This window comes from Euleptes europaea, chromosome 6 (assembly GCF_029931775.1).
Source record: "Euleptes europaea isolate rEulEur1 chromosome 6, rEulEur1.hap1, whole genome shotgun sequence".
NCBI classification, from domain to species: Eukaryota; Metazoa; Chordata; class Lepidosauria; order Squamata; family Sphaerodactylidae; genus Euleptes; species Euleptes europaea.
The window spans coordinates 47,377,976-47,522,154 of NC_079317.1; the positions used below are offsets into that span (position 1 = coordinate 47,377,976).

Here is a 144,179-nt window from a genome sequence, read left to right on the forward strand (position 1 = left end):
TAGGAGGAAAATAATGTAAAAAACAATTGCAGTTGATGATAGCATGATGTTACTTCTGGGGAAACCCAGAAGAGACACCAGCCATCTCTAGGTATCTCTGAAAACTACGTTTTTCCATAGAGTTACAGGCGATTCCTAGAGAGGAGTGACATCACTTCTGGGTTTCCCTTGTAAGTGATGTCATGCTGTCATTGATGGCACCCCCTGTCCCCAACTCTCACTGGTTCCCTACTCTCCAGGCACATCTCTTATGCCATTTATCCTGCAATGGAAAAAGTTGGTATGACTTAGGAGGGCACCAGAGTCCTCTGCACTGTTGCTGAGGACCCCAGAGTACATTCTCACTTAGAGCAAGGCAGCTTGCTTTTCCACACAGCAACCCTTCCCTATGAAAATCATGGTGTTGCCCCGAAAATCTCACTGGTCTCTAAGGTGCTTCAAAGAGCCAGCACTGGTCTCATGCTGCCTGTTGCTGAACCCTATCTGAGGTTTTTAAGAACGGTTCTCTTCAATTCTCTAAAAGAATTGTTGTAAAATAAGGCTAACAAAAAGATGACATGTTAAAAACCATGGCCAAATTTTCTGATTTTTAGATAGAGCCAGTTATTACATAAGTAAAACAAGGTCCAGTATTAACATCTTCCCCTTGATTCATATGAACATACAATGCTGCCTTATGCCTAGCTGACCATTTAGTTCAGTATTGTCTGTTTGACAGTGTTTATCCATAGAACAGTCTCTTGAACATGTGCTGTCTGAGATCCTCACTGGAGATGCCAAAGACTGAACCTGGAATCTTCTGCATCTGAAGCATGTGCTCTACCACTGATCTATGGAAATGTTATGACAGAAAAATAAATCCTTAGTGCCTTAGAGAACAACGAGATTTTCTTTTTTAAAAAGAGATTTTATTAACATTTTCAAAAACAAAGGATACAAACAAACATATAAAAACACTTCCATTCACACATTTTGTGCTTACTTCAGGTTATCAGTTTACATGAACATTGTTCTGCTGTTATGTTGCTGAACTTAACTGTGTTTATACTCAAGAAATTTATCTTTATTTACTACTTATTGAAGAAATGTGACTATTATTTTCTCTCTATTAAAAAAAATTCTACAGTTTCCAGTTAGCGTATTCAAAATAACATTCCCATTTCTTCAATGAGTCTTCAATCATTCTTTCTTTCAAGATGTTAGTTAATCTGGCCATCACTGCATATTCTTCCATTTTTTTGTTGCCACTTTTCTAAATCCGGAACAGTCTCTTGTTTCCATGATGCTGCCAGTACTATCCTTGCTCTAGTTGTCAGATATCCAAAAAGTTCTCTATGATTATTTTCCAGATTTTCTGGTGCCATCCCTAGTAACATAATTTCCGGGTTCATTGGAAATTTGATTTTCAAAATCTTTTGCATTTCTTGATGAATCTGTATCCAAAATTTCTTAACTTTTTTAGAAGACCACCACAGATGAAAATAGGTTCCGTCTTTGTCTTTGCATTTCCAGCAGTGGCAGTCGTATGTTTTGTCTATCTTTTTAATATCCATTGGTGTGATGTACCATCTGAAAAATTGTTTGCACCAGTTTTCTCGCAAATTATTACTGGCAGTGAATGTAATTGACCTAGTCCATAGTCTTTCCCATTGCTGCATTGTTATCTCCCTCTTAAAATTTTCCATCCATTTAATCATGCATACTTTAAATTGCTCTTGTTCCGTTTCAAATTTGAGCAATAGTTTGTAAATTTTTCCCAAGATATGTTCTGTCTCTTTACTGATTAGAATTTCAAAATGTGTATTCTTTTTTAGTTTAGTCTGTTGGTAACAGTCTTGTCATATTTTCATGATCATTTGTGATTGTAAATTAGCCAGTCTACTTTTTTGCTCCGCTTCATTTCATCCCAAGATTTTATTTCCTCTTGTTCATTTAACATGTCCTAATATCTTATAAAATCTGTGCATTTTCTCTCTCCCTTACTTAAATATGTATCTGTAGGAGACATGATTAGAGATGGTAAGGGACTTAATCTGCTTTTGTTCCTGATCCAGGTCTTCATCAATCCATCTTTAATAATGTGTTTCTGTGTAAAGATCTGATTTTTTTGCTTTCCAAAAATAATAATGGAAACCATGGTCCCATGTTCCCTTTTCTATCTTCAACATTTTTTGATTTGGGTCTCTCATCCAATTGGCAATCCAAGATAGTCCTGCCGCTTGATGATATAACTTAATGTTTGGTAATGCCAGTCCTCCTTTCTTCTCATCTTGCATGACTTTAAAGTTGATCCTTGGTTTTTTACCAGCCCACACAAATTTGTTAATTTGTCTTTGCCATTCAGCCAGTATTTTTTCTTCTATTTGTATTGGGAGCATTTAAAAAAGAAAAGTCCATCTCGGTAACACATTCATCTTTATTAGTGCTATTCTTCCCATCCAAGACAGATTTAATTTAGTCCATCTTTCTTGGTCGTTCTGTATCAACAGCCAGGTTTGTACAGAGATCAATGAGATTTTCTAAAGTCAGAGCTCCCTTGGTCAGATTAGGGCTGTTGATTTGGTAAAAACCAAACCAAATAAATACCAAATAAATGCCAATTTGGTAAATTTCTGGTTCAGGTATACCAAATCAGCAAAATCCGGGAGGTTGGCAAAGCCGAATTTGCCATTCCCAAATATCCAGCTTTCTGCGGCTCCTGCAGGAGCATTTTTGCAGGTAGAGGTCCCAAATTTTCAGGTTAGCTAGAAGGGACTCTCCTTGCAAGAACCCCCAGGTTTTGTAAAGTCTGGGTCAGGAGGTCCAGAGTTATGGGGTCTGGAAGGGGTCGCCCCCATTCTCCTCCATTGCAATGCATTGGAAAAGTGGCTGTGCTCAGACTCTTTAATGTGACCTTAGCAATATATCTCAATGGGGAAGCTGGGCTTTAAATGGTGGGAACGTTAACCCTGCACCTCCATAGAGACAAAGTGTATCACATAGTATCTCTATGGAGGCACCGGGCGAACTTTCCCACCCACCGTTAAAAGCTCAGCTTCCCCGTTAAGATACATTAGATCAGATTAAAGAGTCACACAGCCACTTTGCCAATGCATTTCCAAGGGGGAGGATGAAGGAGACCCCTTCCAGACCCCATACCTTTGGACCCCCTAACCCAATCTTCACCAAACTTAAGGATTCTTGCAAGGAGAGTCCCTTCAAGCTACCCTGAAAATTTGGAACCTCTACCTCAAAAAATGCCCCCCCCCCGAGCCACGGAAAGTAGCAAATGTGTTTAAATGGCTTTAAATGGCCGAATTATTCAGGAATCTCGAATTTAAACTTTAATTCCTATCTATGCCGGTATAGGGGGATTCGGGATTCGAGATTTCCCAGGGGGGAGCCATTTAAACCCGAATCCAAATTATACCGAATTTTTAAAAATTCAGCAGCCCTAGGTCAGATACCTGATGAAGGGAGATTTAACTGTTATAATTTCATACCCCTCAAATCTTGTTGTTCTCTAATGTGCTACTGGACTCAAATCTAGCTGTTCTATTGAAGACCCAGCTGCCCTCTGAAACTATGGTAATTCATGGACAGAGAAAAATTGGTGTCATTCTGGGGTACTGAGAATTTAACATACCCCAAAATATTATCAACCACAGAAGAGCTGGCATATTTTTTGTTTGTTTCTGTCTCATGCATGGGCTCATCACACTATTCAAGATGTCTTAGCAAGGAAAAAATCATAAAAGCACAAGCTATATAACGGCTTAAAATAACAGGAGGAAAACAATTTAAAATTTCAACTGCAGCCCCCACATCCCAGCAGGAATGGAAAGGCCTTTGATACCTTTCTGAAATTAGAACAGAATAGTCCTGATGAAGCAATTTGGGAAGGGAATTTCCCTAGTATGAGCACCGTACAAGCTTATCTCATCAGCTTCCCTTCCCCAGTCCTCCTTCCTTCCTACAATCTTCCTCCTGCTTGCATATTAGTTATTTTAAAAAACTGATATCCTCTCTTTCAGATAACCTTTCAAGGTAGTTTAAAATAAACTGTTACAAAAACAATTTGTGACAAACAAGCTTTAAAACACCCTCCCCAAAAAGTCGGCAAGGAAACAATGAAGGGTCAAGGTGTCCCCTCACCGCTGCTGCCACTGTTCCCACTCAAAAGCCAGATGAGATAACCCTCCTTACCTCTTTGCTGCCCTTGCTCACTTTAAAAATAGCCTGGCAAACTGTGCATATCCTACAGGGGCTTCCAGAACCCTCACAGGATTAACTCTTTCAGTAGAATTTAGTCACTAGTTTGGTTTACTGGCAACAAGCAACTGAAAATGGCTGCTGAACTGTCACAAAAGAAGGGAAGGAGAAGAAGAGTTGGTTTTTAGATGCCGACTTTCTCTACCACTTAAAGAAGAATCAAACCAGCTTACAATCACCTTCCCCTCCCCTCCCCACAACAGACACCCTGTGAGGTAGGTGGGGCTGAGAGAGTGTGACTCACCCAAGGTCACCCAGCTGGCTTCATGTGTAGGAGTGGAGAAACAAATCCAGTTCACCAAATTGGAATCAAACCTGGTTCTCCAGATCAGAGTTCACTGCTCCAAACCACTGCTCTTAACCACTATACCACACTGGCTCTCTTGCAAAAGTTCATTACCACAGACCCTCCTGATGCCTGCTCCCTCTCAGTTCTCTACCTCCCCCTTTCCCTGTTGGGGCTCAGCTTGGCGCACCAAGATGGCCAAGCATCAAGGGATCGATGTTTAAAAAAATTAAGCCCCCAGGAAACAAGGAACACACTTTTCTTTTCTGAGGTCTACTCATGAGTTGCTGCCACCAGCAGAGGAACGTGCGAGTCTGCCAAGGTCTATACTTAGTCTGAACTGCTCCCCCTGCAAGCCCATGACTTGTGCATGCATTTGCAAGAGAGCAAAAATGTGGAAATTAAGTCCTCCCTACCCTCCATCTCTTTGTCAAAACTGTCTCTTCAGCATCAACTAACAGATGGACTCAGAATTTGGATTTAAAACTCAAAAAGCCCAAAACACAGCTAAAAATTACTCTTAATTGAGCCCAAAAGTTCATTCTACAATTGGGAAGGGGTGGAGCCAGACATCCATTCCTGCACTCTTCCAAGCGTCATCTCTAGAGGCATCACTGAAGGGGCCCTGCCATTTTCCCCTTCCATCCTGACTGTAGTCAGAGAAGTGTCTCTTATAATTATCTGAAAGCACAGGAGGTGGACACATACCTTGCAACTTTAAAAAAAAAGTCCTCAAAAGAAACAACCCCCACACCCCAGAGATGCATCTGTGGAGAAGTCAGAACTGTGTTATCTTTTTTTTAATTCAAGGGGCTCCTGTTGTAAATAAAGGGCACATCTGGATATTTATGAAAATGTTATGTCTCAGTTTATTTGCAAGGGTTACTTTCCTATCAACCCACGCATGTAAGGTTGCTGGATTAGACTTAAGACTTGCCAGGAAAGCGAGGAAGGGTATTGGAGTACAATACATAGGAACATCTTGTTGCTGTAAAATGTAACATGCGAGTCAGGCATTCAAGTTATGAAGAAAGCATATCATTAAGCACATAAGGAATAGCGTGGGACATTAGTAACAGCTTACTGTAATACAAAAAAAAATTGGCATTGGACGTTCTGGACTTTACTAGCCTGTGTAACTCTCCTTAGAGTCAGTAGAACTGCATCAAGTTAGATCTCCTCCACAGGACATTTGAATGTTTATTTTAAATGGAAATCACTCACCGCTCTCAAAACTCGAGCACTGGTCCTTCCCCCCTTTATTTCCGCTGCTCATTTCCTGCAGCTGTAGCCTTTATTCTGAATCCTTGGCTGGTGTCTCTTTCTCTTTTTTCCTTCCTGAATAATTTGATCCCCTGGGGTATGCTACTTTAAAACAATGTTTCACATAACAGATGAGCAGTATACATCCTTTCCCAAAGGCTGGATCGAAACTCAGTTCTGTTAAGGCAGCTGAGTACAATTCTTTCCTCCCCAGAAATACAGTGCTGCTGGATTATCACTGCATACAAGAAAACAGCTACAACAAATCACACAGGAAACTCCACTGGGTGATCCAAGGGTGTGCCCTCTGACCTCTAGTAATGCTGCCAAAGACTCCCAAGTCACATGAAGCTTCATTGGTCTGCCTAAAAATATTGCCATCCAAGGAAACACTTGGGTTGCTTGTGCAGTCACGACAGCCTTACTCAGGCTGAAAAAAAGCCAGGATGTCAGAACATATCTTGAGCAGAAGAAGCAACAAATTAATTGTGCTTTATATATTAAGGGCAGGGATCCAAGAAGCTACTTTAGGTGGGCCCCTGGGCTTTGGCACACCTTGTGAGGGTTTTTCCCCCACTTTTGATTGTTTGAACAGCAAAATCCATGCCATATCTCAAGGTGCTTTCGAGACTCCCATAATTTCAAAAGCGATTTCCCATGTAGCAAACAGGACCTGCTGTTTGAGATATCCAAGCCCAAAGACTATTTGGGAACAAGGAATGAACTAACTGTGCAGTTCTTTGGATCTCAGCCTGCATTTCTTATCCACACAATACCACAAACTCTTATCCAGAAAGCTAGTCATGCCTAATCCTGTTGCACTCAGTGGGATGATTTGGGGAGCAATCTGAAGCAAGTCTACTTAGAAGTAAGCCCAATGTTATTCAGTTGGGCTTACTCCCAAAAAAGTATCCGTAGGATTGCAGCCTGAGCTACAACCAGTTTGCTACTATTTAACAGGAATGGCTTTCTCAGGACATGGCCACAGTCTTTTAAAATTGTTATGCTTCTCCATTCTACCCTGTTGTCTACCACTCTCCACCTAGATTCTTCAAAAACCATTTTAGAGCATCCAACACTGATTTGTTTCCATTTACATCCTCTATTTCAGTGGTTCCCAACCTTTTTGGTATGGTGACCCAGAAGTCCAAATTTATTTTGTATGGTGACCCAACCATGGCTGGACTAAGGTTTTTTGGTGCCATAGGCAAAGTATGACTTTGGCATCCATCTGTTCCAGGACTCCATTTTCTAGAGTGAAATTTGAGGAGGTGTGCTTGGGGGACGCTGGATTCAGAAGATACAACAAGATGGCGGTGAAAAGGGTAGTGGCAAGAGACTCAGTTCATCTCCCACAGCAAGTAGAGGACAGTGAGGAACTTCAGGGGACTGGGCACGAGGTTGGGCTGCTGAAGGAGCAGCATCAAGACAGATACCACTCACCTCTTTCTGTCCTCCTCTGGTTTTTCCATGGCATGCTTAACAACTCCCACCTGCTCTCCAACTCCCCCCCTCTATGAAGTTATTAGCTATCCAATGGATTTTCCCCTTCAGACTTGTCACAAAGAGGGAGATGAGAGAAGAAGAGGAAGAACAAGAAGAATTGGTTTTTACATGCCAACCTTCCCTACCACTTAAGGAAGAATCAAACCAGCTTATAATCACCTTCACTTTCCCTCTCCACAACAGACAGCTGTGAGGTAGGTGGGGCTGAGAGAGCTCTAAGAGAGCTGTGACTAGCCCAAGTTCACCCAGCTGGAGTGTGGAAACCCACTGGGTTCTCCAGATTAGAGTCCACCACTCTTAACCACTATACCATGCTGGAGGAGGAAAGAAAGGGAAGGATGCAAAGGGCAGGGGCTGCCATTAGGGAGGGCTGGCCTGCAACCCAATTTCAGAGGCTTTGCAAGGCACTTTTGGGTCCCAACTCACAGGTTGGGAAACACTGCTCTGTTTCAATGTGTAACTTCAGGACGTAGGATTTTCCGAGCTCTCTCATCCAGACTCACTTGGGTGGTTCTAGGTTTCAGCATCATGTGCCGTACAACCATACCCTGAAAACACCACTAAGTATTCTGGGCTCCTGGAAAAACAGGCAAACTGCCATGTCCTTTTTGCTAGCTGTACCCCTTCTTAAAGTCTATAATTTTGCAACCAGAGTATACCCACACATCTGCAAACACATGAATGATCTGGAACGTGTGACTAGATAAGACTATATGTACACTAATTGACTTGTTTTCACAGAGGTGTAAATCTACAAAAAAAAAAAAAAACAATTCCAAGGCCATATTGATGCTATGGACTAAAAACTGGTTAATCTCTCTCTCTTCCTACAGTTCTGCAAAGAATTCCTAGGACAATCACCAAACTACCATTCCCAGGATGTAACTTGCGATCAACCCCTATTTAAACAGGTACAATAAGTTTTTAAGTTATACACAAGTTAAATAAATAGGTCCTGAGTATTAACAACAGCAAGAAAACCCAGTTTGACGCTTTCCATTTTTAATGAAAACTCTTCACCTTTTTTTACTCTTTCCCACAATTTCATTCCCCCCCTTTAGCATAACAGAAATCCATGAACCATGGTGGGGAGGAAGACGATAGAGCTGCCAAGCCCCCAGGGGGACAAGGTTTCCCCCACACACACCATGTCCCATTACCCACTGCTGCTCAGTGTGGCTGCAGGATAATTTTTTAAAAAGGCAGTCTCATGTACTTCCTGGAAGTTCTCATCAGATGTGACAAAGGATACCTCTAGGAATCACCAGAAACTCCATGGTTTTACCACAGAGTTTCTGGAGATTCCTAGAGCTACCCTTTATCACGTCCAGTACAAATTTCTGGTAAGTACGTGAGGCTACATTTTAAAAAAAAAAATTCTCCCACAATGCTGCATCTCTTCCCCCCAACTCTCCTACCTGGCAACCCTAGAAGAACACAATAAAGGAGGAAGAAGGAGAAAGGGGTCTGCAACATGACTGCATTTGGGGGAGGAGTTAAAATTATTATCAGAAAAAAATATGAGCTATGTACCTTAAAATAATTCACAGTGATATTAAGATGTACAATTCTAAAATCTTCTATCACTTATTCAATCTCCTGCCAATTTTTAAAGTGGGTAGATTTAAGACAGGAAGTGAGGGAGGGGGAGACTATCTAGTCCCTGTTAATCGAACAGTGACAAAAATAGTATCCACTGCTCTTCAGGATATGGCCACAATAACAGATTACTTAAAATGGTTTTCAGCTATTCACTGCCCAATATTATGATTCTAACAAAATGCGGAAGTCTAAAATATCTCTGTAATTATGGTAAACACAGACAACAATCACTGAAATTGCAGAGTACCGCTCGCTCTTCCTAACCTACAGGCTGTATATAGAAAGCCAAATGAACTAGCTCCATCTCTCGTGTGTAATTAGATATGTACTACATTCCAGGTGTTGGTGGATTATAGGGAGTTTTCTTTTGCAGGGGGAGGGCCACATTTAAATTCATTTCCTTTTTCAGTTGCTGCTGTTTTGTTACTTTCTGAGCAGAAGAAAATATTTTGAGCTCATTTACTTGCTAGTAAATACCCCAGATTTCAATTAGACTTATTTCAGCATTTCAGGCAGTTTATGCTTCTTCCTGAAAGGCATTGTAGAGCAATTCATTGGTAATTAGACATGAGGTCGAAAACCTTGCTTTCGCTAATTCCTGTTAATTCAAAAGGGGTGTTTTTGAGATCACACTAACGCAAAACCTTCTTTAGTTGAAGGAGATATCCCTTTGTCTAAGTAAACTATTATTAAGAAGCAACTGTGATATGATAGCACAAAAAGGTAATCACAATCGCACATGCTGTTCCAATGGCAACTGGGACATGCTCCTCCTCTGTCCAAATTGGACATTTTATGGCCCAGCTATGATGTGGGATGCAGAAAACTGACAGGCATATAAAATGAAATATAACCAGGAATGATCACTGCTTCTGTTTCAGTGAGACTAGTTGCTTTCACGGGCCACCATGACTCCCTTGACAGTTTAGAAACCATTATATAAAAATACTGTTACTTCCTCTAAACAGCTATTTTAAGTAAGGCAGGTTGAACACATCTACATTAATTTCTACATGACGCGGTTTTCTACTTTCTACTTCGTCACGGAAACTCTGAAAACTACCTCTTTGAAATCTTGGTTTCCCAATTGAAAAGGAACCAAGAGATAACATTCTGGCTTAAATCCCAAATCATCCTAATTTTACTGCTGGGGTTCCACCACATATCAAGGTGAACAATAACATTATTCTCACAGCAACCATGTTGCAAGGCCTCTGTAGGTCAGTGAGAATGAATATGTAACAATGAGGCCAATTTTGAGTTTCTTGATTCTGTGTTATCACATACGCAGCCAAATTATCACATACATAGCCAACTACCGGTAAGCTGCCAAGCCATACATTTCCCCAGGGTTATGGAGTTAGACCACAGACCTGCTATTCTCTCTTATTAGCTATGTTGACACAAAACAACGTAAGTCATTAAATAAAGGCTTTATCACTACTTGATTCACATATGCAGGACAGCTATATAATTCCCTGGTCTTTTCCTGCACATTTTCTATTCAACTAGAAGGTTTCCAAGATTACTGCATACCCTGTGGCATATCTGCACTATAAACTAAGTAATTTCTTCTCTTCAGGGAGGAAGAGACTAGGAATCTGTTACCAAACTACAATTCCCAGGAATCTTTGGGGGAAGTTGTGGCCGTTAAATTAGTATAAAGTTGATATACGTTCATGGTGTAGACATGGATCATGCTGTATTTCAACACTTCCTCTCACCAAACACCATATTGGTTTTCACCCGATTTTGTCACTTCAACCTAGTGACATGCATTCTTTCACTCAAAATACTCCTGACTGTCTTTAATGTTCACGCCTTGATTCCAACATTCTCTAACCATATATTCTGTTTACCTTTCAGTTTTGTTGAATTCCGTGCATTTGTCAAAGTAAGTAAACCTTAATAACTTCCCCTCCATCATCTTAATAGTTCAATGGACATATTCATTGCCAGATGATCCACCTATGTGGATCCACCCTGTGGAGGCACCCATCCTAGTTTGTCAAAGGTCATGAATGAGTTTCATAAAACATTTAGATTAAGGATTCCCTATCTCTCACAGCAACTGTGGGGAACATGAAAGCCATCATTATTTTGCAGATGTAAAGAAATATTCTTTGCTTTCATTCTAAACAAAACCAGATTGCGCCACACATTTCCGGAGTCAGTCATTGAGAACTTTATAAATTGTACAAAGTCTTCTTTCTTAGATGGTTCCCAAAGATTTACTGGTCTTCATGTTAAATCAAATTTGTGTCCCTCTGTAAGTACCATTTAGATGTTGGGAAGGATACAGAGCCCCATCATGGAATTCCGTTACAGCAGATAGCCTCTAGATATTGTTTTTAAAAGAGAGATCTGCAGAAATGTAGTTGTACAGAAGCAGAAAGATGAACTACTGCATTTGTCTCAGAGACAGTATTACCTGTCATCTAGATAAAGGAAAACTGCATGTTACAGCCCAAAGAAATGCAAATCCTTCACCAAAAATAATATTTTAAACAACACATAGGACTTGCAATAATTGGTTTAAATTATGGGTGGAAAGGTACCGACTGGATATTAGGGGGAATTTTTTTTTTTATGGTGAGAGTTGTTCAACAGTGGAATTGGCTACCTAGGGAGGTGGTGAGCTCCCGCTCACTGGTTGTCTTTAAGCAGCGGCTGGACAAACACTTGTCAGGGATGCTCTAGGCTGATCCTACATTGAGCAGGGGGCTGGACTAGATGGCCTATAAGGCTCCTTCCATGATTCTATTATTCTACATTTCACAAACCACTGTACATAATTATTTTGCCTAAACACATTTTTGTATGTTAACCCAAACATGATGGTGTTAAATTCTGACAAACACTTCTCACAACAACATGATTTTAACAAAAGTTGACACTGCCAGCAGATTTGCAGGTTTGCAACTAGACTTGTGAAGATTTTTTTAAATGTAAATCTTCGTGGTGAAAAACAAAAAAAAATCATAAATCTAAAAACTAAAACCACACAAAACCAGGAGCAAACAACAAAAGGAGGCCAATCAGAACACACCAAAACAGAGCAGAAGTTTAAATTCGGCAGTCAAGTCCTATAAAAAACTCTTTGAAAAAGAGCTACCTTTGCTTGGCCCTAGCCCAGCCGAAAAATAGATCTTCATGAGGGTTTTCCACAGTTTCAGTGCCCCGTTGAAAAGGCCCTGTTCCAACTGGTACTGACTGTTTTTCTGACAATGAAGTCACATGTAGCACAGCCTCCAATAAGCACCGTAAGTACCAGTAGATTCATATAAAAATGCAAAAACAGCACTTTGAATAAGCTCTAATCCTAATTAACACACCCTGTTTCAATCCATTTTTCCACCAGAATGTTTAAGAATGTGTTAACTACAATCTGCACAGATATTGATTCTTAACAAAGTATTTTGGATTACTTGGTAACGATCCTTCTACTGTCGAAGGCTTTCATGGTCAGAGTTCATCGGTTCTGGTAGGTTATCCAGGCTGTGTGACCGTGGTCTTGTATTTTCTTTCCTGACGTTTCACCAGCAGCTGTGGCAGGCATCTTCAGAGGAGTAACACTGAATTTTATATCTTTTTATTTATTTATTTTTTGAGAACACAACATACTTACCATCATAAAGATTTTTAGAAAGTTATGTTTATTTGTAGTCTGATACGGTGATTATTTTGACCACTGAAGAAGGCCATTTGGCCAAAAAGCATTTGTTATTGATTTCAGCCTGTAATAAATATATACATATTTTGTATTGACATAACCTTTACATTGTATAACCTTTGGCCTTAGGTGTTAATCTCCTGCTAGTACCTGGAGGTTGGCAACCCTACTGATGATGCAGCACTGTAACCTAAAGAGACAGTATCAGTCACTCCTCTTTAATTTACTATTGGTGTCTTGTTCAGTTTTGCTTCAACAAACTAACAAGGCTACCCCTATGGAATAATCACTCCAGTGCATAAAGTCCAAATCACACAAATGTGTTTTTGATAGTGTAATTGTGAATCTTGCAAATCCAATTGTGTGAAATAGGTATCAAAGATCAGTTCTCCATTACACGGCTTTTTTTCAATGGAAGGCAAGTTGCTTGTCACATAATAAATACCATTTGAATTGCCACGAGAATCCTCTGACTTGGCGCAACGTATCTACCAAACCTTTAAAAGAAGTCTGTGATGATTAAAAAAGCTATCAATCCATGATAATGTATTTTATGTCTTATCTACAGTCAAAAATGCCTCCACTGTTGTGTTCTTAATGCTGGGTATCAAAATGAGGAAGCAGCATGGTTTCAAACAGGAGCACAGTTTAATAAGTCCAGTTCTTTCTCTTTCTGGAGCTACAGACCGTACAACTTTCTTTCTCTCTGTTCCTGCCCACACCAAGTCCTGGAGTGGACTTAGTCAGTCTAAAATATTGGCCTGGATCGAAGGAACAGAGTTGTCAAAACACCAAACACACCAAGAACTTCATGCAAATTAATACATAAATTAAATGATACATTTTCTCCTTCTCTGCTTTATGAAAACTGATTGTTGGAATTTGGAAAAGAAATATGCAATCTTTTGGAGCCTGATTAACTTACCTTGCCTGTTCTAGACAATCCGCAAGTAAGCTGCAGCCCAACAATTTGATGATACTGTATACTCAAAATGATTGTGGAAGATAGGACTTGGATCATGCATAGATTTCTGCAGGTGCAAGGGGATTATTTTTCCCAACTCCCTCCCACAGGAGATCTCTGAAACCCCTCAGCTATTTCTTGGGGGTTCCCCATTCCCAAAAGCAGCATTTGGGGCAGTGATTTGAGCTGCTGTGGGAGGGGTGAATAATTGAAAAGTGCCTCTCCTTGCTCCCATAAAAATCTATGTGGGATCCAACCCATCAAATGCTACAATAATCACAATCAAGTGTACGATATTTGTGTCTATCTGCATATGGGATAAGCAAAATCTGTTCCTCTGTGGATTTGTGTTATATTTTTACAATCCATCTTGCTGAACTCGTCCAGCTTTCCAGAGGGATTTTTGAATAACTTGTTGCAAATACCCACTGCTTTCCAAAGAGTTCACAGAACAGATACTAATTTAGAGCCAAACCTACTGAGAGTACACACAGCCAAAATCTTAATTTTGGCCTCTGTTTTGTTCCAATCCTACTTTTGCTGTTCAGTCATTTTATCTCCCCATCCTCCCTTCATTAGAAAAGAGACACACACAAAGAGATTTCCCCCCCTCTTAATACCCCCCAATCCTTAATACAGTCATTTCTTGGAAATCTCCAGTGAAATCAGTGAGGCTAGCTGATAAAGAAATTTACTTTAACTTTCTGTCCTATTTTTTTTTGCTCCCATATTCACAGAATATTATACATCTGTGCTTTTGAGTTAAGCTTCCACCCAGAGCAACTCACAGCATAGACTGATTTTTACATGCTCTTAGTATACTGTTCAGCTTTGCAAAGATATCTATAGATTCCTTATGGTATTTCTGAGAGATACATGATGATTCAACCCCCACAAGGGGCCATATACATCATGTTCCTTCTCACATCCCACCTTCACTTTCTATATTCAGATACATGAATGAGAGGAAGTGGGCATGATATTGCAAAATCAGCTAATGCTTCTTCTCTGTGGGAAGGAAGAAGTCTATGAACAGTTCCCCCTACGAGTGCATGCATGGACAGTCCAGAGGCCATAATCTTACTTGCCTTCTAAGTTTTCCCTTTTGGCAACATCATTCAAATCACATGTACACTGAAAAAGAGGTTCCTCTTTCTAGAGCAGAAGGAACAGCATTTGTCATTTGATCAGCCAGCATGTCCAAAATGCAATAAAAATAGAGGGGAACATAAAACAGTCGTTTCCTCTTTTGTAGCAAACCACTAGGGCTACAATCCTGCAGACATGTATTGGCAAATTTCACTCAATTAACTAAAGTGGGACGATCCTTAAAGTTGCAGTTTATTGAATACCTTTATTTGTACATTGTGTGTGTATGTTCCTGCCCGGGAATTAAGATCACAGGGATTGACCCTTCTGACTGTCCCATTCATCAAAGAAGCTGTTTTGGTGGGTGCATGAGTGAGGGCCTTTTCAGCGGCAGCCCCACGATTATAGAACAGCCTTATGGAACAGAGAGGAACACCAGGCCCCCTCACTTTTGATCTTTAGGAGGCAGCTGAAGACATTTCATTCAGGACTGCAGTTGTAGGGTTGCCAACCTCCAGGTAGTAGCTGGCGATCTCCTGCTATTACAACTGATCTCCAGCCGATAGAGATCAGTTCACTTGAAGAAAATGGCTGCTTTGGCAATTGGACTCTATGGCATTGAAGTCCCTCCCCTCCCCAAACCCTGCCCTCCTCAGGCTCTGCCCCAAACATCTCCAGGTATTTCCCAACCCAGAGATGGCAACCCTATTAAGTCACTAGCAGTCCTAAATAGTGATTTTTAATTTTGGCTTTTGGGTATTTTATTTTATGTATTTTATCCATATTGTAAGTTTCTTTGAGCTCCGTAAGAAAGAAAGGTGGCGAATACATGTTTTAAATAAATAAATAGGTGCACATGTAGCGCGAGGGGAATCATGCTTTTTAGCTGCATCCCATGCATTCCGCCTTCTGTTAGCACATAGCCTACATGCATACATACTGTACAGGCTGTACCTATGCCGCTGGGAACCCCTGAAAAACAGCATTCCTGATTTCATAGACAAAGCCCGTATGTGTACAGTTGGTACACAGGTAGGATCCATCCCAACATCGGGCTAACTGTATATAGTTGGGGCCATGCCCATATGTTCTGTACAGGGTTAAGCTCTAATTTTAACATAGGAACTAATCTTGACTCTGTTCATTTGTACCACAGCCTCCCAAACTTGCTTTAGTAGTTTAGTAAATGAAATATGCTTTGAACATTACAAGCAACTCTCAATCAGGAAAAAACCCACAATAGTACACTGCTGTAAGGAATGTTTCCCCAGTATTGAAAGAATAATGTACATGTGCAACTGTTGAGACACTGCTCTTTCAGGGAGAAGCAGGGAATTTTTTGAGGGGAAAAAGGGGGGGTTACTATAGGAAGAGATTTGGTCCTGTTCTGTCCCAAACCCGTCATTTTGCATCTGCAGCTATGAACAGTGACAAAAAGATCTATCTATCTACCTACCTACCTACCTACCTACCTACCTATCTATCGAGGGAGAGAGAGAGAGAGAGAGACTTGTAGATGACTGGGGAAGGCAATGGCAAACCACCCTGTAAACATAGTTTGCCTAAGAAACGTTGGGATGTGACATCACCCCATGGGTCAGTAATGACGTGATGCTTGCACAGGGAACTACCTTTACAGGGTTATTTTAACATTAATGTATGTGAAGTGTTTCAAGCAGCAGAAATGTGTTCTATAAATGCTGAGGATTTCTATTAGTCTCTTCTGATGGGGTGGCAAATTCCATAAGTCATGGCACCCATATTGTTGACAGGCATATCAGTGATGGTATACAAAAGAGCTTGGACCACAGTAACCATCTCATGTGTTATGATTTTGCGCTTAGCAAATCTGTACTGTTTTGCTGTAGATGTGGTTTTTACCAAATATCAGATTACTCAGATGACGAGGCACTCCAAGTTTAGAATTTCCTTCCTTGGAAAGTTTGCCTGCCCAATTTCCACTCCAGCTTTCAGAAAGCTTGCAAACCTTCTTCTTCAGGAGGGCTTTCATCTCTTTTCCCACTTGATGCCATTTCAGTTTTGCTACTCATTTAACTGCTGTTAACGATGCATTTTTTGTTGTAGTTTTTAGTGGCTTAGGAGTTTGGTTCATTGCTTTTTCATACTGCAATCTGCTTTTAGATTCTAGTCCAGTGGGAAATAAACAGGGTTAGACTGACGCATCTGGCTCTAATGTGATCAATAATGCCTTCAAGCTGCCCTGCTCCTCATTACTACAAGTGTGGAAACCAGGACTGCCAAAGGGCAGCATATGCAAAAGAAGCACAAAACAGGAAGAGAAACTTACCAGTGCTTCCTATTTTGATACTTGTCTTTGGAAGTCCTTAACAGGTGGCTGGAGAAGCTAATGGCATAGATTAGGGCAAGTTAGGGTTGCCAACACCCAGATACTAGCTAGAGCTCTCCTGCTATTACAATTGATCTCCAGTCGATAGAGATCAGATCACCTGGAGAAAATGGCTGCTTTGGCAATTGGACTCTATGGCCCTGAAGTCCCTCCCCTCCCCAATCCCCTACCTCCTCAGGCTCCACCCTAAAAACCTCCCGCCGGTGGCAAAGAGGAACCTGGCAACTCTAGGGCAAGTAAACTAAAGCTCAATCCAGACAAGACTGAGATGCTGTTGGTTATAGCTGCTCATGGATTGAGGACAGCCTGTCCTGGAGGCGGTTGCACTCCCCCGAAGGAGCAGGTCCGTAGCGTGGGTGTGCTGCTGGACCCTGGCCTATGGTTGAAGGCTCAGGTCTCCTCTGTGGCAGGTAACACCTTTTGTCAGCTTTGGCTGATGTACCAGCTATGGCCTTTCCTTAATAAGTGCGCTCTAGTCATGTTGATTTATGCTCTGATCACATCCAGGCTAGATCACTGTCATGTAGATATGTTCTTGTAGCCACTCTGTTCATGTATATTTTACTCTGCTGGTCTATGACCATAGTAAATGGTTGAATGCTTACTGTCATGTGCTCTGTGTGGTCCCACATGCTGTGGACGGGCTGTCAAGGGTAGGATACAAAGATTGGATCACCCCATGCTGCAAGATCTGCAGTGGTAGCCCACCTGATTCTGGGCACCATTGAAAGTGCTGCTTCTTACCTGTTAAGGGCCTAAAAGTCTGAGGGCCAAGGTACTTGAAGGACTGCCTCCTCCCATACTGCCCAGCCCATCACCTAAGATCCTCCGCTGTGTCCCTGCCTTCAGAGGTGAGGCAGATGGCAACCAGAGACAGGAATTTTCCAGTGGTGGTACTTCACCTGTGGAATGCCCTTTTCCTGGAGGCATTCTTGGCACCTAGCCTACTTTAACTGCCAGGTCAAACAGTTTCTTTTTATCCAGGCTTTTAATTAAGGGGTTCTTCTTTTAAAATAATTTTTACAGTCTCCTTCTAGCATGAGAACTGTTTTATTAGATCACCACTGGTAGCTGTGTTGGTCTGTCTGTAGCAGTAGAAAAGAGCAAGAGTCCAGTAGCACCTTAAAGCACCTTAAAATCTTGTTAGTCTTTAAGGTGCTACAGGACTCTTGCTCTTTTCTATTGTTTTATTAGACTCTCTTAAATATGTTTGTTGCTCTTCAATGGGTTTTTGATGCTGTGGTTTTAATTTTTAATAAATTTTATTATTTATATTTGACTTATGTTTTACTTCATAAACTGCCTCGAGCAGGTTGTCTGGAGGTGTGGCCCAGAAATTTTCTAAACAAGTAATATAGAAATACGAGATCTCATCCCTGTCATGCCACTACATGCCCTTTCCATATCCCCATTTGGATACCTCTTCTGTACAATGCTGATATGCCACTTCCGGTAATGGCAGCTCTGCATAACAGCACAGAACCACATCACTGGGACATGCACCATCCTGCATCAACTCATGGCAGTAATATGAGGCCACACAATACAATGTAGTACTGATGAAGCAGTCAGTGAATCACATACTAAACACTTAATTTCACAGCCACTCATGGGATCTAAGCCACAGATTTGTGGTATATTGTGAAACTCAAAGATTTCCACTATACTTTCTTAAAAACTGGCCACCAAGTCATTCCAACCTAAATTATTGGTTCATAATTGAACACAACTTCTAAAAAGTTTCTTATTTAGATCTAAACTTTTGATGACCTGCTCAGAATGAAGCTAGTAAGCTGTAATACAAACTGAATTTAAAACATCCCAAGTTTTCTTTTGGAGCAAGACAACAATTTGTATAACCTTTCGTTTAAAATGGAGATGAATGAAAGACTTTCCATAAGGAATTCTGCTATAGCATAGCCTTTTTTCTCTTAAAATCCTCAAGAACTTTAGGAAACATAGCATTGGGCTGTCAAAGGCTGACTTCCCTATTAGAGTACACAGGTTGGAGCCGAGTTTCCCACTTGGCTTTCCAGGTCTCTTGCTATAGTGGGAGATCTCCCTGCAAACCTATGCTTTGCCTGCCAGCACCAGAAATGCCAGCAGGAGGAAATGGGGGGATTGGAGAGCATGCCAGCATCATGTTGGCATGCTGAAATCACTTCTGGTAAAACCTGGAACTGATATTGCTGGATGGGCTAGAATTTTCAAAAATGCTATGGTTTAACCACAGAGTTTTTTGAAAATCTGACAGCATCCTGATACATCACTTCTGGGTTTTACCAGAAGTCATGTCAATGTACCAGTGTGATGCTGCTGTGCCAGGCTTCACCAGGCTTTTGCTCCTGGGGGTTGCTAACTGCAGCCTGGCAACCCTGTTTCTTTCACAGTGTCACATAGCAAATTATTCAAGTACTCACTTTGACAAACAACCATAATCATAGGCTTGCTATTTGCCCAGGGGCGGTGGGCAAGCTCCCGCTCCAGGGCTTCAGGCCCCACTGGGGTTCTTCACACTAGTGGAAGCAAAAAGCAGGGACAGGGTGCGACGTTGTGTCACCACTTCTGGTCTATACTCAGAAGTGTCATCACAGGGATCTAGGAATTTGTAATGTCACTTCCAGGTGATGTCACAACATTGTTCCCCATTCCCAAAATGTTTCCATTGGTTGCCAGGGCTTGGCAGCCACCCCTACATGATCATGATAGTGACTGCATACTTTTAGTGTGGAATTCCCCCTCAATTAATTAAAATCAGCCCTTTAGATGAATTCCTGGTTGCTTTGGGAACATAAGAATGTATTTCTTTCAAACAGCCATAAAATGTGTTTGCAAAGGAAGGGGAAGCATCTGGACTGATGTTTCTTTAAATGGTTAGGGGGAAGAGAGTTCTGCTGAATGTCGCTTGATACAAAATATAATAGTTTGGCAATACCAACAGGAATAGGAAACTGAGAAAGACAAATATGTTAACTCCAGTGTACTTCAAGCTGCAGCTTCTACATTAGATATACAAAAGTAAAGTACATTACTAATTACGCCATATTGCTTTAAACCAAAACATACTTTTCCTTGTGGCATCATATGGTTTCAACATTTGATCTTTTCTGTTTACCCCTACCATGTCTTTGATGTAATCAGTTGCATATGTAGGTTTGCTTGACTGTGTATATTATAGTCTCATGTGGGATCTACAAAACGTGTCTTCGCCAAGGCAAGGAAGAGCAGTTTATCACTGAATTTTATTATCGAAAGTATCAAACAGTATATTAGTCTTGCTAGATTTTCCAGATTTTGACATTGTTCTTGTGTTTTTCAATATCAGTATAATAAACACCTTAATGTGTTGTGAGGTAATGCTCAAGGTGTTGAATTTGGATATAGAAAATCCAGTTTCAAATCCCTGCTGAGCTATGAAGCTCACAAAACAGTACTGTGAAAATTACTATTACTGAGGATAGCCTACTGCCAAGATGTCTGGAAAACTACAGTATTGTTCTGAGTTCCTTGGAAGAACAGTTGAATATAAATACAGGGGGAAATTTCTAAAAAGTATTTATAAAGTAATTTCTTCAAGGAAGCTCAGATGAAAAAAAGATGCTTCATATCTGAAATCCCTGTTGATAATCTCAAATAGATACTATGATGATAGAAGCCATTTAAAATTGTTGAATGAGTTTTTAAACCATTAATAATTATTAGGAGCCAAAATGCATCCCTCAGTCACATTGAAGAAGCTATTAGTAAGCTGCCAGAACCAGCAAGAATATTAATGTAATTGTTTGCTGGCATTAAAGAAGGAAATACCTTCAAAATGTAAAAAAAATTCTGCCTCAAGGTCCACAAGAACATCTGTTGAATGTTTTACCCTCAGAAGAAGACTATGGTATTTGTGGAATGACTCCATGAGTTGAAATGTAACCTTCGAAACTGAAGGACCTATATAAAAGACTAGAGAAAAAGATCATAATGGGTAGCTGTGTTAGTCTGCAGCAGTAGAAAAGAGCAAGAGTCCAGTAGCACTTTAAAGACTAACAAAATTGGTTCTTGTAGGTTATCCGGGCTGTGTAACCGTGGTCTTGGAATTTTCTTTCCTGACGTTTCGCCAGCAACTGTGGCAGGCATCTTCAGAGTAGTAACACTGAAGGACAGTGTCGCTACTAACAAAATTTCTGGTAAGGTATGAGCTTTCATGGGTCACAGCTCACATTCTGAAGAAGTGAGTCACAGGATATCCAATAAAAATGGATATCCAATAAAAATGATTTAAAGATTTTCCTCACCAATTTCTTCACAAGGCATTACATCAACACTTTATAGAAAGGGAAGTTTTACAGAGCAATCCTAAGCACAGTAACACCCTTCTCTATACAGGATGCTTTAACTCCATATGAGAATTTGCACATTATGTTCACAAGGGATACAAGTTGCTGTCAGGAAGTACTTCAGTTAATAGGTGGCTAATAAAAATGATGCAATAGCAGCCTTTCTTCCAACTATGGTGTGACTTCTCCCGAGGGAAAAGGAGCATTGTATCTTTGAGCCTCCATCCCAGCAAACAGGTGGACATCAGATAGTCATTTCACTTATTTTACTGAATACCTCAGTTGTGTTGCTAGGACCAGTAGTCACCAGGGTTCTTGTCTGAATCATCTAGGGGTAGGGACGTGCTAAGGGCCAACAGGCCCAGCAAGCCAGAAGCTGACTCAAGTCTAAAATTCTCTCCTTGCCTTCAGTCTCATCTGTCTCCTTCTGACACACAAACAGCCTCCTTTTATTCTTTTGGGCTTTCTACCCTCACGTCCTATTCATACTATGCCCTTCCCAACTGCTGTTCATTCTCCCTTTGTTAAGTCCCTGCTGAACCCTTTGAAGTGAACCTCCTTAGCGGGAAATTCTCCTAGGGTGCAATCATTGGGTGTCTCAGGAATGGAAACAAAGCCAGGGAAACTGCAGCTGTCTTCTGCCACCCACAAAAAGGGGTAACAGTGTGCTGATGAGACCAGTGGAGCTGACAGACAGCATGTTCAGCAGGCGAGCAACTGGGTTCTGCCCTGATAGGATGGGAACTGAAGGCCCCACTCACATATGAATGGGAACCAAAGGCCGCACACACATATGGAACGGATGTTCTGACTGGCTTATTTTCCTTCTCTTCCAGCTGGAAACACTGGATAGAACACCAGAACAACACGAAACCTCACAAATTCCAGGACTCCACGCTAGTCATGATCAGCAGGGGCTAGAGCTTCGTTGGCTTCTTATTTACATTATACAGAATGGAATGGAAATGTCTTCATTAAAACCAAGGACCTAATCTGACTAATTCAGATATTAAGTTCATGACACTGAGTTCTTATTCTTATTAAATACATATGCTTTGTATTTCTGTGGCTACTCCAGACATCTTCACGTAGGGCCTATTATGATTGCTCCTTTTCACTTCATTCTCATATTTAAATTCATGGAAGATGGGCACATCTCACCTGAGGGTCCACAGTGTTAAAGCTGGGGTCCTAAATTTGGGCCTTTCCAGATACCATTGGTTCCAGAAGGAGACAATATGTGGACCCCACATTTACTTAGCAAGTAAATTTTACCTTAACCAATGCTTCCATTATTGCAGAATCACTGTCCAGCAGGACTGCTAGCATCCTAGGAGGCATTCCCGAGGCGAAAGGGGGTTGGAAGCTGCCTAAAGGCAGCTCTTCCCCTGGAATGCCCTGGGAATGCTTCCTGGGATGCCAGCACAGCGATTTGCAATGTGAGAACGCTGGCAGAAGGACCCACTAGCACCTGAGCTACGGTGTGGCATCCCAGGGCCAGCGGGGATGCTCTCTGCAGTGGCGTAAGTGCCCATTATTCCGGGATATCCGGTCACTTACGCTGCCACGGGGTCACATTGGCTCCTAAACCAACTTTACTCCCCCTTCAGAAATGCACAGAAAGTGGCTTTCAAAAAAAATCATAAAAACATTAAATCATGTCCAAGAATGTTTAAAACAAAATGTAAAAAGACCTCAATAAAACAACAATAAAACACCCCCCAAAACAAATTAATAGTACTAGATTAAAATGTAAAAGGATCAGAAGCTCCTAATTAAAGATGCATGTAACACCCAGTTTAAGCTACATGATAAAAAGCTCTAGACCTAAAAAGTGAAAAAATACACAGGCAGGCCAACAAATGAATGCCACAGGTGAAAAGGTTCCACATTTTTGTGTGAGCCTTAAAAACAGTGTTTTCTGGATACAATCACTGTATGCCTGCTTGGCAATGATGTGCAACATCTACTGAGCACTAGCTACGTTCCCTCTAGGGTTGCCATACCCCAGCCAGGGGAGGGAGATCCCCTGCTTTGGGCCCTTCCCACTGGTGCTGTTCAGCCGGCCTGCAGGGGTCTTACCCGTGGCAAATTGAGATCTAGTCCCCATGTCATCGGCAACGCATTGACATCACTTCCAGCACTCACCGGAAGTGACATCATCACGTTGCCGATGACATAGGGATGCTCTGGTATCGGGGCAAAATCTCTATGGTAAAAATGGCTTCTACCATAGAATTTTTGCCCAAATACCAGAGCATCCCCATGTCATCAGCAACGTGATGATGTCACTTCCAGTGAGTGCCAGATGTGATGCCACTGCTGATGTGGGAGCTAGGTCTCAGTTTGCTGCTGGCAATTGCTACCCCCACCCCGTTGATTGCCAGGAGGTACCTGGAAACCCTGGTTTCCTCACCAGGAAGGTTCGTATTATTTATTTTATTTATTTAAAATATTTATGCCGCCTTTCAGGGTCCCCAAGGCAGCACTCATTAAAACATTTGAACAAATAAAAATAACATAGAGATCATAAAATAATTCAATAAAAACAGAAACAAATAATACCAAAACCAGGAAGGGAGGCCAATAACGGTAATTGGGGGTATGCCAAAGGAAACAAAAAAGGCTTCACGTGCTGACAGAAGACACCGATAGAGGGAGACAGACAAATATTCTTGGGGAGGGAGCTCCAAAGTTTTGGTGCCATGACCAAAAAAGCCCTTTCTCAGGTTACCACCTGTCTAGTCTCAGATGGCGGGAGCAACCAAAGCAGGGCCTACGAGGATGACCAGATTACATTAGGAATGTAAAATTAATTTACTGTTTAAATTATCCTTTTTCATTTAAATAGTAACTAGTTCACAATGTATCTAGCTCACACGTGTATTCTTAAATATTATCAGCTCGGCTGCTGCTCTGCTATTCATATAGATTTCCTAAATACATTTCTGTTAAACAAAAAAATAATATATGAATGCACTCCAGCGTCAATCTTGTGTGCAGACAGTAAGGTCAGCATTGGAAAACACATATTCCACAAGGACAGACAATCCTGGTATCCCTTCGCTGGTTTTCCAAGCCTTGGAAATGTTTAAACATTTACAGCAACATATAAACGGTAAACAAATGCTTCTTCTTTAAACACGTCAACATTTAATGTTCTATATCCCTAATTCATATGACACAGCCCTGAAAGATCACATAAAGGAGCTGTCTATTTCCATGACAAGAGCAATCATGGGCCAAACCTCCACATTAACTAACATTGACTGTGTTTACTGCATAAACCACAAGCTAAGTGAAAAACAGCAGGAATCTTTTGGAATGCTGGACGGACGTATTGCACTCACCCATCATTCCAAGTCAACAAAACACTATGCACACTTACTTGGAAGGAAGGCCCACTAGAAAAAATACTGGGACATTCCCTGTTAAATACATATGATCAGATTGCATGGATGTATCCATATTGTCTTGGAAGGGGGGCGTATTGTGAATACTTGGAGTGGTTTGCACTTTAGTCTGACTACGGACCTCTAGCAATCATAGTGCCAGAGGAGACAGGCTGTGCAATGCAACAGGAAGAAGAGTTGGTTTTTATATGCCGACGTTCTCTACCACTTAAGGCAGAATCCAACCGGCTTACACTCACCTTCCCTTCCCCTCCCCACAACAGACAACTTGCGAGGTAGGTGAGGGAGTGTGACTGGCCCAAGTTCACCCAGCTGGCTTCATATGTAGGAGTGGGGAAACAAATCCAGTTCACCAGATTAGTGTCCGCCGCTCATGTGGAAGAGTGGGGGATCAAACCCCGTTCTCCAGATCAGAGTCCACAGCTCCAAACCACAGCTCTTAACCACTGAATCATGCTGGCATATCTTTCTGTAAATTAGATGATGTGTTTTAAGAGAAGCTCACAAATCTGGGAGAAGAAAGTGCACATAGATAGGGAATTAACAAACAATTAGCAAAAACCCAAACTGAAAGACACATAAACAGGGAGTGTCAACTGAGAACACCCTAAGGCACCATCACAACATTCCTCAGTTCTTTCTACTATTTTTCCAGTTCAGTTTTGTTCCTTTCCTTTACTTGCCAGGGTTAGGACTACCCTGTTCTGAAAGCCCCACAGCAAAATAGGTCAGAGCTGAAATCTGAAGATCGTCTTACATAATCAACTTAAATTATTAAAAAGCTCTTTTTGCCTCATTCCTTCCCCCTTGTGGGCACAAAATCCATGTTTTTCTTTGTCCCCAAGCCTGACATTTCTGAAACCCTACTTTAGTTAAACATGTGCTGCTCAAGACATTTCAGAAGATGCTGTCTGAATACAGATAATTATTAAGTTCATGCAAGGTGGGCAGGCTGGCTCACACTAAACACTTAACATTAGGCAGCCAACCTTGAAGAGTGCTCCAAATCCATCAGTCATCATGGAAAAATTAGAAGCTTTGCTGGAATCCTGCCTTTCCAAATAGATCATTTATGCTTAATGGACTCCATAATTCTGCATTAAGCATGAAGGATTTAGGTGAGCCGATTTTTTGGTAGTTTGGAACTAGTCAAAACAACTAGTGTTTCATAGAACAACAACATTTTTCAAGATGCTGAAACATTACTCATTATCAAAAACTACAAGTCATCTTCTTTAGTCAACTCACTAGGATACTGAGAAGTGTGAAGTTCTATAAGAGCTCCATATTATAAATGTGGCCACTATTAATATCCTTCAGCTTTTCTGCATTATATTTATTACACATATTAAAACTTGATACCTCCCCTTTCAGGGCAAGCTCTCAAGCCTTCATGGTTTAGACCCAAAGAAAATAGGACTTGAATTCATTATATTTCATACAATGCTATCCATTCACAAATGGGTGAAGAGCTGTGGGAAAACGTAGACAAATGTAATAGCTTTCAAGTCCTGCACTGGAAAAAGAGGCCCTGTGAATTTACTTTTCACTAGATGCACAGGAAGCAAGGGGGTGGGGATCAACGTATACCAAATGCACAATCTAGTGGAAAGCAGCAGAGGTTTTTTTAAAAAGGTCCACAATTACTGACACCATAATACGTTCAGGATCTACCTTTACCCATTTCAACTTTGTCTAGAATTGCTTAAATATTCTCTTAATCCACAGGTACAAAAAGATTCAAAGTTCTAAATTCCAAAATTATGTTCAATGTTTGTCACATATCCTTGATATCCCTCCACCTGTCATTTCATTCCCTGTCATAATTTCATTTCATGATCCCTCTCCCTGTCATTCATGGAGCTAATTCCTTGTAGGGAATGTGGCTCAGTAGCAGGGCAAATAGATTGCATGCAGAAGGTGTCAGGATATCTCCAGAAAAAGAATAGACATCTGCTGTTGGGAAAGAGTCTGTCGGATACTATTGAGGGCTGCAGTTAAGTAGAATAGATTATTCTAACCTGGATTGACTAATGGTCCTACACTGCATACAGCAACCAGAGCCCTTTGATAGGCAGGGTACAAATATATATGAACAGAAGACATGTGCCATCATAGTCTGTTCAAGGTTTTTTCATCCTCAGAAAGCAGTAAATCAACAGCAAGACATTGGCCTGGGTAGGGTTTTTGTTTTTTGTTTTTTTCATTTTGGATATTTTAACTCTAAAAATATTGTGGTATCAGAAAGCTTTTAAAACATCTGAAAGCTTTCAAAAAGAGCTGGCCAAATAAAGGCCAATCTTTTCAACTATTCCACTGCCAAGCTGCACTGGCATCAGTTCATGACTTCTCTCAACTAGAGCTGTTGAATTAAAAAAAATTCGGTATAGTTAGGATTCGGCTGAATTCGGCCCGTTTAGATTCGGGATATGCCGAAGTCCGAACTCCCCCTCTTCGGGTCTGTGCAATTCGGCGGGAATTCAAAGTTCGGGAAAAAAATTCGGCCGAATAAAGCCATTAAAAACACAACCGCGCCTTTCCGCGGCTCTGGGGGGCATTTTTGGGGGTAGAGATCCCAAACTTTCAGAGGAGCTTCAAAGGACCCTTCTTGCCAGACCCCCAAAGTTTTGTAAAGATTGGGTCAGGGGGGGCTGAGATATGGGCCCCAAAAGGGGTCCCCCCACCCTTAATGTGCATCTCTGGGCAGAGCTTGCTGCCCAGGCACAAAGCTCCCAGCCCTGACAAACAGCTGATGAGAGCAAGGGCGGGGCAGGTGCTAAGAACTTTGCAAAGCAACACAACTGCAAAGCAACACCTTTGCAAACATGCAAAGGGCGGGGCAGGTGTGAAGAATTTTGCAAAACAATACAATTGCAAAGCAACACAAGCACCCAATGCAACACCTTTGCAACAGTGCAAAGCAACACCTGACACCTGGGAGTTTGCAAACCATGGAAAGGGACAGAGGCAGCTAGCTATGCATAATGAGCAGGAGGGGGTGGAATTTCTCCTTTTGCATTGGACTTGGGACCAGGCAGATGCATTCTTTAAGTCACCATTTGAAAACCAGTTTTGAGCAAGCATCAAAATAACCTAACTGATCTTATGAATGAGGGAAAACCTGAAGACATAAAAATGAAGCCCCCCCTCAAACCAGGGAGAGAGAGACTGGAGAGGGAACACACACCCCAGGCAGAACCGGCAAAAGCCTCCTTTGGCTTCCCCCCCACCCACAGAAACTGCTCCCTCCCCACACACACACAGACTCTGCTTCCCCCCCACACACACACACAGAAAAGAAAAATTACAGATTAAAGCCCCAAAAGGGGTCTTACTGTGGCAGTCTTCTGTTCCATCAGGAGGGGCTGGGAGGCCGGGTAATCCAATATGATTCCATTTGTATCCAATATGAGATCCATATGTATGCATCTCTCGAGGGTGATCCATTCATCCCAATAGGGAAAAGGGGAAAGCCCATATCTCGGGGGGCCCTGACTCAATGTTTACAAAACTTGGGTGGTCTCTTAAGAAGCCTTGTCTGAAGCTCCGCTGAAAGTTTGGGGTCGGCACACCCAAAAATGCGCCCCCTGCAGCCACGGAAAGAGAAAAGGGGGGAGCCGATATTTCTGCCCCCACTTAACCCATCTTTACAAAACTTGGGTGGTCTCTTAAGAAGGATTGTCTGAAGCTATGATAAAAGTTTGGGGGCTGCACCCCCAAAAAAGCGCCCCTTGCAGCCACGGAAATGGAAAAGGGGAGAGAGGAAAAAGGGGTGGAGCCCATATCTCGGGACCCCCTGACCCAATGTTTACAAAACTTGGGAGGTCTCTTAAGAAGCCTTGTCTGATGCTCCGCTGAAAGTTTGGGGTCGGCACACACAAAAATGCGCCCCCTGCAGCCATGGAAAGAAAAAGGGGGGAGCCCATATCTCGGGACCCCTTGACCCAATGTTTACAAAACTTGGGTGGTATCTTAAGAAGGCTTGTCTGAATATCCCCTGAAAGTTTGGGGTTTGTACCCCAAAAAATGCGCCCCCTGCAGCCACGGAAAGGAGCGAATGTGCACAAGCACCCCCGCACACACACACAAGGATTTCCCTTTCTCTCTCTCTCCCCGGCCGGGCCGCACATCAGCTGATTCCTCCAGTACTCAATCCTGACTGATTGGCTAGAAGAAGACCCAGCTTGGCCACCGATTGGCCGGGGGAGGAGAATGCTGCTTACTGAAGGTTATGCTGCTTAGTGACTGCCCCGAATTGGCCGGATTTATTCGTGAACTCCCAAACTCGCTGAATTCGGCCCCCCCTTTTCCTGCCATTTTTTAGTTCGGTTCGTCCCGAACTAAAAACCACTGAATCAAGGGAAATTCAGCTGATTTTCAGTTCGGGCCGAACCGAATCAACAGCTCTACTCTCAACACTACTGCGTTGAATAATTAAACTTGCAACACACCAAGTCAAACACAATGCTTAAGCCATGTATGATAGACCATTGGTGGATTGATCAAGAAAAACAAATTATTGCCTTTCCGCTTTGGTTGAATTCCAGTATATCCAATTTGTGTCCTCTTCCATCAGTGCAAGTCCACTGACAGAAGATGTGGGAAGAGTGATTTCACCCTTTCTCCCTCCTAATTGCAGACCACCAACATGCATGGCTCTATGTGGGTCTTGTGACCCCAGGAATCAACTTTCCCAGGAAAGCTGGAAGGGGTTGCTAGTGGGAAAGAAAAGTGGGAAACTTGAGGCCACCAGCACCTTCTGTTGACACACTGTTGGGTGTGTCCATTAAGTTGAAATGACTGGAACATTTTCTAATAAATTTAAATGCAACAAAATGTCTTCAGTTGAATTTCTGTGTGTTGCTTTGATTTTTTTGCAAACAAACCAGAAGATTACTCTTGAATTAATACATTCTTGTTGAGCAAGGCACAGTTGCTCAGCAAACAAAATGATTTTCCAGAATACCACTCCATTAACATGTATGAAGTAACTGCAAATTCTGTAATCCTGTAAACTATTGGATGGTAGGGGGCACAGATGGCTTCCCTCAATGGTTCACCTTTGCTTTTTCTCTATTCCATAATTAGAGTGAACAAGTGGGAACCTGGAAGGACTTGCAGGAGGCGTATCATTTCACCCTAGAACATAAGAAAGGCCCTGCTGGATCAGACCAAGGCCCATCAAGTCCAGCAGTCTGTTCACACAGTGGCCAACCAGGTGCCTCTAGGAAGCCACTAACAAGACGAGTACAGCAGCACCGTCCTGTGTTCCACCGCACCCAAAATAATAGGCATGCTCCTCTGATACTAGAGAGAATAGGTATGCAGCATGACTAGTATCCATTCTAACTAACAGCCATGAATACCCCTCTCCTCCATGAATATGTCCACTCCCCTTTTAAAGCCCTCCAAGCTGGCAGCCATCACCACATCCTGGGGCAGGGAGTTCCACAATTTAACTACATCCTCTCCCACTACTTCCTCTTTACCTTCCCTGAAAGCCCCCATATCCTCTCCTCCTTTTCTGCGTCCTTCTTTCCGTCCCACCCAACAGCCAACCTACCTTTATCTGCCCCTCTTCAGCTTATCTTCAGCTTCCCCTCCCCCCCAGCAGCTTTTACTTAGGAAAACTATGGCACAGTTGTGTGGTGCCAGCCTGGCCATCAGTCAGAATTCCAGGAGTTCTCTGGCTACCACCTGGAGGTTGGCAATGCTAGCTCCCCTGGAGGAAATGGCTGCTTTAGAGGGTGGACTCCATGGCATTATACCCTTCTGACGTCCCTCCCCTCCTAAAACCCCACCCCAGGCTCCACCTCTCAAATCTCCAGGAATTTCCCAACCTGGAGTTGGCAACCCAATCTCCTTCGCACTCAACAGCCAATCTATGTTTATCTGTTGTCTTATGTCTTCCATGTCCTCCCCCCTCCCTCTGCAGCCTCTACCTTGGAAAACTACAGTCTTTCTCCACAGTGGGGACCAAAGCAGCTTACGTTAGACTCCTCTCCTCTTTTTTATCCACATAGCAACCCTGTGAGGTAGGTTAGGCTGAAAGTACGTGACTAGTCCAAAATCACCCAGTGAGCCTCCACATCAAGATGGGGATTTGAACCTTTCTCTTCCAGACCCTACTCTGAAGCTGTAAAGCTCTAACCACTACACAACACTGGCTTTTATAGAGTGGCTGCTGTTGATCAGTTTTTTAAACTGCCCAATGTATTTTTTTTCTTTTAGATTTCACATTATTTTGCAAACTTGGGGTACTTTTCAGGTTTGTAGAAACATCTCTCTTGCCAGTTCACATCCCCAGTCACCAGATTTAACTATCCTCAGATTGGCCAACTTCGTTATTAGTTAAGATTTTACAATAAAATGTTTTAACTAAATTTTTATGGTTTTATGTATTTTAGTGGTTGTTACCCGCCTTGAGCCCGGCCTGGCTAAAATGAGGGCGGGCTATAAATTTGAAAAAAATAAAATAATAAATATAGATGGTGATGATACCACTTTGCTGATCTGTATATAGATCATTTCCCTTTCTCCAGTCATTAAGGAAAGAGCTGGAAGCTACAATGCAGTCCTCTCCCCATCAGAACCCTGATCAGGAAGGCCAGTATAAGCCCCAGTTAGTGGTTCTCCTGCCTTGTGCTAATTTTTCCCTCTTGCTTTTTCTGTTTCCCCCATTTTTCCTTCCAAGCATCAGTGGCCACTTCAAAAGGAGTCCGATTTTTGATACCATGTAGTTTTAAAGGACAAAAATCAGTAAAGAGTTTGTAGTGGTAAAGCCCTTTAAACTCTTTGGCAGTATAACTAACCTGGTATGGCTTCTACTAATTTGTCATTATGGCATTTCTACATCGGCTATTTAATTGCATACTTGCCCACTAGCTTTAACAGTCAGGTATAAAGTCTGAGTCTAGTGTATAGCATTTTAAATGGCTTTTTTAGACTTTTAAGAGATGAACGACTTAGCAATGGAATCATTCCACCAAAAACAGAGTACCTTTCCAACCACATGGACTGTGTTATACTTATCTAAATTTCCTTTTTAGAGTCCATAACTGGAAACACTCTGTCAGTATCCCAGATCACAACAGCAGTAGTATGTTTTTTGACCAGCCCAATTTCTGAAATAAGAATAGGCTGTTTGAATGAATCACCACAGCAGTAAGCAGTTGAGTTGAAAAAGAGAATTCTGTTTATCCTACAGAATGCTTACATCTGAACTGTGCCATTTTACCAGGAAAATAACACTTCAACATAACTATTCTAACAGGGGTTTTAGGGGGAGGGGGGTCAAATCCAAGGAAAGCGGAATTCTGTGCACTGAGTCAGTAAGCAAAATGGTAAATGTACAAACACAAACCATGTAGCTAGGGTTGCCAGCTCCGGGCTGGGAGATCTCCAGCTACTACCTGGAGATTGACAGCCCTACAGGTAGACCAATTCTAAACATGTCAGCTGAAAAATTAATCCTATTCCATTCAATGGGGCTTCACTTCCCAATAAATATGCATAAGACTACAGCCTTAGTGGACTTGAGAGATTTGCATGGCAATCATTGGGAATATAGAAATTCTATCTGAGCATTCACAATTCAAATTCCTGTGAAGTAAAATTACAAGATTTAATTATTAAGTTATTTTTTTTAAAGCTTTAGTTATTTAATTAGTCAGTTTGCAGGTTAAGGGTACAATTTATTTTTTTGAGGCTAATTTGTTTTTTGCATATAATGTAAGGAAATAAATACATTGAAAATTACGTTTGTGATAACTTTCGGCTATTAAATCTTACATGTCTTTTGATGTCTTTCCAATGTCACCTAAACTGAGCATTTGGTGATATGCAAATACATTTATAGCCCTACTGTTTAGGTGTCAACTTACCAGAGCGCCCTTGGCAAACTGCTGTGCTCCCCACCACCTCCATGAAATGGGAGCAAAACCTGCTTCACAGCATTGTGGATAAGGGTTTCAAGTCACTCTGCATTGAAAAGTCATATGGAAATGATAACTAGTAAAATGCATATACAGCTGGGATTTGTTTCTGGCTTAGTACAAACTACGGCACAGAACTGCCCGTTTCCAAATGCAGTTTAGATTCCCTGCTTTACAAAAAAAAAGAAAAAGAGAGTGAGTAATTTTCCCTGACCAAGAACACCTTATTCTATCCTCAAGAGATATTTTCTGAATAACCAGATTAAATTCTTTAAATAATAATTTAAAAAAAGGTTCAAGCTCTGTGGCAGGCTTGCCAAACAGCTGCCATTTGTTTTGTTTACAATCAGCAAATCTGAAAATACATTTAAAACGGCTGACCATTTCTTCCAGTAATATCTGTTGTGAGGCTTGTCCACGGTTAGAGTTTCTTCCTTCTGTGCTAGCATATTCAGCTTACGACAAACCTGCTTCAAGGACCCATTAGTTTGCGACAGCTCCGAACGGCCAGCGGTTTCACTGCCTTCTTTTTATTTGACATTGTTAAACATTTATTTAACACTGTCAGACTGGTGCACGGCTCATGTCTCTAGTGGACCTAAAGTCTACTTTTTTTTAATGGTTCACAAGTTGTTGTTGTAATCACATTGGCCGTAGGCCTAAATCAAGCTGTGTGACTCAGTGACAGTTGCAATCTACACACTAGAGAAGGACAAAGAACTGATACATTTGAAAATTGCAGCTACAGATGAAATCGGTGGAGAAGGTTTTTTTTTTGTTTGTTTTTTTGCCAGGTTAATTAAATGGAGAGGTTTGGTTTAACTGTGCATATAAAAAGTAGCTATTTGATTAAGTGCGGCCAATGATGAGGCATCTCTAGACGTTCCTCCTCTTGCCCAAGCATGCTATGAAGTTTCAATGCACTACAATATTTACTTCAGTCTAGACCTAAGGATCCTATAGCATTGCTGCCTTCAGTAGGCCCTCGTTTAGCAAGATGCCAGGACTATTAATTAGCTGAACTTTGAACTAACAGTTGCCTTTTTTTCTGAGGGGCTGAGTGAGAGAGAAATAGCAGGAAAGGAGAAAGAAGTTGATTGAGAGAGAACTGCTCCCAGGAACAGGTCTGAGATAACTGGAAGGGCATCAGTACTGATCCCAGAAGTTGGAGCAACCAAGTTCTATCAGACTAAAGCCAAAGGTAGAGACTTCAATTAATATTGACTCCTGTGATAGGAGAGCTCTGGGAAGAGGGGCCTGGAACCAGCACATTCCTATTACTTAACTGGCAAGCACAAAAAGCCTAAAGACTTACCCCTCAAAGCCCATTGTTTCCTGCCCCCTTTGTAGATTAAGCTTCTTTGTTTACCTACCTCATTAAATTGCATGTTACGGTAAACTATGCTTCACCATGGTTGTTGGAACCCACCAGAATTGCTACAGAAGTTGCCAGCCCAGTTGTTCTTTCAACACTGGCCTCAAATCTGATCTGTACAGGCACACTACTAATTTAAACAGTGGTAGTTCAGGAAGTCTAGTGCAAGAGAACTAGGCCCTTTGTTGCCTCCCCTTTCTCCTCCCCAGACAGGAGAAAGGGGAGGCCAGGACTCCTGATGGGCAGGCCAATCAGCATCCCTAGTGCAATGACATCATTTCTAGCATGACCTGGAAATGACATCATCATGTCAGGGGTGATGCTCAAGCATTTATCCAAAGCTATGGTTGAGCCATAAAGTTTTGATCAAATACTATTTATTTTATTTAAAACATTTTATGTAACTTTTTCACCAAATCAAGGCCAACATACAACAGCATCACCTGGTATGATGACATCTCTTTTAGGTCATATGCTAAGCAATGTCATTACGGTGGGGACACCAATCATGCCCTCCCCTTATTTTGCTCAGGAATTTCCTCCTGCCACTAAACTGAGCACTGGAAAGCAACAAGACTGGGGATGGGAGATTTGCCCCATCTACCAAAGGATTATGTATCTGGAACTCCTGGTGGCAGCAAATGAACAAGGAGTTGCCTGTATCTTCCAAGATATAAACTTTCCTTTTAATTTTCCGGGCTACTTTTCATACTGCACTGTTAAGAAATGGCAGATCCTTCCCATCTCTGAAAGGACAAGTGCACTGGACGTGGGTAAAAACAGCACACAGCTGAAGAACTCCGCAATGAGGCAGAATCTTTTATTCAGAAATGCCAGAGAGTTGTGCAAGGACCAAGAGATTTTCTCCCCAACATTGTCTTGAACTGCAGTCCCTTGTTCCTTCTCCATATACAAATAGGCTGTAAAATCCCTGCACAACTTTAAATGCTGATTGAAATGGGGGCATGGATAGCTGTGGTTGGAATACTAAGAAAAAGGAACATAAGCCAGATACAGATGCCGCAGACACCTGGCTCTCACTGCCACAGTCCATGATTCAAGACCCTTACAGCTTAGCGTAACTACTATTGTGTTTGTCTTTACTCTTTAGATCAATTTTCCTTTAATGATGGTTGTTGGAACTATTTGCGAAAACTAGAGTAGTGGGCCAATAATTAAAAAATGCATTTACCTATTTGAAGAACATCTAATATTTGGTGTAAAAATTGTGGCTGCTAAGTGCACAGTACTCTTAACATCAAACATATTTGTATGTGAAATCCTATTTACAAACTAACAAGATCAGATATTGCTGATATAAGCAGCTCAATTCAGCTAAATCCGTATTAGTGGGATCTAGGCAATGACCATTCCATTTCACCAGAAAAAAAGATTGTGATTATTTAAAAAAACGCAGAATACTAAGGTTGCAACCATGCTCATAGTTATACTCTGAGCCATCAGACTTTATCAAAATCAATGGGCTGCTGTAACTCTGCATAGGATTGCGTTGTAAATTCCTTTGCAGTCATTAGATTTTTAGCAGCTTAACTGTCATCAGGATTGCAGCACAAATAAATGTGAAAATAATTTGGAATAGTTCCCTTCTTAACAGTGTTGTATCACAAATGTGTATTGTTTAAAAGGGATTAATCAAGCAAAGTTATGCAAAGCCTTAATATTTGGGTGTTATGGCTGTTTGCATTATGGATTTAAAACATTTTTACCTACCTGTCTCCCAGTTTTACCTGCCTGTCAAGTGTGTTAACATTAATCGAGTTCTCAGCTGGATCGAAAAAGCTTTGTATGTTCTTGCATTGCCACTGTCTGGGAACTGTAGCTGAATCCGATAAATCCCGAGCATGTGCCAACATGATGAATCCTGCTAACTGACGAATGTCTCCAGTCATGCATGTGCAAAAGCACCACATCATGTACTTGAAATGCGTCTCACTTTAATGAAGCATGACTGTGGCGCCCTCGTAGGGCAAGCCCTGACACAGATTTTGCAGCCATCTGGAGACACTGGGCAAAGATAGCTGAAGGACCGGGCACAGGAAGACTTCACAGTGACCCCAGCTGTGAGGCGGCTGTTGCTGGACACCCATAACATTGTGTGAGGCTGGTTGGTGGTGTCTGCTGCTTTGGGGGAAGAGGGTGTACCATTGGGGTTAAGGGGCATCTGAAGGGCCACCCTGTGGGGGCTGGAAGCGTGAAGGCAGGGTCTGCATGTTGGGTGGAACTTAAAAACAGTGGCCATCTGCACTCTGGGGTGGACAGAGGAGCGTGTGGCAGGGAGCAAGTCCACAGGTAGGGAAGAGAGAAGAAACTGCTTCCTCGCCGCAGCATAAAGCAAGCATAGAACATTCTTGAATAAAGCTACTTGTGTGGTGGCAAGTATGGAATCCCGACCACTCCCCAGCCAACTACAAGCACTCCCCAGCCAACTACAAGCAGACCAACTCTGCCAGTCACAGTGACCTTCCCATGACAACCCGGGGGCATAAGAAATATAAGCAATGTTAAGTCCGCATGGGGGGGACACACGAGGTCGAGACGGAGTTCCAACACAACGCTTTATTGTAGTAGAGAACAGAACTGAGAACTGCTTATATCTCCCCCTGGCCGCTTGCGGCCACTCCCCCCCTGATCCGTGATAGGGGGGAACAACCCCCGGGTCGCCAATGGTGCGACCCGGCTTAGGGCCAATGGGGCGTGCTGGCTTGGGCCAATGGCGCGAGCAGGGTTTAGGAGCCTTCGTCTGGGACTCAAGCTCCTAGGTTTCCCCCTGCTTACCCACCTATTTACATACACAACAAGCAAGATATTAAATTGTGGAATAGCCTCCCTCTTGACCTTCCTCGTGCCTATATTACTGGCTTTTAGGCCAAAATGCTTTTGTTCACAATGGCTGTTAATTTAATTTTTCTTGCTTTTATTTCCCCTGCTTTTATGCTGCTTGGTATTATTTATTTTTAAAAACATTTGCATGCCACCTAGCTGCCCACATAGGGCCTTCAAAGCAGTAAAAAAATAGAGATTAAAAATCAATTTTAAAAACAGCATGTGTGTGTGTGTGTGTGTGTGTGTGTGTGTGCTGTTTTTAAAGTGTGTGTGTATATATATATATATATAACAATTAAAAGGAAACAAGGAGGAGGGTCAGTATACTAGACAAAACAGAAAAGTGTTCACCCACTGGCAAAAGACAGGAGACTGATCCAGAAACTTCAACTGATCCAGAATGTGGCAGCACAGGTCCTTACAGGAACCCCATGTATTCAACTGGGGTTCCAACAGCTACACTAGCTCCCAGTTGGGTACCGGGTCAGGTTCAAGGTTTTGATGCTGATGTTCAAAGCCCTGAATGGTCTGGGACCATCATACCTGCGGGACCGTCTCACCTGATACACCCCTCATATAACTTTATGTTCAACTGGAAACAACTAGCTGGTGGTCCGTAGCCCAAAGAGTGTCACGATGTCCTCAACCAGAGCCAGAGCCTTTTTGGCTCTGGCCCTGGCCTGGTGGAACTCTCTCTCTCTCTAATGATACTAGGGTCCTGGAAGACCTGATGCAATTTTGAAGGGCCCACAAGACCGAGATGTTCCGCTTGGCCTATAGTTGAGGACAGCAACAGTTTCGATCTTGGATGGTCTCTCCCCTCACCCCCGTTTTCCTTTCCCCACCCTGCCTCTTTAGTTCATTATGTTAAGAAGTACCTATTTTAACACTTATCCCTTTTTATTGAGATTGTTCTCCTTCCTTTATTCCTTCCCCTTTGGCCAAACCTCATTATTTATGAATTAAGGGCACCATTAGAATTAGAATGTTAATAGAGGCTGAGAATTTTGATTGTAAATTGTTATGTTTTAACTGATGGAATATGTTGTGAGCCACCCCAAGCCTGGCGTTGTTGAGGAGGGGTGGGATTACAAACTGAATGAATAAATATCACTGCACCCTCACCCTCCCTCAACTATAAACCACAGCCCAACATGCTAATCTTCTGCCAGATTAGTTTCCCCTTGTTCATCAACGTTACTTGCTCAATCACTACAACGCAAGCTGCGTCCAGAGCTCAGTTTTCATCAGTTGATATGGCCACAGGCTAAGACCCAGTGGCCAAGAGTCCTTTGGCTATCACCAATGGTTTGCACAGCTGCATGAGCTGTGGATGAAATAACAGGAGCAGAGCTAACTAGTGGTGGTGTGATAAAAGGGTCCTGAATAACACAGTAGGTTTTCTGTAAAGATACAGGCACCGCAGGCCTAGTTGGCTCATCGGCACTAGTTCTAGATGAAATAAAAAGAGCAGAGGTACCCATAGGTACATATATGCTTATGTTATATGGCTGGTTTTACTGGTTGTTGTTTTAAAATACTGATGATGATGGGTTTTATTGCTGCTCTTTTAGTTTGTATTCACTTACAGCATTATTTTGATTGCTATGTTTTATTTTTAAATTCCATTTCTCTTGTTTTATTTTATGCTGTTAACTGCCTTGGGAAGATTCTGGAGAGTGTAGATATAAATCTTTTATACAGATAAATTGTAAATATGAACCAATGGCAACTACCTGGCTAGCGGCTGTTCAGAATGCTGCCAGCTGTGCAGATGGAAAACCATTTACAATACAGTTAATGTTAAGTTGCAGACAAACCCTGAATGTGATCATACAGAGTGTCTGACTCGCTATCAAATGGCTATGGCAAGCTAGACAAGTTCGATTTCCCAATGTATTCTTTGTAAAAAAAGATCCAGTCATCACTAGTTTGCTATGTTAACAGAAAACTTTTGTGTTTCATTGGGCTTTTGTTTTGTTTGCCCTATGACATTTTCAAAATATAACTGCTGCTTGGTTTTGTAATTATTTAATTTGTGGGTTTAATATGTTGCTTCTCTTTTCAGAGTTTTCTAGGGCTTGTTTGCAATTCTTTGTAATGTTCCTATTACACTGTACATTGCTTTGAGCTTTGAAAAAGAATGATCTATATCAACGTTTCTCAAACTTGGATCCAGAGACCCCTGAGGGAACATGAGGGTACTATAGAGGACTGTGAGTCTTTTCCAAATACAAGTGACAACCACCCCTCATGCATATCCATCTAATGGGAAAATCAAACCCTCTCAGTTTTCCAGAAGAGGATGAAATCAGTTTTCCCCACTTTCAAAGGCAGGAGCTGATAGTTGCTGTCTTGTACAGTCACCTAGCTTCCATATAACTTCACAGCAGTAGTCAGAAAACACGGTGATTGGTTGGTAGAAACCAGTAACACGGTCGTACAAGCCCTATCTGGTTTAGTGGCATGCAGAAAGGAAGTATAGTCCTAAGGCAGTCATCATAGTTATTTCTGGTACAAAATTGTACTGGTTTTCACTGTTTTCCAATATTAAAGGATGACACTGGGGCGGGGGGGAGCACTGATCTGTGTCCATACGCAATAATAGCCAGTGGCAGTTTTCAATTGAAAAGCAGAACTGCAGGTTTTGTATGACACTGGCTTTTTCCGATTTTCTAAGAGGAGCTCTGAAAGTTTTTCCAATCTCCTTCCTAAACTCAGCTGACTGCTATCTAGGAGTTAATAAACAAAGATGTTTCTTGCTGTCTGCAGTACAAAATCCCTTCCAATCAACGAGTGAGATTGGTCAGAACATGAATGACAGCATTTTGAGTTGCGGTCCTATAAAATCACATGATCAAACAATAAAAAATTCTTAAAATTTGTTTGACAACTGCTGATCTACATACGTAAATAAAATAAATATGCAGTCTCAGAAACAGAAACACCAAGAAAAGAACGTATGCCTAGTTCCCACCAACTTTCAGGAGGTCTGTCTTTGATAGGGTTGCCAGCTCTGGGTTGGGAAATACCTGGAGATTTTGGGAATGAAGCCTGGGAAGGATGGGGTTTGGGGAGCAAAGGGACCTCAGCAGGGTATAAATGCCATAGAGTCTCCCCTCCAAAGCAGCCATTTTCTCCAGGGGGACTTATCTTGGTCTTCTGGAGATCAATTGTAATAGCAGGAGATCTCCTAGTGCCACCTGGAAGTTGGCAACTCTAGTTCTGAAGACCCAGGGAGGAGAAAAAAATGTGGAGAAGGGACTAAGGGTACTGAAATTTTTGAGAGAACTTCGGTGAAACATTTAATCTTTTGGAAGGCATGAAATGCTTTTTAATACAAGGTTTTACTCTGAAAGAAGATTTTTATGAAAGAAAATTTGCAGCATTGGAGGTGGAAAGTGCCATCAAGCTGCATCCAACTTACAGCAACCCTGTAGGGCTTTCAAGACAAGAGACAAACAGAGGTGGTTTCCCATTGCCTGCCTGTGCAGCAACCCTGGACTTCCTTGGTAGTCTCCTATCTGAATAGGCTAAATGTAGGGTTGTCAGACCCCTGCCTGGGGCAGGGGGTCCCCTTATTTGGATCCCCGCCCTCTGGTGCTGCCCAGCGGTGGTCTTACTGGGCTTAAAATGAGGTCTTGGCCCCAGCAGCATCACTTCCAGAACTGACATCATTGTGTCAATGACGTCAATGGAAGCTAAAAGCATGCTATTGAGCTTTTTGCCAAAAAATATCTCAAAAACTTCAGAAGAACTGTTCAGATATATGATCACAGCAGCCAGAGTTATACTTCCAACAAAATGGAAAGCAGAAGAGTGCCTTGTCAGACAGAACTGGAATAGCAAGCAAGCTGAATATGCAGTAATGGCAAAACTGACAAATTATGTGAATAAATGACCAAAGAGTTCCAAGACAAATGGAAAGCATACTATTTATGTTATTCCTTTAAAAAGAGGAATAGAAAAGGGATGTGTTAATCTGATATGATATTTAGAAATTTTGAAACATCTTTTTGAAATACTGTATTGAATATATGTAAAATATAGTGGGGGAAATTCAATTTTCAATACTGAATTATTAGAAATATAAAACAATTATTGACCTTTATTAGAAGCCTAATACAATAACTAATGATGTATTTTAGATATATTATAACTCATTTTAATATACTGGTGAATATAAATATTGTGGTAACTGTCAAATAATGTTATGATTTATGATAAAATATTAGGATAATCATTAATTAATGCTGTCTATTGTCTTATTACATATTGCTTATAATTGCCTTTATATTTAGCACTATTACTGATATATTTTTCTTTTCTTTGATATATTTGTCTTAACTATCTTGATTGTAAATGAGATTATGATATGATTCCTTCCTGAATTAATCCTGGTTTTTAAATCATGTTTTGTTTATATTATCATAAAATTAAAAACAATTGAAAAGTAGTTTGCACCCTAAGCAAAGGCTTATGGGAAATGCATTGGAAGAGCCACCAGGACTTTGAGAGATATTATAATGAGTGGACTGTGCTAACTAAAAGGGAAATAAAGACGACAAGAGGAGTACTGAAGACTGTACTCTTGAATTGTAAAGCCCTTGGCAAGCCTTGTAGCCTATAAGGTGGGAACCAACTCTACTGGTGGTGTGTGACTGATGGTTATTGAAAGGACAGATTAGAAAGAGCAGAAGTGACTGAGAACTGGAAAGAGTCAACCACTATCTTTCCTAAGAGCTGATTCCCTTTAAGAGCAGACATCACTGTGAGCTAAACCTAAGCTCCTTTCAGGCTGTGATGGGCCCTGCAACTAGACAAGAGTTGCCCCAGTACCTGCAAAAAAAGAGGAACTGCTCTAGGACAATGAACCAAGAATAAAGATGCCCTCTGCGGTCTTCATGGAAAGAACTGTCTGTTGAAGAGGACAACTATGGCAGCTTGGATCACACCTAAGGTCTAGAACTTACAGAAGAACTCACTGTGCTATGGCTTGTGCAGGATGGATCGTGGGCAGGACTATCCCCCTCTATAGGACTATAACTTATGCTAGTTGTTAATGAACAATTTTGACATTTTCTTGGATTCTGGAATGTTCTTTGCATTGTTTAATAAAATTATATTAGACTCTCTGGAGTGAGTAGGGTTCCAGGTGCCCACTAATAGTGGGCAATCTCCCGGTGCTTCCTGCCCCTGCCTGCTGTCACTCAGCTGTTCGACATGCGGAAGTCAGCCAGCTGAAAGGGGAGGGAGCGATCTGCATCCCTGCATGATGACATCACTTCCGGTGCAATGGAAACCATAGAGTTTGGGGGCAAGTGCTAGAGCATCCCCTCAAGTGAGATGGTGGCACTTCCGCATCTCACCAGAGATGACATTATCACACAGGGATGTGGATTACCACCCCTTGTACCCACCTCCCAAAAGGGACCTGGCAACTGTAGGTGTGAGCCTTACCTTAGACTACGGACCCAGCCATTGGGGAAAAAGGGTTACACAAGTACCTGCTTAGTTTCTGAGATCTGACCAGATCAGGCTAGCCTGGGCCATCCTGAACCATGCAGCATTAGATAATTCCAGTTTATTATATAGAAATATGTAGCATTCTGAAGCATATATTTACTGTTTAAAGGGGACTGATTGGATCTATATAATTAATCTGTGATGATAATGTACTACTGGATCTATATAATTAATCTGTGATGATAATGTACTATTAAACAGCTCAAGGTTTTCAATGTGATAAAATTTAACTCCATATTTAACTCCATTATGTAACTCCACATGGGGAAAACTGACACAGAGTGAAGAAGTTTGCAGCTTTCTCTTTCTCTTCAATGTTGGGTGAATCTGCAATTTTGACTTTAATCAATGTAGAAAGGTATAACTCTTTAGGATTGCACAATAAGGCACCTATACTGTTTAAATACATATATATGAAAAGCAATACAATTTTATATGCTAAGTTTAAAATTATTCATATAATGTTGTTAGAGCAGTTTAGATTTATGGGGTGTACTATGTATTTCATTTTTAATCAAAATTTTATCTTTTGCTTCCCCCACCCCCAAGAATTTTTCCCCCCTCATGCCTTCAAAATTTCTACAAATTTTATTTCTCTAGGTTTGTCTCTCATCTGAAGTTCAAAAATTACTGATACAGCTATTGGACACATTTAGGAAGTCTAAAATAAGACAGTCACTTGTCATTGCATCAAGTTTTATTAGTGTTAGAGCTACACATAATTATTTTCTAGGCAAAATGAAAAGCTGCTTACAACAAAATTTGGTAGAAAAACAGAACAATCCTATCCTTAAAGGATTCTTCCTATGCCTCCTCATTAAAACACTATGCAAGGCTTACTGGAAAGAAATTATGCACATGTAATAATGATCCAATTGTGTTGGTGGAGTGCCACAAGCAGATCTTAGGAAGAATCCTACGGTCACTCTGGGTTTATCCTATGGATAGAATAACATTACAGGGCAGTAGTTAACAACACACTCCCACCATAGTCCATGGGTATCTTCAAATACCTTGTTCCCACCTCCTTCTTCCGCTGCACAGTTCCAACATTCCAATGGCATATCACCAGGGACAGGAAATTCTGATCTCATGTCTAAAGGCATGTGGCATTGAGCTATGTAATTCTGTCCTCATATCCATATATAATTCATCAGACTAGTAGGACCTTGGTGATAGGTATACTGTAAACCACTTTGAAAACTTAAAAATAGATATAGATATTTGGCTCTGACCTGGATGGCCCAGGCCAGCCTGATCTTGTCAGATCTCAGAAGCTAAGCAGGGTTGGTCTTGGCTAGTACTTGGATGGGAGACCACCCACCAAGGAATACCAGGGTTGCTATGCAGAGGAAGGCAATGGCAACCCCCCTCTATTAGACTCTTGCCTTGAAAACCCTACTCAGTTGCCATAAGTCAGCTGTGACTTGCCGGCACTTTACACACACATAGATATTTGGCAAAATAAATAAAAGGGAATGTTATACAAACAAATAGCTAAGGCCTCTAACAAAACAGGGTGGCCATACTAAGCACATGAACACATGAAGCTGCCTCATACTGAATCAGACCCTTTGTCCACCAAAGTCAGTATTATCTACTCATACTGGCAGCACCTCTCCAGGGTCTCAGGCAGAGGTCTTTCATATCACCTACTTGCCTAGTCCTTTTAACTGGAGATTTAGGGGATTGAATTTGGGACCTTCTGCACGCCAAGCAGATGCTCTACCACTGAGCCACAGCCCCTCCCCTGGCTGTCTACCTGTCTATGTAGTAAAAATTTTTAAAAAATCCTGCCTTTCTTCCAAGATTTCTTCCACAGGCTTCTTCTCCCATTTAATTCCTAACACTCAGAAGCCTTACAAGTTGTCTACATCAGGATTTCAAAGGCAATCACTCACCAGAAAACCCAACTCTGCTGCCAAACTAGGACTGTAAGGACAAGTACAGACAAACCAGGGATAGGGAACACATACTCCAAGGGAACACATAACTTCAAAAAGGGACTCCCAAAAACTTTGAATCCCCCACTACGAGAACCCCAATGTGTGCAGAAGAGTCACAGGGAAGTGTCATCAATAAATGACTTTATCCCTGGTAGGTGACAGCAGGATATCAAGGTCACTGTGAGAATGTCAGTGTTCTTATACTGTTATAATTACTGTAATATAATATATAACAATGTTGTTATACTGTTGTAGTTTCTGCAGCTATTGTGCTTCTGACTGCTACTGAATTAGCACAGGATTGTGATTAAATTATGGGAGTATCATCCTCGCCACAGTAAGTACAAAAGCCCCTGACTGTGATACAGCCGTACTTTTCGTATTAGTTAAAACTTTGCTGTGCAGATAACTAAAAACAGGAAAAGATAAATTCCGGTACAACTGCAAACACAATGATGAGTAAACAAAACCCACTGCTTTATTGTTGGGTATGTGATTCGTTTATGAAACCTCATAATGGCGTTGTGCCATTCTGCTCCTAATACCTGGCACCAGAGGAGTTTCTACTGACCTCACGTAAACCTTTCTGAAATCCTTGAGAATGCTGTTTTGAGGAGAGCTGGTGGTGTGACTGAAAACTGACATGGCTAATCACAGCCGTTTCTTTTAAGGACTTGGTATAAAGAAGGTATTTTCCACACAGGGATAGGTTTATGTAGTTTTTCCGTCACTGCTGGAGCTGCCAATACAGTGCAGCAGCAACAGGGCTTCTGCATGGCAGGCTTCTCAGTAGTTCCCCTTCCCCAGTCTGCCAGCAGCAACCACCATAGCCCCACCACACACCGGGGATTTTCAGGGTTTTTTAAAAAAATAACAAGCAATTAAATAACAATTTATGTATCAGGTTCTCTGAATTCCCAGCTTTTGGGTTTTTCGTTTTTGTTTTTTTTAGAAAAGTTGCAGAGATATGCCTTTCTCCCTTTTCTCTACAACAAAGGGGCAGTAGAGACTTACTTTACTTACTTTATTTTAAAAAGCGAAAGCTGTGCATTCAGAGAACCTGATGCGTAGTTTGTTACATTAATATAACGGTACTGAACTGCTGAGTCAAAAAAATTAAAAGCCTCCTCCACTGGTGGGGGGGGGGAGGAAATGGCCACTGTGGTAGGGTTGCCAACCTCCAGGTATTAGCTGGAGATCTCCTGCTATTACAACTGATCTCCAGCTGATAGAGATCAGTTTCCCTGGGAAAAAATGGCTGCTTTGGCAATTGGACTTTATGGCATTGACGTCCCTCCCCTCCCCAAACCCCGCCCTCCTCAGAGTCCGCCCCAAAAACCTCCCACCAGTAGCAAAGAGGAACCTGGCAACCCTACACTGCAGGGACAGTGGCAGAGAAAATGGCTGCCTTGTGGTCAGAATGGGGAAAATCTAAACTTTCCCAGCTACACAGGAGCCAGTCAGGCTTTGCTGTGATCGTCCCAAAACTTTGCAGCAAAGCAGGCTTGGGAAAGATCAGATAAAAGGTGGGGATACCAGGTGGTTTACAAATATACCACAATGTCATAGGGAAGCAGGGAAAAAAACATTTCCCAACAGCATCGAACCCAGGGCAAATAACCCATGGGGAGACAGCTGAAACCTCAATGATGAAACGTTGGGGAGACAGAGTGTTGCCATCGGGAGCAGGGTCTTCACCACCTGCTGTGCTCCTGCTCTCCAGTCCCTTGAAGCTTAAAGGGAGGCTGTCTCCTCAAAGGGAAGAAGTGCCTGGAACAGAGCCTGTTGCTATCAGGTCAGAGTTTTTACGGCCTGTTCTGTTCCCCTTCCCTCCACTGTGGATTAGTTGGCTTTTGACAGGTATAGATATGTTGTATTCAATGGTCTGTTGTTTTCTCATATTGTAAACTGCTTTGAGTCCACACAGTGGAGAAAAATTGAGTAAAAGTATTGTTTGTGGGCTTCCTAGAGGCATCTGGTTGGCCACTGTGTGAACAGACTGCTAGACTTGATGGACCTTGGTCTGATTCAGCATGGCCTTTCTTATTTTCTTATTCATTCTTATTCTTATTTTCTTATTCATTGTATAATGCCAAGTCATTATTATAGCTTTGTCTTGGACTGCTGTACTAGGAACATTACGCTTATGCTATTGTAGGCATAAAGATAGCTGGTTCAGCTAAAGTGGGCAAACAAAACTATGCTAAAATATTGTCGAAGGCTTTCACGGTCAGAGTTCATTGGTTCTTGTAGGTTATCCGGGCTGTGTAACCGTGGTCTTGGAATTTTCTTTCCTGACGTTTCGCCAGCAACTGTGGCAGGCATCTTCAGAGGATTAACACTGAAGGACAGTCCGGATAACCTACAAGAACCAAAAAACTATGCTACTTTAGTAAGAGTTTTAAACAGAGGTGCCTTACTTCCATTTTCTGGTCAAGATAGACCATTCCATTAATACCAAAGCTTTCTATCATATCTGAATTTATCTTCTGAAATCCCAGATAGGATTAGGGAGGTGCTGTTTAATTTCTCCTTCTTCGTTTCAAATTTCCTGTATCACACTTTTCAACCACATCCAGATCATACAATTAATATATGCACAATCAGATCTTCTGAAGAGGTAGGCATGCCTAAATCCTCTGAAATCAATGGGGTCAGGCGATCTCAGGCGATCTCTACATAACATGTGGCTGCAGGTGCCCTGCTTCACACCTGAGAGCCCCCACAAACAAATGGTGGTGTTCTTAGTGGATGGTGAAAAAAGGAAATGAACAAGCCCAAGGAGCTTCTTACAAATTCCTAACAAGAAAAATTCAGGACCCCAAAATGAAAGAAAATATGTAACGACTGACAGAAATACTAATAAGTTCCAAGTGACATCACAAAGATAAAGCCATAAATGCATTCCAAATGAACTTCAAATAAGTTTGATAAACATGACAAATTAGGGGGCATTTTGTATTCCCTAAAACAAGCAGAATTTGAGGTGCAACCCTATCCTAAAAGGGATTACATCCTGTTGAATTCAAGACCTACTCCTGAGTGAAAGCAGAAATCAGGACTGCACTGCACATGCTCCTAGTGATATTAGTAAGAAGCAATATGAGGGGGCAAGCTCACGTTTAAAAAAAAAATCAGGTGTGTCCCACCGTTACTCTTATTTTCACCATGTTAAAAGTGGTGCTGCTGTTGAGATCCTTGGAGAAAACTAAGACTGCATTCCTATACACTTAACTAGGAGTAAACCCAATTTAATAAAGCTGGAGCATGCTTCTGAGTAAATGTGTGTTGGATCCCACAGCAAGCAATACAAAGTAGTAAGGTTGCCAACTCCAATTTGGGAAATTCGTGGGGATTTAAGGACAATGTTTGGGGACGGTGGAGTTTGTGGAGAGGAGGAACCTCAGTAGAGTATGCCATAGAGTCCACCTTTCAAAGCTGCCATTTTCTGCAGGGGGACCGGTTACTGCATTCTGAGAATCAGTTTTCATTCCAGGAGATCTCCAGGCTTCCACCTGCAGGTTGGCAACCCTACAAAGTAGTAGCGTTGATTTCTCCTTCCCCTCCGGTTGCTGTTTGCGATGTGTAAGTTCTAGTGGACTGATGAGTATTTCGGACCACACCATAAACTTTTTTTTAAAAAAAATATATAATTCCCTAGGAACTGTGTGTTATCAGCACCGGATCGCACTCCTATAAAAAGAAGAAAGAACGCCTTAATACCCGCGGGCGGAGGGAAGAGACTGAAAAATATTGCTGAATCGCAAACTGCTGGCAAATTATGAATCAAATGCCTGATCTGCGAAGAGTCGGTTTAGCCCTCTCCTATGAGAAACGCAACACTGATTCTCCCCCCCGTACCAAAGATTTCTTCGGCGCATTAATCCTGGGCTGGAAGCCTTTTCCCTGAACAGTCGCGCGAGCTGTGTACGTTAAAAGAAGTCCGCCCCCCTCGCAGCCTGCGGATCCCACGACGCAGAGTTCTAGAACGGCGTGTGCGTAGGAGGCGAACGTGCATACCTCCGCCCCCGGGGCACGAAAAGGGCTCCAAGCCACCCCACCCCCCTTTGAAAAAAAAGAGGAAAGAGGAGCGGCAGCAGCAAGAGCCAACTTTGCAAGAGTGAGAAAGCGGAAGGGTTTCGGCCCAGACGCACAACGGCCCGTCTCCCTTTCGCGCCGTGTACCCCACTGGGAAGCAGCCGCTCTCTTGCAACTCTCCCACATGCGCACACAGCGACGCGGCCGGTCTGTGTGCGCGCGCGCGAGCGTGTGAGAGCCTGTACAGCCGTCCACAATATCCCTCCGCGGTCGCGGCGCGCGTGTTGCACGGCTCTCGCAACTCTCCGGGAAGGAGCAAGCGAGTGGGCAAGGCCGGGAACTATTTTCGCCAAACAAGCTTCCATGGCGGGAGTTCGGCCTTTAGGGGAAGGGGGGGGGTGATCTTTGTTTCCCCCCTCCGTTGCGTGTTACCAGACGTGAGAATCCTGGTACCGTGTGGGCAAATGAAAGGCCTTAGAAAGGATGCCACTCGTCGCCTTCCTTCACGGCAATACACGAGAATTCAGAGTTGCTTTAACTTTGGCTCCAAGTATTATGCCTGGTGAACCTCCTTGTACGGCCACAGATTCTCCCGCAGCAGCACGAGAGAGTGTGCTGGAAGGCCGGGGGTGGGGAAAATAGTGTCCTCTATACCAAAACTGTTGTTGCCATAACTGAATAGAGTTTGCTGTGCAAACGAAGGGGAATTCCTGAGATTATTTTTTGGTTTTTTTTTAGGGGGGGGAGCAGAAAACAACCTTTCTTGCAGCTACTTTGCATGTAAGCACGCTCCTCGGCTCAGCAGAGAAAGAAACCGGGTCGAGGCTGCCGTCTCCCTCCGAGGCATTGACCCGAGGTGAAGCGGCTGAAGAGCGCCGCTGTGCCCGAGAGCGGAAGGGGCGATTCCTCCCCCCCCCCGCTCCCCGAGAGTCCCGCGTAGAAACTTGGGGTCCTGGGCCCAGGCTTCCCAACTGCCAATCCGGCATCGCGGCCCGGGCCTCCTTCCCTTCCCCTCGGAGAGTTCGCGGCGGAAGGAGCTCGAAGTCAACGCTTCCGCCTCATTTTCCGGCGCCGGGGATGTTGCCGCGCCTGGCGGGGATGGGGCGCTGCGACTGAACGTGCTCTGGAGGAGGAGGAGGAGGGGGGGGGGCTTCTGCCTACTTCTCCTCTCGGCTTGTTTTTCCTCCGCCACCGGCCGTGACGCATCCGCCCTCCCCCTTCTAGCCTCCGGGCTGCTCGAGAGCTCCCCCTCCCTCCTTCGCCTTCTCACCTTCCCTCCTCCCTCTTCCTCTCCGCCTGCGGCTGAATTAGTTCCCTCCTCCTCCGTGCAGCTTGGGCTTGCTTCTGGGGCAGGGGAGGGGCTTCCCCCCCTTCTTCTTTGCGCGCCCCCCCCTTTTTTTTTTCGGATTCCGCGGACGGTGCTGGTGTCTGGAGGAATTTCTGTGGCTGTTCTTTCCCTTCCTTGCCCCGGAGCGTGGAAAGGGGGAGAATTGGCTGCAGGGAGGAGGAGGGGGGAAGGGAAAGGAAAGGAGGCGAAGGCCACTGTGAGCTGCTGCTGCTGCAGCGGGAGATGTGGGGCTCTTGGTGCCGCTGCAGCGCAAGGACGCCACCGCGGAGCTGGGCTTCAGCTGGGAGGCGCTCCTAGTCGCCAGCCGCCGAAGGGAAGACCCGGGTGGTGGGGGGGGGGGTTTGCTGGGATTGCCGCCAGGAAGCGAGCGACCCACCTCTTGGACCGGCAAGAGACCTTCGATTTGGGGGGTGGGGGGGAGAGAGAGAGAAGGAAACTGCTTCTTTCGGGGCGACCCGAGGACCGAGGCCGTTCTGGCGGACAGGGGCAGATCTGGGGTTTGACAATGGTGAGGTTTCTGGCGAGCTCCTGCTGCGCCCTGGCTGCGTCGGTGCTGCTCCATCTCCGTCTCGGATCACGGTGAGGAAAAAATGAGCGAAGAGACGGCGAATTCTCACAACGAGTAAGTCCCGCTTTCCTCCGCGGGTTCGTGGGGCTGGGCAGACGCGCGTCCCTTTGCCTTTGGTCACCCTTCCCCGCCCGGGTCAGTTGCCCTGCTGCTCGTCTCGCGGATCTGTCGCTTGCCTGGCTTGTGTATTTAGGACTGGCCCTCTCTCCATAGGTAAACATGCGAGAAGACGTTCTCTTTCATGAAAATCAGTGTTTTTTTGGGGGGGGGTGAATAGGCATTGCAGGTCCAAAGTAATGGGGCTGTTCAGCAGTATGTTGGGGAGATGGCGAGTTGAATGGCGACTGGTGCCCTCCGTTCCCCTTAATTAAAACAAAAAAATCTTTTCATTGGTGTGTTTCAAATAAAAATAGCGTGTGGGAGCTTCATCCTGTAGGAAACTGCTCCTGAATTTTAATTGGATGAGTCAGTCAGTGTAAATACAGTGTTAAACCTTCCCCCAAAGCTTAATTTTTTAATGAGCTGTTAAGACTTCTTCTAAAGTGGCGGAGGGAATGAAGAGAATTTAATATTTTTAATGTGCTTAGCTTGGATGAAATCCATAGGGGGCATACGTTTTTACATCTACAGGCATCAAAAATACTTGTGAAAATGGAGTCTTGGACCTCACATATGTGCTGTTTTTGAAGTGTGCTAGTCTTGTCCTGAAATCTACCATTTCTTCTAAAGAATGAAAAATGTGTTTCCAGCGACTCTTGTATCCTGCCCTGTCAGAGGTTATTATTTTCTGCAGAATGAGTTGCAAATTAGTCACTTGCTCAGACATAGTTTGCAATAGTTGTGACTAACTCATACTCAGAAGGCAGTCTTAGGGTGGAATTAGCATACGGCAATTATTTTTCATGGTCTCCAAAGAATTAACTTGTATGATAAGAACAAATCCCTGTTTGAGTGGGGAAGGGGACATTTGTCACTTGTATATGTTCCTGCAAATAAAACCATAATTCCTTAAGAAGAGTCTGTAAAAAAATCAAGTTTCATTTTTTAAAAAACCCTCATTCCTGAGCCAGGATCACACAATAATAGGGACAAATCCTGAAAGGCAATATGTAAAGTACAAAGCATTACACTGAGCGAGTTGGTTGGTGAACTGCTGCAGTACCCATGGAACTGAGAAAGAAACAGCCGCCATATTTTCTTTTTTGTGAATCGCTCTAATTTGCATACCACAGTCTTCATTCATAAAAAAATAATTAAACCTTCACTACCTTTGACATTTGGGCGGACCTGCTTTGCACAGGGTGGGAATTTTACACAATGGACTGAAGAGTGCAGAAAATTCAAAAGCTAGGTTTTCCTGGATTATTGTATTGGAAAAACGCTGTTCCTGCTTGTTGACACTGTTATGTGGGAAATATCGGCTGGGGAAGTGCTGAGAGCACGTGATCTACTCCATTCATAAAATACCTGGCTGGCCATTCACAGTGCAATACACTGTCTACATGGAGCAACTTTCAGATTAGACTGGTTCTTTGAAGAAAGACACAGGCTTGTGTCAGGGTACATGCAGAAACACCATCTTGCTGGCCAATGTATGAACAGTGGTGCTTTTTGAATGAGAATGGAGAAACATTACTCAAATATAAAATTTTTCAATTGCTAGTTTCATTTTTGTAATCAGTCACATCAGAGGCCAGTATTTATAAAACATCTTAGTAAAGCAGTAAAAAAGTGTTATAGGAGTGGATTACCCTACAGTTTGAAAATGTATAGACATTTTGAACAGTTGTGCAGTTTTGGAGCCTTTTGTTTGTAGTCTGGTTTTTTGTCTCTTGAGTCGAACATGTTAACATAATAGACATATTTTTGAAGGAAAGCGTCCAGACTTTAAAACTTATACTTTCATTTTGTGTTGTTGGATCAGTCAGTATGAAAATATTGTATCCGTTAATCACAGAAGCAGACTGAATTTGCTTGCTGGAATCGTGTTCTTTGCTAGTGTTGAATATATGTTGTTGGGCGTCCTGTGTATAAATATTGGGGAAGAGGGAGTGAATAACGCTATTTGGACAAAGATGAACTAGGAATTAATGGATTTCTCCGCAAATTTATCAAATGTCAGTAACCTAAAAAAGTTATAATATCTGGTTACGGTATATAATGTGTTCTTGTTCGTTCAAATTATCATCTTTTGATTTTTTTTCATACTTCATGCTAGCATCATACATTGTAATGCAGAAAACACTAAAATATATTTCCATATTCTTGTAGCAATTTCCATTCCCTCTCCAATTGTGTTATCAGTCTGTATGATCATATTCTGGAGTTTTCATCTTACTAATGAAGAAATATTCTATATACATGGAGTTACTTAGATTTTTCTTATGAAGAGAATGTAGTAAGAAATACACAATTGCTACTTGTGCCATCTCTGATTAAAATGTAACCTTTTACTGAAATGCAGTTATCAGTAATTCTAATTATCAACAGTTCATGCATTGTTTTACTCTTCAAATCTCTTTGCATTCTAGCAAATTGTCTTATGCTGGATACGATTTGTCACTGAAGTCTAGATCGTGGCAGCTGGAGTTAATGAGCGGACACAGTCTAAATGGAAGACATTTATTTCTTCTTTTTTTGCAAATGTCATTGTGCAAAAGGCAGCTTGCACAGTTGACTTGCAATAATTTTTTTCTAGTTTTTCTTTTTGGAAAGGTGTAGGTCAGTAGGATTTTTTTTTTAAATGTGCGTATGCATCTCAATTTTTGCCATTAAAAAATTCTTAACACAATAGGAAACCACTAGATTGTTATCCTTTTAGTCTATTAGAAAAGGTGCTTATGGGTTTTAAAATGTTCTGCACGTATTAATATTTACAGCAGTAGCAGACATTTGCAATTTTTCCAATGTACTCCTGCGATGTTTCTCCTGCCCCCTTACCTTTAATATCCCGGGCTTTGGACAATTGTACCCTTTTAAATTGTTGGGTGGGTGGGTCAAAGTACTGTGGCAGTTTTATTTATTTAGGTAGATGATGTGTTCATTAAGTGGAAACTATTATAATGTATATCTGTATGATGATGCAAATTAGTTTCGCATTTTTTTTTAAAAAAAGCTTAAGTTACACCATTTTGTAAGCTCTTTTCTTGCTAAGTAAATATTTTAAGATCTAATATCATAGAAGTAATGGCGGTTCTTCAGACTGCCTGTGTGTTGTTGAGCTCTAAAGAGCCCTGCTATATGCAGATCCTTCAGGCTCTGGGACTACCTGCAATTTAGGTCTGTGTGCAAGGTTTTTTTTCCCTGGATCTCTTATGACTTGTGCTATTTCCATGGCACATAAGATTCCACCTAAAGATAGAGTTGCTTTAAATAACTACAATTAAAGCACTTATATTTCCATCTATGCTAAATATAATTATAGCCCAGATGCTATTCCTAAAAATATTTTATTGCTAGGGAGAAAGTGAGATCTTTAGTAACTTTTTCACACTCTAATCCTGTTCAGACGTTACTTTAGCCATTCAGATTATAATCGGTGAGAGACTGGGTGGGGTCTCAGCTCTTCTCGTTACCATGAATAGTAGACAGCTAGTGAACCTTCATTTTGAATGCAGGATTGCTCCCTAGGGCTGTATCATGGAACCTGCTAGAAGGCAGGATCTGTTACCCACAGGCAGAAAGAGATGGTGGTGTCTATCTCTTGGGAGAGGGAATGTGTGAGCCTGAGGCCCTCTGTCTAGTGGTAGGATGCCTTCAGACATATTGGTGGTTTGCTGCCAGGGCTACTTTCTGGGTCACGCTCTTATATTTGGATTGAGATAAATTTAGCATTGCAGAATGAACCGTTAATTCTGATGAACCTTTAATTCTGATTTTATTGACTGACCAATATTTCTTCTTGAGTATCTATGTCCCAGCTATGCTTGAAACAATGAAAACATTACTTAAGTGTGCATTTGTTGAAAAATCCAGTCTGTAATGCCATAAATGCTCATTGTTGATGATGCTGTATTGGGATTTTTATTACACACACACACACATAATATCCCAATACATCAACAATATATGTATTCATATATATATATGAAAATAGCTTTATTAACTCTGTACTTATAGTCAAAACAAATATCTCTATCCTCTCTTTAGGTTTTATTCATGCAAATAATCTTACTGTGTAGAATCATTGATTCTCATTTGATGTGTGTGCACCCCTTAATGTCATGTACGTAAATTGTATGTGATATGTACAGTCAGGTGAAGCACACTGATGCTTCATTTGCATAGTTTATAGAAGCATAAAAGCATTTGCCAGTGTGTATGCATAACAGCCAATATATGGTTAATTACAAGAGCTGTAAATATACATCGTTCATTGAAAATGTTTTAATTTAATCAGTTGGGGTTCTCATTTCTGTTTGTGGAAAGACGGGTGGTTAAAGGAGACACATAGTGCAATCCTATGGACAGTTGTTCCAGTCTAAGCCCATTGAAATGATTTTCATACAGAATTTTCTTCCATTGAAACCTATTGATTTCCATGAGCTTTAGAATGGAGTTACTCTACATAGGATATGCACTGTAAAACATGTATGATTGCTACCACATCTCTGCAACTAATGCTGGCTATAAATAGTAAAGTGTAGAAAACAATTAAAAATAAGCATTGAGATGGCTGATAAGATTTTTGCAAGGCAAGATTACTTAATTTGATCAAAAAGGAATGCAGAAATTCAGTTGCTGTGTCTCAAAGAACGTGATATCAATAAATTATAAATGTTGGCCCAAATTCTCTGAAATTAGTGAAATTTATACGCAGGGTTAAGTGCACACATGATTTGTTTGTGGGTATTTAGGACAAGCGTGAATTTTTAAATTTCTGCATACTGAAGCCCTAAATAAGAACCATCCAGTTTTCTGTGCTTGTGCTGTGTAGAAATAACCATGGGTCATTGTACAGCTTATATAAGGTGGTGGGAAATGCATGAGGTTTTCAGCTCCGGAAGACTCCCAAGTATACAGTGACCTGCCCATTTTGATGCTGCTGCATAAGAAATTTATTTTGAACATGAACTGTATATGGAAGCAGTGTCTGAAACCTGACATTAATTTTTTTAAATGGCCTAAATCCTATGATGTCCCAGTGATTTAATTCAAACTGTTGATCGAGTCTTGTAAAAGGCATGTGCTGTTCTTATTCTGCTTTGAATTCTGTCTTGCATGGAGGCCAAAGTGGGCTCCCATGTATACTGGAGCCTTGCTATGTGTGGGAGTGAAAGTTGGACAATGAAGAAAGCTGACAGGAAGAAAGTCGATTCATTTGAAATGCGGTGTTGGAGGGGAGTTATACTGTGGACTGCCAAAAAGGCAAATCAGTGGGCTTTAGATCAAATCAAACCTGAACTGTTCCTAGAAGTTAAAATGACTTAACTGAGGCTATCGTACCTTGGTCATATTATGAGAAGACGAGTCACTAGAAAAGACAATAATGCTCGGAAAAGTTGAAGGCAGCAGGAAAAGGGGAAGACCCAACATATGAGATCAAGGAGGCCACGGCCCTCAGTTTGCAAGACCTGAGTGTTAATGATAGGATGTTTTTGAGGTCATTAATTCAGAGGGCACCATAAGTCATAAGTGACTTGTCAGCACTTAACACACACACTCACTTATATCTAGAAAGCAGCCAATTACTTAGTTGAGCTCACACACAGTATTCAAACAGCGCTTTCCAGAATATCTTAAATATTTTTCTTACAGATCTGAGTGGAGGGGAAATGGGTATTATAGAAAAGTTTCCAAAACAATAGGAATGTGATAATAAAATCCTGTGTTTGGTTCTCCTGGAATTAACATTTGGACTCTTAACCAGTCACTTAACAGTATAATAGTCAGTGGTCACAGTTTGACTTCCTGCTACTTTTTTAGATTATGAAGGCAGTTCTGCTGAAACGGTTTTAAGAAATGTTGCAATTGATATGCAGTTTGGACTGTTGAGTGTACAGAATACTTTGTTCTTAGGAGTCCCTCTCTTGAATATTTTCAATTTTAAACTTTTTAGATGAATGAAGAGTAGTTCAAGTTCATGAAAATAGGCAACAATGGATGAATGGGGATGTACGTAGAAGGAAACCAGGACCTGAGCCAAGGGGTATAGAACATTCCGCTTCAGTGAAGTCCTATTTTCCCTGTTTCCAACAAACCCTAGTTAGATTTTTAATGTAGTAGTGTAGCAACAAGCGTTGTGTACATGTTTTCCCTGAAAATATTATCTAGAAACCAACTTTTCCAAAATCTCATATTCTTGGGATGCTATTTATATTAGGCACTATATTTCATATTCTGCTGGGTGAGCTTGGCCAGTGTCAAATAGGAAATGTAACATTATTAAACAATGATTAGATTTTAAGGAATATAATGAGATGGCCTTTTAGATGCTGTTCAGCAATGTTAGAAATATTTGGTGGGGTGCAGCAACCACTAAAATGGAGGAGATGAAATTGCTCTATCTAGAGGTTGAGTTACCAGTAAAGAATATTGTGATGACCAGGAGATGGCAAGGAACTGTCATAAATAGGGAAGTGTTAAAGCCAGCAGCTTGTGAACCGAAAAGGAGGAAACTCTAGCAGTTAATGCGTCTGCCTCTCAGATAATGGCAGGAAAAAGTGACTTGATGAAGTTGTGAAAAGCTTCAGAACTGAATCTGGCAGATTTATCCCTGAGAATTGGGGTCATGACTGCATTCTTGGGCATCCTTGAGTTATAGAGAGAGAGGTTTCAGCTACAAACTTTCTATGCTGCATGGTACACCCCAAATTCTGAAGACTTCTTGCAGTGAGCTTCTGTTAGGATAGAGAAAACATTATGCAAACCATCCTGTGAGCACTTCTGCAAAATACATACTAATATGTACCTGTGTGGTTACTTTTTGTTAGCATTGCCTCCAAGAAAAGGGAGCAAATTTGTTCAAACTAATGACATGAAATAAGAGCAGGGAGGCATGGATTTCTCAATATCCAAATTTTCATGGGAAGTAGTTTACATTTCTTCCTGTGATATGGCATAAGATGTCATAGGAACTATTTGTCACATCTTGTAATATAATAGGCCCAATATAATATAGGCGGTCCTATAGCAAGGTCGCAGGCAGGATGCCATTGCAGTCTTCCTGTTTGTGGGCTTAGAGGACACTGTGTGAACATAATGCTGGTCTTGATGGGCCTTTGGTCTGATCCAGCATACCTCTTAGGGTGCCCATAGAATGCTGGACTTCTCGCATACATCTTCCCCCTGGATATATTTGTAGGCACAATATTCTGCAATGTAGGCCAGTATTCTGCAGGTATGTAATATAGGGTGGTGCTATGTATGTGTTGAATGGCTTTTTTTCTACGTTGCAACATTCTGTATTACCATCCTCCCCACACACAGAAAGTGGGGAGGGGCACTCTAAGGTTTGAATTAGTGTGAATTATGTGCCTCATGAGAACATTGGTCTTTCATCCTTTGAAAGTGTTTGCAGCTTGCAGTTGGATTGCAGGTGTTTAGACTTGCATGACTCATGATTTATATACTGTATACAAATCTTAAAATTGTTGCCAAGGCCATGCTGAGGCCCTAGGCTATATCATGTTTAAAAGTCTCTATCACATTACCACCCCCCAATGATACTTCAGTACTTTTTAGTAATTTCTTTGTATTTGGAATCCTCTCATAATCTGAGGCTCTGAGACATAGTTTACTTAGCTTGTCTATAAATCCAGTTCTGCTTATTGATTTAACATGCTACGAATAGGAAAAAAATCTTGCAGCTCCCATTGCTTCTACAGAAGAGCTGACATGCAAAAATATTAGATGTTGAATGCTCTGACTGCCCTAAGAATAATATTCAAACCAGTCAAGCCCAATTTAAGGACTAGTTTGTTCCAGGTGGATTGGTTGGCTTTAAAGTGCTCATGTAGTTGAATTGTGTCCATTTTTGTGATATTATCAAGGCATTATTAATATTTAACTTTAATGTTTAAGCAAAACAATGGTGTTAGTAAATCACTTTATACTGATTTTGAGCAGTGTGCATTCAGTTTTTGAGCAGTGTGCATTCAGTAGAAAATAAGATGAGCTCAAAAATTTTAATTCTGAAATATAGGCCTTTAACTATATAACAGTAGTTTGGCATTTGCTGTCGTTGCAACTGAACTTCATTTAAAGGGAGAAAAGTGACTATGCAATCCTATGAAGAGCTACTGCATTCTAAGCCCATTTATTTAATTGCATTTTGACTGGAGTAACTCTATACATGGTTATAACATTATTATTAAAAGTTCACTATAATATAGTTGAGCTTTTACCCCTAACTGATTAAACTATGAAGTGAAATATGCTGTTTCTTACCTTAGTTTCTTAAGCTTTAAACATCCTTTCCAAAACTATGTACACATACCTATCTATGCTCATGGTACGTTGCTATGGTAATGTGAAAATTTCTGCATGGTTAACAACCCAATGTCAGGTAATGGAGGCTTTACAAAAGTAAGTTCTGTTAAGGATTTGCCTAGGGCACTGAAAAATAGAATGCCCATAAAAAGCTACTTACCATAAAGAAGTATTTAGGTGGAATAGGATTTATGCAGTTTGTGAAGTCTTCTGGTCTGTTAATTGATATGGCTTGGTTGGAGACTTCACAGTTGCAAACATTCAAGGTAGGGGATGCTGCAACATATTTTTCTTTGCTACACTGTATAATGTGGCTCATGATTTACTAACCATATTAACTTTTAGCAGCTGACTTTTTCTTCATGTTGTTGCAAGCACATTCAGCTACTGCATCCCTTACATTTTAGAAGACCATGTGTTTTATAGATCCTACTTTGTATTTGTGGGGAATTGTGAACTGGCGATGTTTTATTTTAGTAAAATCATCATTGCACGATGCATTAAATCAGCATCAGAGGGAAAAATATGTTCCAGGATTTCAGAGGGTAGCTGTCTGCAGTAAAACAGCAAGATTCTGAGGTGCTACTGGACTCTAATCTGACTGCCCTCAGATGGTGGAAAGGATATTGTCTTTTCCAGTTTGATAAAAAACTAACAGATAATTCAGGTGATATTGTGGAGAGTGACAGTGAAACTGATGTACCTCAGTGACATCCTGAGAAGAGAGTCTGTTGAAATGGATAACCATGGCACATCATGTATAGTTCTCTGGGTGTATGAAAATCAGTGTCTTTACAGTTTTCAAGGCCTTTGGGGTTGCTTTAAAATTTAAATAATGTAAGGGAAGTACATAAGAGCCCCTTGGTGCAGAGTGGTAAGCTGCAGTACTGCAGTCAAAAGCTCTGCTCACGACCTGAGTTCGATCCCAACGAGAGTCAGTTTCAGGTAGCCAGCTCAAGGTTGACTCAGCCTTCCACCTTCCGAGGTCAGTAAAATGAGTACCCAGCTTGCTGGGGGTAAAGGGAAGATGACTGGGGAAGGCACTGGCAAACATAGTCTGCCTAGTCAACGTCGGGATGTGACGTCACACCATGGGCTTGCACAGGGGACTACCTTTACCTTTAAGGGAAGTACATGCTGTATTGTCTTACATTTTTACAAGGTATTATTTGAAGAAAAGTGACTTCCACATAAGGCTTTGATTTTATTTTTTCCCTAATATTTCAATTCAAATGTTTATTGCTACTGGTACATAAAATTAACATAGGATACTTTTAAAACAATTGTTTTATTTAATGCCAGTCTCTCCTGAGGGATGAAAGTGTAGGACCTAGGTTGGTTAATGAAGGGGGGGGGGATGAAAAAGAGAAAGCGGTGTCTCTAGCCCACTGGTTTCCAATTCTCCTAACCATGGGGAATTACCAGTAAGCAAGATAAAGATAGAATTTCAAAGCAGCTCCCCAGATCCTATAATCACCTTGTACCAGTCACAAAAAGAACTCAAAATATAAGGTTTATTCATGGGGGAAGGTTCAAGTGGGACACACACAAACACACGCACACACACAACTCACTTAGGCAGCACAATTTATAATTTGAACCACAGATACTTTATTCTTTGAGGCCTGTCAGAGAGTCTTTCTTGCAGCTTGGATGGCTCTCTGTCCTGCTTCTGATGTAGCTCTCGTGAGGCTTCTCCTCAGGCTCCTCTGTCCTCTCCACAGGACACTCCTTCTCCTCAGAAATCGTTTTTTCTCCCTCCCCAGACACCTTCTGCTGCTCCCTCTCAGGGGAAAACAACTTTTCCCCTCACCTATTGGACCAGGGGCTACATCCATAGGAATATACTTGTATTAAAACCATTCATGAGGTAGAAGACTGGGAAAAACGCAACACTTGCCCTTCCCCAAGTTAAACTTAATGTATTTAAATGGTAGATTTTGCACACCTGTGGAGAAATAAAAATACTGACACGCACCCCAGAATGGCTATTTTGTCATGCTAGCTGATGAGCTCTGCTGATGTCCATCTTTTCCAGCATCCTGTTTCGTGCAGTAGCCAACCAGTTACACTGGAGGGCCAACAAACAAGGTATGGAGGCCAAGGCTATCCCCTCATGCTGCCTCCTAGCATTGATACCCCGAAGGTTGCTACCTCTGTATTTTGAAGTTCCCTTTATTTACCATGGCTAGTAGGCATCGGTGAACCTATCCTCCACTAACCTGTTTAACCCATTTTAAAGCTATCTGTAGCCAACACTACATCCACTGGCAGTGAATTCCACAAGTTAATTACTCATTGAATAAATAAGTGCTGCATTTTGTCTGTGTCCCAGTCCTGTGAAAATGTCACCTGTGATATTTGGGTGTCCAACATTGGGGGGAAAATGCAGAGCATCATTATGTGTTATATCCCTTGAGGCTATGCAAAGCAGTACAGGCTCTAGGTTTTGGAGAGTTATGCCATCAGCCACACATTTTCCCTCTTCCTCATAGTAAATCCCCACTGCTGCCTAGAGAGAGGTGAAACTACTAACTCCCGTCGCTACTTGATCATTTGAGTATTACAGGCAATCAAGTTGTAACAGCAAAAAGGTGAAATAAGAGGGTCAGGGAGCACCAGGGGTTGACACTGGCACTCTTCAATACCATGTTCCATTTTACTAAGTTTGCTTAACTAAAAGTAGATGCTCTTATATTACTGTATAAATGCAACAGTAAGGCATAACTCCACCATTTTTTTATTCCAGGATCTCTGAGACAAATGGCTAATGCAGGAGGAAGGCTGTACAATAAAATTTGTAATCAGTTTAGCTGCTTGGTTATTGTAAGAGAGGCATTGACTCAGAGTATTAATAAATAAAAACCTGTTTTGAAATGCTACAAATTGAATTGTTAAACTGTTTAGTATTTGAAGTCGTGAGGTTCATTACTGGTTCTACTTTTGTAAATTAACAGAACTGCACAGAGCTATAACACAATCTATTATGACATAGTGATACAAATTCTGTATATTAAATTTATAGTTGTATTCATATAGATTTATGGTGGGTTGGATTATATGCTGTTGTCTTTGTATGTCCGTTATATACATTGTATATAATATCTCATTTTCGAGCATTGTTTTATCTTCAGGTTTTTGGAAAATGTTTGAGAGAATTTTTGAGGATTAAACAGTATCCAAACTAGAGTAGCAATGTGTGCACATGTGTAGGCATTGGGGGAGGGGACTTCAGTTAAAAAAAAAAAAGGTTCCAGACATTGTCTGGGTACTTCCAGGAAAAGAAGCAAGAGGAAGAAAAAGAACCAGAAAGGGAATGGAAGCAGCAGCCAGTGCCAAGAAAAAGGAAAAAAGGAATTTTTTTTTGGGGGGGGGGAGCAATTACCCTTGGTAGAGGAAGGGGAAACTAGGAGATGGAGCAAATAGAAAGTAGGGGTAGATGCAGGGACAACATTGTAAAAGTTGGAAATGGGGGGGCAGAATGGGGATGGTTCAGGGTCAGTGGCCACAATAAAGGGAAGAATGAGATTACCCCTCACGAGTCTTTGCAGACCACCAACTTGCAATAGGTATTACATAAGGTTATGGTAGCATTAAACGGTGCAATTATGAGGAGGACACTTTGGCGATCCCTTGTATTTTTGAAGATCTGACCCTCGGAGGTTCCTGAGACTCTCAGGGGCTTGAGCATGTTGATTTCTCTCTCTTCCTTCCCCCTACTCTTTGTCTTTAACTGGCTTTCAGCTGCTGTCTATATTCCATTCCTTTTGAAGAATATTCAGTCCACATGTATTTTCTTTTGATTAAATTACGAAGTCATAAACTAGTTTACAAAGAGATATATGACTTCAGTTAACCACGTGGCGATTGCTGTAACATGATGGAGGTTATTTTTGCCTGTATGGACTACCTCAGAAATTTTGAGGAAGCATGAACTGGTTCTTCGAACACATTATTCCAGTCTCTGTTTCTTTCAGACAGATTGTGAGTGTGCAGGTAGGAACATGGACATTTTATTTATGTAGAGTATCTGCTATTTTAGGTGCTTTTATACATACTAAACAGTACTGGTAAAAGATTTAAACAGACCATTTTGGCTGGCTGTTTATGTATCACAAAGTGGGTGCTGTCTATTGCTATCACCAACAAACTGCTACCACAAAAGACAGCAATTTGCTCAAGTTACAACAGAAGCTACAGAGATCAGGGAAGAACAGAGTTAAGACTATTTAAAAACCAGAAAAATAGTTTGAAATCTTCTGTCTGGGAGACTCAACAACAATCAACTTTATGTTCATGTGAATTCACCATCTAATATTTCAGTATGTTAATAGCTAACATAATATTTTAGTGCAAAAAGGAACCTTTCAATTAATATAGAAAACCAAACTATTAACCCCCCATTCATTTAAACATAAAAACCGTGAAAAAACATAACTACATGAGGCTCATGTTTATGCCAGTTCTAAGTTTGGGCCCTGCCGTGGACATTTTAAAGGGTGCAGCTGATGTAATGAACAATTACCACTTCCATATGAAACCATGAAATTAAACTCCAACAAAACCAAAATATCCCAGTAACTATAGTCCTGTATTTTCTCTCATAGGACCATTGTGGTTTAACATTTATGTGAAACTGCTGGGTGCAATAGTTGGTAATAATTGAAGTGGGTTGCTGTCATTAAGCCAGTGCCTCCTGGCCTTGGTTTATTAGTAATCCTAGCAATTGGGGATCCCACTCCTAGTTCACAATGGATTTCTGGAAACGGTTAAGTCACTGAGGGAAACAAGCTGGACTAAAGCCAGACAAGACAGAGGGGGTTACCGCACTTGTATTCCCAGTCATGTATTAGGAGTTTGAAAATGTTATAAAAAATACTGTTCGCACTTTGTTTGGCCCCTTTAGCTGTGAAGACGTCTTCCAACCATTTATAATCTGTGGTATCCAAAACCCTTTTAAAGTGATCTTTTTATAACATTTTCAAACTCTTAATACATCGCTGGGAATACAAAGTGCGGTAACCCCCAGAGATGATAACAGTAGAGGGTCCTAACACTTTTAAAGTATTTAATGTTGATGGGGTTGTAGTTGCCCTGACAAGTAAGGTTATACAGCTGGGGTGAAAACTTGAACCCACTGATTGATAAAAAGATGGTAATTAAACCAGTCTATGAGCAGACACTTGTAGACGTAAAGGATCTGGCCACCACTACCCATACCTTGGTTGCAATATTGTTTTTGCTTCTGTGACCAACTCAGGGTCTGATTTTTGACCTTTAAACCCCTTCTTGGCTGGGCCTTGCATTTAACTCCTCTGATCTTCGCACATCCTGTTTATTAAGTGTCCTAGGAATTGTGTTCCAAAGGAGATTTCTGACATATTATACTTTTGTGTTCTCTCATAGAAGAGATTTGTTTTCAGATTTTAACCATTGTTAAAAGATTGGTAGCACCCTTTAAGCTTGTATTCTGCTTCTTAAGCTCCTTCCTCTCTTTTGCTAGAGTTCACACTTTGGACTTTCCAGCACTAGCCATTGTCAACATGGTGCCTAACTAAATTTTATTTTGATTAGTTTGTAACCAGTCTCAAACTTTGATTTCACCTTTAAACTTGGGGCATAAGGAATAAGCAAGCAAGATTGAGACAGTTTGCATCTACAGAAACTAGCACCTCTCTTCACTGAAATTAAAGAAAACCTGTAAACTTCCCTGATTAGGCAGTGCGGGGAAAGGGCGGGATAGAAGTCTGATAATTTTTAAAAAAATAGTAGTTCCTAAACTTGCTTATCAATTATTGATGTACACCCAACCTAATTGACTATGTGCAACTACTTATTTTTGTTACATTCTGTTACTGCTGTGTTGTGTATTAAAACTATAGTTCTTTAACTCATATCTTGTCTTATTTATAAATAAAAATAGTTTACAGTTGCTGCTAAATAGCCAGTGCAGATCAGATACAGTACAGCTACAATTTTTTAAAAAATGATAAATTATAAATTCATGATGATGCAAATTTCACATAAATAATTTCCAACAAGATTTCCAACCATAGATACAGAATGCAATAGGTCTAGCACATATGATTTGATTTATGTTTAACATGAGAAGCAAATTATGTTATTTGCAGCCGAACTGCAGATTATCTGCAAACATCAATCTTATATTGTATTCCTGACATGGTCTTATTTTACAATGAGATTGTGCACATTTTCTGAAAGGAAGCTAAGATTTATTTTTACAAAAAGTTATATGAAAATATAACATTGGATTTGAATGTCAGTAACTTTTACATTTACTATCTGATCCATTTTAGACTTCAGATTATAACTGACTCAGTTTGAGGCTGCGTAGAGTTGCTAAAATGGCTTAGACAATGTAGCATCAAGATAACTGGTTAATTTTGTAATGAAATCTATTTTCTGTGGGGAAAAATAGGAAGTGGGGGTGATGGTGACTAAATTAACAACAAAATAATAATAAGTGTATTTGCCAGTAATTTTATTTTAAAAGTATTGCATCATGATTCTGAATTACTTGTGTGCCATCTGTATAGAAGGAAGAAAAATATTCATTTTAACTTTGATTGCACATATACCTCAAAACACCTGTCCTTAACTTGCTAAGCAATGCTCACTGTATATTGCTTTTCAAAATGTTTGCTGTTTTTCTTGGCTTGCTAAAAGTTCATTACAACTATATAGGACAGTATCAGATATAGCAGTTTAAAATTTTTATTTCACAACTGTAGTTTGTGTTATTCCTAGTATCGTATAAGAAAAGTCTTATGTCATCCTGCCAAGAGGCCAACAGCTCCTGCTTTAGGACTGGGGGAGGGCCAGGGAAGGGGGTCTATGGCAGCAACAAATCACTGTGGTGTAAGCTGGGTAAATACAAGAACCTAGAGATGCATGGAATAATTGCCTTACAAAAAAAGCAAAATCTGTTGCACACTTGTAGAACTTATCCGCTGTAATGCTTGAATGCTGTTTGCCTCTGTGAGAGATGGACAGGCCGTGGGGAAGTAGTAGTGGTTTGGTTATGTGCCCGCCATGGTTATTACATTATTGGTGACTTTTTCTCATTGCATCCAAGACCACACTGGTAAAATGAAGAGGTAACATATGAAGGAAGAACCACATGAGCATCAGTGTTCTTGAATCCGTCACCCTTCCTCCTGGCTTCTCCCCAGTGAGGCTTCTTCATTTCCTGGAGTACCAAAGTAGTGTAAGATGAAGCCTTTTATTAGGCAGCAGGAGCATCATGTTGCTTTGGTAATATATTAATCTCCCCTAAGGAAGTGTAAAGGTGTATGCACATGAGTTTCCATGCTGATGAATAAGACTGCACAATAAGTGTATCTGACTTGTTAAATGCACAGTTCTGCCAACTCTGCTGTTTCGTGTCAATATGTGCCATCTGGGCCCAGACCCACATTGGTACTAGGTTAGCTAGTGTTGCTTTGAGACCAAATGTTGCCTTTTAGACTGCCACTGATTTTTGTCAGGTAGTTGTACCATATGACAGACGGTAAGGTGATTGAAAGCCACAGCAGTTCTAAATGGCTACAGAATAACACCTTTATTTATTTGAATATTTTACTGTGCTTGTCTTTCCAATAGGCTTACCACACCATTCTCCCCCTTCTCCATTCTAAACTCCCAGCAACCCTGTGGGGTGGATTAGGGTGCCAAGTTGTTTTCTGTTGCTCAAGAAGGTCGGGCCAGAACCAACGGGTTGAAATTAAATCAAAAGAGTTTCCGTCTAGACATTAGGAAGAATTTTCTAACAGAGCGGTTCCTCAGTGGAATAGGCTTCCTCGGGAGGTGGTAAGCTCTCCTTCCCTGGAGGGTTTTAAGAAGAGGTTAGATGGCCATTTGTCAGCAATGCTGATTCTGTGACCTTAGGCAGATGATGAGAGGGAGGGCATCTTGGCCATCTTCTGGTCACTAGGGGTGTGGAGGGGGGAGGTAGTTGTGAATTTCCTGCATTATGCAGGGGGTTGGACTTGATGGCCCTGGTGGTCCCTTCCAGCTCTATGAGAATGAGTGACTGTCCCAAGGTCATTCAGCAAGCTTCCATGGCATGTGTGGGGATTCAAAACTGGGGTCCCAGATTCTAGTCTATCTCTGTAACAGCTATTCCATGTTGGGTCTCTTGACTGTTTAATTCATGGCTGTAGATCAAAATGTCCCACTGTTTCATGTGACCTCAATTAGATATAGATGATTAATGTGGTAAAGCTCTGAAAATATCCTAAGGTACTAATTCTTGATATTGTACAGATAGCTAATATACGAAAACCATTTCCCCATCCTAATTCCCACTCTTTTCAAATACAGCATATTAGTACCTCTCATTGGCAGATGGGGTCCTGAACATTGTCAGGAATTTTTTTAATGTGTTTTAGAAATGGTGAGGAGATAGTTCCTTACCCTATGGCAAGAAAACCAGTTTAAGGATCCATCTACTGAGTGTCCATTTTGTAACCATTTTGAAATCAAGAAATGGTAGCACTCCCACTCCTGATTAAAATATGGAACAAACCATGACTTGTGTGTTTGGTTTAATCTTAATTCCTGTTTGTCTCCCGATTTAGCATCCATGATAGGCGATTTGGCAAAGGCTTCTCTTATTCATGAACATCAAGGCCCCACCCTGGTGGTTTGCTGTGAAGATTTACCACTCCAGCACTTTGACAACACACTAGGCTATGTAGACCTACCATGTGGTTGGTTGGTAGAGAAGATACAGTGTGCCACCTGATCAAAATATTTCTGCTAAGGATAGATATAAGAATGGGTGTTGGACCTGGAAATACTAGTGATTATTTTCATTACTTTCCAAATACTTTAAACATTTAGGAATGAGTGGTGCACAGATATTAGCAGTGTTCTTACAAGTATGTTTCTCCAAAAAAAATTACACTGAATTCAGTGAACTTGCATATTAAATAGTATTGCAACATACGAAACTAAACCACATGAAAATGCAAATATCATACATGTCTCTGCTGACTTAAAAAAAATTCAGACGTCTGCATGGGCCTGAGAGACAGCCTAAACCTTTTCCCACTGTCCGTTTTCCTATTCAAAATCCCTGTCCCTACAGCCGCTTTTATTTCCGGTGGGGAGGATGATAAAGCTATGTGCATCTTTTCCCCTGAAAGCAGAAAAGCAACTGGAAGAGCAGTTTGAGTGGGGGGGAAACAATTGAAGAGGAAAGAGTTGAGCAGTCTTTTTCGCCACTCCCCCAGTCATCTGCTAAAGCCTGCAGCTGTTTCTGGTTTTGAAAAAAGAATGTAAGGGAAGCATTGCATGCAATTGCACTTATTGTTAATGAATTGTGTTTCTCATGCTGGGTGAGCATTCAATTCCCTGTGGGGGAGAGCATGTGTGCAAATGTGGTTGTAAGCCTATAAATAGTCAACAAGGCTTAGGCTTTCCATTGCTAGGGCTCACAATCTTAATAAGATAGTTTAATGGGAAGAACGCAAGGGTGCAAGCTTCTGGCTACTGTGGATGCAGTTACCTCAGCACAGAGACAGTGAGTTGGAAAGGGCCAAGCACGAGAGGTTTAAAGAATGTGTATGTGTAGATACTAAATAAAAGGCAGGATAAATGTAATTAAGAAAAATATACCTCACATCCACCAACATAATGTCATATTTTAACTACTGCTTCACAGACTCATAAAGTGTATCAAATTAAGAAAAAAATCAGTTGGACCGTAGTTAAAACTGCTGCATGTCAGGGGAGTTGAAGAATTTATTCTACTGTCCTGCTTTCTGGCCTAGCAGCTCTCAAAAAAGTTCACAAAATAACCATTACAGCATAAAAAGGCTCTGAAATAGCATAATGTCCTAAAACAGCAATAAAAACCACAGACAGTATGTCCATCCCAAAGGCCTGGCAGAATTGAAAAGGTTTAGCAATTTAAAATAGGCATTAGGTCTTATAATGATAACCATTGTAGATTTCTTTAAAAATAATAAACCAATACATCCTTAATATTTTGAAATTTATTTGAAGAAAAGTGTTTAATTCACTTTGTGGGGGAAGGGCAGAATGTTGATTTAAACTACCTTTTTTAAACATTTGTCTTCTGCATTGAATACCTTTTCATAGAGGATTGTCCCACTTAAAATGCAGTTTAAGAAAACATACATTTTACTGTGTATTAATAAGTTAATCCTGTCTATGGATTCCTCCTTAAAAACACAGTTTCTGTCTTGTACATACATGAAATATTTTCAAGGCTATATCAACTGAGATAGTCTTGGGCAAAGAGAGAGTGTATTGTGTCTGTGCATTACTGAGGGAGGATATATAAGAGTCTGGCTGGATTTGTGGGAACTGTTGCCAGGAGGCATAGAATAAGGTTTATGTTACTTGATGGGAAGGAGAGGGGAGGATTATTTTTTAAGGCTTGAGTTATATATTTTCCAGGCCTTGAAAAAGACCAGTCACTCATGCAAGGAGAGAAGTACTTTTTGATTCGAACGTCGAAGTCCTATTTAACACGGGGATATCTTTGGAATTAAGCATGTTTGTCCACTCCAGCTAAATTGCAAACAGATAGCGTACACCTATAACTATTTGGCAAGGGATGTGATTGCAAAGGCAGTGGATTCTGCAACTAGGGAGGTTTCGGAATGGATCTTCTGGTTTTTCTCTGTTTGCTTCCTAGCCTTCCTATTAATGCAGAATGATAGGCAAAATAGATAGCACAGATGGCTAACAGATTTGTACATCCCTGCCCATCCACACACACCCTCCCAGTTTGGCTGTTTTTGGGAGCAGTCCTTTGCCAAGCCATTCTCCATCCAACACTTCTTCTCTGACCACATTTAGTTTTCTACAAGGGTGGATTGTGAACAGGCACAGAACAGGGTAGGGGCCACCAGAGAGAAGGGGGCTAGCAAGCAAGCTTCTTCCACTGTGCCAGGATCCAGCTGCTGTTGAGAACGCCTCTTTTTAGCTCCCAGCTGCCGTTGCTGAGGGAAAGTAGCAAGCAGGCAGTCTTTCATTTTAGTAGGCCCAGATCTTGCTTAGAATTGTGGCCCCAGTCAGCATTGTATTACATTTTAAATTATTGTTTAAATTGGATTTTATAGACTTTATCATACTTTGGGAACCCAGTTTTGACTGAAAATAAGGCGAAAGATATGTCACCTTTCTTAAGGCTGCTTCACAATTACTTTAGCTCTTACTATAGCATATGGCTCTGTTGTAACTCATTCATTCCTGACATCTTATACAACCTATATCACCCCTGTCATTTTGCAACTAATTAAAGAAAACGCACACCATTATTCTTTGAGCTCCCAAGCATTATTCCTGGAGTTGTATCTACTCAAATGGCCATGTCAGATTAGCACAGAGGAGAAAAGTGCTGTTCTATCTTTTGATGTCATTCCAGTGATGTCATTCCAATGGCAGTTGCTTGGATGGTGTGCTGTCTAGTTCCTTCCAGGACTAGAAGTATTTTAGATAGTGGTCCTGAATTGTCTACACAGAATGCTACTTAGGTCTATTCAATGGAGAAAGTGGTCTGTTAAGTAGTTTGAGCAATTAGGCTAGACCTTTTAAGATGTTTGTTCTAAAGTTTTCTACACAGTGCAAATCAACTTTACCCTTTAATTAGGTAGAAGCAGGCTTGAACATCCTGTCCTGCCCATCTCTGAATAGATGTATATGTAATATATAAATATGTCTATTGGTAATTGTGTGCTGGAATACAATGTAATGCTCTGTTAACAGAAAAATAATGTGACGATTCTTGTAAATAGATGTAAATTTTTTGAGTATGATAAGGGTACTGTCTATAGTATGCACATTATTCTCTAACACTGTAGATAGTCTCGCATATAAACCTTCATACTATACATTTTGAGTGAATAAAGCCTTATCTGTCAGGAGTCTGGGGGTGACTCTGGGTGCCACCTTGTTGTTGGAGGCCCAGGTCACAAATACTTCCAGGATAGCATTTTTCATCTTTGCCAAGTCGGGCAGTTGGCCCCCTACCTGGCCTGCTCTGATATCGCCACAGATCATCTCCAGGCTAGACTACTGTAACTCGTTCTACACAGGGCTGCCCTTGAAGCTGCTGTGGAAATTGCAACTGGTCTAGAACGCGGCAGCGCGGGACCTTACCGGGGACCCCATGAAGAGGACATATAAAACCAGTGCTCTGCCAGCTGCACTGGCTCCAGATTGAGTACCAGATCAGATTCAAGGTTTTGGTATTGACCTTTAAAGCCCTGAATGATCTGGGACCCTTGTATCTGCAGGACTGCCTCTCCCAGAATACCCACCAGAGGGTGTTATGCTTCAAGGAAAACAACCTTCTGGTGGTCTCTGGCCTCAGACTTATCTAGCTGTCCTCAACCAGGTCCAGGGCTTTTTCAGCTCTGGCCCCAGCCTGGTGGAACTCTGTGTCTAATGAGACCCAGGCCCTGCTGGACTTAGTGCAGGTTCGCAGGGTCTGTAAGATGGAGATATTTTGCCAGGCCTACGGTTGAGGACAGCAACAGTCTATGCCTAAGCTGGCCTCCCATTCCCATCCCCCCAAAACCCACATTTAACGCAACTTTAGGGGCACCAGTAAAGAAGTGAAGGAATTTTAATTGATGTAATTCGAAATTTGCCAAAATCAGTTTTATTGTTGTGGAGGAAATGTTGGATTCCCTGTGGCTGTATGTGTTGGAAGCCGCCTTCAGCCCAGATTTGCTGGGGGAAGGCAGGGTAGAAATCGAATAAAATCAAATCTTTAAAGTATGCCATTCGTTCCAAAAAAGCAAATATTTCATAGGTGATTTCATTGCTTCCCCAAATTTTCATTTTCTCCTTTGGAAAAATTTCAAAAGGAGTCCAGAAATTATTCTCTTCATCACCCCTCCCACCCCCCACACACATGCTACATCTCTACTTGTAAATTTTTGTTGTTGCTTTTTTAACCTTGGATCTTGGTGCAAGAGGAAAAGTTAATGCTGAAAATATGCCTACAGGTTGAATCACAGCAGTAATAACAGGAACAATGTGTTACATGAAAAAGTAAAGCCATTAAGTTTTTAATGATGTAATTTTTATCACTTTTGATATTTAGGCAGCTTGTACTTAAATAAAATCTTAAGAGCCTTTTTTATTAAAACTTAGAGTTCATTTTTTATTAGTCTTGATTCTGTTCAGTAATTCCTTTTTAAATTACAGGTGTCTTGGAGCAGGTTTAGTACTGAGTTGCTTTACATTTCTGGAAACAACAGATAAAAATTATCTTCTGAAAGACGTGTTAAGTGTGGATTCTATGGCTGAAGAACAGAACATCTTTTCTGTTCACCTTCTCAGTTCCTGCTATTCATGCTTCAATTCTGCAGCCATTAGATAGCCTGGGCAACTATCTATCATATGAGACAAATATAACTCCATTAGTCAGCTTGCGTGGGTTGCTAATACAGAATGCAGTCAGTAATTTCTCCTAGTGGATAAAAAAAATCTATTGCATCCTGTTAAAGCTGCCATTAGCAAAGTGTGTGGAAATGTATGTATCCTGAATTTGACCACCTAGTTTCCTAAATTTTATGGCTGTTTACTCCTTGGAGCTCCTAATGTAATTGTAGTAAGATCATGTTGAAGCTAAATCTCCTACTTGTAGTTCTCATGAGAAAAATGACTTCTGATATGTAGGTGGTATCTGTGAGAGGCTAAGATTCAGTTAGTGTGTAAACATTGTGAAAAATTGGTACAGGACTGGTTGTTTTTTGACTGTAATTTATTAGGCACAGATACCAGGTATTGGCTCATGTGAAAGCCCAAGTAATAAAACAGTATTCCGTTATTACTGTTGAACAGAGTGCTTTACTCTCTTCTCTTTTCAACAGCCCTGAAGAGAGTGATTTGACAAAGACTTCTCAGTGAGCTTAATGGCAGAATCAGGCTTTAAACCTGGATGACCCAATTGCTAACCCAGCTCTCTATCTATTGCATGACACAAGCCTATTGTACTTCTTTTATATGAATGGAAGTTGGCGCTTCTGTGCAGTTTGTGGAGAGAAACCCTTCCCAGCAAGCTAACCTTTGTTCACCAAAATGTATGTCCACAAATGTTTTCAATTGTTGCTAGCTGAACTGAGGATCCTCTGTCAGTAACTGAAAATATAATATTCTGGTCAAATTTTCATGTGGGTTTTTGTTTGTTTGTTTTCAATACATATTTCAACTAGTTTATTATTCCTTTCAAGTCCCACTTGTTTAAAAAGTGAATAGAATTTAAGAAGAAGAGTTGGTTTTTATATGCTGGTGTTCTCTGCCACTTAAGGGAGAATCAAGCTGGCTTACAATCACCTTCTTTTCCCCTCCCCACAACAGACACCCTGTGAGGTAGGTGGGGCTGAGAGAGTGTGACTCACCCAACGTCACCCAGCTGGCTTCATGTGTAGGAGCGGGGAAACAAATCCAGTTCACCAGATTAGTGTCTACCGTTCATGTGGAGTAGTGGAGAATCAAACCCAGTTCTCCAGATCAGACTCCACCGCTCCAAACCACTGCTCTTAAACACTACACCACACTGGCTCAACATTTAGGCTTTGTTGTGATCTATGAGCAAATGGGAAGAGGTGCAATTCTGATATCCAGTGATTTAAGATGGAGGAAGCAGCAAACCAACTCTCCTTTATCAGAATTTAACAGCAACATTTCAGTAATTGAGGATACCTCCTAGGAATATTATGTAACAATGTTGTTCAGCCCAAAGAATTGTATGGATATACTTCACCCCAGTTCCTAAATTGGTATATAGAAGCCTTGCAGGAAACGATCTTTGTATCTACACCCCTGTTACAGCCTTCTAGGAGGGACAATTAGCAAGACAGTTTGCATACTCAGGTGCTGTGTTTGGCACAGGAGTTGTTTGCTGCTGGCCTCTGATCCACATTTTTTTGAAAATAGTAGCAACCCTAGTTAACTGTGCATATAGATTTTTTACTTTTCCCATATTATCCAGACTGCCAGTTAAGATCTACCTCTCTCTGTCTCCTTCAGAGGTGGTGTGGGTGGTCCCCTCTTTTCCCTCCACTTGCCTGCCAGGCCAGCCCCTCACCCACTTGCCTGCATTATTGCTGCTCTCAGCCATCCACCTGGCTCACACAGTGGGAGGAGGGGTGCAGCAGCAATGGCTCCCGCTCCTCTGCCTGCTCCTTTGCAGAGCAGAGGCAGGGGTGGTGAGAGGCTGGCGTTAGCACTCTTGGCAGCAAGCGATAGAGGTGAGCAGAGGCGCCTCCTGCTTCCCCACCCCCTCTGCCTGCAGTGCTGCCCCCTTCGTGGTGAAGGGGGTGGGCAGGGGGCAGGTCTTGCATCCCCTCACGCATCAGCAGAGGACAGGTGGGAGGTAGTAGCAGGAAGGGGCAGTGTTAACTCCCACTCCTCCTGCCCCCACCTTCCTAGCTGCTGCCTCAGCAGCAGGTGGGGAAGAGCCGAAGTAGCTCATGCTCTCCCCCCACCCATCTGCAGCACTGCCTCTGCCTATCTTGCTCAGGTGGTGGCCTCCACTTCCTCTATCTTGCACCAGCTGCAGCTGATGGGAACCTGCTTCAAAAGCAGATAACACTCTCCTATTTGGAGGAATTTAATCCCCCTCAATCTTTTTAAACATTCTAGATTTTTCTGCAAACTGTTTTCTCTCTATAATGGCCTCATTTGCAGACTTTAAGTATCTGAAGATGAGCCATGTTGAAAATTAAATATTGACAAATGGGGGATCCACTGTAACTTGAGGGGCATCTCATTTTCCTCTGCATCGCTCTCCCCCACTATTTCCTCATTCCCTTCCCTGGCAAGTCCTCATAGCCTTCACTTTTCCCTGCATTCTCTCTTCTTCCCACTCACCAGCCAACCTACCTTTATCTGTCCTTCTGTCTTCAGCTTTCCTTCCTGACATCTCTCCATCAGCCTCTCCCCACAAAAATTCTGGCCAAGTTGTGCAGTGCCAGCCACTGAGCCCAGTTGCACGGTGAGGAACCTGCGGGGACTTGTGAGAGGCACCTCAGTTTTCCCTATGCCCCCTCCCCATTTTTTCCCTCCTCCGGGTAACCCTCATATCCTCACCTTTCCCTGTTTCCTTCTCTCCCACCCATCAACCTCCTCCCTTTTTCTTTCCTCCCCATTTCTGCTATATTATTCACTATACTTTATCCTTCTCCACATTGGAGATCCAAAGCAGCTAACATCATTCTCCTCTCCTCCTTTTAATTCTTGCAACAACCCTGTGTGGTAGGTTAGGCTTTAGATTGTGTGATTAGCCCAAGGTCACTCAGTGAGCTTCCCCGGTAGAGTGGTGATTTGAACCTGGGGCAGACAGATCAGTGTGTGAAACTAACCACTACACCACACTGTCTTTCATAGGGCAGCAGCTGTTGAACAGTAGAGTGCAGTTAGGCTTGGGTGAGTTATTTAAGTTTCATGCTAGTAAGTCTCTTGGTGGTAGCTGGTGGGCCTGGCCCCAGTAAGTCATCCTTCAAAAGTGAAAACAGCCCTAGAAAGTGTCCTTTGCCCCCCCCCCCACCTGTTACTGACAGTTATCACCTGAGCAACCGCTGAAAGGGCATTTGTTTCTTAAAGGTGCTTCTATTATTTTGGGAGGTTTTAATACATCCATCCAAATATTTCTGAAAACGGACTTTCTCAGGTTTGTAAAAAAAAAAAAAAAATCTGTCTTCTCTGTTCGTAGTTCCAATTTCCAGATTCACAGGTGGGGGCCTTGTTGACAATTAGATATATCAATATTAACGATATCATCACCTGGAAGTATCAAGACTACTTAAGTCTAGTGGTTGATGAAGTGCTACAGCACTGTTTCTTCATCTGCTACTGAAAGAACAAGAATAGCAAAAAGCCCTGAACTGTGTGGCAGTACAGTAGGCAGCCGCCACCCCCCACATACACAACATTTAGGCCCCTTTCAGATCAGTAATCTGAACTGGAAGTCATCCATTGTTGGCCCGAATCCAAGTAAAGAGATACAGGGATGGGCGTTTCATACAGCTCATTTAAACCCATCTATGAGCCATCCCTAAAGCACTCTGGCGTGTGAGCCATTTGATAAAATCCTCCGCCACAGAACTGGCCCACCTTACCACCATGTCTCTCCCCTAAATCCCTTATGGGGATTCCCACAACCGAGGAAAGGAGTTTGCAAGCCGCTTTCCTCCTAAAATAGATCCTGCCTGATGCGCACTCCGCATAAGTTGTGACAATAGACCATACATAATACAACTATATTAACATCCATGCCTAACTTAGGGAGGGAGGGCCAAAAATCGGCAAAGAACTGAAGCCTGCTCTGTCGGGCTCCTCGTTTTATTTTGCATGGACGGACCGGGGAGGGGACTTCCCCTCCCCACTCTGTTCTATTCCCCCCCTTTTTTCAACGGTCATAACCGCCATCCCCCTCTGGGGGGAGAGAGCTGATTGGCCGCCAGGCAGCAGCCCACCAAGCCCCCTGTCCGGCACAGAATTGCCACCCTCTCTCCTGGCTCTAGCAAACCTGGCTCCAGGTGATCCTGGAACCAAGGACTTCTTGTGTGCTATGGGATAGATGCTGAAAATAGCTTTATGGTCCTTTAGAGCCTATTCATATAAGGTTAGATTCTATAGAAAAGTTGTAGATGGCATTGGTAGAGTTGATCTTCCACAGCAACACCCATGAAGGCCCAAATATCTTCCTGTGATGATCAGTGGACTAGCATAATTAAATGCACTGCCACATGAAGGGACTGCAGTGAGGAGGGGTGACTAGGTGAAATACTTTCTCCTCCCTCTTCTGCTGGTTGACAGCATTCCACCATTAGCAAAAGTAGAATAAGGAGAGCAGTTTTGTCCATTTTCTACCTCCCACAGCTCACTGCACCCCACCCCCCTGCATGTAAGGTGCTGTTTTTCCCTTACAAGGGCCCCAAACCTCCATTGACAATTTTCAGATCATGCAGGGTAGGAACAATCCACTCTGCCAATTTCTTCCATAAGCTTTTCTCACAGGAGTGCAATCAAAAGCATTTGAAGTAGAAAGTAATTTTGAATGGCAGTAATGTTTGATTTTTTTAAAAAATCCAAACATTAAGCAAAGTTTTGTTTTTTGTGGGTTTTTTTTTTCATGTAATAGGCTTGCCCTGGTGCTATCTCAGCATTCACTGCTGTATATAATGAATTCCGGTAATAAAAATGTGAATGCACACGTCTACGTTCCCCCCCCCTTTCAAAGTGCACTGGCAGGGGAGCTTGCCTTTCCTCTCTTGGAATGAAGGAGCATACCAGATGGACTATTGAAGTTTTAATACACTACTGTGAAGCAATGGAATGAAGACAAGCTCCCAACCCCCTACTGTAGTTTACGAAAGGATCAGACAGAACAAAGTGGTATGAAGAGGGTTTTGGACAGAATCCTTGAGAGTCGTGTGAATTTTCTGATAGAACCCAAACAATTTATATTCAGTGGCAAATGTATTCAGCGCTGTTATTGGTATACACACACTAAAATTCTCGGTGATGATAGATTATAGGTAATTAGTTCATCAGTTAATTTTCAGCCCAAAGTGAGTTTTATATATACAATACTATTAATAGAAACCATCTGAACATGTTCATTCAGTGCTACTATACAGCAATAAGTTCATTCAGTGAACTATACAGCAATAAGCAGGAAAAGATAATTCACATTTTTATGTGTTGGCTGTGTGTGCTTCTACACCATTTTACAGCAGACGCTATATACTTTTAGATTTAAATATTGTCATATGTTCATATGCATTTTAAAACCAATGTGTGGAACACAATATGAGTTAATCAAGACGCTTGTTAACCTTAAGTATCTACAATTGATAGTTCCTACTTGTATATAAAACTGAAGGTATTAAGAGAAAAAAATTGTACTTCATTTATGGTGATGATTTTAAATAGCTTTCATTAGATTTGGTTGTTTCTTCGTATAAAAAAGAAATTCTTAACATCTTTGTAAGGTTACAGAGGACTCATTTTTTCATATGTATAAAGCTTTCTAGAGACAGTATCATATATTGAAGTTTCTATATAGAAGTTATACATTCAGTTTGCTTGTAGATCATTGCAGAGGTCCAACAGAAATACTAAATTAACTGGATATTCACCGGATTTCAGATTATCCTGAGGTAGTCTGTATATTTATATGAGTGAAGCTATAACTCCTCTTTCAGAAATATAATTGACTGGGCAGTAGTAAAACTAAATGCTGATAACTACAGTGCCTGAGTTTGTTAGAGATGAATCAGGAACAAATAATCAACACTGTTGAATAGTGCTGCTTTATATATTCTGAAATAGATTACACAGAATGAATTATCAAGGCCTAGTGTAGGTTTTTAGTGCCTGTCACGTCATTTGGAAGGTACAAGTACTGGTTTAATTACTCTCTACTTCAGGCATTTTTTTCTTTGAATTGTTGTTATCAAGGGTTTATTTTGTGATTGATGCTGGAATGCCATAGTGCAGGGGTGTCAAACATAAGACCTGCAGGCCAGATTCAGCCCCTTGAGAGCTCTAATCCAGCCAGCTGAGGCAGCCCCCCCACCCCACTCTCGATCTGGGCTGGCGGAAGGCATGGCCCAGCCCGACCAAGTGGCATTCATGTCTTATCCAGTCCTCATAACAATTGAGTTCAACACGCCTGCTGTAGTGTATGCTGTTGAATGGCAGTACACATCCTCCTTCAGTTATGTGCACTCTAATTTCTTTAGCAGAAAAATGTTTCATCGTGCACTCGCCTGTGAGTAAAGGGGGACACATAAGTCTAGTGGCTGGTGGTACTTATGGCTAGAAATTAAGTTGAGACCGTTTCCTAATTCTTACAGAAGACTCCAGTGTTTAAACTAATAAAATGAATTAAGTGCTCTAAATGAGCAGCAGGAAAAGGGGAAGACCAACATGAGATGGATTGACTCAATAAAGGAAGCCATTGCCTTCAGTTTGCAAGACCTGAGCAGGGCTGTTAATGATAGGACATTTTAGAGGTCATTAATTCATAGGGTCACCGTGAGTCAGAAGCGACTTGAGGGCATATGACATACATATACAATTGAGCTAGTTTCTGTACTTGGTTGTTAGGACTATAACTGTTCTTCTATTATTTTTAAATCACAACTATATCAAGTGCTTTTAATACATCCTATATCAGAGAAGTGAATGGGGTTGGAAAATATTTTTCCCTTTCCTCTTCTCCCTCCAAATCTTAACTAGATTCTTAAGCAATATAATTGCTCCTGTCTCTTTATACAATGAAATCTGAAGCAAAAGTCTTTTTTATCATTCTGTCAGTTGTTACTACTCTTCTTTTCCATATGCAAGTGCTATCACACTAGTGCTTTAAATCAAGATTAATCCTAATGGAAGGTGTACTGAAGTTTTTAAATGTTTTAGGTTATCAGTTGCACAGTAGAGAAATCAAGATGCTACAGCAAAATGAGTACTAGCAACAAAGTTTTTCATGAAAAAAATTAAGTTTCCATTTTGGACCATTTTTTCTTCACATCACTGGATAGGACAGATATGGAGCTGCAATGGAGAAAATAGTGACTTCTGAAAGCGAGTTTGCAGCTCATAATTTTGGCCTATACTACACTAGCAATTTAGTTTTAGGTTTTGTTATTTGTATTTACTTCATTTATATCCTGCCTTCCTCACTCACACTGCAATCCTGAAGGGGGTCCAAAAGTGCCACAGGAGCCAGGATAACCCCATGCCAGCAACCATGCCACTTTGTGCTGTGATAAAGTGGCATGGATGCTGGCACCAGGGAGCGATGAAGCAGCACAGGCCTCAGCCACTGGCACTGCCATGCGGTCAGCGAAATCCCGGAAGCAAGTGCCTTTGCTGGCATTCCCAGGAGCAGAGCTGAAGTTACTCAGCTTCCAAACCCCTTTCGGCCTGGGAACTCCCTCTGTGCTGCAGTGTTGCTACGCAAGCAAAATATCTGATGTAGCCCCATGTAACTCCATGGAAGGAGTTTCATGGGTTTCTATTTTTAAATACATTAATTCATATATTTTCAGGCTGGGAAGCCTGTGAGGAGGTGGCACAGCTGCACTGCTCCTGGCCATCAACTAACTACTCCCCCATTCAGGAATGGGGGCCCCAAGTGCCTTACACTATTGTTTCCTCCATTTTTTCCTCACAACAGCCCTGTGAGGGTAGGTCAGGGTGAGAGTATGTGACCTGCCCAAGGGCATCCAGCAGACTTTCATGGCAGAATGGGGATTAGAACCTGGGTCTGCTGAAGTTGTCTGACAGTCTGTCTACTACATCACACTGGTTAACATCTATCCTGATAAAGAGTTTAAAAGATTATTCTCTTGAGGCATTTTGACTGGTCCTAACATCAGCTATTACATTACTGGTGCTTTTTAGATTCTTTCTTGTTGTTTAGGATTGTTCTTCAGTTTAAAAAAAAATGGTAGAGAAGAGTGGCAGTTAGGGATCCAGTCCTTGGTAGATGAATCATGAAGATGAGAAGTATGCTCCTGGCCCACCCACTCTTGAAGTACTGGTTTGTGGTGCCCACAGTAGATGCTCATTCCCAGATTAGAAATTTATAAAATGTCTGAAAAGCAGATAAATATCATATGAAGAATACCATAAAACCCAACTATATAGTTCTAATTCAAAAATTATAGGATCTCTGTATTTCAGGCACTTTTAACCCACAGTACATAATATAATCATTGCCATGTCTAAAACTGATTCTGTAAATGATATGATCTTGTCTGTCATATTTATATTTGAGTGTTTGCATCCAACTGTTTAGTTTGATGTGTATTTCCTGATGTGTGGGAAGTTCGTGCAAATAATAGCTTGGGTTCTTCAAACTGGCCAAAGGATAGAAAACTAGGTTTAAACTTTTGGGACCTGATTGCCCTTAAAATAACCACGTTTTTTGTGGTGGTGGTTTCTACATATAAAATATGTGCTCACTTATCTAAATTGCCCAAGATTTATCATCAGGTCTTTGGAGAAACAGGAATACCACATTTTAATATAGGTCCAATCAGCTCAACTTACTTGAACTCCACCCCACCCTGTATAACCTGTTTTATTTTCTGCCCCTTCCTAACACTGCACCAACAATTTCTAAAGCAGATAGGCACCTGAAGATCTTCACTCCTACTGCTCTGTTGTAAAAGTATTTGAGATTCAAGGCAAAAAATAGTAACAATCTTCTCATGGGAATAATCAGTGCTCCTTTTTTCTACCTCCTTCCTCCCTTTCTTCTTCTCTTTATGCAAGTGCTAATAATTCCAGAGGAGTAGCATGTTAGAGTGTTGCAGAAAAATGAACAGGAGTCCTGTGGCACCATAAAGACTAACACTATTTTATATGAGCATAAGCATTCATCAATTAGAGTCCAATTTTTCAGATGCATATGGCAGATCCTCATTATTAGGCAAACATTTTTTTTCATAGCCTCAAACATAAACGCCTGTCTAGTGAAGACCCAGTAAAAACATGTGACAAAGTAGGCCACAAAAGCTTGTGCTGGAATAAAATTGTGTTAGTCTTTAAGGTGCTACCCTACTCTTGCACATCTGGTGCTTTCTCAGCACTGGATGTTATAAGAATCAGTGGTAATTATTCACTTTACAATGAGGGACAACTCATTTATATGAGTTCCATTGAAAAAACGAAGGACTCTATTTCAGCTTGTCCTAGATAAACTGGTTTGTGACCATAAGGGTAATGGAATAGGGAGACAGGTGTGAGAATGTAAATTGGGGTGGACCTTGGTGAAAGTAGTCACCAAGGGAGAATCTCTTAGAAGGTCTGGTGGAAGGGTGAAAGTTCTAGCATTTTTAGCCTGTATTGAAGGGATGAATGGCTGTTCTGAGTCATGAATAAGCATAATCCAGAGTTTTGGAAAGCTTGAAAATTAATAAATTAAATGTGAAGGGATTTTCCTTCAATAGATTATTTGGGCGAGAAATGGCTGTGTGACATTCTGACTTTTATTCTGCACTTTAGCTAATGGCTCTGAAGTTGTTGGGCTTCCTGGTATTGGAACATCCCACCAAGAGTCTGGATGCTATCAAAGTTTCACTGCTGTTCATAAACTTTATTCTGCTTGTAGTCTGTTAACTTTCAGGCTTCAAAAGCCTTCTTGGTGTATGTATGGATTGACAAATAACTACATTATTCAGTTTTTCTGGAGCTGCCCTTCCTTTAACTTTACCCACCTTTTCTCTCCTGTCCAGTTTAATTAATTACTTCCTGTTCATTCTTCCTGTTCCAGGCATGGCATTCATTCTTAATTGTCTGTTGCTTTCTGTGGGGGAGGGAGAATGCTTTTTTTAACTTTTCATTTAAAACCACTATCAGATTTTTTATGATTGTAATTTCAAAAAAAGTACCCCACTAATAATAAATAAAAAGTGGCTTTGCCTGCAAAGTGAAAAGCAGTACTTAATCCCTCTCTCACACAACATAAATAAGAACTAGTGATTAATACTTGATTGAAGAATACAAAAAACAGGAATTAACTAATTAGGCTGTAAAACTAAAGAACAAATGGAAAACTGCAGGGAAAAGTGGGACTTTCACCGGGTGGGACTTCTTAATAAACATAATAGTAGAATTTTGCTAATTGAAATGGGTATTGGTAGATTGTTATGAAGAATATCATGCTGTCCTTAGTGCTATGTGAAATCCCCCTTTTCCATTTCATTTGCAGCTGAATGCAAAAAAGAAATGGCTCGCTTGCCGAAAAGTATCCAAGTGTGGAAGTAGCCTTAGTTAATAATTTACATTGTAAAGATTTTTATACATTAATATTAGGAATGAATTGGCTTAATCCAAAGGAGGCCTTTAGAGTACCTACCTTGCCAGACTTTGAAAATGACAGGCTTACCATTCCCTCATAAGCAGTCCAGCTGACCTTGTTCAGAAACTGGGCTTTTTCAGTGGAATACTATGGCACAATCTATGCCATAGTATTCCACTGGAAGCCCATGAAAGCTTATGTTAGAATAAAACTTGTTAAAGTACTTATTTTTTTGCTTTGATATAACACAGATTTCCTCAGGAATCACTCCTCTCCCAGCTTTCTGAAAAATTTGGCTATTCCAGATACCTTTCTGATAACAGAAGTTGGGTTAATGAATTGAAAGACTGTTCGTTATTGGGGAGATGGTTTATCAATTGTAAGACTGGTGGACTGTTGAAGTGGGCAATTTACAGTTGTTTTATAATCGACTGGGTTTTTAGTTGTAGTATTTTTAGTTCCTGTGATGTTTGGACCTTGTCATAACTTCTTATCTTTACTCTTAGCCGCACTGAACCTGTCTATAAAAGATCAGGATATAATTTTTATAAATAAAATTAAAATAAAGTAGAAATGAATTTTGAACATTTGCTTTTTTATGCATGACTGCTAATTAAATTTTTGTTTGAAGAATTCTATAAATTGCAGAGAAATCTGTTTGAGAGAAGCACAGCAGTTGACTTTCTGAATATTGTATTTTTAGAAAATGCACATTTCCTTCCAGGCTGGGAGTAGTTTAACTACATTTTTTAAAATGTCAGCTGTCTTTAACTTCAAGTAAATCTGCCTAAGGCTGCATTCCTGTACTTGTCCTGAGCTAGGTGAATTGGCTAGAAAAGTTACTTTGCTTGCCTGAGTTCTTGGGCCTTGCTGGGCTGCTGGCTTGGGGAGATATTTTAAAATATTTTTGTGATACATCATGTGTTCTGAGTGAAATTTTCATTCATTTTGTTTTTCTATACAAATTGCACATGTGCAAATGCTTTACTATTAAGAGCATATTCAGTAGGCATGAATTAATGTTGAGTTATTGCAGCTGATGGAAATAAGATCAGGAATATCCAGGTTTTTTATTTAAAAAAATCCTGTACCATGTTCCACAGGAGGGATAGGTTGATTACAAGTTAAACACATGAAGCTGCTTTATACTGAGTCAGAGGACTGTCTCCTCTGACTGGCAATAACAGTGGCAGGATCTCAGGTCAAAGTCTTTCATATCACCTACTACCTTCGTTTAACTGGAGGTGCCAGGGATTGAATGTTCTACCACTGTGCCACAACCACACCCATGATAAAGACAAGGCTTTCATTTTCTTCAGTTTGCATTCAGATCTGCATGTGTCCATTTAATTCTATCTGGGCCAAGAATTAGGGGGAAACTGAATCTTATCAGTCCATGAAGCTGGGGTTCTACTCTCACTGCTGATCTCATATTTCTTTACTCAGGCAGATCAGAAGCCTGAGGCAGAAGTGGGGTGATTATACTGATTGCATAGTGGCAGATGATTGGCCAGTGTAGGTAGGCCAGCTGTTCCAGAATAACATGTCAGAACTGTCAACATTTTAATGGGATATTTTAATTAGGAGGCATAATTAAAAAAACTTATGCTAAAAGAGAAAAGGATGCTTAAAGGGGAAAGGAAGCTTAGAAGCACTCCTCTAACTAGTTTAGTTTACTTCTTCTGGTCTTACTTATGGCAGACTATATTTGCACCTGGCTGAGTATTAGGCTTACCAGGTCTCTTTGCTCCACCAGCGGGAGCTCTTCAGCGCACAGCCCGCACAACTGCCTCGCACAATGTGCGCGTGCAACATGCCCATTGTGTGCACATGACCCGTGCGACGCACCCACGTCACTTCCGGTTTTAACGGGTAAAACCAAAAATGGCGCAGGTGCGTCTGCACGCGTTGCCTGCCGGCCCTCAGGTAGTCGGCAGGCAGCCCAGTGGATTGGCAGGATTTTACCCACCACCACCAGGCACTTGGCAACCCTACTGAGTATATAAGCAGAGAAGATGCCAGAACCTGGCATAGCAGTCAACTGTATTTCTGCCAGACCAAGGACATATGGTCTGCATACATATATCATGAAAAACAGCTTGCTAGCATGCTCCTCTCACTCTTCCAGCCCCCCTTTACACACAGTGTTTGATTCAAAACTTGCTGGTTTCATCAAACCTTCATTTGCCATGATTCCTACAAGGCAGAACTTCAAATCTCAGTTTGTCCTGTTTAGAATTCCAGTTTGTGAAGAAGAAACAAACTGCGATTTGCTGAAACACCCGTATTCAGATGCCGCAGTGGACTAAAGCTTGATTAAACCTTGATCTGCACATGGGGAGGTGGGAAGAGTGAGGGTAGTGTGCAAATATAGCAACAAGTTTAATCTACATTTGCTATAATGTCTGGATGTAGACCCGGTGCCATAGCAGCAGCATGTTCAGGCAGCAGGCCATTGTCCATTGGAACAGGAGCCACTTGTTATATCTGAGGGAAGTGGTCTATAGTCCCTAGAACAACCATAAAACTTTACAATGGCAATAAGACTCCTTTTTTAAATTCAAGACAGTAGAATTCATTGACAGAAAAGAGAACTAGAAAGCAAGGTAATGTACCGTATATACTCGCGTATAAGCAGAGTTTTTCAGCCCAAAAAAAGGGCTGAAAAAGCCGAACTCGGCTTATACGCGGGTCAATACGGTAGAGGAGGGAGGGGGGAACTTACCTCCATCACCGCCGCCGCCGGGCCCAGGTGCCTTCCTTCGGCCGGCAGGGGCCTTCCTGCGCAGACAGGAGGCCCCCGCCGGCCGCGCCGCCACCGGCCGTGCGCCTGGCCGCCTTCCTCTGGCCGGGAGGGGCCTTGCGAAGGCCCCCGCCGGCTGCGCGCCTGGCCGCCTTCCTCTGGCCAGGAGGGGCCTGCCTGCGCAGGCAGGAGGCCCCCGCCGGCCGCGGCTCCGCCAGCTGCGCGCCTGGCCGCCTTCCTCTGGCCGGGAGGGGCCTTGCGAAGGCCCCCGCCGGCCGCGCCGCCGCTGGCCGCGTGCCTGGTCACCTTCCTCTGGCCGGGAGGGGCCTTGCGAAGGCCCCCGCCGGCTGCGTGCCTGGCCGCCTTCCTCTGGCCGGGAGGGGCCTGCCTGCTCAGGCAGGAGGCCCCTGCCGGCCGCGCCGCCACCGGCCGCGCGCCTGGCCGCCTTCCTCTGGCTGGGAGGGGCCTTCCTGCACAGGCAGGAGGCCCCTGCCGGCCGGAGGAAGCCAGCCCAGGAAGGCCGCCGCCGCCGCCGATTCGCCGCCTCTTCAAGTAAGTAGGGGGTTCAGGGGCTCTTCCCCTTCCTCCCCTTGGATGGCACTGGGGTCGGGGTGGGTTGGGGTGGGTTGGGAGGGCCCGGAGGCCGGCGGGAGGGCGACCTGGGGCAGGGCCCTGCGCTATAAAATGGCAGCCGCCATTTTAGAGCGCAGCATTGCCGGTAAAGGGAATTTCTTATTGACCCTCGGCTAATACGCAGGTCAATAAGAAATTCCCTTTTCTGGCCTCAAATTTGGGGGGTCGGCTTATACTCGGGTCGGCTTATACCCGAGTATATACGGTATTTTAAACAATGGCTTCGGTTTCCTCAGTCACTTATGTTCTCGGACTGAAACTGGGTATTTGGGAATGACCTTCCAAGTTAGGTTTCCTTGCGCTTTCTGTGTCAGTGTCCCACTGTCAGTTTAAAGCTGTTCTGGTTTTTTTTTGGGGGGGGGGTAGTTCGAATTTCTGGTGCTAATGGGATTGGGTAGCTGTGTCATTTTATTTGATTTGGTGTCTGGTTTTTATGCTGCTGAACTCTGTATAATTGCTGTTTTTAATATTGTGATGTATTGCTTTTAATTATGTTTGTAAACCACCCTGTGGTTCCTTGCGGGTTGGGAAGAGTGTGGGTAGAATTTGTTTTAATAAATAAAATAACTGCAGATAGGAAAATAAGATTGCAGTCCTTACTTAGGAGTAAATTTAATTGACTTCAGTGCACTTAATTCAAAGTAAACATGTTTGGATTGGATTGTAAGTGGTCTTTGTGTAAAGTGCCAGCAAACTGCTGGTCAGATATTGTCCAGTTTATTGAAGCCTAGGGTGATAGCCATTTATGTATTTATTCATTTATATTCAATTCATATTTATTCATATTTATTCAATATATGCCACTTATCCAAATCCTGCTTGAGGCAGCTCACAACAGCACACTTAAACAGTACCAAAAAGATCATAAAATGAGGTAAATATAACCTGTCGGAACATAAAGCAGAATAAAGTTAACAGAGGAGTCTAAAACTTTATTGATTAAGCAGGCCTCAGACTCAGTTTTATACTGGAAATTGTTGCTTACATCTGCTAGACTGACCACATATTGCTACAAAAAACCTTGGATTAAGCAAACCAGGATTTATTGTGATGGTCACACTAGAATGTTATTGGGAAATGTTTTCTCCAGGTTTTATTAATTTTAAAAGCACTTAATGTTGAACTTTGAGCCATACCATAAAAAAACCCAACAACATCTAACATAAACATACTTTGCCCAAAGATGCAGGTTTATAGATGGCTTTTTTCTTTTGTTGCATGCTGCTAGTAGGAATACATCCTTCCTCTTCCTTAAATACATTTCTTACTTTCTTAAATAGAAGTAGCCTTGTTTATTTTGAGGGGATTGTCATTTTCTGGTCAGAGGTTAGAATTTCCTTTTGGCAAGTACTGCTAGGTCACTGCTAGCAGAACATATTGTACTTAAACCTGTCTCACTTGCTTGATGTTGGTTTTCAGCATTCTGCCAGAGTGGGACTTGAGTGCATGTCATACTTGCTAAGCAGAATGGACTGGAAAACAGAATTAGTAGTCCAGTTTAAAAGAAGCTGATTCCAAAAGTTCAAAAAGTGGATGGTTTTCTGGCATAGAATAACGTGTGGCCATTTGGACTTGAACTGCAAATCATGTTTTTTTCATTCATTCTGGTTAGCATCTAATAGTTTTTTAGCTTTTTTAAAACTAAGAATATATTGACTATCTTCCCTGGAAAAATCAGTAAAAAATGAGAAAAAAAACTACTGAGAGTTGTGTTCTGTATTCTTACTGTACGTGATATAAAATAAGGTATCAAGTGCCATGCATTCTTTATTGATTTTGCACTCTGGACAACCATGTGATTTATTTATTTTTTTCTGTCAAGTCACAGCTGACTTATGGTGACCCCTTGGGTTTTTCAAGGCAAGAGACGTTCAGAGATGGTTTGCCATTGCCTGCCTCGGCACCACAACCCTTGTTTTCCATGGAGGTCTTCCATCCAATTACAAGCCAGGGCTGACCCTGCTTAGCTTCTGAGATCTGACGAGATCAGGCTAGCCTGAGGCTGTCCAGGTCAGGGCATGTGAATTAGGTCACTGATATTCCCACTGTGCAGTTGGGGAATTAATGCACATATGCTCAGAAATCCATGTAAATTGCAGATGATTTTAGGGCATATTCTGGGGTGCACTCTCAGTTCATCATGGGCCCTAAACAGGCCTGTTGAGCCTCTCTGTAACCCCATGTGAATTGTGTGGGTATCATGTAACACAAATTCAAAATCTTCATTGGCTGGACATTGCAAGGGGAGATCAGTAGTTCTGCTAAACTGTCTTTCAAGAGTCTTGTCTGTCTGTAATAATCTTCCTACTGAAGAGCTCTTTTATAAGTCTCTGGGTTTACTGGAACAAACTTGGAAAACCGCTCTGAGCAATAACCATATCTCTATCCGTTGGGCTACCTTGGCTCTTATTAGCACTATGAAGTTAATGTAATTCTTTGACGTCATAAATGTTTTTGTATTTTCTGAAAAAAAGAAAATGAGACGATAAGTTAAACATTAAAGAATGCATGGCACACCATCCCTTTCTAAGCTGATTTGTGTTAACTTTGATTAAGAATGCCCTGAAACTGTCTGTTCCCCACCCCAGGAAGTAAGACTTAGATAAAATACAACCTAGTAGATCCAACTGGGCTGGCACAGCAGAACGACAGGAATAAGTTTTGTTAATTTATATCTGAATGAACTTTGTATTTGTTACATGCTTAAGGATAGGCATGATTTATTTTCTAAATTATCACCCTTGGATAGTTTGATAGTAGATTATTTTAAGATGAGCTCAATTTACTCATAACTGGGATCCTCTGTACATTTCTCCATGCAAAAACTGTCTCTGAATTGTTCATCCAAATGGCTTTGTTCGTGAAAATAAACTACTTGTAGAAAACTGCAAGCTGTTCTCCAAGCTTTCCCCCCTATAGGCCACTTCAACTGAAGTTGCTCATCGTGGAAAGTTGAACTGCTGTTTGTGTTGATTAATCAGTGTTCAGATGACGTCATCTCAGGTTCATACCATGTGCTCATTCATTCTGGACTAAACTGCCCTTGCATTCTCCCAATAAAAATGCTGTTTGATTATTAATTCCTATCAGTATACCTTTTGTTTAATTCACTGTGTAGAAATAATTGTCAACAAAAAACTTAAAAATGAAACTTTCTTTTAAAAATAGTTACATTAGTGTTAATCTAAGAGGTGAGTAATTGTAACATTTACCATTGTCCCCACTGACTAAGGGGATATTTGTGTCTTAATTATTATTTTCTCTATAGGTTTATTTAAAATTATTCGTACATGTAATATCCTCCCAGACTACACGGTTAATGAATGTGTATTGTAATGTAATGCTTCAGGTTCTACCAGGTCTCCTGTTAGTGTTGTATTGGAAAAGACATTTAGGGCATTGTATAGTTGATAGTATTCCCCCCCCCCCTTAGGGCATATAGAATATAACATCTGAATCTAAACATCCCACATTATTTGAATATAGCATGTTCTATAACCTTGCACAATATAAAACCCACTTTCTATAGGGTTCTGAATGGCAGGTTCATGGAGATACTTTAGTGATTTTGTATAGTGTGGTAGAGTAGCAAACCTAGAAGAAGAGAAACCATTCTCTTCATAGAAAGTAAGGCAAAGGGAAACTTGCCAAGAACACATGGTGTTTGAAGTCTCTTGGTACAAATTTGAATTTTCTCTAAAGCTCTACCAAGCCATTGAATTACTCTGTTCCTCCTTTTCTCCTTACTCTCTTGACAGCCCAAATATTTAAAGATACTGACAACAATTCTTTTACTGTTCCTTAAAGGAAGTGCCTACTTAAAGTGTAAGCTAATTCTACACAATGGTAAATTTAATTAGCAAGATTCAATTAGAGAAGAAGCCTTTAGTGTTTCATTTGCTCAAAGATTCATGTTTCTGCTTTTGTGGATTGTTGGGTTCCTCTTGAGTTTGTGGCAGTATCAGAAGGGTGTGCAAAATGAAGCATTTTGTTAGGTGATACTTGAATAGTAATTGCTGTACATAACTTTTAGCATTGTGGTGAAAAAGAGAGATCTGATTTCTCTAAAGTTAAAAATCCCATCTCATGCTTTAAAGGGAAATAGAACTGCATGTTTAGGCTTATTTTTTCTAGTCTACTGTACAAATGTGTTTGTGGCATAAACATCTGGTTCTCAGAGAGATAGGTTAAATATATGAGTGTCACCATTTTCAGATAATCTTGGGAACCAAACCATGTAGCAGTTGCATGCAAGAGTTGAAGGAGAAGAATGTTGTTTAAATTAATAAAAATCAAGGAGACAGTTTGGATTTTCCAAGAATTGGAGGCATTTAACTTTGAAAATATTCTAGTCGTATAAAAGGGGGGAGAAAAAACAGCTAATACTAGTTATCCTTAAATATGCACTTGATTATTGTAGTATCTAATGATGACTGGTTTGATCTGTGGTGACTGATCATCAAGCACGAGCCCCTCAGAACACAAATACAATGTCACATCATCCTACAAACTTCTTCTCCTTGGCAGCAGTTCATGTGTTTAATTGTATATATGCATTTATGAATCAGTCCTAAGAATTCTAGAAGAGTGGTTGCAAAAATAATTAGCAATCTTGGAGCACCCTAATAACAAATCTTTATTCCAGGATAAGCTTTCATGTTCTAGAGCCCACTACTTCATATGAATTGAAATAGCCTATGAAAGCTTATGCTGGAATACAAACATGTTAGCCTTTAAGGTGCCAAAAGACTAGTGTATGAATATAGTCTTAAGAATCTGTCTGAAGAATTTTCTGTGCTTTTTATCGGTAAATTTGGATCAGTTGTTACAAGAAAATCAATAGACTGGTCACAGGCATACCAGCATTTATGTATTTGACAATTAAAATTATGAAAATATCTAAAGGTATTTCTAGAAAAATAATGGGGATTTAAGTTAGCAGAAGCTAAGGAACGCCAGCCATGGTTTGTCTTGCAATGGCAGGCCACCAAGAAAGTCCAGGACTGCTACTCGGAAGCAGGCAATGGCAGACTGCCTTTAAACATTTCTTGCCTTGAAAACCCTGTGGTTTTGTCATAGCTGTGACTTGATGGCAGAAAAACAAAAACAAAACTAGCCTCTAAAAAACTCTTTCCCCTAATTTTTATCTTCTTACTTTCTCACTGTCCAACTCAGCCATCCTAACATTAGAGGTGGTGGTTTGAGACACTTCAAGTAAAAATGAGTATTTATAACCAGAAATACTATAAAGACCAGCAAGTGAACATTTCAGCTTTCCTGGTAACTCTCATTGTGATCATCTCTGGTGGAGTATGAAGAGGCAGAGCAGATGTTTATACTTAGTACCTTCTTAACCTGCCCTTTCTCCAAGGAGCTCAGTGCCATGTACATCATTCTCCCTCCATTTTATTCTTCTAACACCCCTTTAAGGTAGGTTAGGCTGAGAGTGTAACTGGTCCTGTCACTGAATCAGCTTTATGACAGAGTGAGGATTTGAACTTGGTTCTCCCATATTCTAGTCCAGCACTCTGCATATGACTAATTGTGTAAAGTGTTTCAAGTGGGCGTGTTTAAACCAGTGTTTAAAGAGGGAGTATAAAGACTGAATGTCTCTCCCATGTTTGTAGTACAGATGACTGTCCCTTTTAAAAATAAAAATCAATTCACTGCCTACAGTCAGCTGTTCCACTTTTAAATCTGAAAAAATAAGTTGTAACCTAGGTTCATTTATATAGAAACAAATAGCTGGGAGTATTGCTGGATAACTCTTAATGTTTTGGTAATATGTAAGTGTGCCCTTTCAGGTCTCCGCCATCTTATCCCCTTTTCATTTCCCTCTTTATTTTGCTGGGTGGTCCTCTGCCATCCTACTCTCCCTTCTGTCTTCCTCTGTACCCATTCATTTTTGCCTTTCCTGAACTTCTACCAAGTTTCCTGCCTAGCCTTTTTTTCTAGGTTCATATAACTGCCCTGCTTTTAAAATAGAAACCCATCTTCTATTTATTTTCATTCTACACCCTGAAACTATGCATATTACTTGATAGTACCTTTAATAGTTTTTTTTGTTAGGAGTCTTCCAGATGCAAGGCAAAATTAACAGACATAGCCACAACAGTTGAGTACATTAAAAATATTAAAGTAAAACATTGCTAAGTAAATTGCATAAAATACAATCCCAAACATAGAGCCATAATCTACAATTGAAACAAGAAAAAAATTAAGCTCTCAGCAATTCCAATTTTACTAGTGACAGTATCTGTCCAAAAATATTTCATGTTTGAAGTAGGTCTCATGATATAGGACTTTCATTAACAAGACTGTGGACCATTTTTCAGTGAACATATCAAAGTGTAAATGAGCTTTTGAGCATTGTAAATGAAAAGTTAACCGTTTTATCAGTGCTTTATCCCACGCTGTCTTGTACTATGAGCTCAACTTGATTGTTTTCCAGTTTCTAGTCTTGCGTGAGGGATAAAGGAGAGTAAGATTTTTATACACCAAATATTTATTTTGGCCTGGAAAATTTCCTGATAGTACACATGGATCAGGGATGGCATTCTGTTTAGAATGTTCTGAACCTGATTCTAGATCTTACCTTCCAGCAATAGCAAGACTGTCTTGGAAATTAAATATCACAGTTTCAGTGATGAGTAGTGAATACTGAAGATTCGTTTGCAGTGGTATGTAAGAAAAATGCACAAATTGTTGTGGAGCTAGGAAAATACAGACTTCTGGAGCTGCCCTGTGGTGTTTGGCTCAGCTGACTTGCTCATGTGAGTTAGCATTGTGTGCATTTCCAATTCTCCTATTTGCTTGTAGCATGCCCAACCGCACTGGCTGTAATGCACAGGACCTGTGCTTGGGAGGGGCTTCTATAACTGGCAAACAAACAGCTTGCTGGTAGTTTATTTTTACTTATGACTTTACTTATACCACATCTTTTTCCCCAATGGAATCTCAGATTGGCTTAGATTGTTCTCCTTTCCTCCATTTTACCCTCACGATAACCCTGCAAGGCAGGTTAGACTGAGTATGTGTGACTGGGTCAGATCACTTAACAAGCTTCGATGGCTTGTTAAGAGTGGGAATCCAAACCTGGGCATCCCAAATACTAGTGTAACGGTCTAACCATTATTGCTCTGGCTTGGTGGTAAGGTGCTCTTAATGCCTCAGAATTGCTGCTATGCAGACAAAAATGCTAGTGTTCTTATTTGGAGTAAGGGTACCATTGGAGAGCCCACTAATGATCTTTTGCCTGGAAACCTCTAAAAACCTGAAACCCATCCTAAATGTTGACATCTATACTGAAAGTGGCCTCAGATATGTACTGTGGTGTTTAATCAAGGAATCAATGCTTAATTCATTTTTTAGAATCCTTTAAAATGTTCAAAAATCCCCTATTAGTTGGGGGATTAAAAAAAAAATTGTGGGAGGCAAGTGCATTGGGAGAAGAGGCATCCCTTCTCTCACACCTTAAGGAATGCCTCTTCTAAAGTGGTGTCTGCATACAATTGTGCCTGCGTATCCCATCTTAACACAATACTTTTATTTTCCAGAACGGTTATTTTATTCATGGGCAAAACTTGTGGAGATATAATTGGTTAAAGCTCATGCAATTAATTGACTAAAATTTCTTTAATAAGTGGTACTTCAACAGTTTCTGTGTTTCATTGTTCTGAACATGGAACTTCATAATTATTTCTCAAAACAGCAGTGAAGGTAACAATAAGCTTCCTGGGAAGATTAAGTGTCTGCTTTTGAGAAACAAATAAGAAAACATCATGGTCATCTACTTAGTTCATGCTTTTGCGTAGTGGGGTAATAGGCTCCAATCTGGACCCATTCACACCAGATTAGACAGTGTACAGTTGAATGCAAACAAGACCATTTCGGCCACTGCTGTTGCCATGGTTACCAGAACTGAGCAATACTGCCTTGCCACACATTCTAATGTGAGACAGTTGCGGCCAAATTTAGCCAGACCAGATTTGTCACAGTGTTCTGACTTTCAGTCAATAAATTGTCTGGCTTTATCTCAGCAGCTCATTTAGAATAAGTGCCACATAGATGGGGGTCTCTAGAAAACCCACTCCCTGTGGCCTGTCAGCTGGGTTTTGGCTTCCTGTGATCATATAGAATTTGTCAGAACGTTTTGAAACCAGTCAGAGCTGTTGCATAATCGGTTCATTTGGACCTGCCAGATAGAATACAAGTGTAATTGTTGGAAGAACTGAAGAATGTAAATTAAACATTGTTGAGGATCACGCGCTTAGCTAGATTGGTTGAAGAGACTGAATAATGCAAATGATAGCACTGGGGCTCAGTTTAGCTTGGGGGAAAATTCATTTCTTTTTTTCCCTCCCTTCTCCTCTGTTTCAGTAATAGTTATGCCCGTGTGCGAGCTGTGGTGATGACCCGTGATGATTCTAGTGGTGGATGGTTACCACTTGGAGGGGGTGGACTAAGCTGTGTCACCGTTTTCAAAGTCATCCAACAGGAAGAAAATGGCTGTGCTGATTTTCTTGTACATGGGGAGCGCCTCAGGGATAAAACGGTAAAAAAAACCTACTATATATTTATTGTGGTGTTAGTGAAAATCCATATTCCAGAGAATGACTTTCCAGTCCTGAACAGAGTTATGCCCTTGTTGACCCATTGATTTCATTGGGCTTAGAAGGGTATGACTCTGTTTAAGATTACCCTGTTGATCTTCTAAACAAGTTTATGATGGGAGTGTTCTCAATTTTGGTTGATTTATTTATCTCTTTTTTTAAAAAAAATTGCTCAATTCATTAGTGCTTGGAAACACACATTCCAATTGTCTTGGGGCAGTGAAGTCCCATTTCGGATGCCATTTCATGTTGTTGTTTGGAAAAATATTTTTTAAAGCAAACAACTGGGGAAATAGAGAATATTTTTAGTTAATTAAAATATAAATGTTCCGGTTCATAAATTTAAGAGGTTTCAAAGCCTCTCACAGAGCCTCCCAATAATCATATGGTACATTCCATAAGAATTGGAATATAATACAGGAAAAGTTAATATTAAACTGAAAAATTATTATGCCAGACTAGACTTTTGAAGCTAGACTACTTCAAATTAAGCTTTCAATAATTTAGGGAAATTTAAATATAATCTCCAGGTTTAAAGCTGCTTGGTGGGAAACAGAACATGCTTATGAGATTAATTCTTTGTGGAAACAGATTTTGTGCCAGAATGAAAGATGAAATGGGTAGTTCCAGGAATGTACCACAATTGTGCCAATTATTGCTTTGGTGTGGAATTGTTCATAAATGTGATTCCAATTACTATTCTTTGGCCTTTCTTACTTCTTTTGCAATTGGATACAACTACCAACAGAATCACTGGCAACCCAGGAGCATTTTAAATATTACCCTTATTGCATAGAGCCATTTTTCCATGAATGGCTCCCACATGGCTTGGGTAAATGACCTAACCACATGGGCAGATGCTGATTACATGGGTATTTCCCATGGAAAATCAGCCCCTGCTTGCATGAGTTTCACAGAAGCCCCACACAGAAAAACCGTTCAGAGAATATAACTTTTAAAATGTCCCCCAGCCACATAGCAAATGGCGTAATTTATGGCCTAAATAATCCCCATGGAAGCTAAATAGGATTATAAGTCTTTTTTATTTTGTAGAGCTATCCTGTGAGAGTGTTTCCTGTGTTTGTTGTCCTAGTAGAGCAACTTCTCAATGATATCTTTATATGGATATAGGGGTGATGATTTTTCATTAGTGCTAAAAATTGTTAGATTTATTTTCCCCAATGAATCTTCAGAAGCCCTGTCCCATGACATGAAGTAGCCAGTTTCTTTTTTGGTCTCTTTATGTGTAACAAATCTGAATGTAGGAGCAGTGAAATAACTGCTTATAACAGGCCAAAATGTGGTGGCTATTCAGATATAATTTTTGTAATTGCATATTGTTAGATGCTACCACGATTCACAGTGGATACAGTATCCTATAAAATAAGCTGTGTTTTTTTGTTTTTTGTTTTTGGATTGTAGTCCTCCACAGGTGTTTGCAGTGCTCACCTACTTCTGTGCACACCCAACAGCCAGCTCTTAGTCATCCCACACAGCAGTATTGAAGATTTCCATATCAAAAAGAAGTATATTGTTCTTCTGGATCTTTCCTTTCTCTCCTCCTTGGGGCAGCAGTTTCTTTTACCTGAACAATTTAGAGTGAAAAGAGCAGGGAAGAGAAGCTGCTTCCAGAGAAATGAGAAGAATGGAAAGACCTTGGATGATTTGCTTGTTCCCTCTACTAAGGCAAGGGTAACTGCTGTCTCAGGTGTGTAGGTGTTCTCTGTTTGCTGCAAGCACTGGAACGAAGTAAGCGCTATGCATGCTCTCCAGCTGATGCAACTTGTATCTAAATGAGCTGAAAGATAGCAAAAACACAGAATGGGAGCTAAGTACATGTCCCCTCATAAATAACACCTTAACATCTTAATTTTCAGTAGCAGCATCAGCAAGACAGATCATTATATCATTTCCCCCCCCCCCCACTGGTATTCTTGCATGTGTGATAATCTGATACTTCATTCTGGGTGGTTTTAAAGTTTTGCCAGCCCTTTTGAGTACATGCCACTAATTCTTCCCATCTGTTGTCCTTGGAAATATTCTGTAAGAAGTTAACCTTTGGAGCTACTTTCTAAATAGTAGTTAACTCCATTTTTCTAATAGACCTGCTGCCCCCTTAGGCCCAACATCCATTACTTACTGCCCCAAATAGTTTCAGCTTTTCATAGACACAGATGCTGTTTTATGTGTTATTTCACATGTGTCCATGCATGTGCAGTGTCAAAAAGAAATATGGCAGCTGGGACTCAGTGCCATTGGAAACTAAGAGCAGTCCTACATAGGCAGTAGGATGATGTGGAAGTAGAATAGACTGTGTCTCTTCAGGCTGCAGTGGTCAGTCACATTTGTAACACTCCTCTACATGATAACGTTCCCTGCAAGTAGAAAACTGGCAAAATAGGAAGAGGGCTTTGCTAGAAACTTTCATGTTGATATGCTAATTTCTGATTTGTAGAGAATTTTTTTATGTAGGGGAAAATTAAAAATTAGTGTTCTTCACATGCAGCCTGAAGTGATACAGCCCACTCTGCTACCTCAGGACTTTGCCACATCCTTTTGCTGCATACATAGACCAGATCTTTAAGTAGTATTGAAAGGTTCAAAGCCAACAGCAAAGGGGGAGGAAGATGCAGAGGCAGCCAGTTGTAGAGATGTGATATTTGTCATCTTTCATTTCCATCTTTTGAAACTACCAGAAACCACTCTTTGGGAGTTTGGATCCAAACTTTGGGAGTCTGGAGCCAATCACCTGTTGTGGCTCTGCCCACACTCTGCCCTAAGATGTTGTCATGATGCACAGAGTGGGTGGATCTGCAGTGGGAATCTTAGTAGTCAGTCTTGTATATGCATTGTTGTCATCATGGGCAACACTACAGCCAGAGTGATGTGGTTGCCTCTCTAGAATCTCCTCCAGTTTTTCTTTCTGTGGAGTACCAAGTGATGCAATAATTAAGGGTAGATAGATGAAATAGGCGAGTACCTTGAGAGAGTCTCATAATTTTTATGGTTTGAAGAGCTGGTGGAAAGTTTCTTGCAAAATAGAGGAAAAAATCCCAATCCACCTTTTATCAGATTCCTGTTAGAACGTGAACCAGATGCCTTAAATATAAGTCTGTTAGGTTGAATTAATGGATAAAGCATGTCTTAGCTATGCCATTCAAATGTTTCTTATAATAAAATTTAAGTGGTCCACAATAGCTGCTGAACTTGTATAAGAAAAGAGCACAGTTAGCATGCATTTCTTTTAAAAAGGGCTCTAAGTAAACAGGTGTGACATTTGTTTGTTTTTTTGTTTTTTTTTTCTTGCATTTTTAAGGGGTACAAAAAAGGAAAAAGGGAAAGGGATAGTTGTTAACATTATAAAAACATACAGTATTGTAGCTCGGGGGTCGCATAACTAGTTAGCATGCCAGAGTCTCGTTCGTTATCGGAATTAACCAGACAAATCGCTCCACCAACTAAGAACGGCCATGCGTGTGACATTTGTGATTTGCACAAAAATAAGCATTAGAAAAAATTCTGAATACAGATATAATTTATGGGTTTGATCCTGACTAGTGTTTTTTGCTGGTGCAAGTACTTCTGTGTGTGGAATATAATTTCCCCTCTCCTGTGGGAGCCTGATGCCCCCCCCCCCAACCTGATCTCCAGGGCACAGGATCCCCCCTAGCAACATGATTTCAGAAGTAATGTTGGCCTACCATGGGAAAGAGGAGCCAGGAAGATCCTACTCCAAGTACAGAAACCCTTGTGCCAGTGGAAATGGTCGTCAGGATCCAAGCTTATGGCAGCTCACATTTCATAATTTTAAATGCAAGAACATCCCAAATTGCCTTCCTCTTTATACAGCTTTTTAGCATTTGCTATGTTGTTTGGCTACTTAAGTGAGAAAGAGAAGTTTTGGGAGAAATTATGGAGAAACTAATTACCACTTCTCAATTTCTCCCAAAACTTCTCTTTGTGCTCTATATGGAGATTCTCTGTCTGGCTTCCTTTACAATGAGAAGAGCCAACTGATGCTGTCTGGGCTTGGCTTTCTGCTGAAGAAAGGACAACTGCTAAGGGCCTAACCAGATGTGACAGCATTCTTGTGGCCACCACAGACTCCTCTTTGTTTAAAGTGATTTAAAGTGATTTAAAAATGCCGTGGAGGCCCAAGCCTTATGGGCCCTTCAGCATGGCACTCTTGTGTCCCCTCCACACCCATTTTCAAGTGCTGAAACAGCCACAGCAGGGTTGCACCTATTACAGCACTGAATAAGGTACATGGGGGAGACGGAGACACAAGAGCTCCTCAGTCCACCGTGCTGCCAGCCCGATCAGGATAGCACCCTAGTGGCATTTTAATGACTTTTAAATGACAGTGCCCACAAGGACACCATCAGGTCTAGTTTGGCCCTATGGCAGCTTCAGCCAACCTAGCTTAGCTTCATTATACTGAGTAGTGAGTCTGTCTTCATCAAACCTCCAAAGTGGAACAACATAGGAGCTTTAGCACAGTAAAAAGATTCCCCCTTAGATCATTTGGCCTCTGGCTTCAGTCCTTCATCCCATGTAATTTTTTTCTTCAGAGCTATTGATATCTCATCTTCTTCCTGCAACATATCTGTTCTTCCCTCTGTTTCCAACTACAGCTGAAAGAGCTCCAACCTTTTCCTTAAAGCTGTTCAAATTCAGCAGTCAAAATATACTGCACAGATTATGAAGATATACTTCAAATGAACATTGTGGCCGGTTGAGTTTCTTTGATACAGAACTGGAATTTTTTAACAGAGCAGATTCTTATCTCAGCCCTAAAATCCTTTAGTTTTCAGTTTGAAAGTAGTGACTTCCTGACTCTGACACCACTAGGCTGTCTGAACTAATGTCTGACTGCTGTATTTGAATGACTAAGGATAAGCAAGCTGAATGTGTCCTGAAAGATGAAGGTAATGTTGATTTGGAAAGTCAAGTCCCTGAAGGATATAGTCCAGTTGTCTCTAACTTGGTTAAGAGCCTGGGGTGATGCTAGATCCAGCTTTTTTGCTGGAAAAGCAAGTTGACACAGCTGCCAAAAAGGCATTCTACCAATCCTCATGGATCTTCCTGGTTTCTACCAGCTCAACTTAGCACAGACAATGGCCCCCTACCTTAAATTGGCTGACCTTGCCACATGATTCCATTCTATAGTTATCACAAGTCTAGACTTCTGTAATGCACTTCTCATTGATCTGCCCTTAAAGACAACTCGGAAACCTCAGTTGGTACTGAACCCAGCAGCCCGGCTACTATCAGGGGCTAAGTGGAATCTGCATATCACTCCCACTCCACAAACACTCCATTGGTTACTGATCAGACACCAGGCTCAACTCAAGGTTCTAACTGTTACCTACCCTTAATGGCACTAGATGTACTGGCAGGACTGCCTCTTCTGCTATGTTCCACTGCTAATAGTGTTAGGTAAAGGTCCCCTGTGCAAGCACCGGGTCATTCCTGACCCATGGGGTGATGTCACATCCTGACATTTCCAAGGCAGACTTTGTTTGCGGGGTGGTTTGCCAGTGCCTTCCCCAGTCATCTTCCCTTTACCCCCAGCAAGCTGGGTACTCATTTTACCGACCTCGGAAGGATGGAAGGCTGAGTCAACCTTGAACCGGCTACCTGAAACCAACTTCTGTCGGGATCGAACTCAGGTCGTGAGCAGAGCTTTTGACTGCAGTACTGCAGCTTAACACTCTGCGCCACGGGGCTCATAGTGTTAGTTTACTTTAAAACCATGATGCATTTTCTTTAAAACAAATTTTAAGATCATGTCTTTGGAAGTGATTTTATTTGCTTTTTCATCCATTTAAACAAACTTGGCACTGCATCATACAGCAGCTCCTTTGCCATCATGGTAGCTCAGAGCATTAAAAATAAAGCTGAAAGTGAAATTTATCCAGGTGTAAATGAGAACCTATGGACTGAACTCAGTAATTTTGTATTAGGCCAAGGAAAGAAATAAATTGCAATTCAAACATATGATTTATTTGTCCAGCATGGAAGAGAAGTATGATAACATAGTCAAGTCCTTTAATCACCTTATTTTAGTTGAATATTTTGCAGCAAAACGCTGGGTATTGTTTCTTGAATGAGAATATTTGCTTGATGTGTTCCTGACAAAGAGCCTGTCGGGTATCTTGAAAAGTGATAGCATCCAGGATATGGATTTCACTTTGGAGTGACAGACTATTTCTGGACTTGTTTACCCAGCTTGTTTAGATCTCTGTTGGAATGTAAAGGGTTCTCCCCTCCCCCCTTCTCCTCACAAAGCACCCTTGACATAATTGCACACTTCCTCCTTTATTATACTTCCTTTCCGAGATCTGGCTCCAGCCAGTCTACTTGGAACAATTACCTTCCACTCTAACCTGGACAGGTCTGCTGCTCTTTTAAACTATGTAAACATAGGAGGAGAGTTCCTTTTATATGCAGCATTACGCATACATGCAAGCCTTCAGTATTTTAGATCCCCATAGGCCAAAGGCTTTAAGTGATATTTATTTTGCTTTCTGGCTTAATAATGAGATGCTTATCCTATTGAGACTTGTACATCTTATTGTCTAATATTCTATCTTAGCCACAAGAAGACAAGTACCAGAAGGGGGAGGCACAGGAAAACCTGTGTCTGTTGGGGCTTTCAGACCAAAGGAACATGAATGCTACATTTGAAAGGAATCATGTACTCTAAATGTTTCCGTTTATTTGCTTGGCATCGTTCTTCCTAAATACAATTTTTTGAAGTCATTTTGAACTTTGGCCAAGAGCTGGGAAGAAAAGAGTGCTTGGAAACTGGGGGGGTGGGGAGGGAGAGTGATGGGTAGGTAAACTGGCGGGAGGGACAAGATGACCACTGAATCTGCCACTGAAAGCTGCTTCCCACTCCTTCTCCGATTGTGGATCCAGGATGCTTCCCACTCATTTCTAGACCAAACAAGGAAGACCATGCAGATTCACATCTAGAACCTCGGAGTGGGAAAATCATCTGGGGAGAGGACAGTCGAAAGTGAGGAAATGGCAGGTGATGTGTTAGGTGCACATGTCCAGTGCTGATTCTCTGCTACAAATTTCTTCTTCCTGAGGCCACTTCTGTAATTTTTTTAAGGCACTTGAGCTCTGTTGCTTGCATGTAATGTGCAGTTGTGTGTGTGTGTGTGTGTAAAGTGCCGTCAAGTCATAGCCTACTTATGGCGGCCCCTTTTTGGGGTTTTCATGGCAAGAGACTAACAGGTAGTTTGCCAGTGCCTTCCTCTAAGCCAGAAAGCAAAATAGGTATCACTTAAAGCCTTTTGCCTATGGGGATCTAAAATACTGAAGGCTTGCATGTATACATAATGCTGCATATAAGAGGAACTCTCCTCCTATGTTTACATAGTTTAAAATGTGCAGTTAGCCTCTGTAAAACTAATATTTTTGCTTGATGACATGGTACCGTCTTAAAAACGATTGAATTAATTGTAACATTAAGCAACAGTTCGAGGAGTTGCACCTTGTTTTCTAAAACTAGTTGTATATACATACAGGCTGTCTGTTAAACTTTGCTCTGAAGTCGCCTTTTCCCCCCTAGGTGGTTTTGGAATGTACGTTAAAGAAGGACCTTATTTACAATAAGGTTACACCAACTTTTCATCACTGGAAGATTGATGACAAAAAATTTGGCCTGACATTTCAGAGTCCTGCTGATGCAAGAGCGTTTGATAGAGGTATTCGTAGGGCTGTAGAAGATATCTCTCAAGGTATGGATATTGTTTGCTGAATCTTTTCTTAACAAATTATCAGTTATGATAGGGTTAATTAGGCTATCCGGAGCTTTTGAAGGGGTGGTCTGCTCTGGTTGCTTTTCTTGCCCCTTCCCCACCCAGTTGCAGTAGCAAGTTATTTTTCTCACTCTGGAATTGAAAGGCAGTTTAAACCATGAGTGAAAGAAAGAGCTGCCTGTAGTTGCTCAAGCACCGTAGTCCCTTGCTTGACAGCAGTAGCCACAGCAGTTAAGGGTAAGGGTATGGAAAGTGGTGTAGTTTGAAATATGCATCATGGATCATGCCCAGTGTGTAGCATGACTATATGTTTGATTGCAATAACCATACTCCATAAATGTTGAGTATTGCAATAAGCAAACAGAGCTCTGATGGAGAGTATCAACCAGATATAAATGAAACACTCCAGATTTACCTATTTTTGTTTTGTTTTTTTAATTGAGTCAACATAGGCAACTAAAATAAAAATCCATATTATACCACAATATGAATATAGTATTAGAATATCGTTAAAAAGACACTATTAACTCACAATTAAGTCGGTGATATTATACTAATAGGGCATTGTTAGTGCTTGTTCATAATCTGTTAGTACTTATAGCTAAGTTCCTGTTAAGCACAATTCTGGCACATTAATCATTCTTAGGACATTGCAATCACTGCTGAAACTCCTAACCGTTACTTGGTTTTATTTTTGTTTCATTCCCATCTCAGGTTGTCTGACATCACATGATGAAATCGAAGTGCCTGCCGATGGCTTTCCAGTAAGTGCTTTAGACTTCCATTATATTAATTACATTGGAAGACATGGTAGGAATTCTGAAGATGGTCTTATTTGTATTTTTGAACTGCAAACCTTTTGGAATCCAATATGTGAAGAGTGTGTACTAGATGACTTCTTGTTTGTTTATTCTCAGGGCTGTAGATTTGCCTATTTTAAAGGGGGAATTCTTGCTGTTTTTCCCAGCTGTACTAATGAACCTCAGCGTGGATGCCATTGGGATTGAGTGATGGAGGAAGCTGTTGTCTCCAGTTCATTCCCAGAACCCATTATAGTAGACTTCTAGTAGTAGCACAAAAAGAAAAATGCTTTGAATATGAGCTAAGTGCAGAGTTTAATTTCAACTAAGCATGATCAATATTTAAACCTGGAACCTGTTTTCAGCATCAAGGTTCAGTCCTAGAACATGTGAGGTATAAGCAGTAACATGAGTATCTCTAAGCAAGCACTCATTATCTTCCCCTATGAGGGACTTCACAGACAAGGTGCTGGATCCATTCTGTTATTGGTGGTGCCTTCTTCCAATGCAAAAAGCCTTTCTTCAGTCAAAGAATCTTGTGTTGCTGGAAGGTACCTTATATCAGAGGAAGGCTCCACTGATGGCAGAAGAGAACCTTTGAATCAGGCACATTGAATATACAAACAATAGATGTCCTACAAAATGACGGATGGAAAACAGAATGCTCCAGTGCCAGATTTATTTACTTGTTTATTTACTTCATTTATACCTCCCTTTCTCCCCAGTGGGGACCCAAAGCAGTTTACATTGTTCTGCTCTGTTCTCCATTTTACCTTTGCAACAACCCTGTGAGGTAGGTTAGGCTGAGTGTTTGTGATTGGCCCAAGGTCTCCCAGCAAGCTTCCATGGCAGTGGGGATTCAAACCAGGGTCTACCAGATTCTGACACTATAACTACTGCACACTGTAGATCTAGCTAGCCTAACTATACAGGTACTGTGTAGCCCTTGAGCATACAGTTTAGTTAGGACTTAGTTCCAGAACCTGGTTTCAATGCCAGGCCTCAGACCCTTGAAACTTGGGAAAGATTTGAGAGGTGATAATGCCCTTGAACGTGTGCAGATTTTTTCACCATTTCCAAATGGCATTAGAAGAAGTACCGTGAATTCCAGATAGTTATGCTGCTTGTAGGTAAAAGGCTTTCGGCATGTGATATGTGAATTGTGATTGACTCTGCCTAGTGACAGCTGACATATTTTGGACTAAGGATAGTCTCATGTGGAGCATGTTACAGTAGGATATTCTCAAGGATGCAGTGGCATGTATCGGTATGGCCACTGGCAGAATAAGACTGTAAAGTGGAGATGATAAAAACTTCATACCTCCTGTGACCCTCCAGTGCCTCACTTGTGCTCCTCAGCCTTCTCCTGGTGGTACCCTCAGCTAGGGTAGACTGTTTGGCAGCAGAAAAAGGTTTTCTCTGTGGTAGGTCCATTCCTTTGGAATGGCTTACCAGAGTGGGTGTGGCAGATATCTTCACTTGCCTTACTCAGGAAAGCATGTGAGATGGTTCAAGAAGGTGTTTGATGGAGGGTAAACTGTTTTGGCTGAGTTTTAACTATGTGTTGGTTTTCACTTGTTGCTGGACACTTACATTTGTGTCCTTGCAGCTTTTGCTATTTTGTTAGCTGCCTTGAATCTGAGATAAGGCAGGGGTAAAATATTTAAATAAATTTAAAAAATTAAAACTGATGGTTACAGATTGAGATCAATAGAAAATGAGAATAAGATTTTCATGTGTTAGAGATAGGAAATTCAGAAGGCATCTACCTGGAAATGCTGAGAGCAAAAATGTTTATGATTTCAGAACCACGTTGGGATCAGCTTCTGAAGTATATTTTATTTCAGTATGGCTGCCTCCATTGAGCCTCAGTCTCCTGGTTTTCATGTCACTCACACCTGCAGTTCATTAGAAGCCATGTAGGCGCTACCATGTAGGTGTAGCTGCTCTGAGCCTGGCCTTGGCTGGGAAAGGGCGGCCTATAAATCTAAATAATAATAATAATACTTGTTATGCTGACTTAATTGTGGAAAGACCTGTAAGACCTGTTTTTGCCACTACAGTGATTCTGCCATTAAAAACACAACGTTCGGTGATTTGTAAAAAGTATGTCAATTCACTGAGCAAAGGGAACCCTATCTTTAGGACTTTATACAGAAAGCACTTTTAAACATTCAGCTTAACCAAACTGATTAAGTATTTTTTTTTCCTACTAAAAGCAGAAGGATTAATTAAGAGCTTTTAATCTCTTTATCCGATAATAAAGTCAAGGCAGTTTGGCAGCATTTTCATAACAGTGTTTACAAATTATGTTCTGTGTCTGAAATTTTTGATTTTTTTTCTTGCCCATGTTTTGATACTAATAATTCATGGCAAAATATAAAACAATGCAATAGGAACAGTATAAGATTACATATAAGAATTACAAATTATTAATTGTAAGCCACCACAAGCAGGACTCTGAAGAGGAGACCTAGAAATATCCTAAATAACTTGCAGAAATTAGAAAACCATGAAGTGAGAATAAGAATGCATACAGTAAGGGTCATAAACTATAGAGAACCAGTGTGGTGTAGTGGTTAAGAGTGCTGGATTAGTATCTGGGAGGACCTGGGTTCAAATCCCCATTTGTGCCATGGAAGCTCACTGGGCCAGCCATACTCTCTCAGCTTAATTTATCTCACAGGGTTGTTGTGAGGATAAAAAGGAAGAGAGGAGAATGATGTAAGCTGTTCTGGCTTCCCATTAGAAAGAACGGTGGGGTACTAATTAATTAACTAATTAATAAAAGTATAGCCCTTGACCCTTTGTAAAAGCATCCATTTTACTACAGCTCTACTCCCTTGTTAAAAATGTCCATCTAAAGAATTCCCTTTTACATTTTGAAATAAAAGAAGTGTGGGGGCCTTCCTAACCTGAGGGCAGGGCCATTCCACAGACTGGAAGAATGTTCCCACATCAGAGAATACTTGGGTATGGGCAGCTGCCGATCTTACCCATTTGCAGGCGGCACCTTCAGAGGAGCATAGCTATAGCACTGGGGCATATCAAGAGAGGGCAGTCCTTTAGACATACAGGACTTAGGCCATGAATGGCTTTCTAGGGAATAATCATTGAATCATAGAGTTGGAAGGGAACTCCAGGGTCATCTAGTCCAACCCCCTGCACAATGCAGGAAATGCACAACTACATCCTCCCCACACCCCCAGGGACCCTGCTCCATGCCCAGAAGATGGCAAAAAAAACCCTAATGTTTAGTCAAAAACTTTTTTGATTTAACTTCAACCCATAGGTTCTGGTACAACCTTCTGGGGCAACAACTCCGCACCATCTTCTATATGAAAGCCCTTCAAGTACTTGAAGATGGTTATCATATCACCTCTCAGTAGTCTCTTTTCCAGGCTAAATATATTGAGCTCCTTCAATTTTTTCCTATAGGACTCGGTCTCCAGACCCCTCACCATCTTTGTTTCCCTCCCCTGGACACATTCTAGCTTGTCGATATCCTTCTTAAATTATAGTATCCAAAACTGAACAAAATACTCTAGGTGAGGTCCAACTAGACCAGAGTAAAGTGATTCCATCACTTTGCATGATCTGGACACTACCACATCGTGCTGCTGACTCATGTTAACTGTATGGTCTACTAAGACCCCTAGATCCTTTTCATACATACTAAGGCCAAAACAAGTCTCCCCCATCCTATAATTATTCATTTGATTTTTCCTACCTAAATACAGAACTTTACATTCATCTCAGTTGAAATTCATTTTATTTGTTTTAGCCCAGTTTTCCAGCCTGTCAAGATCATCCTGTATTCTGACTGTTTTCTACTGTATTTGATACCCCTCCCAATTTAGTATCATCTGCAAATTTAATAAACATTCCCTCTGTTTCTTCATCCAAATCATTTATACACATGGTCCAGGAGAGAACCCTGAAGCACCCCACTTGTCACTCCTCCAAGAGGACGGAGAACCATTACAAGCACTCTTTGGGTACAATCTGTCAACCAGTTACAGATCCACCTCACAGTAATAGGATCCAAACCACGTTTTACCAACTTATCAACAAAAATATTATGCAGAACCTTATCAAAAGCCTTACTGAAATCAAGATAAACTATGTTTACAGCATCCAGCAAGGTAACTTTCCCCAAAAAAGAGATAAGATTAGTCTGACATGACTTGTTCTTGAGAAACCTGTGCTGGCTGTTAGTAATCACAGCCATCCTTTCTAAATGCTCAAGGACTGACTGACTGATGATTTGTTCTAAAATGTTTCCAGGTATAGACGTCAAGCTGACGGCTCAATAATTACCCAGATCCTCTTTTTCCCCTTGAAGATGGGGACATTTGCCCACCTCCAATCTTCTGGCACCTCACCTGTTCTCCAAGAATTTTCAAAAATAATGGACAGAGGCTCAGAAATTACATCCATGAGTTCGTTTAGTACCCTTGCATGCAATTCATCTTGCCCTGAGGACATAGTTTCATTTAAAGAAACTAGGTGTTTATGTACTACCCCTATGTCAATCCTAGGCCGCAACTCTCTTCCCTCATCATGTGTTCTGTTTTTGCCATGTTGATCACCATTTCCCTCACAAGAGAAGACTGAGGGAAAGTAGGAGTTGAGCAGTTCTGCCCTCTCTGTCACTTTCATCTCTTCATCACCACGATAGGTGCTGTAGGGCATGTTGGCACGCTACAATGCTAATTTTACTAGCCAATTCCAAGATACTATACCAGCAGCAATTTGGTCTTGTCTGGATTGAGCTTTGGTTTATTTTCCATCCATCCCATAAACTTCACAAGGAATCCAATGAGGACTTCCACAGACCCAACCAACTCAGAAGTTAAGAAGAAACAGAGCTGGGTGTCATCTGCATATTAGCGGTGCCTTTCTCCAAATGTCCTGATGATCTCTTCTAGCAGTTTCATGTACATGTTTTAAAAATAACATGGGGAATAAGATGGATCCCTGTGGGACCCCATAGTATAAATGCCATGGGTCTAAGCTGCAATCACCTGGTGAATGCCACAGATTCCCAGTGGACCATGGGAATCCCTGACTGCCCATCAAGTTTAGGTTGATGCTGTTCCAGGCAAAGCTGCCTTCATCCACCAAAGCCTTCATGATGCATGGGCCTCCTATCTAGTATTAAATCCTAGATAAGGGGTGATTTACCATAAACTGACCTGTAAAATATCATGCCACGGTGACCTAAAAGCACCACATAAATACTTTATCTGTATAAAACATTTTCTGCACAAATATTTTATGTTTAGCTGCCATTTTAACTGATTTCTGATCCTTAGTGTCTGAAGACAGTACTCTGTCATTGGTGTTCGAGTTAAGAGATAAATTTTGTGTGAGGTTGATGTCACCCAAGTGTATAGTAAGTCTGGTTGAATTGAATTCATGGGGGGGGGGGGAAACTGGCATCACGGCTGCAGCCCTCATCCTCTTTTTTCTTCCTTCAGAAGACACTTTCTGCTTGTTTTGTTTCAGCAGTTTGCATTCATTTAGTAACAAAGATTGTCTCTAATACAGACTGTGCTTTTAGGAGGTGCTGCACATGGAGAATGTTCTGCCATAAATGACTGGAAAATACTCTGTAGATTCTGAAGGCATTCGGGATGTAGTACAGAAAGTGTGCAACTAATTGTGGGAAACAGCTGTCAGATTTGAAAGTAATTGCTCTGTTATGCAAAAGTCGCTAAAACAAAAAGTTATTTTGAAGTCTCTGCGCATAATTTGAGTGGGAGATGGGGGCAGCTTTAAAAAACAAACTAGTGAAAGGTACAAACAAGCAAAAGGGCAGAAAAATATGTAGGGTCCTATGAGACATGGGAGAACATAGTCAGTCCCCTTATCCTTCTGTCAGATCACCAACTCAGTGAGAGAAGATGGTTTTAGCAATGCTTGAAGAAGCATGCCGCAGGCTGTCTTGCCAGCCTTGTCCTGGTAAAACTGGGAAAAGTGAGAAGAGCTTTTGAAGAGGAGAGAATCTTGGTCTGGTTTTCATTTTCTCTACAGCTGTCATCTGGCTTTGAGTTCTGCTGGCCTGCTACAGCTGGAGTCATTTTATTGCTTTTACCCAGCATCCTTTTGCTTGTGCACACAGAAATGTTTTAATAGTCTTGGAAAAAAGTCAGAATATCTCTTAGCAACCATAGGACAGTAATTATTATACCAGCAGCTGGGAGCAAACCAGATTTCCGTTGTGCATTAAAAACTGGCGTAGGTTACTTTACAGATGATACTGGCTAGTCTATGCCAGTACTGTGGTTGAAGGATATTGAATGTGGGCAGTGCATAATTGCTTTGGCAGTACAAAAGAAGTGGGGATTCATATGTCTGTCTCTATGTGTAATTGTGCCATATAGACCATATATAATAGTATATTTAAGGTCACAGGGTCGTCTATTCTACCAATAGTCTGCTTCTGGGGTGGGGGTTAGTCTTATTTTTCAGTAACTTGTGTTGAGACCTTTTAATATGTTTCCGTTTTCCAGAGCTGATCTTCTGGCTGTTTAATAACCATCCTATGAAAATGCACACTGAACTAAAACATGGTATAGATGTGTGGTATCCAAATCATTATGAAAGATTTAATCAAATGTGTTGACTTTTGAATGCAAAATTCCACTAATAACGAAGTCAGTTTAACAAAAACGAAACCAGGTCCACATAATTGTATGTGATCCTTTTCACCCATGTGTCAATTCAGACAACCTAAACTTGGCAAATCCTAAGAATAGCTGTGTCTAGAGATTGCATAGTTCAGCAGCTGCATACCATTTTGCAGTGGTGCTTTGACTTACTACAGTAGCTCTCAGCCAATCACACAGCATTGTTCATGGTTATATGCCAACTGAACCATGCATTATCTAGGCTCCAGAATACTTAGTATACCAGTGCTTGTGTGGGCTGTCACAACTGGTCACCATAATATAGTACAGCAAAATTGTGATTCTCATTATTAACTATTTCTTGGTAGAAGGGATTAAATTTATAAAGGATGTCAGAAGGACAGTTTCACATCTGATCACTACACGTTACTTTTTGTACATAATGGTATTTACTGTTCTTAATCTGAAGTAAAGCTTTTGCCTCTCAGAAGGTAGGCTTTTAGTTGAATAGGCAAAGCTGTCACATGCCATTATTACCCTTGCTTCCACTAATTTACACATAGGTAGAATTTTCACTCAGTTACTGTTGTACATGCTGGGACTGAGATAGAAAAAGCAACCACATACATGTTTTGAGCAGCCTTCCTCTGGTATGTGACAGGAAGCCATATGTACATTAGTTAGGCAACTTTTATGCAGTTAACGATGAAAATTCAGGTGTTACAGAGAAATGATGGTAGCAGATAAACAACTCATAGTCATTGTTTGTGCCCTACCCTAGAACAGTGGTCGGCAAACTCATTAGTCAACAGAGCCAAATATCAACAGTACAATGATTGAGATTTCTTTTGAGAGCCAAATTTCTTAAACTTAAACTATACAGGTAGGTACACTGTTTATATGTTCAACATAGAACACTGACCTTTTAGGGGAGGGGCCGTGGCTCAGCAGTAGAGCATCTGCTTGGCATGCAGAAGGTCCCAGGTTCAATCCCTGGCATCCCCAGTTAAAGGGATTAGGCAAGTAGGTGATGTGAAAGACCTCAGCCTGAGATCCTGCCAGTCTGAGTAGACAATACTGACTTCCGATTCAGTAGAAGGCACCTTTATGTGTTCACGGATCGTTTGCGTTGCCACACCCCGCAACACTTTGACAAGTTTCAGCCCCAAAATTATTCACCAAGTGCACAGGAGGTTTTGCCTTGGCTTTGCCGCTCCGTAGATGCACATCTTCCCCCATGCGCATCCTCCAAACTCAAAATTAAGCCCCCCTGCAGAGTTTTGAGAATTTGGTTGGGGGGAAATGTGCATCTGTGTGTTTGTGTGTTTGTGTGTGTGTGTGTGTGTGTGTGTGTTAAGTGCCAGCCCGGCCGCGGCGAGGGAGACTCCGAAGCAGAGGGCGTCCCTGCCCCTGCGTCCCTGCCCTGCCCCACACCTACCTCGGCCGCAGCCGACTCCCCGCGGCTCCTCGCCCTCCAGCTCCAGGGGGCATGCTTCCCCAGCCTTTACTCTGGCCAGCCGGCCCGGCCTGCCCGGGCCGTGACCCCGCACCTCCGCCCCCTGGTGAAGGGCCACGAGCCAGGGGGGAGCAGAGGCGAGGCGACAGCAGGGAGGAGCTGCAGCTCGCCGCTGCCACCTCCTCCTCGAGAGCCGCACTCAACCGGCCAAAGAGCCACATGCGGCTTGGGAGCCGCGTTTTGCTGACCACTGCCCTAGAAGAATATGTGCATTTACCTTTTGACACTGCATACTGAAAGGCATTTTGTTCACTACTTTTGCTACTTGTCTTTTATCTGAAAGGCCTAATTTTGAGGAGACAATGAACTGTATTCGATCTGACCATTATGCTTAATCAGGTATTTGTCCAAAATTAATACTCATTTCCCCATTTTTACTGTTACTTCCTACACCATGGATTAATATACTTTTCTAAAATTATTACTGCCACCCCCCAAAGCTTGCAAGTCATCCCACCCCAATTCTGCTCTATGCTGACGATGCAGTTCTCTTGTCCCGCACAAGAATTGGTTTGAAAAGATCTTTGCAAACGTTTTCTGAGTACTGCTCTAGGGAAGGTCTTAAAATAAACCATCATAAATCTAAGATTATGATCTTCACTAAGAGGAGAAAACTGCCTCTTTTTCGCTGGGTATTAGATGGCTTTGAGGTTAATCAAGTCAAGGAGTTTGTTTACCTTGGCATTCTTTTTTCCCATAACCTAAATTGGAATGTTCATCAAAAAGCAGTGTCCAACAAAATTAAACCTGGGGTTGGTGCTATTGTCAACTTTTTTCACACCAAAGGTGGCAAATATATTCCAGGGGCTATTCAGGTTTTTAATCTGAAAATTACCCCAATTATCCCCTTTGGTGTTGCCATCTGGATAACAGTCATCAGTGAATCTATAGATCGTCCACTGCTTCAGTTCTTACGAAAACTCCTAAATGCCCCTCGATGTGTTGCTGGCGTTACTCTTCGTTCCGAGTTTGGCCAAATGTCACTTGAAGCTAGGGCGTGGTTGGCAGCCTTTAAACTACACCTTAAACTGTGCTTTAGCACTGAGGGATTCCTAGCTTCTCTGAAGCATGACCCTTTTAAATCCTCATGGCAAAAAAATCTTAGATGAGAAACCATCGTTGTTGGGCTTCTCGCAGGATATGTTATTAGATCTTGGGAAAACTGAAGCTTTTACTAAAATTAGAAAGTGCATTAAAGAGCTCGATTATAACAGCACTACTTTTCGTGCTTATCGCGTCTGTTCATCCCAGTTCTTCGAATACCCCCTCCACGTGGTCTGCCTGCCTATACATATTATCTGACAACTCCTCGTCTTTGTAGAACTTTTTGCTTGGCTAGATTGAATGCTAACCCTTCTATGGTAACGCAGGGCAGAATTCTGAATATACCATACTTAGACAGGATCTGCCCTTGCTCTTCTGGCTCTATTGACTCATTAGCTCATGCCCTTTTGGAATGCCGCTTTTACGAGGAACTTCTATTGCACTATATTTCCCCCCTTTTAACATACAAATCCAATGCCTCTGTGACTGACATAATGCCTTTTTACTAAGCGATAGGGACCCTAAGGCTACATTGTCAGTGGCAAGATTTGTTTCAGTCCTTACATCCCTCCAACATTAGATATATGCTGCTCAAGATCAATTGATCAAGGAGCTTCTAAGGGATAAAAGGAAAGGAAAGGAAAATTATTACTTGGGTATCTTTGGAACACTTTGCTATGTGTTCTTCAACCCTGAAAGGTTTTTTCCCCTTGAAATTTTAGTAGCATGGCAGTAAGAGGGAAGGTTGTGGGGGAAATAATACACTCAAACATTAATAGACAGCATTTTCCAAATGAGCAAGGTGATTTTGCTCAAAAATGATCCTGCCCAAAGCTAAAATTGTGTGTGTGTAAAGTGCCGTCAAGTCGCAGCCGACTTATGGCGACCCCTTTTGGGGTTTTCATGGCAAGAGACTAACAGAGGTGGTTTGCCAGTGCCTTCCTCTGCATAGCAACCCTAGTATTCCTTGGTGGTCTCCCATCCAAATACTAACCAGAGCTGACCCTGCTTAGCTTCTGAGATCTGATGAGATCAGGCTAGCCTGGGCCATCCAGGTCAGGGTAAGCTAAAATTAAGCCAATACAAGTGAGCCAAGAAAGAAAGTTCTGCAGGCCACTCTAGAAGATTATCCCAAAGCAGCTGGTGTCTCTTTTATCCTACTCTTCCTCAGAGAAACACAGAGTGTACATGATTGTGTTCTTGGTGACCATTGTTCTACTATTTTCTAGTTGTTATACATTGAGTCAGGTAAAGTCTTATTTTCTTCTAGCTATAGCTTCCTTCTGTGCTTATGAAGGAGATTCTGGAGTAAATCTGTTGTTGCTTGAGGCAGTTGACTCTCTTTTGAAGTACAGTGTCTATCTGCACAGTTCATATAATATCTTCCCAGAGAAATTTGTGCATTAATTTCTTGCGCATTAAGTATGGCCATATGTAGTAGCATTACATGTAGCCTAAAATATCCCTTCCGGCCTTTATGAAGAGTTAACTTCCATGGAAATTCTTGCCCTAATTGTGGTCTTACAAATAAGGGTTTGAGTGTTTACCTACTGCCTGCTCTGGTGGACCTGTAAGGCAGACAGGAGACAGAAACACATGCCATGTCCATGTAAAACTACACTATTTCAGGGATCTGCCAAAAGCAATTGCTGCTGAGAGTTGGTGGCCAAGAGAATGACCAATTGCAAGATGGCTTTAGTGCCAATTGTTGCTTGTCACTTTTGAAAAAGGGATCATATGCAATCCTCTGCACAACACTGTTGCCTAGACGTATATATAGCCAACTAGGAAATAAAAGACGGATTTTGTGTGGTCGCATATCCACACCATGTAATCATGGAAATTGTAGAGCTGGATTGATGTCAATGTTGATTCTCAACTAGGATATATTTGTATCTTTATGATCTGTTTGTTAAGTAGATTTCTTAAAGGAGTTGGTATGTGTACCAACTAAAACTATAATTTTGCTACTACATAGATGTTACTTTTAATAAATAGTTTGTGGCATTTGTCTGTACTGAAATATTTGTACCGTGTGCATTGTTTTGATTTTAATGTATGTCTTTAAATAGGGATCCATCAGAAGTACAGCAAAAAGAAAAATATTTCTTATTGTTTCCAGGCAATTCCAGAAAACACATCTAGTTTGCTACTGAAAGATCATCTTTTCCAGCATGAACCTATAGTGAGCAATGATCCTTACAAAGGTTCGTGTATAAGACCCTCAACCTTTGAAGATTTGAACTCAAGAATATCCTACTTCCACAGCCAGCCAAACCAGGTAATAAATCTTGAGCTTGGAAAACAGATCTTTTATTGTGTGTTCCTGAGTAAGAAATCTATTTAATATAAATTTGACTTGTCATTTCAATATGAAAAATCTAATTCAACTTGTCTTGTATTTCCTTGCTTCCTAGCTCTAGGTCTCCCCATCTCCTTTCCCTTAGACCTTATAAGATTTCTCTTGTAAACGAGTCCTGCATGAATTTTTCCTCACTCAACCTCTGTTATTGGCATACACCTAAGTGAAATCTCTACCTCTTCTGCCTCTCTTTTCATTACCTTTCCCCGGCTATTATTCCCTCAGGAAGTTCAAGTCACTTATCAGCAACGGTGTCCCTCTTCCTAGGGTTCCTTGCCACATACCCTCTTATTTTCTCTTCATAATCACCAGTGTTAAACAACCCTGAATCTCTGACTATTCCTTTCCTGGTTTAGACACTGTGGGAGCTTTTACTGGCCAAACAATCCTTCACTTCATAGCAGTTATGGTCAGCTTTCCTCCTGAGAAGTTAGAATGTTTATAAACATACCATGACTTCACAGGACCTTCACCATCAGCTTTTCTGTTGGTATTTGACAATCAAGTAGTATTGTATGGAACCTCCATAAATTTGTGTGTGGTGTTTAACACAACATGAAAAAAAGTCTGTTTTCACACCAAACTCAGGAAAGGATATCTCATGCTATCTGAACTTTGGACCATTAGATATTCAGAAGCAGTGTGAGAGATTCCGCTGAGTCCTTTGGCATGAGCAGTGGACTTGGAGCAGAGGGCTCATTGATAACCACAAATTATTCTTGGCTAACAGGCCAAGCCAAAACCTGTGAGCTCTTGATTTTATATCTTAGGATTTTACGGGAAGTAAAACTGAAGGGTGCTTGTGCCCCCAAAGCAGCTAAAAATATAAAATATATGTATAATTGGTAAACTGGGTTTTACATGTTTAAGGAACTAAAATGCAGGCAGGCATTTAAAGCAATGGGGTACCCTTCCCTAATGTTTAAAGTTCTAAAATATTTTGAGAGAACATGCTATATACATGCTTATACTCAAGCATCCTTGATGTGCTTTTAAGTGACACACTGTCCTCCTGGTTATCCTGAGGTAACTCAACCATGATGTGTAGTGTAGCGATATAGGGAAATATTCAGTGTACACTGGTATACAGGAGACGACCAAGGAAGTCCAGGGTTGCTCTGCAGTGTCAGGCAATGGCAAACCACCTCTGAAAATCTCTTGCTTTGAAAACCCTACCATAAATCAGCTGCAACCTGATAGCACATTCTTTAACCATGTCTACTACCACTTTCATATGTGCATCCACCACACAATGGAGCAAACAACTTGTGCAGGGCTTTTTGCATACCCCAGTGTACACTCACGGGGTGGGTACATCTAATTATAGAGATTTAATTATGAAGAGTAGTCTCTCCCTTTCCTAAGCTTCTTCTTTCTGTGTTGAAAAGCTTAGAGTTACACCAAGTTACATAAGTCAGAGTTCAGAGCAATTTATTACAAATGTTGTAGGCTTATATGGCTGTTTAATTGACGGTGTCGTCTTAAACATTTCAGCAATTTCCTTATTTAACATGCTCCTTCTGATTATATAATTTTCATAATTGACAAAGGTGACCAATTACAATTTTTATTACTTAGAGTCAAGTAAGTCATCAGGAATCTCAAATATTACAGCAGAAGGTTTCTCTGTCCTATAATGGAGTGTCTTGTTTTTGCCCTTGGCAAGGATGGGAAAGGATTGTTTGCTTTTTAATCATTGCTCATAAACTAAAACTTTATAGCAAAATTTATTTTCATTAATAGTGAAAGATGTTTCTGTCATCACCAGCTAATGCTTTAGAACGCTATGGAAAAGTTATTTCTGCCTTGGTTTTGTGGATTTACACTTAGTTGCCAGCTAACTGAACACCTTCTTTGGTAACTGCCTACAAGTTCCATCCCACTAAGTTCAGTTACGAATGCATTTGTTCATCAGGTATTTCAGGAATCATATGGCTCCTTCATAAAGCATTTTGAAATAATTCAGGCCTGGGTTAGAGAAGTAGCTTTTGTTTCTGCACCTTTTAGAACTTCCTTTGTTTTTTATTTTAAAAAATGTATGTGCCACCTCTCCAGAGATATGCTTGAGGTGGCTCACAAAGTCAGAACATGGTAAAAAAAAACATAAAACTACATAAAATAATTAAAATTAACAAACCATTAAAAAAACCTGGCCATGCATAAAAATAGCATGAAACATTCAGCAGCCTAAAATGATCCTCATAAAACAGCCCTAAAGCTAGAAACTAAAAACAATTTTAGAAGTTAAATTATCTTAGCTAAAAATAGAAGTAAAAAAAATACGTTGTGGCCTGGTGCACAAATAGGTGCCAGAAAAGTAGGAAGGGCATTCGGCGGGTGAGGGCCCAACCCTGAAAAAGCTCTGTCCCTTGTCACCTCTGCAGGTGGGAGCACAGAAAGCAGAGTTTATGAGGAGAATTGTAACTGGCAGGGAGGATAGTTTGCAATGTGAGTTTGAGCTCACATTTACAATGGCAGTTTGGTTACTTTCAAGGATTTTAGAATCATACTAACTCTTGTTTTCTCCTTCCCTGTTTCTTAATCATTTAAAGAGGGTCTTGTCCATATCTGAGGTCTGAATGCTTCAAAGAGCTCACCGATCTTTCTTTCAATTCATGAACCCCATCTGAGATGTTAAGACATAGGAAATCAAAAACAAAAATAATGTATACTCTCTATATTCCGACTTCATATGTACATTCAAATCAGTCCTGTGTTCCTGTATTAAAATTGGGTTGGATTTATTTATGTACTTAAAACGTTTTAAGCCACCTCTCCAGAAACTTGCCTGAGGCGGCTTACAAAATAAAAATAATAAAAGCAAAACATTAAAAGATATTAATGAAAATCCAGCATTAAAAACCCTTGAGCCCCTTGAGAGCCTTTGAGAGCTCTTATCTAGCCTCTAAGCCAGCCGAGGCTGCCAGCCCCTCCACTCTTTGGGCTGGCAAGGCATGGCTCGGTCCCCACCAACTGACATTTATGTCACATCCATCCCTCATAACATGAGTTCGACACCCCTGATCTAGGGCTTAAAAGGTAAGAACCAGCATTCTGAATTGTGCCCCAGAAACAAACGGGCAGCCAGTGGAGGTCTTTCAGCACTGGAGTGATAACGATCCCTATATCCCACCCCTGACAATAGCCTGGCTCCTACATTTGGATGAACTGGAGTTTCCAGACTGTTTCCAAAGCCAGCCCCACATAAAGCACATTACAGTAAAATCTAATCTGGATGTTATCAGAACATGAATCACTGTGGCCAGATCACACTTTTTTGAGGAATGGCCATAGCTAGCATGATTAAAGGCAATATGTGCCACAGAAGAGATCTGAGTCTCCAACTGTAAGCCAGGATCCAGAAGTATCCCCAAGCTACGAACCTGTTCCTTCAGCGGCAGTGTAACCCCTTCCAGGACAGACTGACACCTTAGTTCTCAGCAGTACCTCAGTGTTGTCTGGGCTGAGCTTCAGTTTAGTGGCCCTCGTCCATCCCATTACCATCTTCAGGCACCTGTTCAGGACTTCTACAGACCCATCTGACTCGGCTATTACATATATTGGTGGCACCTTACTCCAAATTTCCTTTCATGTAGCTGTTAAACAGGAGCCCCGTGGCGCAGAGTGGTAAACTGCAGTATTGCAGTCCAAAGCTTTGCTCACGACCTGAGTTTGATCCCAACGGAAGTTGGTTTCAGGTAGCTGGCTCAAGGTTGACTCAGCCTTCCATCCTTCCGAGGTCGGTAAAATGAGTACCCAGCTTGCTGGGGGTAAAGAGAAGATGACTGGGGAAGGCACTGGCACACCACCCCATAAACAAAGTCTGCCTAGGAAATGTCGGGATGTGACATCCCCCCATGGGTCAAGAATGACCCGGTGCTTGCACAGGGGACCTTTACCTTTTTTAGCTGTTAAACAGCATGGGAGACAAATGGAACCCTGCTGGGCTCAACATCATAAATGCCATAGGGCCGAGCAGCAGCCCCCCTGCACCACCTTCTGGAATTGGCCAGTCAAGTAAGGGCAGAGCCTATGAAAACACACTATCTCCCACAGCAGGCTGCAGATCAAAGGGCAAAACAGCAGAAAATGGAGACACACCACTCCCATTGTATCCCATTGTATCTTCTGCTTGCACAAAGACTGGCTTGGATCCATCCCTTTTATGTTTGTAGCACTCAGCTATTAGAATTCCCACCCCCTCCAGTACTTATTTCTTTTATGATTTATTTCATTTAGGAGAGTCCTGCTTGATGAGGCACCTTACAAATAAAATCATCATAAATTATCAATATAAAAACATTCATAAAACACACCTAAAAGCAGAAGCAAACTGGGCTGGACAGTAAGGGAGAGACAGTACTTACACTGCTACTTATGTAATTTTTTTTAACTCCTCAGAACATTTAATTTTCTTTCTTTAGCTGATATATTTTCTCTCTCTCACTCAGAGCTTTTCCTTTCATTTTTGTTTGACCTTCCACTCTACTTCTCATGATTCTCGTGTGCTTCTCTAATTTAGATTGTGAATCTCAGGCAGGGACTTGCCAGCATTGCAGATACCTTGGTGCAGTGGTGCCTATTCTGTACAGAGCTGTTTGTAAACATTAGATATCAGTACAGTTTGTACAAGATGTTTGTCACAAACTTTTTCACACCACCTAATAAAAGAGTGAAGTCCTGTTGTTTGATATCTTGATGGAAATAAAGTAGTGAATCATCACCAACTTGTGCAGAGATGTCTCTTGCTCCTTCACACAATACAAAGTGTCTCTATTTCCTCCTCCCTTTTCAGGTACCCCTGAAGCCAATCAGGAATGTCAGTTTTCAGGATGAAGAGGAAATTGTTCGAATAAACCCTCGTGATATTTTAATACGCCGCTATGCAGACTATAGACACCCTGACATGTGGAAAAATGACTTGGATAGGGAGGATGTAGACTCCTCGCTGCAGTGCCCTAAAACAGACCATAAAAAATCAGACTATTTGTACCCATCTGGGGATGGGACCAAGTTGAATTCACACAAAGACTCCAAGAGTTCTGTGGTACTTAAAACTCAACCTTCTTCTTTCAAGTTAAAAAAAACAAAAAGGAGGAAAGAGGATGGTGAGCGTTCCCGCTGCGTATACTGCCAGGAAAGGTTTAATCACGAAGAGAATGGCCGGGGCAAATGTCAGGATGCTCCAGACCCTATTAAGAGATGCATATACCAAGTTAGTTGCATGCTTTGTGCTGAGAGCATGCTCTATCACTGCATGTCAGACTCTGAAGGGGATTTCTCTGACCCTTGTTCATGCGACACGAGCGACGACAAGTTCTGCTTACGATGGCTCGCCCTGGTCGCTTTGTCATTCATTGCACCGTGTATGTGCTGCTATCTGCCCTTGAGAGCGTGCCACCACTGTGGCGAGGTCTGTGGATGTTGCGGAGGAAAGCATAAAGCTGCGGGATGAACCAGTCTGAAGCCAAATTGGGCTGATCAGTCTTTATTTTCAGGGTACGTCTAACTCATGGAAGCGTGTGGCAAGCAGAAGGGAAAACCTATCCACAGGCGAGTGGCCTGCTGTTGAAGCAGCAGCAGGACTTGTTGCAACTTAAGAATGCTGGCCATGCCTAATGATTTGATTCTAAGTGCATGGTGCAAGATGTGAAGGAGTTCTTGCGAAAGGAACACCTTTTTCTTATGATTGGTAGCTGAAATAAGTATGAACTGCAGTCAGTACTAGAAGGGATCAACTTCTGCAATGTGTACATTTTTGTGGTTTAGATGATTGGGATGGGGCTTTTTGAAATAATCTATTTGACAGAAAGTTCAACTAAACCTGCACTAGTGACAGCTGATTTAAAACTAAGGAAAGTTAACATGGTGACTGCAAGAAACTAAAATTGATTTTAGTGCAACTAAATTGCTTATAAATAGTTTTTGAAGCAACTTTATGTACAAATAACAAATGTTTATATTTAACTAAATATATGGTACGGATTTATTAAACTTTTCCCCCCTTTCCAATTGCAAAGCAGTTATGGGCTGTATTTCCAGTCACATTCCATGATAGTATTTCTCAATATTTAACTACTTAAGTTAGTAGCATTTCTATTCAAGATGGACAAATCAGTATTTTCAGTCTTGTTTCGCCTTCAACTACATTTTTGTATTGAGTTTCTTCTGTACATTCTGGTAATCAGAAAGCCTTTAAAATTAATTAATATAGTCTTGAGTGACCAATGTTTTGTTAAGCACAGGTATAATTGTCTAATGCTGTTATGAGAATATAATGTAATGGCAAAAGGATTCCCCCCCCCCTTAACCAGCAAATTTTCTTCTAGGGTTCTTCCCAAAATTGTTGTTGATGATAAATGTTTTGGGAAGGGAAAAAAATCACACGGTAGTTGTCATAAAGAATATATTTACTATTCTGTTTAACTTGTTGCCAGTTTTTTCATCAAACTATGAAGGGAACAAAAGTCTTTCCATTAATTTTAGTCTCATTATGTTTTGCCTAGCAAAGAAATTCTGCAGGACAAATTGTAGCACAGGAAGGGAAAACTGAGTAGATATCTTAAGAATGAAAGGGGTTTTACTTCGTTACTACGTTGTTGTAGCATATTAATAATGATTATTTAACTTAACAGTTGGGAATGTTTTGCCATCTTGGGGAATTCTTAATCACATGGTATAATCTATCACATGTTATAATGGCATAGTTGAACATGCAGGTTTTTAATTAATAAAACTCTAAATCAGTAAAGAAGTCATTCATTCTAGAAGGCAATGGGGGGAGTAAGAAAATGTCCTTAATATGTTCTTGTTATTAAAACTATTATATAGTTAATCTCACACTACCTTTTTATTTCTATGCATTTTAGCAAAGTGTGTGTATTGGTTTATTTCCTTCTGCATACATGTTCGCTCATAGAATTTCACCTGTGCTTCCTTTTCTCAAGCCCAGATCAAACACTGAACAGCTGTATATAACACTATCTGTAAAATACTTTTTTAAAGAAAGCATTTATATTTATATGGCAGCTTGAACTGACAAAATTGTGTACATAGATCATCTTGAAGTATTATTTCACATTGAAAAGAAGACAAATATATTGATAACTATAGAAGTTAAGAGCTTCTTTCTAGTTTTGTACTTTAAAAAAAATCTGAATGGATAATAACCTAAGTCAGCAATTATGACACTTGTAGCAGCAGTCTTAAGCAGTTTCTTTTTACAGTTTCTATATTTGAAAGCTGCTACCCCAGTTGATTTTCATGCTTCATATATTCAGCTAAAACTTGGTTGCCTAGACAGACTGTTATCTTTTTTAAAAAAATAGAGGGAAATAACCTGCATTTGTTGGTTGGCATAAGAACTATATCTTGTCAATAACAGTTATTAAAATGTTATATTCTTAATTCAAAATAGGTATGATATCAACAACCCCAGAAAAGAACTTGCTGGCTGTACAGAAAAGTCCTGTAGAACTCTATTAACTGTGTGTGTGTACTATGTATGTCTGTGAGTGCGCGTGTGCGTGTGTACTTTGGGAAGAGACAAATGTAACGATTTCCCACAAGCACTAATCAGCATAGTGCTGCTCCTGGTTCCTGTAGTGTATTTCATATGAAATCTTATATGCTTTAATATTTTACTGAATATGTGCATTAATATTTTCAGTCTGCATTTTAACCACTTTGCTGCTAAATATTTACTATTCTTTATTCTTGGAAAATGTAATTCCTGATTTGTTAAAACAAAACAGAAGATACAGATTAATACATAATTTGAAAAAAAAATGCATTGATTCAGTATCTGATCACATGGGTTGTGTGATATAGTCCAAGTTTGCTGGTTTAAGCTCTGCTTTCAGGAGAACTTCTTAAATAAGGAGCAAACTAGATGATACTGCATCCCTGTGTCTGTCATGGGGTTGTGGTGTCATTTTAGAGCTTGCCTTTTAACTTTACAAATCACATCAGGGGCCCGATCCTGCTAAGAACTGTGGCATGTGGGGGTGGGGGACTGCCTTTATTTTAGAGCTTGATTTTTAATGGCGTGTGTGGGGAAAGACAGTCCCTCACCCCCCACTCACCCCCCACGCCACAGTTCTTAGCAGGATCAAGCTCCAAAATAAAGCTTCATCCCTGGGAATGTGCTAGTTTGGTCTTGTGTAGCCAGATCACATATCTGGTAAGGTACATTCTGTTGGATAAAGCTGTTGGTTCAGCCAGTTATATTCTTAGCAGTGGTTCTCCAAACACTTACTCCTGAGTTTCTTTGTTTATAGAGATCCCAGAGGCTGGGCCTAGGACTTTCTGCATACACAGTGTGAGCTTTACCGCTGACCTGTTGTCTCTCATCCCTGGAGCCAGCCATTGGATCTTCACTTCTCACTCCTCTGATTCTTATTCCTGACACTGGGCAGAGTTGTGGGCTTAATCTCTGATTCCATTGGAGTTTCATGTATTTATCTCTAAATGGAACTGTAGTGTTTGTGCACATATTATCTTTCATCTTCTCTTTTAGAAAGGAAAGAAGGAAGTTCAACAGACCAAGATTCACTACTAGGCATGTAAATTCAGATTCCTTTGAAGGGATATAGTAATGGGAGGCATGAAGACAAATAGAGGATGTTCACTTCCCAGCCTGGTGAAAGCTGCTATTACTGGGGGGGAGGGGGGAGTGTTTGATGTGAGGTGAAACAGCTATAACACTTGAGTACCACCTACTGGACAAACATGATTTAGAAATAATTACTTCTATCACGTAACTTAAGAATTAATTGCATTCTTAAATGTGTGTTGGTCTAATGCATAGCCAACAATTTTCTTTCTGGTATGAGGCAAAAAATGAAATTTCAGGATGGAAGTGAAAGAGAAATCCTTTGACATTTGACCAGCTCTTTTGTCCAGATACCTTACCATCAAGCTGAAAGTAGTTGTGTTGGGTTGGAAGTGCAAGACTATAACATGAAAAATATTTAGAATTATCTGGCAAAATGCAAACGTTGGTCTAAAATCAGTATAATTAGAAGTTGGGGGGGAAATAGCTCCTGCTTTGTCCTTCTGATGTACTTTGCCCTTTTTTTAATTTAAAAAAGTACAAAAAGTGGTCACGTCTAATACTTGAAATGGAACAGATCCCCCACCCCAACAAAGTTAGCTTCTTAAGATTTCTGCATTTTTTTCCCAGAGGTATAATAAGCATGCAACCATTTCATGCAGAAATATCTAGAACAATAGTTCTCAAATTGTGGGTTGAGACTTCTTCAGTATGGGGAGCACCTGGAGTATTTATGAGAAGTTAAAAGGAAGGATGGGATTCTAAGACCGATTGCACCTTTACCCCTGCCTTCCATGACCTGGGAATGTCCTTCTGTGATCTGGACCCTCACTGCCCCATCATGGCAAGATGATTTGGAAAGGAATGGTCTCAGACACATTCACTGTTTTGTCCTTAAGGTGGTTCCTTGTGCATGAATTTTGAAAGGTTCAGACAGATCCTGTTGTATTTTTAGGTGCATGTTTGGATTAGTATCCCAGTACTGCATACATATTCTTGTTGGATCATGGAAAATACAGTCAATTTAGAAGCTGAAAAAGTCTGAGAAGTGCTGTTTTAGAGCATAGAAGCCAGTGTTCTCCACAGGCTTCACTCCTGTTCCATCACCTAAGCTAAGCTATTACAAAATGCACATAACATGCTTTGCACACTGGAATGTGACATTTCTATTTCTCTTCCTACAGTCTCTTCCTTGGGTAATATTTCCTTGTGTAAAGTGGAGGAAAATCTTAAACTCCTATGTAAATAATGCACAGTTGTTTGCATTACACTTTCAGTCTCCCAGGAGAATATAAAGCTCTCCATATGGAATATCCAGTGGTGCATATGCTCTTGTGGGAGAAAAAGAGATGGTTCACTAGTCCAATTAGTACTATTAAGGTCAGCAGCCTAGTGGTTAAAACTTCCATATGCTTTTTGGTGCACTGATTAAGTAGCATTCAATGGCATTTTTCTTCCCCTGAAAGCTTCTTAATTGCAATAGTTGTTGTTAGCTTCGAGAACTCAAAAACATATAGTGAAAAAACTTTGTATTGGGCGCTGCAGTATAACCTGTACATAGGGTTTTTTCTCTTTTGTTTGTGAACACTGCCTCTCTTTTTTTGCTTTGTGCCATTTGCTTTCTGCCCTATTGACCTCAAAAAGTGCCTCACTTGTATATTATTTCCATTAAAATCTTAAATGCTATATCTTTCTACTAAATGACGTAGATTTTAGTTTTAATTCCATGCCTTAGATGTATTTCTTTTATGTATAAGAATATAGCTGGTTACCTTGAGTACATAATGTAAATATGCATACGAGTTTAACTGTTATCATACCCTTGTAAGTTGTCATACTGGATAATATCATAAAACAGTTTTAAGTTTCAATGTTTTCCTGCAATTACCTGATTAAAACTATTATGAAATTAAAGTAGTACCATGTCATGGTTTTCTATATATATTTTTTCTGTGAATGTTAAGTATAGGATGAAGAATATGTTCTGTCATTTCAGAACTCGATAGTATTGTTTATTTAAAAGAATGTATAATCCACCAAAACTAGTTACATCAGAATTACTTTTTTAAATATTTAAGTAAAAGAACAATAATAAACACATTAAAGCAACAAGCCACCCATCAACAGAAATGGGGAGGGGAGCAACCTACTTTGAAGTCCAGACCTATCAAAACTCTGTTGATCCCCAAAGCTTACCTGGAATAAAATAGTCTTGACTTAGGGAAGGGGTGTAACCTCTGAGCCATCACTGAAAAAACTTTGTAGAGTCACTTTTATTGTGGTAACCCTGCCCATACTTTAGGGGTGCACACTGTTTATTTTGGAAAGGAGAAGCAGTATCAACTTGGCTTGGATCCACCAGCAATTTTTGAAGATGGAAGAGATTTCCACTTGCAGATCAGAACTACCTCATCTCCCCACTCCTGTTGCAGCTGAAGTCGGAGGAGGAAGTTAGTGAACCACCATTACCCCCTTGCCACAAAAATCCTCAGTTGGATCCAAGCTGTTGAGATCCTACTTCATCTTCTAGCAAGGAGTTCTGGAGTGCTTGTTCCACTAAAATAACACCACAAATGCACTATCAATGCCCAGTGGGCTTATGCTTGTGATAGCCAAAAATAAAGGGGGAAGTCCAGCTGGCAAGGAATTGGTTTGTCGATTCTCAATTGTGGGTTCAGAATTCATGTAACTCTGGTTCTCCTTTTTGTCACTGTGGGAATAACTCCAGAAGCACAATGATGTCATCAGAAGATATCAGTAGTTGGACTGAAGACCTGTTCTGGACAAAAAATTTCCCCAGGTTCTTCATTGGTGCCTTCCAGCATAGCTGTGGGAGGGGGTCAGCATTCTTCGGCACATGCATAGCAACAATGTCTTTGCCAGCTTCTCAAGATACATTTAATATTCTGATACAGATGCTTAAGTGCAAAATGAGCATATCACAATAGTCAAGAATGGCATATCCCTTGAAGTGGCCGCTTTTCTTGGCAATATGCACAACAATGTGGGGCTGGTATTTTCCCCACGTTGATGTTTTTTCTCTGTGTGTTGGTGAGGGGAAAAAGCAATGTATGAAAAATAAAATGAGAAGTGGCCCTATATATGAGATGTTGGTTTTTACTCAGTGCAGCTGGTAACATCGCTGGCTGCATGTCAGAACCTCTATACTTGTACACTGATTTCTTCTGGCATTTTCCTTTCTCAGTTGAAGAATTAAAAGGAACGGGGAGATTGAGTAAGCGTCCTATGCTGAAGACTTGGTTCAGTTAGCATGGGATTTGCCATATCTAAATGGAACCTCCATGTTCATAGGCAGTGTAACTTAAGTACCAGATTAATGGAATAAACAGTGGACAGTTGTTGCTTTCCTGTCTGCCTTACAAGCTTTCAGAGACAGCTGGCTGCTGTTGGCAACAGAATGCTGAACTAGATTAACCTTGGCCTGATCTAGCAGTGCAATCATGTTCCTACTAGTGGCCTCTGGCTGCCATGTGCATTGTTACAAAAAAGAGAAGTGTTGCTGCACATTGTGTTAATCACCAGCATTTCTGAAAACAACTTTACTCTCATGGCCCATCTCATAGAGGAAGGTGATAAAATAGTTCATTTCTCCCCCATTTCTCCCCGTTTTCATTGAACTCTTCTTAACCAAATAGTTATACTTCCATTTAATTTATAGCCACATTCTTCAGCAGTCTCCATTCTGATTACTCATATGCATATAACAGCCAGCAGCAAAATAAACTGGACCATTTACCCCTGTAAATTGCATCCTTAATGACCCTCCCCAGTCCGTCTGATCAGGAAAAAAATGCACACATTCAACAAAAGGAACTAAGGTTCAAATGTATCAGATTCGAAATAATTGCAGGGAATTAAGTAATTGTCATTGTTAAAACCAAAGAGCATTTTTAATGATGTAAAAGAGGAACAGGAATTGAGAGGGGATGGGAGGTTTTTTTTTTCCCCTTCTGTGTATGAGTCATAGTATAAAAATAGGAACTGGGGAAGGAATATGAGAAGTACAAGGCAATAGCATTTGAAAAGATTCCTCTTTGCCTTAGTTTGGTATGTGCTTGAACTAAAGAGATCTTACCAAAGTCACTGAAACCAGGCTTTGTCGGCAATGATAGTTAAGTTTTCAGCTTTCTGTTAATCCTTAAATGAACAAAAGCATAAACAGAGATTACTTTAGCATATGCCATTTCAGAAGTGTATTAAGCATACCTGAACTGAATGAATGAAAATGGTGAATTTAAAAAATACCCTACACACACAAAGATTAAAAGCTATAGGTTGAAATGTGACTGGCAGAAAAGGGATTAGGGCACAAGTGAAACTAGAAAAATTAAATCACCATGGCAGATAGCTACACAAACAACATATATATGCTGGAGATTTGATTTCCTAATTTCCAAAAATACAGCAAAAAGAAAGAAACCAGAACTTGCTGCTAAAAGTGACCGGTCAGCTCTCCCAAAAGGAAATGATTGAAGTATAACTTTAATTGCATTCTACAGTTCATTTTTTTCCACATTGCCTTTGGCAATCTCTTCTCATCTGGATTCAAATCTTAGCTCGCTAGGCAGAATTATACCCTTCTGAGTCCATTGACCTCAACAGACGTAGAAGAGTGTAACTCTGATAAGGACTGCACTCTTGGATACTGAACCATCCTTGTCTTTAAGTATAATGAGCTTCCAGGCCCTCTCCTCTTCCAAAGTGGTGTCTGGCAATGTGAAGTGCATCCCAAAGGGCTTTTCAGTCTACCACAGCAAATCATATGCTCTGTCTAAATAGCTGAGGAGGGATGTGGACACAGCTGAAGTATCATCAAACCTTCTGCCCTAGGCCTGAATGGAAATGCTACAGCATGCCAACAGCACTAGCAAGAAAGCACATTCTTGATTTAAATGGAAGCAAATACTAACTAGTGTGCCTTCAAATGCTTCCAGCTGGAACTATGTAAGGATACAATCTTTTGCACAATTATTTGGCAGTAAGTCCCATTAAAATGCACAGGACTGGTTTGTAAAGGTTCTAAGTAAAAGGCATGCCTCAGTGGTTGGTGGGGTGAGTGTGTCATGCCTTGTTGATGGTAGACAATGCTGGATGTAAGGACAGAAAGAAGATAGTGATTGGCCTTGAATTAGGCAAGAACTATAGAGTAGCTAACTATTCTGAGAAAATATTAATATGTTTCCATATCAAAAGTAGGGTTGCCAGGTCCCTCTTTGCCACTGGCGGGAGGTTTTTGGGGCAGAGCCTGAAGAGGGGTTTGGGGAGGGGAGGGACTTCAATGTCAGAGTCCAATTGCCAAAGTGGCCATTTTCTCCAGGTTAACTAATCTCTATCAGCTGGAGATCAGTTGTAATAGCAGGAGAGTTCCAGCTAGTACCTGGAGGTTGGCAACCCTAATCAAAAGTGGAATATTAAAACTTCCAGAAGACTGTATAAAAAGTGTCATTGACTGAGATGGTCACAGGGTTGCCCAGTGTTTTGTTTTACCAGTGAAAGTCTCGAGTTCATCCCCCAGCAGTGCCCTGATCCAGTGGATGGATAGCCCTCGAAAAACTTTTAGAACAAGCTTTCCTGTCTTGTGGGAATGGATGCAGCAAAGATTGTAAAATGCATACTGAAAAGGGCTCCAAAATTAATGGTGTCTAGGATCGTGTTGACAATAAAATGCAAAGCCCTCAGTAAGTTCATGCTTTAAAATGTATTTGAAGCTTTGATCTGCTGAGCTTGGAAAAACAGCCCTGGATATGCTTCTCTTTCGCTAGTGTTTTGTGCATGCTTTTTGTTTGTTTTTAGAGGGGGGAGAGTATTGATCTCTACTCTTGTGTACTTTTAGCTTTTCAGATCAATTAACTGCATTAGCGGTAGGTTTTGCCCTGCGGATACTGGGAAACATATGAGAATGTTGAGATTCTGGTTTCTGCACCAGCTGCAGATATGTCCTGCCTAAGGCTGTGAGATGAGATGACTCATCCGCTGTGCTGGGTCCAGTCTTCCCTTTCCTCAATGATTCCACAGCCATGTGTTGTCAATTATTCCAAGACTTTGTTCTTAAACCAGCAAGCTTTATTCTTCTCCTCTCCCTCTCCCATAGGACTGGCTATTTTGGTGAAACTTCAGGCCTGCAAATGAAATATACCTGCTGGCCTTGAAACTGGCAATCTGTGTCGACACCATTTAGGGGGTTTGGATGACAAGCCCCACAGAAGTGATATCAGCATTAATCCCAGTTGGGATTTTCAGGCATTACGTTTGTAATATGCGTACAGGCTGAATGCACTACAAGTGTCTACCCCAATATGGATGATCACCATTTTGTCTGCACCATTTTGTCATATTTTCACCCGAAAAGGGCCAGAATCTTATGAACAGGGAATGGGTTAGGGATTACCAAAAGGCTTCATTTGTGGTTTGGTAGAGACCTTGACAAAACTGAGTAGCAGGGAGGGCAGGGAACTCATCCCTCATTTATAAGGTATCCCAGTCCCATGTATGAGTTTGCTTATTCAGCCGTTTATTTTGGGACCTAGTCTGTGGCCAGTGTTAAAGGTCCCACCCTGCAGTTTCCTCAGGATTTCAAAATGCCACCAAGTGGAAGGAAGTCAACAGGAAAGGTCATTTCCTCTGTGGGCTTCCCCATGGCATTTATTCATTTTTTAAAACTTATGCCACTTTTCCCTCCAAGTAGGGCCCCCAAGACAGCAAACCTCTGAACATTAAAACATTTGAACATTGAAACATCATTTAAAATAATATATAAAATAATTCAATTAAAACATGCGAACACATTACAGTCCATTACTGGAAATAGGACTGTAGATGTGTGTCAGAAGTGGGATGACACTTGACTCAAGTGCTGAGTCAAACACAGCTTCTCATCAAGCAGGTTACCAAAACCAGAATCCTTTCCTTTCTTCAGAACTAAGAGAGTGAGCTCCTAAGCTCCTCCCAATGCCTTTCTCTGAGCTTCTCTCAAAGATTAACTCTTTGGTTCGTCACAATGGACTATTGGCTACTCTCTTTTTTTTTTGCTGTCAAGTCACATGGCAACCCCTTAGGATTTTCAAGCAAGAGACTCTCAGAGGTGGTTTGCCATTGCCTGCCTCCACATCACCCTGATATTCCTTGGAGATCTCCCATGCAAATACTAGCCAGGGTCAAGGCTGAGTGTGTGTGACTGGCCCAAGGTCACCCTGCAAGCTTCCATGGCCAAGAGGAGACTCGATCCTGGGTTTCTCTATATATATCTCTAGCAGCCAATTTAACAAAGCACAAGTGAAACGGGTTCCTGATTATTACAATTGCCAAGTGCTGTGGAAACTCCTTCTCTCATCAGTTGCTTTTCCTTCCTTCACAGATAACATTGGCATATACAAATGATACAGGTTTAGGACTTTCCTTAACCATGGCTAGGGTTGCCAACCTCCAGGTGGTGGCTGGAGATCCCCTGGGATTACAAATTATCTCCAGGTGATAGAGATCAGTTTACCTGGAGGAAATGGGCGCTTTGGAAGGGGGACTCTAAGGCCACAGAAGTCCCTTCCCTCCCCAAACCCTGCCTTCCTCAGGCTCCACCCCCAAAATCTCCAGGTATTTCCCATCCTGGAGCTGGCAACCGTAACCATGGCAGCTGAAATATAACACAAGATTCAGTCAAATGGGTGTGTCTGCACAGTGCATATGAGTCAGTATTCAGTAAAATAACTGAACTGGAAGCCAGGTTGATGTATTACTGGGAAAATAAGTAAGCAACAGAACTACGAAAGGTAGTTTGTGGAAGTAGTTTGCTGCTTCATGGCAGTGAAATGCAGAGCAGTATATTCTATTGTACCCATACGGTGAGCAACCTCAAGGTGGGGCCTGGACTTCTCCCAGAATTACAACTGACTTCCACACTACAGAGATCAGCACCCCTGGAGGAAACGGCAACTCAGAAGATTGACTCTATGAGCCCATTCCTGAAGGGAAAACAAAGCTCCTTTGGAGCTGGTGTGACCTCATGCAAGCATAGGTTCCACATTATGGTGACACCTACACCAGCATGGGGCAAATACGCCGACGTCTGGGCATCGCCAGCCCCCACCACCTGCGTAGCCATGCCAACAGGGTTTTCCCGGAAGGGAAAGCCTGTGACTCCGTGGGCGGGCATTCCCAGGGGTGGAGCTGCCTTACCCAGCTTCCACAGCCCTTTTGCCCCAGGAACGCCCCCTTGAGCAGTGGCGGGGCTGCTCCTCCTTTTTTGGTGGTGCAACCTCTTATTTTGTTTTTCTTTTGTTTAAATGGTCTTTTTTACTCCATGGTGGCCACGAAGCCTCTAAGGAGGTGGTGCAGCTCTGCCACTCCCAGCCACCATGGATCTGCCCCCTCCTTCAGGATTGGGCTGCTCAGCATCACAGCCTCGCTCAATTCCCTCCCCCTCCTTGAACTTGTCTCTCCTCAGGAACGTCCCCACAAACCTTACAGCAATTGCCTAAACCAGAGTTGGAAACCCTCCAATACAGAAGCCATTGTCAAAATGCCCAAACGTGGAGGCAGCAGCTTCAGCATTATGGAAACTGCTACAGGAATGGCACCAAACTATTTATTTTGAAACCATGATAAATGTGTTTGTATAACCTCAGTTATAAAGTGATTTTTTTTAAAAAAGAAGAAATTTAAAACAGCCTGAATTTTGTACAATCTTTTATTAGAAACTAGATAGATCAACCGTTTGCATTCTTTACCCATTCATGCTTGATGGCTTGCCCAAAAAAAGGTGTCTTGAATGGGGGGGGGGAGGGATGTCTCTGCTTCAGGCATGTCTGGAAAGCTACCCATCCCCCAGTTCCCAAATGCTGGCAGAGCTCACTCAGTGGTGAGCATTTAGCATGTGTTTAGAGGCACTGCTCTTTTTATTAATGTCACAAATAAGACAGGTCTAAGTGCTGGAATTCATAACGAGCTCCAGGCCTCAACCCCTGGGACAGTGTGAAGGCTTGCCCATAGATTTCCAGTGGAGATGTTTGAAGGCAATGCTGTGATGGTTTACTTGAGTAATATGTTTTCCAGTCAGAGGATCCCTCTGACAGGAGTGCGTTGCAATTCTTGGCTTCCTTGGTGGTTTCCCATCCAAATACTGACCAGGTCCAGCACCGCTTAGCTTGCAAGATCTGACAAGATGAGGCTAGCCTGGGCTAGGTCGGGGCAATAAGGGCTTAGTGGTATATTATCTCTGTGCTGTTAGAAAGCTTCAACTGCCCATTTCTGCACATTAAGGTACAAGACTTTTTTTCCCCTCCAGGTTATTGGCAACCCTAAGGGATGGTCATAAATCACGTGTCAGTTTTCTGTTTTGTAAGCAGTTAAAGCAGATACAGACATAAAGTTTATTTTCACTACCTAGATAATTGTTCAGATCCTAAGACAGTTCAGATGTGTTTTCATTGAAAGATACAAGTATGCTTTCATGAATGAGGGGAAAATATGGCTGGTGTATTTTAAGAATGCAACAGTGCAGCGGCCACCCGAGGGCACTCTTTCAGCCATAGATCATCTTTGTCTGCTCAAGCAGCTTCTGTGATCTGCAGTGCCAAAAACTATATGTCCGAGATCATTCAAGTAACAAGCGTGAAGTACAATTTCCCACCTTTCATTCTGTTCTATTAAATACGTGAATTCTATTAAAGTGAATTCTATTAAATATGTGAAAATTCTTCTACCTCATAAGGTGAAATGAGAACTTAAATGTGGTGGCATTTCAGTTGCAACCCCATGCACTGTTATTGGGGAGCAAGCCTAATTTAAAATAGTATCACTTACTTCTGGGTAGGCATGCGTAGGATTGTGCTGTAAGACTGGTGGGTTCTAAAGGGCTCAGCTGCAGAACTGATATTGAAATCCTTGGCATCAGCTGTGGTATATATGAAATATTTCAATGTATCTGAGGATTGTGACCTCTGACTCATTAAAGCTTATGCTAAGATATATTTTTGTTAGTCTTTAAGGTGCCACTGGATTCCTGTTTTAATAACTTGAAGGTGTCTGTGTTCCTCACAATGAGCAGTTGCAGGACATCAGCCATCCACAGTTGGTTTAGCAGACAGGATTTTCTGTAGGGACAGAGAGAAGATGGAGACCATTTACATGAGCAGCAATAACTCAAAAGCTGAATTCACTTTTAGTATGAAACCACATCATCTGATGGACTGATGTGGCTCATGGTTCTACAAGTTATTAGTAGAGAGTGGAATCCTGATCACTTAGAATTAGCAACCATGCAGTGATGTACATGATTCAAGCTTTAAATGTTGCACTGATCTTAGGAAATATGTCAAAAATGGTCTCTCCTTCATGATTTCTGTCCTTTCCCACAGTAAGCAATGGTTACCACCTGATGTGGCATCTTCACATTGGGTTGCCAATTTCACGTGGTGAGTAGTGGGAAAACAGTTTTGATTATTTCGTTTAAACTGCAGCCACTCATTTCCCCCCCCCCCCATACTATTTCTGGCGGCCTACTGACCTACAGAAGCACAATTTTGGGGGGCGGGGTAGCACAAAAGACTGCAGTGGGAAGAGGGGAACTGGTCTTCATCCAGCATGACTCTGTGCTGCATAGGATTCAAGTCTCTGGCCCCAATACCTTCATTTCTAAAGGGGCATCTGGAGAAAGGACTCTCAGCTGATGGGCAGTCCTTTAGATATCTTGATGTCAAAACTATTAGAAAAAGAAGAGTTGGTTTTCATATGCCGACTTTCTCTACCACTTAAGGGAGAATCAAACCAGGTTACAATCACCTTCCCTTCCCCTCCCCATAACAGACACACTGTGAGGTAGGGCTGTTGAAAAAAAAGAATTCGGTACAATTCAGATATGGCAAAATCTGGCCCGTTTTGATCCGGGAAATGCCGATGTCCGAACTCCCCTGCTCCGGTTCCATGGGATCCGGCGCAATATTTGAGTTCGGGGAAAAATTTCGGCCGAATAACCCGCCCCCCTTCCCGGGGCTCCCTGGAAGGGGGGCGGTGGGGTGTTTAAAGTGCTCCGCAGCGTGGAGCAGTTTAAACACCCCCCCTGTTTCCCTTCCAGGGACTCCCTGCAAGGGGGGCGGTGGGGTGTTTAAACTGCTCTGCGCTGCCCGGGCTGGCAGCGCGGAGCAGTTCAAAGCCCCCCTCGCCCCCCTTCCCAGGGCTCCTGGGAAAGCGGGCGGCTGGCTCTTTGAACTGCTCCACGCTGCCATGGCTGGCAGTGCAAAGCAGTTCAAAGAGCCAGCCGCTCCCCTTCCAGGGAGCCCTGGGAGGGGGGAGGGGGGCTTTGAACTGCTCCGCGGAGATTTGGGGGAGATTGGGGCGGGAGGGAAGGCGATCCCGGGGCCAGGATCGCCCGGGAGATTGGGGGGGAGATTGGGGGGGGGGGAGGGAAGGCGATCCTGTCCCCCGCCAGGTTGAGCTCTCTGGAAGGCAAGCTTGCTTGCCTTCCAGAGAGCTCTTTAAAGGCGGGAAAAGGCAGGTTCGGGGGACCCCGAACCTGCCGAATTTTTTCCGGGACTGCGGTTTCCCGCCTTTTTTGCGGTTCAGCTCCATCTGAACTGAAAACAGTCGGGGCAGGTGAAATCCGGATGTTTTCCAGTTTGGATGGAACCGAATCGACAGCCCTACTCTAAGGTAGGTGAGGCTGAGCGAGCTCTATCAGAGCTGCGACTAGCCTAAGGTCACTCACCTGGCTTCGCGTGTAGGAGTGGGGAAACAAATCCAGTTCACCAGATTAGCCTCCATTGCTCATTTGGAGGAGTGGGGAATCAAACTCGGTTCTCCAGATCAAACTCCACCACTCCCCAAACCACTGCTCTTAACCACTACACCATGCTGGCTCTCATTAGGGCTTTAAAGGTCAATCCCAGCCCTATGCATTTGTGCCTAGAAATAAAGAGGGAGTCAATGCAGATCACTGAGTGTGTGTGTTATGTGCCATCAAGTTGCTTCAGGCTTATAGTGACTATGAATTAATGACCTCTAAAATGTCCTATCATTAACAGCTTTGCTAATGGCACTCAGAGCACTCACAGGAGAAATGTGCTCTCTGTTGCGAGTCCCACATTATTTTAGACCAGTCGAAGTTGGCAAGACAATTCTACATATAACGCATTGAGGTAGTCTATATTAGCTTCCTGTTGCCTTGGAAATCTGGCAGTCCTACACACACTTCCCTGTATCTCTACTCTTACAACAATCCAGCAGAAAGAACCTCCTCTCTTGGGATGGCTTTTTGATTCTTCCTAACACCACCCGAGTATGAACTTGGTCACCCATATCAGGATGCAAACTTCCCTTTATGCAGGCATCCTCTCTGGAAAGCAGCGAGTGGGTGTTCTATCTGGAGCAAAAGAATTAATTGCAGTTTGGGGTTCCAGGAAACAGTAAAGGTTAGGAAGAAATTCTGATGCATATTTCTTGCTAAATAAAAGCCACTTGATTCATACCCATTGAGAATTTATTTTAGCACATGCTGCATCACAGTGCATCATCATAAACCAAGGGAATGTAGCTCATTCTTAATGTCCCAAAAGGAAATGTCAGTTACTATGATCAAAAAGCCTGTTGGAATCCAGCAAGAATCCAGCCCCTGGAGTTCCATTTAGTTTGGCAGAGAGGGAAATTCTCAAGTTGCACAATATTGTCAGACTTCTGCCTTTTTTTAAACCAATCTCTCTTGCCCATAAGTGTAAATGAGCAGCGGTTTTTGTCTGTTCTTTGGGGGAGAGTTGTATTGATTAATAATGTAGTTATGGCTAATGAAGACTCTGTACCAATAATCATATTTGTTCCCCCACATCTCTAACATATTGGCAGAAGTTTGTAACAGAGAAAGATAATCTCGGACTCTAATTATTTGAATGCTCAATATGAAAAATCTTTTCTAGAAGGAATTTTTCCCCTGGACAATAGTTCTTGGTCAGAAAATAAAGTGTTGATCTAAGCATTTTGTTTAGGGTTCCCAACCTCCAGGTACTAGCTGGATATTTCCCGCTATTACAACTTATCTCCAGCCAATAGAGATCAGTTCACCTGGAGAAAATGGCCACTTTGGTCAAAAATCTCCAGGTATTTCCCAAGCCGGAGCTGGCAGCCCTAATTATATTCTTTATGGCAATCAGCATGTCGCAGCAAGTCTCCCTCCCTTCCTCTCTCTCAGTACCCATCCATCAACATACAGAGTCTAAGAATAAAAGGGAAGAGTAGAGAGACATTTGCCAATGAGGCAGGCCCACGATGATGGGTTATACTGTACCTATCTTGGAGCAGAGTTGTCCTGAGTTTTTTAAGCTAAGATACTGGGAAAGAGGGGCGAGGAAGAGGGGTTCCCGGGGACTCGACCAGCGAGGCGGGACGGGAGCGTGGTCAGGCTGCGCAAAACCTCAACCAACAGAGTGGCGGCAAGTAAGCCAAGGGAAGACCTAAGGTAAAGAATGGACTATGGGGATCCCAGATATACTGTTCTCTGGGGGCGGGGTGATTGGATTACCCCTTCGTGGTTCCCGTGTGACAAAAGGTGACAAAGATCCTAATGGTTGGCTGCCGGGGTGAGGCAAGGGGGCAATTGAGCAAACTATTATAATTTCATTGATTTGCGCAATTCCGGGAGTACCGGGAGTTGCTTGAAGATTGGATTAATGTTCTATCACAAAGGCGCACATAGCTGTCTCCAGGGTGCGTCACTTTGCATGGGTGGGGGAATGACTCATCGTTGGTATCTTGATGTTCCTTGATGGGCAGTTAATCATGCTGACGAGGCTGGAGCGTGCTTGGCAGCTCTCTGCAAGATGGCTTCTGCTTGGAACGAGGCACATAGGAAAATGGATTCCCTCTGGTTCACTCCGAGAGGCTTCTCCGCACGTGGCTTTTCCTTGTCAGTTTCACTCGCTGGCGTGAGAGCCATCCCCGTTGCGTTTGGGGCTTGGCGCGCAACTGGAACAGGGTGTGCACGTATCTGCTGGGGTTGCCATGACCAGTCCGGGAGATTGGCAACCCGTTTAGTAATAATTGAGAGGGGACCTTGCCACAAGGCTACTGATCCACATTATAGCAGATAAAATTGCTGGCCATCCGAGCATCACAAGAGAGGAATCAGGAGTGCAAAGTTCCCATAAGCTTGCTCATATATATCTTCAGATTTTCTTGCCAGGAAAAAAATTGTTAGTGTTGAATTTCTGCCTGCCGGGAAGCTGTTGAAGGGTCAGGGTTACTACCACGAGAGATTTTCCCTTGAAGCTACCTGCATCCATTGTGGGTACACTCAAAATGCAATGAAAACCCACATCAGAATAGTGCTGCTTTAGCACTACTAGATTTCACCATTTATTTTTGTCACCCAGAAAGACTTTCTTTTAGAACAAATGTAATTTAGCAGAGCTCATTAACGTAGGTCAATGGGAAAGCAAAAGAAATAAGACCACATGGGCTTTTGTCCTTTAAGGAGGGATTCCAAGGAAACACCAACTATTTCACAAATGTAATTTTATATATGATTGTAATGTCATTTCTCCAGTACTATCAATCAACAAAAGTAAGGAGGAACAGAGATGTATTTGTTACATTGGAGCATGAACACGGAGACCTGTTTATGGTAACAGGACTATTGCTTATTTTCTGGCCACTCTATATGGGCATCTTGGGCCTTCACTAGCAACTGCTCATGCCTCTGCAGGTAAGTCCAGAAGGTAAGGTCAAAAATCCCAGTTTTACAATACACTGATGAGGTCTGCGCTGGCTGTGACTAACCAGCTGGAGAACTTGAGGGTGGTGGTAGACAGCGTGATGAAAACATCAACCCACTGTGTAGCAGTGGTAGAACAGGCAAATTCCATAATAGGGATTATTAGGAAAGGGTCTGAAAATAAAATGGTGAGCATCATAATGCCTTTATGGTGCACCTACATTTAGAATATCATTCTCAGTTCCATCTCCCCATTGCAAAAAGACTATTATAGATCTGGAGAAAGAACAGAAAATGGTAACGAACACTGCTTCCACATGGAAGTTTTCCTCCGGTTTGGTATCCAGACTGGAATAAGATGGGGTGTTGTTTGTTTGTTTGTTTTTGAGCATCAACGTGATGTCATCCCCTAACCATCCACTTTCTGTGTTTTCCCAAACCTTTGTAGTCACCTTCTGCTCTTTCCACAAGGATGTTTTTCTCTGCCTTGGCTTCCTTACTGCAACACTATTTTTGGAAGTATCTACACACAACATCCTCCTGTTTTCCTCCACTTTGCTGCAATATTTCCCAAACCTGATCAGATATATTGTTGGAAAGATTGCAGTCTTTGGAAACCCTGTGGATGGGAAGCAGGTTTGGTGTGAAGTTTTTGAAAGGACTGCAGTATGTGGTGTATATTGGAAGGGTACATTTTTGCAGGTTTTGCCCATATTAGTGCAATTTTCCTTGCCTCAGCCCCAGCTACCATTGCTCCTCCATGGAGGGCTTTGAGGGGCTTTAAAAAAAATGACAAGATGGAGAAGGTGAGGTGTTTGTTTGTTTGTTTGACCTCCATTTTTAAAGAATTGAAACCACTGACTGTATATCACAATCTACATGTCCCAGAAGAAGAAGCACTCTTACATAAATGGATTAATAGTATTAACAGGGCATCTGCAATCCTGAAAAATACCTTTTGAAACAACCTTTCCCCCCCAGAATGGTCTGTATATTTACAAAATGCAAAAAGATGCAAGAATTATCCATGGATAATATTCAATTTTAACAACTATACACAATTTGAAGAAATTTGAAATGGAACTACAGAGGGTTTTTTTCTCATTTCATCTTGTTACCTTTTCATGTGAAGATGTGAAAATTCCGAATTAACTTTGCACATATAAAATGAAACAGTGCAATAAACTTTCAGGGAGTGAAGGCTGAGATCTCTCTTCCCTAACTCCCCATTCCCTCCCTTTGCTCAAAGGGGGGGGGGTTAACTGTTGCTATTTATGAACCTGAAGTTGCTAGGTGATGCCACATGACTTCATTGTTTAAAGAACCACCCACATTTTAGAATCAACAACTGAAAGAGACGATAGGAGGGAAAGCAAAAAAATTTTTTTGACTTGGGTTAACTTGAGCTAAATACATTTTCTAAAAACGTTCTGTACCATTCCACCTTCTAGCTTACTTCTTCCCTTTTCCTAGCAGCCCACTGTATGGATGGGTGATGAGCGTATTGAAGAAGTAACATCAATGAATCATCTGGCAGAGAGAGCCACAAAATTAAATCGTCTTCCTCACCCACACACCACATGATGTATATGTGAGTCACACCTCTATTATGTGTATGTGAGTTTGTGCATATGAAAGTGTGTGTTTGAGAAAGAGAGCGAGAAGCATGTTAGGGTGGTGCGTTGTCAAGCAAAGACTATATTATGAAGTTATCTGGTGAAAGGTTTTTTTTTTTTAATGTACATTGTAAACTGATTATGCTAACATAATATATTTGGCTCTAGATTTTACAAGAGGTGAACAGCAGTCTTCCTACCATGATTATATGTAGATGAGACATCATTTCTGCCTAGAGGTATATATATTTTTTGGACACCTTATGTGGATATCTTCTCTCTTCCAACAGAATTCTTATGTCAGGCCTACACAATTTGAGACTAATCAAGCCGACCTTAGTCCATGCGCCAAGCACGACAGGCCCAGAAGGAGCTAGGGTTGTTGCAAGCCCCTCCCCCTTGGCCACCAGTGGGGAATGGGAGTCATGTTGCCAGATCCAGATTGGGGAACTCCTGGAGATTTGGGGATGGAGCCTGGGGAGGACAGGGACCTCAGTGGGGTACAATGCCATACAGTCCACTCTCCATATCATTAATTTCTCCAGGGCAACTGAACTCTGTACTCTGGAGATGAGCTGTAATTCCACCGGATCACCAGGTCCCACCTGTAGGCTGGCATCCCTACAAGGAGCCCAATAAACCCCTGTGTACACTGCCTGTTTGATGCTGCAAAAACAGGGGGCATCAATATCACAATGGCTGTATCACAGTATCACAATGGCTGGGACGTACATCTCTCTAGTCTCTCTTGCTCTCTGCTTGTGCCAAGCATGTGAACCCAGCTCCACCCAGCAGTATTTTAGCTATTTCAAACTTGCCTGGTGTTCTACACATGATGCACAACCAGGGTTGCCAGCTCCGGGTTGGGAAATACCTGGCAGTTTGGGAGCGGAGCCTGAGGAGAGCAGGGTTTGGGGAGGGGAGGGACTTCAATGCCACAGAGTCCAATTGCCAAAGCGGCCATTTTCTCCAGGTGAACTGATCTCTGTCAGCTGGAGATCAGTTGCAATAGCAGGAGATCGCCAGCTAGTACCTGAAAGTTGGCAACCCTATGCAGAAAACAGTGTTTAAGGTCACAATCTGAATCATTCCCCCCTTCCCTTTAGTTTACTTTAACATGCAAACTGAAGAGCTCTTGAGAACTCGAACGCTTACACACTGTTTTGGTTGGTGTTACTAAAATGTATTGCCATAAATCAAAATAGTTCCCTTCCACTTCTGTGGATCCACATGAGGCTCCGTTTGTATTATATGGGACACCAGTATAAATATATCCAGTTTGGCCACAAGTATCTTCTGAAGAGTTTTCAAATGGTGGCTTGGGAAGTGCTTGCTTGCTGTTTAGTCAAACAGTCTGATCACACCAAGCCAACTCGCTGGCATAACAGATGGAAACTTTTTAAAAATTCATTCCGCTATGCTGTGAACATACTTTGCAGAAAATTATGAAGCATGCTGATGAGTCAAGCCTCACTGGAAAGGATGTCTCACATTCCTCATATTACTGCCTTACTGTCAAGAAGACACCAGTGTTTTCCTAGCAAAATGTCCTTTAATTTATATCTGTGATACTAAAGCATTCTACCTTTAGGGAATCATTTCCATTTCAATTTGACTGCCAAGAAACCCCTGCACACCTGCCACAGAACCCCATGTGCATTTCAGAGGACTCTAGGGATGAAGGCATACTCTAGGGAACATAACTGGCTAACATGAAGAACTGGCCAAAATTGGCTTCACCATTACCAGGCTGGTGTAGTGATTAAGAGTGGCGGACTCTAATCTGGAAAACCGGGTTCAGTTCCCCACTCCTCCACATGAAGCCTACTGGGTGACCTTGGGCCAGTCACAGTTCTCTCAGATTTCTCTCAGCCCCACCCACCTTACAAAGTGCATTATGGGGAGGGGAAAGGAAGGCGATTGTATGTGGCTATCAGACTCCTTAAGGAAGAGAAACGTGTGGTGTAAAAGCCTTCTTTTTTTCTTCTACCGTTACACTGCATGAACCAACAGCCTGGCCTCAAACATGCACCATGTACCCCCCAAGGCTATATTTTATAGGAGAAACTTGGTTCGGGGAAATAAGTTGCTCATCAATGAAGTTTGTCCACTGCTATTAGCCTTCTTTTTCAGGAACCTATAATAAGCTTCCTCCGATCAACAGGGTTCTCTGGAATATATAAACATCTGTTTGCTCTACAGTCATATCTATGGAAATGTACTCATGTTTAAGCATGAACACATGAAGTTGCCTTATACTGAATCAGACCCTTGGTCCATCAAAGTCAGTATCATCTACTCAGACCGGCAGCGGCTCTCCAGGGTCTCAGGCTGGGGTCTTTCACATCACCTACTTGCCTAGTCCCTTTAACTGGAGATGCCGGGGATTGAACCTGGGACCTTCTGCCAAACATATGCTCTACCACTGAGCCAGAACCCCTCCCCAAGGGGCTTGTCATAGCTTGTCAGAAAAAAGTCTGGCCAAGCGGCCCGGCTGAGTTTTCCCTGGCCCCAGTCACGCACGTGGGAATGCATGCCAAGCACATGCTCTCCAAACCAAGCCACAGCCCTTCCCCCATGCTTCAAGTAACAACACTCTGAGAAATACTTATTTCAATTCTGGTTCACACCTGACATTTTGCTTTTCTTTGAGGCAATGCAAACCATCTTCAGATGTTGCCACAGATGGAACACAGGAACTGGGAAAGCATAGATAAAGTCAACAGAATTTTTTTCAGGATCTCCCCCCCCCCCCGGCCATCATGGTAACAAGAATTGCTGCTGACTGTATCTATGATTGCCTGGTCTCTGCATTTATAAAACATTTATAGGCTACCTTTCCATCTAAAAATATTTTAAGGTGGTTTACATTAAAAGCACAATATAAAACAATATTTATTGAAACACAGTCAAAGCGATGGGAGCAAAAGCTAAAAATAAGAAAGCAGCAGATAAAATAAAAAGACACACAAATCCTACCAACTCTGTCACCATAAAAGCCCTATGGAAGAGAATTCTGAAATGTAGACAAAGAGGCCATCTGAGGTCCCTCTGAATTTGTCCATGTGAGCACATACCTCAGAAAGGATATTGCATCAACCAGCCCTTAGTAAAGGTGGAGGAAGGAAACTGTGACACTTCTCACTTACTGAAAATCTAACTCCTCATGGTGACTGGTGTGTTATTCAGTATGTAGCACCACAGTTTCTAATGCACCTGCCCAATGAGTATGGTATTACTCACTGAGCCTCTGACTAGCTGGAGTTCCAGAAAAAGATACTTAATTAAGGCTTTTAAAGCTTGCAGGATGCAAACATTATGTAAGCAGATATCTTCAAGAAAACAGTGAACAGCCCTTTGATTATGGTCAAAACCCAGGATGAATTACACTTAGAGCTGCAATGTTAAACGATTTATTGACCTCATTCATTGATTATACTTCTGTGGATAAATTAAAAAAACAGAGCCCAATTAATTAAAGAACACTGCTCAACTACTTGTTATTGAGGGACCGTAGATAGGAAGGACTTCTGCTATGGCTTCTGCCACTGGCCTGTGGTCCAGGGGCCACTAGATGGGACTGCCAAGAGCTGCAATATCCCCCCAGGGCTGGACCTACATTTTTTGAAGGGGGCAAAAGTACAAAATGGCACCCCCCATGTATTATATACATGTGTTTTCTTTATAGTCAGTCAAGTTTTATTTTGATACAATATCAGCTCTAGTTAAAAATCAAAGGTTAAAATAATAAAAGTTTTCGTTATATTTACGTATATAATCAACAACTCTTTTAAATGACAGCATAAATTATGTTGACCTCTATGAATTGTTAATTAATAATTACACTTTTACATTATTTTATCTATCTATAATGTTTGAATATTCCCTTAACCCCTCTGCACTCATGAAAACTGGGAGTTTGAGTGGAAACCGTCCCTATGCAATGCAGCACTTCCGGATGTGAACTAGAAGTGACCTGTCCTGGCCTGCACAGATTGCCCGCCGACCCTCAGCTGGTCAGCGGGTGGCCAGGTGGATTGGCAGGGGTTTGCCCGCCACCACCTGGCACTTGGCAACCCTAAGCACAGGGAGTCTCCTTTTATTGGGGGGAATTAGCTGGAGACTAGATAGAGCTATACGAAAGGCTAGCATGGGGAACTCTTTAACCAATTCTGCCCCCAGGTGAGCAAGCCAGTAAAGAGCAACCCAATAAAGAGGAGGCTTTTATGTATTTTAAGGGTTTTATTAAAATTAGTCAAATAGGTTAAACACACACACACACACAATTCCCAACACACACAGAGCTAAGAAAGTAAAGTATTGTCGAAGGCTTTCACAGTCAGAGTTCATCAGTTCTTGTAGGTTATCCAGGCTGTTTGACCGTGGTCTTGGTCTTTTCTTTCCTAACGTTTCGCCAGCAGCTGTGGCAGGCATCTTCAGAGGAGTAATGCTGAAGGACAGTGTCTGAGAGTGTTACTCCTCTGAAGATGCCTGCCACAGCTGCTGGCGAAATGTCAGGAAAGAAAAGACCAAGACCACGGTCACACAGCCCAGATAACCTTCAAGAACTGAAGAAAGTAAAGGTTTGAGGTTCCCAAGT

The 144,179-nt window shown here is 41.5% G+C and overlaps 1 protein-coding gene across 1 annotated transcript; it reads left to right on the plus strand.

Moving 5' to 3' along the window:
* Positions 1 to 50,240: 50,240 nt before the first annotated feature.
* On the plus strand, positions 50,241 to 120,239 carry SPRED1 (sprouty related EVH1 domain containing 1). The gene is made up of 6 exons (XM_056850868.1): positions 50,241 to 50,373; positions 94,335 to 94,509; positions 102,153 to 102,321; positions 103,057 to 103,106; positions 114,460 to 114,618; positions 119,495 to 120,239. Exons 1-6 carry the CDS (start codon positions 50,342 to 50,344, stop codon positions 120,152 to 120,154), a joined length of 1,245 nt encoding a protein of 414 aa, XP_056706846.1. The 5' UTR covers positions 50,241 to 50,341; the 3' UTR covers positions 120,155 to 120,239.
* The last annotated feature ends 23,940 nt before the right edge of the window (positions 120,240 to 144,179 follow it).

Excerpts from the sequence above, each read along its gene's own strand:
- SPRED1 (XM_056850868.1), top strand. The coding sequence starts at position 50,342 with ATGAGCGAAGAGACGGCGAATTCTCACAACGA. Across the intron at positions 94,510-102,152 it reads AGCGCCTCAGGGATAAAACG|GTGGTTTTGGAATGTACGTT; the intron begins GTAAAAAAAACC and ends TTTCCCCCCTAG. Across the intron at positions 102,322-103,056 it reads TGTAGAAGATATCTCTCAAG|GTTGTCTGACATCACATGAT; the intron begins GTATGGATATTG and ends TTCCCATCTCAG.